The following is a 107,814-nucleotide window of genomic DNA, read 5'->3' on the forward strand; positions in this document are numbered from 1 at the left end:
ATTATTAAAATACTCCTCTGTTGAGTTCACCCTTTGGTGAGCATTCACATGGGACACAAATATCTTCATATTCTTCCCCCCACCATTCAAGGACGTCTATCTACATAGTCTTCCCCAGATTTTCTTGTTCCCGGTTTTCCAATCTTGTTCTTTCCAAGTCCCTGACCATCCAAACAAACCATTGGCTGCAGCCTATGAATCGGTGTATAATCATACATTTGGCCATTTCTTCCTCCAAGCAAAATGAACAGCTAAGTCCACTGGCTGAAATTCTGCCCACTGGGAGGAGTTCCCTTCATGGCTGTCCTTCAGGGTTGTCATAGAGGGGCTGTAGTTTTACAGCTGTCCACTTTTTGTGGTACCTGCATATTGCGCAGCCCCATCTGTAATCCAGGCCCAAGATTTCTCTTCCTCTGTCAACTGATCATAGGAAACTCTGCATAAGGCCATAGGTGCAGGCTGGGAGAGAGAAGGCAGTGTAACCGAAGTGGGGACCATGGGCATTTGGCCCAGTTTTTCAGGTAACTTACTTCTGCCTTCAGGGTCATATATATTTTAAATTAATTGATTAATTTTTGGCTGCATTGGGTCTTCGTTGCTGCGCACGGGCTTTCTCTAGTTGTGGTGAGTGGGGGCTACTCTTCGTTGTGGTGCACGGGTTTCTCATTGTGGTGGCTTCTCTTGTTGAGGAGCACGGGCTCTAGGTGCACGGGCTTCAGTACTTGTGGCTTGCAGGCTCAGTAGCTGTGGCACATGGGCTTAGTTGCTCCACGGCATGTGGAATCTTCCTGGACCAGGGCTTGAACCCATGTCCCCTGCATTGTCAGCCGGATTCTTAACCACTGCGCCACCAGGGAAGCCCAGGCCTGATCTTATATACATATCCCTTCCATTTGATGATGGGCTGCTGTGCACATCCTGTTTTATGGGTTGGTGGATCAGACAGTGCTCAGTTCATGATGGCAGCTCAGATCCCATAGTAACTTGGTGGCTCATGGTGAAGGGTTCAGTCTCTACTAAGGCCCAGTAGCAGGCATAAAGCTGTTTCCCAAAAGGAAAGTATTTACCTGCAGAGGATGGCAGGGCTTTGCTCCAAAATCCTAAGGCTTGTGCTGCATTTCACCTACATGGGCTGCCAAAGGCTACAAAGAGCATCGCTATCTGCCACTGACACCATTGGATCTGCTGGATCTTACAGTCCAAGTGGCAGAACAGTTTGCACAGAAGCCTGGACCTGTTGCAGAGCCTTCTCTTGTTCTGGGTCTCACTCAAAACCAGGAGTTTTTCAGGTCACTTGGTAAGTGGGCCAGAGTAACACACCCAAATGAGGAATGTGTTGTCTCCATAATCCAAAGAGGCCCACTAGGCTTTGTGTCCCTTTCTTGGTGACAGATGGGGCCAGATGCAACAACTTAGCCACCTCAGAAGGGATACCTCAACACTCCCCACACCTCTGGACCCCTAAAAATTACACTGAGCTAGAAGGCCCCTGATTTTTTGTTGGATTTATTTCCTACCCTCTGACATGCAAATGTCTTACCAGTAAGTCCAGAATGGTTGCTACTTCTTGTTCACTAGGTCCAATCAGCATAATGTCATCATTATAATGGACCAGTGTGACATCTTGTGAAAGGGAAAGGTGATCAAGATTCCTGTGAACTAAATTGTGACATAGGGCTGGAGAGTTGATGTACCCCTGTGGTAGGCCAGTGAAGGTGTATTGCTGGCCTTTTCAGCTGAAAACAAACTACTTCTGGTCTTGGACAAGGATGGAGAAAAAGGCATTTGCCACCTATATAGCTGCATACCAGGTACTGAGAATGTGTTTATTTGCACAAGGAATGAAACCACATCTGATAGGGCAGCAGCAACTGGAGTCAACCACCTGCTTAAGCTTGTGATAACCCACTGTCATTCTCCAAGCTCCATCTGTCCTCAGTACAGGCCAAATAGCAGAGTTGAATGGGGATGTGCATTCAATCGCATCTTTCAAGTCCTTGATGTTGGCACTAATCTCTGCCATCCCTCCAGGAATGCAGTATTATTTTTGGTTTACCACTTTCTTAGCTAGAGACAGTTCTAGTGGCTTTCACTTGACCTTTCCCACCATAATAGCCCTCACTCCATAGGTCAGGGAACCAATGTGAGGATTCTGCGAGCTGTTAAGTGTATCTATTCCAATTATGTATTCCAGAACTGGGGAAATACCACAGGATGGGTTCAGGGATCCACTGGACCCATTGTAAAATGGACCAGCTAAAACTCCATTGATAACTTGACTTCCATAAGCCCCTATTCTTTTTTTTTTAAGTTTTATTTTTTTTTATATATTTAGTTATTTATTTATTTTTTGGCTGCGTTGGGTCTAAGTTGTGGCATGCAGGATCTTTTGTTGAGGCGTGCTGGGCTTCTCTCTAGTTGTGGCTTGCATGCGTGCTCAATAGTTGTGGTGCGTGGGCTTAGTTGTCCTGCGGCATGTAGGATCTTAGTTCCCTGACCAGGGATGGAACCCGTGTCCCCTGCATTGGAAGGTGGATTCTTAACCACTGGACCACCAGGGGAGCCCCCATAAGCCCCTATTCTGATTGATGGACCACAGTGATATTTTTGGTCTCCAGAATTAGTGTTGGTTCAGAGCCAGTGTCCAGTAATTCCTGAAAGGTCTAATTATTTCCTTTTCCCCAGTGCACAGTCACCCTGGTAAAGGGCCATAGGTTTCATTGGAGAAGACTGGGAGAAATGTTAACATACAAATTTTTGGTAGTGTACCAGGGTCCTTCCTCAAGGGCACTCAGCCTCATCTTCATTAAAGATGTTCTAGGTTTGTGAACTGGATCAAGTCTGAGGATTGACTGAGGGGCTACGACTCTCTATTTTTATGATTCGAGTTAGACTTTTGTTCACTTGACCTAGAACTTCTCTGCTTAAACAGATCAAATAAGAACTTAGTAGGCTTCCCATCTATTTCACTTCTAGGAACACCATGATCAGCTAGCCAATGCCATAGGTCTCTGTGAGTCAGACTATTCTGATTGCTTTTTTTTTTTTTTTTCCTGATTGCTGCTTTGACTCTGATGTCCATTATGGTAATGACACTCACCTTGCCTTGGGTGTTTGAGTGCCACCACTTGGCTTCTGCCAACCCAGGATTCAATTACTCTCATTGTATTTAGGTTTCCCAATTCAGTGGCAGCAGTTACTGCTATAAGTTCTGAGCTACAGAGAAGAGAGATCATAGAGCTCCTCCAGGATGCTGGGGTTCCCCTCACAAATTTATTTCTCACAATCATGGTGAAAGTTGTATCCTTGGGACCTCCCAGGATGGGTTAATAGGTCTTAAATGACAAATCCACTCTACATTTTCATCTCCCTAGGCCTTAGACTCCTTTCCTCAAGAGTAAACCATAGTTACTGTTGAATTGTTTATTTCTCCTTTCAATTTATCACATTTTGCTTCATGTATTTTGGGTCTCTACTGTTAGGTGCTTTCATGTGTATAATTGTTATTTCTTCCTGATAGACTGAAACTTTTATCATTATATAATGTTCTTTGTCTTAAGTAACAATTTTTGTCTTAACATCTGAGATTAGTATAGCCAGTCCAGCTCTCTTTTGGTTACTATTTGCATGGAGTGTCTTTTTCTCTCCATTTACTTTCAATTTTGTCTTTGAATCTAAAGTGAGTCTTTTGTAGACAGCATAGTTGAACCATGATTTAAAAAAAAAAAATCAGTTCTGACAATCTCTGTCTTTTAAGTGGAGAGTTTAACCCATTTACATTTAGTGTAATTACACGTAAAGACTTATTTCTGCCATTTGCTATTTGCTTTCTATACGTCATGTCTTTTTTTTCAATTCCTCCATTACCAACTTCTTTTATGTTAAATAGATATGTTTTAGTGTATCATCAAATACACTAAAACATTTTGCAAATGTGAGTGTATGTAGGACATAAGAGGAGATCCTTAGAAGTGGAATTGCTAGGTCAAATGCAGGGCAAGGCATGCATTTAAAACTCTGATAAGGGGGACTTCCCTGGTGGCACAGTGGTTAAGAATCTGCCTACCAATGCAGGGGACATGGATTCGAGCCCTGCTCTGGGAAGATCTCACATGCCACGGAGCAACTAAGCCCGTGTGCCACAGCTACTGAGCCTGAGCTCTAGACCCTGAGAGCCACGACTACTGAGCCAGAGTGCCACAACTACTGAAGCCTGCGTGCCTAGAGCCTGTGCTCCGCAACAAGAGAAGCCACTGCAATGAGAGGCCCGCGCACCACAATGAAGAGTAGCCCCCGCTCGCCGCAACAAGAGAAAGCCCGTGCACAGCAACAAAGACCCAATGCAGCCAAAAATAAATAAAATAAAATTAATTAATATAAATAAATAAAACTGATAGGTTTTACCACATTGGTCTTAAATGCTTCTACCAATTCAATTGGATATTTTCCATAGAGGGCTTTGCATTTTATTGAAAGCATCTGTTGGCTTGCTGGGATTCTCCCTTAAACTGTCTCCCTGGAGAGGGGGACCTAATTATTCATTTTTTATATTCCCACATTTTAGTGCACAGGAAGCCAAAAAGATGTGACGAAGGAAAAAGGAAACTCTTATGTCGTGACAGGAATATTGGAAAATCAGGAACCATGCAGCATCAGGAACTTGTAGTGTAGCCATGCAAACCAGGAGCCCTGTGAGCTGACTTCAAATATTTAGTCCCAGAATCTTGGGAAGTGGCAGGTTCTCAAGACACTTCACAAAAAAGGAAACTGAGGCTAGGAGTTAGGAGACTAATGCTCATAAACTAGTAACTGAACTTTTACTGAGCACCTCCTGTGTGTTGGCATTATTCTCCCCATGGGGAAGACCATGATCACATGGTCAGCCCCTGTCCACATGGAACTTTCCTTTATAAATACTTCTTAAGGGAGTAAATAGTAGCTCATTTATTCCTCATCCCATCTTAATGGCTATTATTTCCCTTTCTCAGATGAGGAAACCCTAGGCTCAGAGAGGTGAAATCACTTGTACAAAGCCACACAGCCAGCAGGTGGTCAGGTCTGGATTTCAGCTCAGAGCAAGTACTCCCAATCGCTTTGTTATATACTGCCTCTGAATAATATTATTGTCCAGAGCAGCAGCAATCACCATTTCCGCGTGCTAGGCTCTGTGGTAAGGACTGTCCCCTTCATTTATTCAACCAATGCACACTGAGCAGCTACTTTGTGCCAGGCGCCCCCATTTTAAAGATGGGTTAACAGGCCCAGGGAGCTTCTTCGAGAGATGGGGACGCACCGCACCGTCCTCGCCAAGCCTCCCCACCTGGGTGTTCCACCTATGTAAGGAATTCAGTTGGCGCTCAGTTAACCCAAGACACTGTCCCCGCCTCTAACGACACTGACGACTAACTTCGCAACCAACCGCTGCCCCAGCGCCACAGAGCAGCGGCTGGGGCGGGACCACGTACTGGAGAGCCTGCCGAGACGGCGGTTGGAAGCCCCGCCTCCCACGCGTGCACGCTGCGCGTCCCGTCGGCCCGCTAGGCTCCGGGAGTCCGGGCGCGGTTGGAGGCGTCCTCAAGGAGTGCGCGCGCCTGCGCCGGCGTCGGGCTCGCGCACGCGCACCTGCGCCGGCGTCGGGCTCGCGCACGCGCACGGCGGCGACGGCAGCGGTGGCGGCGGTTCCTGCCGAGGGCTGTGAGGGCGGGCGGCTCCGAAGGAAGCGGCGAAGCTGAGAGGCTCGGCGGCAGCGGCGGCGGTTTGGCGCGCGTGACTCTCGACCCTGCTCGCTCTGCGGCGGGCGTTTTGATCCGTTACACGGGCGCGGGCGCGGCGGCGGCAGCCCGAGGCCTGCGGCCTAGGCCTCAGCGCGGCGGCGGGCTCGAGTGCGGTGCGGAGCCGGCCTGAGAGCTCTACGCGGCGGCACCATGAGCGTGGAGGCGTACGGGCCCAGCTCGCAGACGCTCACCTTCCTGGACACCGAGGAGGCCGAGCTGCTCGGCGCCGACACCCAGGGCTCCGAGTTCGAGTTTACCGACTTCACTCTCCCCAGCCAGACGCAGACGCCCCCCGGCGGCCCCGGAGGTGGCGGCGCTGGGGCCCCGGTCTGCGCGGGCCCGGGCGCGGCGGCCGGACAGCTCGACGCGCAGGTGAGCGGCACATGGCGACGCCGGAAGCCGGGGCCGGGCCTCGGCGGTCGTGGACCTGCCCCGGTTTCCCCTCCAGCCGGGCCCGGGCTGATCTGCTCGGGTCCCACAGTCCGGCCGGGTCCGGAGTAACCTGGCCGGGGATCTCCCGCTCAGGACGTGCCGGGAGTAACCTGCCCCAGTTTCCGCTCTCCAGCCGGACCCGGGTAGTTCTCCTTCAAGTTCCGCTCTGGTTGCGTCCGTGTGATCTCAGGACTTAGCTCAGGCCGCGTCTTAAGTGATCTGTCCCAAGTCCTCTTCCGGGCCTGTCCGAGGTGATCGGCCCTAGGTCTGTCTTTGGCCAGGTCGGGGGCGACTTGTCCCCGAGTTCTCCTCCAGCTGGGTCAGTGCCCTGCTCAAACCAGCTCCGGGGTGATCTGCTCCGGTCCCCGCTCTGGGCTGATGCGACCGCCCTGCCCCACTCCCTTACCTGTGGTCGCAGCCATCACGGCACCCCCGCCCCCATTCATGCCCACTGTGCGGCGGGTTCAAACTTCACCGGGCCCTGGGATGCTGGCGAGAGGAGGGTCGAGGCTTCCCCAGCAGAAACGGAATTTTTGCATCCAATCGAGAACCCCACACTCGCTGGCTTTTAAGATTATTCATGAAGCAGTTTGCGTTTTGTTTTTCCTTCTTGCATTGCCTGTTGCTGAAATCGACCTGTTACGTAACTCCATAGCCCTGCCTTGGAAAAGTTGGTTTTGAGTTTGTTCCTCCAATGGGGCAGTGGTAGTGGGTTTCATATAAATGGTTCTGCCACGCCAGAAAGTTCTGTTCTTAATGATGTGAACATTTAGCGAAGGCTGCTCAGTTATTTTAAATTTGGGTTTGTGTTACGAGAGTGTGTTGGGCATACACTTCCTGGACCTGGGTCCCTGCCCCGGGGTGGGAGAAGGGGCTGGCAGTGGTCTTGGGCTGGGCTCCCCAGGAATGTAGCCATCTTCCTGTGGATCTCAGATTCCATTCCTGTGCCTGGCACCTCCCTCAGGTTTATTTTCCTGAATTCTCAGCCAGGGAGGAGCTATAGGGTTCACCTTGTCATAGGTGTCCCTTAGCAAGAGGATCCACTGCCAGGGTGCGGGGAGCTAACCCATCCTCAGCCAGAGTGAGCTCAAACCCTGTCCTGGAGGAGGGGGCTTACATTCTAGTTGGATGAGTCATTCCCGTGGGTAGACCACCCACTTGGACTTTTCTTTTAGCCCCTAATAGAAGCAGAAAACATTTGACTCATGCTAACCCCAGATTCCTTAAAAATAGAAGCTTGATGGGTGGGGCATCAGGGAGAACAGGTGTGCACCATATGTATGTTTTTTCGGTTTTGTTTACATATGGTGGGGGAAGGTAGGAGAGAGGGGAGAGTTTGCATGGAGAAATGAATGAGCCGCTGGAGGCTCATGATACCGCCTGTAGTTTCATACTCTGTAGACCTGTTTCCACAGCTGTAAAATGGGGATAACAGCTATATTTTTGTTACTTTTAAACATACGTGAAATCTGGACTCATGTATGAATGGATAGAGCAGATAGTGTGCTGTCTGTAATTTGTGTCCAGCGTGTCCGGAAGGCTGAGGATAAAGATCTCTTGGTTGAGCAGTGTGCCATGACCCGTGGCAGCTCAGGGTTGTGAGAGGTAATCGTTTTATTGCAAATCCTGTTTAGACTGTAGCCTATAAAACAGCAAGCCTGGGGCAGCTCTGAGTTCTAGTTGGGTTCTTTTTTTTTTTTAATTAATTAATTTATTTACTTATTTATTTATTTTTGACTGCGTTGGGTCTTCGTTGCTGTGTGCGGGCTTTCTCTAGTTGTGGTGAGCAGGGGCTACTCATTGCGGTGGCTTCTCTTGTATCGGAGCACAGGCCCTAGGCGCGTGGGCTCAGTAGTTGTGGCTCACGGGCTCTAGAGCTCAGGCTCAGTAGTTGAAGCGCACGGGCTTAGTTGCTCCGCGGCATGTGGGATCTTCCCGGACCAGGGCTCGAACCCATGTCCCCTGCATTGGCAGGCGGATTCTTAACCACTGCGCCACTAGGGAAGTCCCTGGGCTTCTATTCTGAGTGCCTTTTGATTTTATCTTATTGGATGAGTGGCTGTGGATTGTCAAGTGCTGGGCAACCACTTTTGTTTCACAGCTTTACCGAGGTAGAATTCACATACCATACACTTCACCCATTCAAAGTGTGCAATTCAGTGACTTCAGTACATTCAGAGTTGTGCAGCCACCACCACAGTCGATTTTAGGACATTTTCATCACCATAAAAAGAAGCCCTGCACCGCTTAGCCTGTCAGTCTTCCCTTCTCTAACCCCAGGCAGCCACTAATCTTTCTATCTCTGGATTTACGTACTCTGGACATTTCCTATAAATAGACATATAGTATGTGGTCTTTTGTTCTTTTACTGAGCATGTTTTCAAGGTTCATCCATGTTGTAGCATGTATCTGCTCCATTCCTTTTTATGGCTGAATGATATTCCACAGCACAGACAGACCACATTTTATTTATCCACTTACCTGTCAGTGGACATTTGGGTTGTTTTTGTTTTTAGCTGTTACGGAAAATGCTGCTGTGAACGTCTGTGTAGAGGTTTCTGTGTGGACGTAAGCCTTCAGTGAAATTGGTGGGTGGTATGGTAACAACTGCCTGTTGCTTTTTCGGGTGCTGCCAGACTGTTTTCCGGTGTGTAGCCACTTTTGATATCAGTTTTGACTGCCAGTTTTGCACAGTTGGTTTTATCTGAAAGTTTGTTGAGGTAACACATGTGTGTCTTGGCCAGGGTGGGAGAATGGCAGGCAGAGGTGACTCTGCTGAGCACTGAGTTAGTTCCAGTAACACTTGTTTTCTTGTTTATGATTTGAAACTGATTATTAAAGCCCTGCCAAGTGTCCTTAAGATAAAGGGACAGTTTTCTTTTGAGTATTTGACCCTTTCCTGGCCCCTTCCCCTGCCCCTCAAAGGGCAGGGAAAGGTAATTTTGGAAGTCCTTTGCATAATAGCTGGTATTACAGACCTTCTGGTCTGCCTAGTTGGAATATTTCCCCTTGACTGTTGCTACTATCGTGTTTCCTCCAAACATTGGAATTATGGTGAAAATCTTAAGAGTTGGGAACACTGCCAAACAAAAAAAAGGGAAATGAACCATTGATACAGCCAGCAACATGGATGCATCTTAAAATAATTACAGTGAGTGAAAGATGCACTTAAAAGAGTATATACTCTTTGATTCTGTTCATATAACACTCTAGAAAGTGCTAGGTAACCTACAGTGACAGAAGGCAGATCAGTGGTTGTGGGGAGGGGAGGAAAGGAGAGAGGGATGGCAAAGGCACGAGGAGACTGAGGGTGATGGATGTGTTTGTTACCTTTATTGATGGATTCACTGGTGTTTATGTACATTGATGTGTGTCAACTTACAAAATTATAAAGAGCTGCTTCCTACTCTTCCAAACCTGCTGCCTTCAGAAGTCAGGGAAGGCTGTTCCAGCATATCCTTGATTGTCCAGGTAAACAGATCATCTTCTGCTTCCTGGCCCTCAGCTTATGATGAGGAGTGACTTCCATATAGTTCCAGGGTTCCTAAAAGTGGTGAGTCTAAAATTTGAGTCGGCCTTTTTTTGTTCCGTGAACACTCAGTACAGCTGTGACATAAGTGCGCCTTGAGAAAATTGGAGATGAGATGCTGCTAGCCTCACAGGAGCTCTGGCATGTGTTCTACCTGTACTTTCCTCTTATTGGATTTCTGGCGTTTGGTTCCAAACCCCTGAAAGGGAGGGCTTACGTGTCAGTTACTGCTTAATAAGCGAAATAACTCCTAACTCTGTTTACCCAATTAATTTCATTACCCAGATTCAGCATGACTGGGGGAAAAGTTAACACTAATACAATACCAATATTAACAGCAGAACAAAGTTCTCTATCAATCTAGCTCCCACAACCAAAAAAGGGAGGCATCTTTCTAATAGCTTTACTGGGCTTCCCTGGTGGTGCAGTGGTTAAGAATTCACCTGCCAATGCAGGGGACACGGGTTCGAGCCCTGGCCCGGGATGATCCCACATGCTGCGGAGCAGCTAAGCCCGTGTGCCACAACTACTGAGCCTGCACTCTAGAGCCCGCAAGCCGCAACTACTGAGCCCCCATGCCTAGAGCCCATGCTCCGCAACAAGAGAAGCCACCGCAGCGAGAAGCCCATGCCCCGCAATGAAGAGTAGCCCCCGGTCGCCACAACTAGAGAAAGCCCGCGCGGAGCAGTGAAGACCCAACGCAGCCAAAAAAAAAAAAGTAATAATAAAATAAATAAATGATAGCTTTACTGACGTATGGTCATATACCAGAGTCCTCTTGTTTGTTTGTTTTTTATAATTTTTACAGTTTCACACACCTTGATCTGGGTCATGGATATAAGCAGGTAAGACATGCTTTTTTTTTTTTTTTTTTTTTGGCTTTGCCAAGTGGCTTGCAGGATCTTAGTTCCCTGACCAGGGACTGAACCCAGGCCCCTGGCATTGGAAGCACAGAGTCCTAACCACTAGACCGCCAGGCAGTTCCCGAGGCCTCTTGTTTTTAAGTGTTCAATTCAGTGTCTTGTGTTTTTTTTTGTTTTTTCTTTTTTAGTAAATTTACTGGGCTGTGTAGCCATCCCAACAGTCACTCACTGTCCTGAGTTCTCTTTCATGCCACCTTTCCTTTCCTCTTCTATTTTTGCTCCTTCTAATCTTGGTTGTTTCTTGTTAAAGCTCTAAGGTAGGAAGATCGGGTGACCCTGCGCTTCCCACTCCAGGTCACACACTGGGGAGATGTGGTGCTTCGTGTGCTGGGGTTCAGAGGTAGGAGCTGAGGCCTGGCCACACTGCTCATGTGGTGAGCCTGGGAGCCCTCATGTGTCTGTTCACGTTTTGTTTTGTTCCCTCTGCACAGACTCTCAGGCTGACCTCCTCAGCCTGGTTCTCAACTCCCGTCCTCTCAGTACTTCTGTTTCCCTGTCTTGCTGTGCCTGGGGAGGGCTGACTCCCACTGGGAGTCAAAGTGAGTCGTTTGCCAACTGCAGCTGCTTTGTTAGAAATGGCAGGTGTTGCCCAGTCTGCAGTTGACCCTGGGGACAGTGAGGGCCCAGAGGAGGGAAAGGGAAAAAAGCCTTCGTGAGTGGTGGTCCTTGAGTTGTTCAGGAAGGGCACCCTGAACAACTTGGGCACAGGGCTTGGCATGGAGGGAAAAGGGCTGTTGTCCACGACGAGGGGCTCGGGCTGGATCCTGGAGCCTCGTGTTGCTGCTGAGGGGTGCCGTGACCTCCCTTGAGAGGAAGGGCCCTTAGGTGGCAGGGAGACCTGGCAGAGTTTGGCTGAGGCTAGAAGGGGAGCTCAGGCAGAGAGCGCCGGGGTCAGATGTGTGCCCTCAGGTGCGCACATGTGTGAAATACCACAGTACCAGGTGGCCACAGTGGCCACTCCTCCTCGCACACATGCTTGTCACTGCGCTGAGCACCCCGTTGTCTCCGAGTCCTCATAACTCCTCTAGAGCAGGCGTGAGTTCTTGTCTGATGGTTTTCATCAGGGCCCGGGATCCCCCTGGGCTGAGGCAGGGCTCCCCTTGGATGGGAGGTGTGAGTAGGGGGTCAGCAGACCTTTGGAGGTGCTGCCCTGAGAGCTGCGTGAGAGGCCTTGCAGGAAGGAGAGGCCCCACCAGAGGGCTGTGAGCAGGGGCTGGAGGGGTAGATTGTGGGCAGTGGCTCTCAACTGAGGGGCAGTTGTGTGGTAGGGGTGGTCTTTCGGTGGCATAGGACAGTCCAGCTCACAGAGAAGGGCCAAGATGACCATTGTGTTCAGTGGGTCCCAGTGCAGAATGTGGCCTGGGAGGTGCAGAGCGGGCAGTGAGTCAGGCCGGGTCTCCAGTGCTCCGTTTTCCAAGTCTTTTAGGGCCTCAGTCTTGGGGGGCTTTGAACTCTTCTTGCCGGAAGAGCTTTCCATGAGGGCAAAATCCTACTTCCTCTGATAAACAACAGGAATGCCGGGTCCTGGGATCCCATGGCTGGCATAGGGTCCTTGTGCCTTTTTATGTGTGTTGGTCCACTAGCAGCTTGCAAGTTGGACAACTGAGCTGGGTTTCTCAGGATCCCTGCGGACTGTTGCCAGTACGGCTTCTAGACAGTACAGTTGATTTAGGCTGCCTGCTGAGCTGTGAGTAGCCCTTTGTCATGACTGAGGATAGCACCTTCCTATCTACTCTAGCTCTTCACGTAGCTCAGCTGCCAGGGCTGACAGTGAACCTGGAGGGGTTGCTTGCCTCATCCGAGGCAGAAGCCATTTGGTACAAGCTGTGCTCATCTATCTTCCATCACTCCTTTCATGTGCATGGCTCTGCAGAGCTAACACAGATTCCAGGCAGCCACCTTGTCCACCTGTATTGTGTAAAAATGTTTATTAGGAATTCTCTCATGTATAAGTAGATAAAGCAAATCCTAACCATCTGTCTTCTTGATTTGATGGTTGTGAAGATTTTCTTTTCTCTCTTTTTTCTTTTTCTTTGCTGAAGTGTTTTAAAGCAAATCCAACTTGTCATTTCACTCTTCTGAGGTTGAGCCATATGAGTTAGTGATACTCAACCATTTAAACCTATGCTATTTAGAATGCATTTCTAAAAACATGAAAAGGGCATCTTTCCTTCATAGCCGCACTGCTGTGGTCAGACAAACAGCACCAACAGTAGTTTTTCAGGATCATCTAATATTGAATACATGGGGCTTCCCTTTCTCCACAGTCAGATTATTTACCTGGTCCGGATCCCTGTGAGGTCTAGTGTTAATGTGATTGATTGTCATGTCTCCAGCCCTGCTCCTCTGGGCAGCCCCTCCCTCTTCTTCTTTTCATGCCACTGAGCCAGGATCCGGTCCAGGTCATTGTCCTGTGAGGTGTCCTGCCTTCTGGACTGAACCTCTCCTCACAGCCTGGCTTCTCCCTGCAGGTGTGGGTGGATTCCATCTCAGTCTGTGAGCTCCTTTGAGAGTGGCTGACCCCAGAGCTGGGCAGGCAGGGGCAGCACAAGGGGAGCTGCAGACACCCCAGACAGGTCGAGGATATTCTTGAGCTTTGAAATGAACTGCAGGGGTGGACTTGGCATTTGATCAAAACAAGGGTCTACTGAAAAGAGGGAGGCAGGTAGAACTCCTTTAACCCAAAGCTCAGGGACTGCTGTGTTGGGTGGGACCATGTGAAGTTCCCTTCATTGTAGGCCAAAAATGGTCAAATCTCAACAATTTCTTGTGGTTAAAACTAATGGATTGAAGAAGGCTAAGAGATTACATCACAAATAATGTGTAATTGTTAACTGGGTCTTGGATTTAAAAAACTGTAAAGGACATTGTTAGAACATTGGGAAAATGTGTATATGTGTATTAGATATCAGTATTATATCAGCATTATTCCTGAGTGTGATGTTTATATTGTGGTTGTGTGGAGAAAGCCCTTGTCCTGGGACCTATGATTCTGAAATGGATCAGGAACAGAAAAGTATGTGTGCGTGTGAATGCATGTGTGCATACGTGTGCAGAGCAAGAGAGGGAGAGAGCAAGTGTGGCAAAATGTGAGTGGCTGGTGGATCCAGATGGTGGGTGTGTGGGTCATTCATTCTCTGTAGTTTTGAAACTTTTTCAAAAGCTGAGGGATCTTCTGTTTGCCTTTTCCTGAGGCAGGGCTCAGAGACCTGGTAGTTCCTCTCTGCCTCAGGTCACCTGAGGGAAAGGCGATTTCCCACTCACTCTTCTTTATTTAAGTTGTGGAAGAAAATAATAAATGATGAGTCATTTTACATCTCAACCTTTGTATTTTGGATGAGAAGATATGTTCATTTAGCTAACACTGTGAGAGCCTCCTGGGGTGTGGGCTCAGTTCTAGGTGCGGGAGTCAGAGCAGGGAGCAGGACAGGCAGAGCTGGCCCCACTGGCGCCCCTCAGATGGGGTCAGGGGAGGCCTCCCTGGGAGGTGCCCTGTGGACCGGGACTGAAGGACCAGGAGCCATCTGTGTAGAAGCCAGGGGGAGAGTGAGTGCAAAGGCCCTGGGACATTGGCATAGTCGGGGATTGAGGGACAGAAATGTCCATTTCATGCTGAGTGGTATGACGCTTATGAGGTTTGGGGTAAAAATTTATGGTCTAAAAGTTCTTACCAGCACAGTTAGTGGTAATTTTTGAACTGATGTGCTTTTCCTTTGTGGGAATGAAGTGACCTTTCTTCCTGCTGTTCTGAGGTGCACTGAGTTCTGCAGTGGGTCGTAAGAAATTCTCTGGGCAGAAAACCTCTGCAAGGCCTTGATCAGCTCAGCAGCTCATAGGTGGACTTCAGTAATGAGTGCCCAGAGCAGGGGTGGAGAGGGAACTGTTTCCTTCGCTTTCTAGACCCAGTGACATGGTGCCTGGGGACGGGCTTGGTGCCAGGGGTGCAGGGAGGACTTTCACTTCTTGAGCCCAACAGGACCCAGGGGTCCTGGCTGGAGGTGATGGGTTGATAACCTCAGTCCTGTGCCAGACAAGGACACTCCCCTCCCTTCTTCCATTACATCGCCTAGCTTGGATTGTGGGCCTTCTCTGTGCCAGGCACTCTTTAGTGCTTTAACTCACTTAATTATAGTTGCTAAGGTCAAATGTATTTTTTTTTAATTTATTTATTTTTGCGGTACGGGGGCCTCTCGCTGTTGTGGCCTCTTCCTCTTCGGGGCACAGGCTCCGGACGCGCAGGCTCAGCGGCCATGGCTCACGGGCCCAGCCACTCCGCGGCATGTGGGATCTTCCCGGACCGGGGCACGAACCCGTGTCCTCTGCATCGGCAGGCGGACTCTCAACCACTGCGCCACCATGGAAGCCCAGGTCAAATGTATTTTTGAAGTTAATGTTTATCTTAAAACTTTCCAGAAAGTAGAGGGAGAAACTAACAAGCCAGCTGTAGAACTCTGTTGTGGTCAGGTCACAGCTGGGCAGGAGTGGGGCTGGGCAGGGGTTGGACAAGTGCATGTGGTGTGTAGGTGTGCGTAAGTACTTGTGAGGAGGGACACACCCACGCCCCAGCCACACAGCTACAGGGCCTACTGGGGAACCTGGACTCTTCTCTCTCTAGTCTCCCTGCCTTCAGTGGGGCTGAGGGAGAATCCGTCTGACCTTGTGTTGTGTCGGTATTGTATTGTCTCTTGAGAGTTCCTAGAGCAGGTCCTAGAGCGGACTTAGATTTCTTGCTCCTTATTAAGCCTGAGGGGTATGAGTGATGCAGAGAGAGGGTCGTCACATGGTTGGTCAGGCTCTGTTAAGAGCCTCACACATTCCTGATGTGCCCTCTGCTGGTTCACTCTTCCCTCTGTGAAGGGAGATGAAGTGTGGGATCTGAGGCCTGGATGAAGCAGGAGTGGGTGGAATGAAGCCACCTGGTGTCACGCAGGTGTCCGTATTACTCTACATACTAATTTTGATGTTTCAGGAAAGTAAAGATTCACATATCACTAAGGATATTTCTTTACACATAAAAGTTTATACAACCTGATGAGACATTTTAGGAGTTCTTCTAGACTAGGAGTTAGCAAGCATTTTCTTTTTTCTTTTTTTTCCTTAAATTAACCATTTTTTATTTTTGAAATTTATTTATTTATCTATATATTTATTTATTTTGGCTGCACTGGGTCTTCGTTGCAACGCACGGGCTTCTCTAAGGCGTGCCGTCTTAGATGCGGTATATTGGATCTTAGTTCCCTGACCAGGGATCGAACCTGGGCCCCCTGCATTGGGATCGTGGAGTCTTAACCACTGGACCACCAGGGAAGTCCCCCAACTGTTTTTTATTTTTATTTTTTTGCGGTACACGGGCCTCTCACTGTTGTGGCCTCTCCCATCGCGGAGCACAGGCTCCGGACGCGCAGGCTCAGCGGCCATGGCTCACGGGCCTAGCCGCTCTGCGGCATGTGGGACCTTCCCAGACTGGGGCACGAACCCGTGTCCCCTGCATCGGTAGGTGGACTCTCAACCACTGCGCCACCAGGGAAGCCCCCCAACTGTTTTTTAAACTGAACTATAGTTAATTTACAATATTGTGTTAGTTTCAGGTATACAGCAAAATGATTCAGTTATATATATATTCTTTTTCAGATTCTTTTCCATTATAGGTTATTACAAGATATTGAATGTAGTACCCTATACTGTAGGTCCCTGTTGTTTTATCCATTTTATAGGAGCAGGGTGTATATGTCAATTTCAGACTCCTAATTAACACCACCCCCCATCAGCCCCTTTGGTAACCATAAGTTTGTTTTCTATGGTGTGAGTCCATTTCTGTTTTGTAAATAAGTTCATTTGTTTCATTTTTTTAGATTTCACATGCAAGTGATATATGATATTTGTCTTTCTCTGTCTGACTTCACTTAATATGATAAGTGACTTCACTTAATATGATAATATGATATGTCCATCCATGTTGCTGCAAGTGACATTATTTCATTCTTTTTTATGGCTGAGTCATATTCCATTTTATGTATATGTACCACATCTTATCCATTCCTCTGTCGATGGACATTTAGGCTCCTTCCATGTCTTGGCTGTTGTAAATAGTACTGCTGTGAACATTGGGGTGCATGTACATTTCGAATTAGAGTTTTCTCCGGATATATGCCCAGGAGTGGGATTGCTGGGTCATATGGTAGTTCTGTTTTTAGTTTCTTGAGGAACCTCCATATTGTTCTCCATAGTGGCTGCACCAATTTACGTTCTCACCAACAGCAAAGGAGAGTTGCTTTTTCTCCATGCCCTCTCCAGCATTTATTGTTTGTAGACTTTTTAATCATGGCCATTCTGACTGGTGTGAGGTGATACCTCGTAGTTTTGGTTTGCATTTCTCTAATAATTAGCAATATTGAGCATTTTGTCATGTACCTGTTGACCATCTGTATGTCTTCTTTGGAGAAATGTCAGCAAGCATTTCCTTAAAGTGCTAGGTAGTAAATGTTCTAGGCTTTGTGGGACAAGAAGCAAATACCTACTATTAGGTATTTAATCCAACCATTTAAAAATGTAAATACCATTCTGAGCTTGAGATTGTGGCCCACACCCTCTCAGCCCTCCCCTGTAGCATGATATATGTGGCTCTTTCACTGCCATGAAGTGAAATCCAGGTACCATAATCTGGCCACACACTTTCAGAAAACAAACACATGTGTGCTGAGGCAGTCACACTGAGAGGTGTCTTGGTCCCTTGTCGGCAGCCTCATCCTAGTATTGCCACTGCATGTGTCAGGAGAAGTGTTGCCAAAAGGAGAGGTGACTTTTTGAAGTAGTAACTTGCTATCAAAATTTCAAACAAAGGGGACTTCCCTGGTGGTCCAGTGGGTAAGACTCCATGCTCCCAACGCAGGGGGCCCAGGTTCGATCCCCGGTCGGGGAACTAAGAGTCCGTCCGCATGCCGCAACTAAGAAGTCCGCATGCTGTAGCTAAGAAGCCTGCTTGCCGCAGCTAAGGATCCCACATGCCCACGTGCTGCAACTAAGACCCAGTGCAGCCTAAATAAATAAATAAACAAATGTTTAAAAATTTTTTCAAACAAAGCACAGCAAAAAATTGCCAACAGGCATAGGAAAAGATATTTAGCATCATTATAATCCAGATTATGCCAATCAAAACCACAATGAGATACCACCTCACACCCATTAGGATGGCTACTATCAACAACCAATAGAAAAATCACAAGTGTTGGCAAGGATGTAGAGAAATTAGGACCCTTGTGCACTACTGGTGGGTGGGAATATAAAATAGTGTAGCTGCTGTGGAGAACAGTATGGCAATTCCTCAAAAAGTTAAACATAGAATAATTATATGATTCAGCAACTTCACTTCTGGGTATATACCCCAAAGAATTGAAAACAGGGACTTGAAGAGATACTTGTACTCCATGTTCATAGCAGCATCATCCACAGCAGCCAGAAGGTGGAAGCAACCCAAGTATCCACTGACTGATGAATGGATAAACAAAATGTTGTGTGTCCATACAGTGGAATATTATTCAGCCTTAAAAGGGAGGAAATTCTGACACAGTTAGGACATAGATGAACCTTGAGCACATTATGCTAAGTGAAATAAGTCAGTCACAAAAGGGCAAATACCATATGATTCCACTTATGTGAGGTCCCTACAGTGGTCAAATTCATAGAAACAGAAAGTAGAATGGAGGTTGCCAGGGGCTGAGGGAGGGGGAATGGACAGTTTCAGTTTGAGAAGATGAGAAAGTCCTGGAGATGGATGGTGGTAGTGGTTGCACAACCATGTGAATGTACTTTACGCAACAACCACTTAAAATTTTTTTGAAAAGGAGATCAGGGATTTACAAAGAGGTGCTTGTGATGATGTTAATAATGCTGTCTTCATTACATTAAAATCCAAAAGTTGATACTGGTTTTTCATTAAAAAAAAAAATTTCCCCCAAACAAAGCATACAGTCTTCTTGCATTTAACCTGATTGTTGCCTTCTGAAAAAATGTTGGGACTTCCCTGCTGGTCCAGTGGTTAAGACTTCGCCTTCCAGTGCAGAGGGTGTGGGCTTGATCCATTGTTGGGGAGCTAAGATCCCACATGCCCGGTGGCCAAAAAAAACAAAACATAAAACAGAAGCAGTATTGTAACAAATTCAATAAAGACTTTAAAAATGGTCCACATCAAAAAAATCTAAAGAAAAAAAGATAGTATATTAAAGTGGTGGCAGACACAGTGAAATGGGGTTCTGATCTGGCTGAGACCATTACAGAGACACATGTTCCTGTAATGGGTTCTTGGCTTCCTTGACAACCCGAATGCACCTTTGGAGTTTCTGGGGTGCCCCCCCCTCAGGAGACCCGTTGTCCTTAGGCCCATATAGGTGACTGGAGCAGTGGACAGGGACTGGCCTGAGCCGACCCCGCATGGCGTGGGTTTGGGTTTTGGTTTCCCAGCTCTGTGTAGCAGACCAGTGTCTGATCCCGTCTCACAGCTCAGAGAAACCTGGTGCCTGCCCTGGGGCTCCTGTCACTCCTTCCCTTCTTACATTGCATGGTGCTTCCACTGCTTGACCCAGCCTTGTGTGGGCTGTGGCCCGTGGGGACCATGATGGGGACTGTTGGCTGCTGTCTGAGGAGGCAGTTCCTAGGGGGGCAGCATTAGGAGCACCTGTTTCCCTCAGACAAGCTGAGTCTGTGCACCCGTGAATGGATGTGTGAGCTCAGCAGAGGTGCCTGTGAAATTCATTGCTTAGTTATTTAAAGTTGCCTATTTGTATGTTTTTGCTGTTATAACACATAAAGGGTACATTTAGTAAGATTGTGTCCTGAAACTGGAAGATTATCCTAACATTCAATTTCTGATTCACAATTAAGAAGGGCTGCCTTCTGGAGAGGGGAACTGTCAGTGAAGGAAGTATGTGGACTAACGAGAGAACTGCATTCCCACATCTGCAGGGGTCACAACTTCTGGTGTTAGGCTTTAAAGGAGGAGGACCCTTGTGCAGCTGTCCGCAGGGGGGGACCATACCTAGTTTGTAAAAAGTCATCTTGCTTCTTGTGGCCTTCAGCTTCCTGCTTGTAGTCATGGCGCTATGGCTAGATGGGGTTGGGCCTGGGTGTGCAGGTGGCAGGGCGGATGACCTCAGCCACCTGTGCCCTGTTTTTGGCCAGGTAGGTTTGATAGGGAAGAGGAGAGTATGAAAAGTCAAATCAGAAGACGCTGTACTGTCGCACAGTAGAGAGCAGGCCAGTGCTTCACGGGAAGGTTGCCATGACTGCTCATATGGGGAGAAGCCACGTGCCTGGGCTGAGGCCCGGAAGCTGCAGTCTTTCATGGTGACGCTGCCTTCTGCCATAGGTCGGTGGACCTGAGGGCATCCTGCAGAACGGGGCCGTGGATGACAGCGTGGCCAAGACTAGCCAGTTGTTGGCCGAGTTGAACTTCGAAGAAGATGAGGAAGATACCTATTACACAAAGGATCTCCCCATACATGCGTGCAGGTGAGCACCTTCAGCGGAGGAGAGGACTCGCCTCCCAGAGCATCCATGTTCTCTATGCATTTGCTGAGTTTACAGAGGCCCCTCTAAGACCATGGACTGTGACACTTGGAAACACTGTCCTTGGGAATAAGGAGGTTGCTCAAGCCTTTGTACACACATTAAGTCCCTATTACTGGGCAGGCGAATGGGATCAGCACCCTCTGTCACCCCTGATTCTCCCAGCTGGAGGGGGAAAGGTTCCCCTTCTCTGCCTTCCTCAGGCCCTTGGGTTGTTACCCGGTACCTGCCCCACTCACTTATCAGAAAGAACTCATCACATTGGGTGAGCATTTGGAGGGTGAATAGAGCAGCTAAGATTTCTCTTACAAAGAGATTACTGTAGGCTTCTTTAAAACATCTACCTCCTTGTTGCGTTGAAGATTCCTGAAAAATTGGAAGTGAGTAGTCAGTGGATGGACCTGCGTGTTGACCAAATTTGGAATTCTCATCTAGAGGAGGACCCACCCCTGTGTTTGGACTTACTCTTGCTTTTTTGTTACACGCACATGAGGAAATTGAGACCAAAAGAGGTGAAATGATCTTGCTCGGGGCACCCCGCCAGGCAGGGCAGTGGGCCTGGGCCTCTACTCAGCTCTGCCTGCCCCTTGGGCACGCTGCCCCTCTGAGGTCTGCACCCATCACGGGACAGAGGGCCACTCTTTTCCCTGCTTGGTGGGCACACTTTTTTACTTTGTTGGCTCTTTGTTCACTCTCATTTACAGTACATTTTTACATACGTATTCGCGTTCCTGTTATGTACCAAATATGCCTGTGAAGTGGTCCTGGTGAAGCTGCAGGTCGTTAAAGTCTGCACACCCCCTTGCACTCCTGCCGTCCCCAGGGAGTGGAGTAGGGAGAGCCCCCTGGCGTGAGGTGTTGCAGGGAAGGTTCTTGGCCAGAGGACATTCTCGTTTGAGACTTGAGTCTTGGCTTCATCCACATACAGAACTCTGTGGAGAGCCAATATTTCTGTTTTTGGTGTGTTGATTTTCAGAAAAGGGAGGCCAGGGGGCTCTCCCTAGGTGCTCCTTGCGAGCTGAGCTCAGTCTGTACCCCAGGACCCTCCGCTGCTGGGTTGAGCTGAGTGTTCCCAGGAGCACGGCGCCCTCTGCTGGAGCATGGGAGGCACTGTGAACGCAGCATGGTCTCAGCTTACCTTCTGTGTGCCCAGAGCTGGGGATGCTGATTTCCCTGCTTATAAGTCACGATTCCTGAATCATGAGGCCAAGGGGAGTGACTAGGTCACCTTGGGGGCTTTAGGACTCCATTGTTGGGCTCACCTGGCACCTTGCACTGCTCTCACCCCCACCCCCCGCCACCTCACCCTGGAAAGGGCTTTGCTGCTGTCTGAGGAGTCTCCACAGCACCCTTAAACCCTTCCCTTCGTTCACAGGGTCAGGAAGCCTCTGCAGTTAACTGATTGGATTTTGTTAGTGGGATCGTTGGATTTGAGTATGTGTTTAATGAAAAACTTAAAAATGTTGTAAGAGGAAAGAATTTTACATCCTGCCAAATTAAAACCAGAGAGTGGTCTTCTAGCTTTAACTGTTGATGTTTTGACTTTTTTAGTTACTGCGGAATACACGATCCTGCTTGCGTGGTTTACTGTAATACCAGCAAGAAGTGGTTCTGTAATGGACGTGGAAATACTTCTGGCAGGTAGATAATCAAACCGCGCATGTGTCTTTAATCAGTGCTGTGCTCAGATTTGTGTGTAAATTATGGAAATGTTGAAGCGAAGCACAATATAAAATCATGCTAACAAACCTGGTTTTTTCCCTCCTCTGTGACTGGTTTAACTTGAAACAGATGGTGGTGTGTGAATGCCTTAATGTATTTACCCTTGATTTATTCTCTGTGGTTCTTTTTATTATGCAAGTAGGGTTGGCTTAATTCTCTTTCCCAGTTTTTATTTATATTTTTCTGCAAGATGAGCTCCTGGCACGCCTGTTCATCTTCCTTACTGGGTGCCTGGGGAGGATGTTCCCAAGACAGCAATGGGCATCCATGGGAGCCGCTTCCTGAGAAGGCTCCCTCTGGCCTTAGCTCATCAGAGCAGTCCTGAGGCTAATATGGGCCAGATCCTGAAGCATCAGATTAAATTAAGTTCACTTGACCGTCGGCTCTGGGCTTCCCTTCCTGCTGTTGATCAGCAGCAGCTGTGACTAGGTCCCTTGTTTTGTGTTTGGGGTGAGACCCACATTGTGAGGGTGCTTGCATTTCAGGGGAGAGTCCGTTTTCAGGGGAGAGTCCGTTTGGCTAAGCTCGAGCGGTGAGACTCCTCAGCCTCCACCACTGGCATGGGTCTGGTCCTGGTGGCTCCTCCAAGGCTGCCATGATGTGCAGCGACTCGCTCCATTACCACAGGGAAGCAGAGCAGAGTCTCCGTGGGGCAGGGATCCGGGTCGCCTGCAAGAAAGCGGCATCTTCCTCTGAGGTTCACGTTTTATAGAAATAAAGTGACAAAATTCCGTAGGCAGCTTTATTTGTACAGAGCCCGTACCCTTCCTGTGCCTTTGGCAGCCGTGGCTGAGGACACAGAATGGTCAGATCTCGTGTCACCTTGGAGTTAGTAATGCGAATTGTGGGGTTCTGAGTGAGGCAAGAAAGGGAGCTGATGTTTTTTAGAGATGTGAAGGGAAAAGCATCTTCAGGGTACCCAGAAGAGACTGGTATACCATTTTCCGGACGTTCTGGGTAATTATAAGTGTTACCGTGTTCGCATTAGTTCCTCTCCTGCAGGAAAAGCAGTTAAATAAAACTTGCCTTGGCTGGCAACCCCAGCTTCCGGTCAGCAGAGCCAAGATCAGGGAAGTGAGTGGAGGGCCTCTAAGAGAAAACAGACTTGGCCGGCCAGATTGTGTGTGCTGTGCAAGGTCAGACTGTGAAGGTGATGGGACAGCCACTCGCCTTTGGGAAGCTGCCAGTGTAATGGGGTGAGGTGGGCCTAGAAAAGACAAGAGGAAATCACTGATCCTGGTAGAAGGCCCACGGGTGGCGGGGTTGGGGGAGGGGGTGGCTTTGGAAGTACGGAGAGCAGTGATGATTAGTTAGGTAATCTGACAGTCTTCGTGGGGCCAGAGAGGATTAGGATGTTGGCAACTGAGCCGAAGCTTGCAACAGGAGGGGTTTCCCAAGGTGATGTGAAGGCGGCAGCAGGGAAGGCTGGAGGCTTGGCAGGCATGCTCAGCGTGTGACAAACCTGCAGCCAGGCTGCAGATCGCTAGAGGGGCTGGGAGGGCTTGAGGCAGAACTGTGCACCGCCCGTGGGCCCTGAGTGAGGCTGGCGTGGCGGAGGGTAGAGTTTGGTGGCTGGGGCACTCAGGCCCTGGTTTAGGTGAGCCGTGTCCCGGAAATGAGAAAGGCGTCAGAGCCCTGGCCACGCGCAGCAAGGAAAGAGCTGAGATGGCGGGGCCTTCAGACCATTCAGGGCTGGCCCTGTGCTTCCGGAGAGTATCCCTGAGCCCCACTACTCGGTATTTTTTACTGTCCTCAGGTTTCTAATACATTTGGTTATCAGGTTTCCTGGCCTGCAGCAAATGAGGAGGGGTGTTGCTCCTGGAAGCAGGCACAGGGGCCATGAGAAGTGACTTTGAAAGGAGCAGGAGAGAAACTACAACAGCAGAGGAGCAGTGAAAGGGGCGAGCCTCCTGCCTCTCCAGGACAGCAGCCTTGGCCCCAGCGTTAGATTCACTTAGGTCCAATAAGTTGGATTTAAGAAAGCAGGAACTGGGGGGGAGAGAAAAAAGCAGGAACTGTGTGAAACGTGTTAGGAGAGTTTTCCTTAAAAATGGTTCAAGTCGGATTGATTTTTGTGCTCTGTGGGAGCGAGTTCAGGGGCGGGCTGGTCCCCCGGGATGCCAGATGGATGAGGTGTGACCACTCCTGCTAATGGACCGTGAACGGTACCGGAACTTTTAACGGAGCTCGAAAATTGAAAGTGGTGAAAAGCCAAACTTTGGGTGTTAACTATTTATCATTTCCTGGTTTTAGCCACATTGTAAATCACCTCGTGAGGGCAAAATGCAAAGAGGTGACACTGCACAAGGATGGGCCCCTGGGGGAGACGGTTCTGGAGTGTTATAACTGCGGCTGCCGCAACGTCTTCCTCCTCGGCTTCATCCCTGCCAAGGCTGACTCGGTTGTGGTGCTGCTGTGCAGGTGAGGGCAGGGCCGCGATTTCCCTGGGGGACTGCCTTTCAGCCCCAGTCATCTTCCCCAAAGACTCAGCCACTCGATAGCTCTGACTCCATGGAGCTTTAAAATAGTTTCTGCCGACTGACGAGGTGTAAGGAGGTTCGGGGGGTTGGGGCTTGTTAGAGAGCTGGGAATGTCAAGTAACCCTTTTGGGGTGTGTTCTGGTTAAATCATGAAAAAATTGAGTAAAAGCAAAATCTCTTCTGAGTTTTAAGAGTTCAGAGCCCAAGTGTGTGGGGCACGCAATTTATTGCTAACAATTTAAAGGTAATGTGATCATACAGTAAAATGTAGGGAATGCCCCTTTGAGGTTAAAGGCAGTAAGCCTTTGGGGGGCTAGAGGTCATCCTCACCTGGGCTCTCCCCGCCCTCGGGGCTTCTGCAGGCAGCCCTGTGCCAGTCAGAGCAGCCTCAAGGACATTAACTGGGACAGCTCGCAGTGGCAGCCCCTGATCCAGGACCGTTGCTTCCTGTCCTGGCTGGTCAAGATCCCTTCTGAGCAGGAGCAGCTGCGGGCGCGGCAGATCACCGCCCAGCAGATCAACAAGCTGGAGGAGCTCTGGAAGGTGAGGGCCTGCTGGGAATGCACACCCATCTCAGCACCAAGTGTTGGGGGGGGGGGTGGAGAGGGGAGCTGGGGGTGGTGTCTCAGAAACAGGAGGTTCCGGAAGGAGCTCGAGGGGGACTCTGCAGCCTCTACCTGGAGTGGCCCCTCGAGCTCCTTCTGGAAGCGGGACTGAGGGCGCCACGGGTACCTCCCACCAGGCCTCTGGGAAAGGAAAGCTCCGGCTGTTGGAATTTTTCTCTTGCTGAGGGCAAGGGTAGGTGGTGGGAAGGAAATGGATGGGAACTGGCCATTGGTGACTGTGTGTGGACATGTCAGGAGGAGCCGGGCCTGAGTAGACAGACAGGACTGCAGGTGCACTCCATAAAACCTGGTCGGGCCTGTGACGCGTCGGAGCCAGGGCGACACCAGGCTGGGGGCGCGCAGGATTCCTGCCCTGCCCACAGACCGTTTCTCCAGGGAAGCCCATCTCTGGTTCTGGCTGTTTATATTTTATGATAAAGTTTTAGTAACTAGGCTAGAAATTTTAATTAGGCACCCATATAATCAAAGATGTGAATTTATCTTCACTTCAAGTGCAAGTCAAAATATTTTTGAAGGACAGTCCAGCAAGGAACCTTTCCACCTTGATTTTCAAGTTGCCACAATTATTTCACTGTTCCTGTTTATATCCAGACAGCCCACATACTGTTTTGTCCCTGCCAAGGAAGTGTGCGTTGCTCCTGTTGGTGCAGCATAGGATCAGGAGGAAATGGGGAGGTGGGCCTTCCTTTCTGTTCACACAGCCAGGGAAGCCAGTAATCTTTCTGGCAGCCAGGAAGAAGTGTAATCTCTCCCAGGTCAGGGGCTAGGCCTTTGTTGGAGAGTGCAGCCATCTGATGGTATAGGTGTGTCAGGGCTGTGTACCTGGGGTGTCCACCTCTGTGTGCCACATGGACTTTCTGATATGAGGGCTCTCCTTACGGAGTGGACACCACTGACCACCGGGTGCCCTTCTTTGCATCAGCCCAATATCAGCTCGTTCTGAGAAATGGTGGGTGTGGCTGTGCCTCTGTGGACTGAGGAGCTCGCATATAGTTCATTTTAGAGGTGAGAACAGGGAAGAACGTGGTGCCGTTCTTCTCCTCTAGGAAAATCCTTCTGCCACCTTGGAGGACCTCGAGAAGCCGGGAGTGGATGAGGAGCCGCAGCATGTCCTCCTGCGGTATGAGGATGCCTACCAGTACCAGAACATTTTCGGTCCTCTGGTCAAGCTGGAGGCTGACTACGATAAGAAACTGAAAGAGTCGCAGGTGATGTGGTGTGTGCAGGAGGGTTTGGTCTTTTTAACAAAGCATCTCTCCTAAGGTCTGGGGAGGGTGGTTTTCTCTGCAGACTACAAATGCTGACGTGGGCCGAGGCCCAGCCCCTGAGAGATGGAACCGTGGATTGAGGACAGGCCTGTGGGCAGACGCCCCATCACTCAAAGCCAGACACCCGCCTGGGTGTTTTCGGATTTTAAATCCAACAAAAATTCCTCACATTTGGGTTTGTAGCCTTTGCCACAGCCATGAGAGTCAGACCTCAGGAGCCCACAGCACACTGAGGACACTCCTTGTGCCCGTCCCTCGGAGACTGTGCATAGGAAGCAGGAGCCCTGAGGCTCACGAGATGTGTCCTCAGCCATCGGCTTCCTTCTCTCCCTCCGCAGCCCACAGAGAAGCCGCCTCCAAGAACAGACATCATGTGGGGGTCTCCTGGTCATCCTGTGCAGGTTTTGGGGTCCTAATGACTTCTCTCTTGGATGTGCCCTTGTTGGTGTTTCAGGCTGTCCGGTGCTGCTCACCATAGGGCACGCACCTATGGAAACCCAGACACAAGGAGTCCAGGCCTGTGTCTGTGTTGCAGGCTAACAGGGCTCTTATTTTTTATGTGCTCAGACTCAAGATAACATCACGGTCAGGTGGGACCTGGGCCTTAACAAGAAGAGAATCGCCTACTTCACTTTGCCCAAGACTGACTCTGGTAATGAGGATTTAGTCATAATTTGGTTAAGAGGTGATTTTAAGTTTTAAAATATTTGTGACCATAAGTAGCATAAAATTCCTAGTTTCACCCTTGTAAAATGTCCCTTAATTTGAACTCTTCATGATAGCGTCTGTGGCACATGTGAAAACTCTAACTTTCTTGCTGTCTTTTCCCTGTAAGACATGCGGCTCATGCAAGGGGATGAGATATGCCTGCGGTACAAAGGGGACCTGGCGCCCCTATGGAAAGGGATCGGCCACGTCATCAAGGTCCCTGATAGTATCCTTTGTGTAAAGAAGGGCTGGCACAGGCACTGTCTGCCCAAGTCTCTGATGAGCTTGTCCTGAGCACAGGAGACCTGCGTGGGGGTCACCGCTGAGAGCAGCCTCGGGGCCTCAGGTGGAGGGAAGGGTGTATACAGCTGCGGCTGGAACGCCCTTTCTTCAGGCGTCCTCTGAGGGGGCACCGTTTCTATAAAACTGATGAAGAGAGCTGCTTAGGCAGAAGCCAGGGCGCTCCGAGCTATGTGCCTGAGGGCTCTGCGGAAATTCACAGTCAGGGCCTAGAATCTGGGCCCTGGGCTTGGCTGCTCCGTGCTGGGTGCTGGGTGCTGGCTGCTGCCCCAGGGCTCACGAGGAGGAGGACAGTGCTGGCTGCGCTGGTCCTGGACACGGTGGGCAGAATCTGTCCCTGAGAACGTGGGTCTCTGGCTGCATTTTCTGTCCTTGGTGCAGAGGAGGGTCTGTCTCTTCAGTAACAGAGTGAGGTCTCCTCAGAAAGGCTTTTGACCAGGATGAGACTTAACTCGGCGGCATAGATTATGGCGATGAGATCGCTATTGAGCTTCGGAGCAGTGTGGGTGCACCCGTGGAGGTGACTCATAACTTCCAGGTGGATTTCGTGTGGAAGTCAACCTCATTCGACAGGTATATCTGCCTCCTTCCCAGCCTCTACTTCCCTGCATCTACTTTGCGGTCACCTGCCCTTGGCGTGGCTGCTGCCTCCGGCGTCTCCGTGCTTCTCCTCCTCATCACAGAGGGGCAGGTCTGCACAGCAGCTCCACGGTGGTGCGTGCCACTGACCTGGAGCTTTCCTTTCAGGATGCAGAGTGCGTTGAAAACCTTTGCTGTGGACGAGACCTCCGTGTCGGGCTACATCTACCACAAACTGCTCGGCCACGAGGTGGAGGATGTGATCATCAAGTGCCAGCTGCCCAAGCGCTTCACGGCGCAGGGGCTCCCTGACCTCAACCACTCTCAGGTTCTCACCCGCCCCGGGGGCAGGAGGGTCCCGGACTGCAGAGCCTGCCTAGTGAGCGGCCCTCCGCCGTGTCTACACCCCTAACAGCCACTTGTATCTGAAGGTTTATGCCGTGAAGACTGTGCTGCAGAGACCACTGAGTCTGATCCAGGGCCCACCGGGCACAGGAAAGACGGTGACCTCAGCCACCATTGTCTACCACCTGGCTCGGCAAGGCAATGGGTAGGGCTCTGCACAGCCCAAGTTGGGGAGAGAGGGAGGCCTGTCTTCCAGGAGGCTTTGGGGCCCAGGGTGTCTGGCATGCTGCATTCTATGCCATTTGTATTAGATCTGGCCTTTGTGGTTGCTTTTAACAAGCAAACCTGCCGTTCTTGTAAAGGCTGTAGTGGGTAGGTTCATCCTGGGTTGTGTTGTGCCTGCGTGCACCTTGGAGCTTTGAAAGACTTTACGGTGCAAACAGGAGGTGAGGATGTTGGACTCGGGTGTTAGCAGTGGGTTGCATGAGTAGAGTGAAGATCAGGAAGCTCCAGACCATCTGGCTCTTAGCTATTTCAGCATCGTGTCACTCCTGGCTTTAGTCTTAGAGCTTGAGCTGGCTCCACTGCCTATGATTCAAAACAAGTCTTGGCTAATTAGACTTTCTCTGGGCGAGCACTGACATTTGCTCACATTGTGTTGAAGGCCCGTGCTTGTCTGTGCTCCAAGCAACATAGCCGTGGATCAGCTGACTGAGAAGATCCACCAGACTGGGCTGAAAGTCGTGCGGCTCTGTGCCAAGAGCCGAGAGGCCATCGATTCCCCGGTGTCGTTCTTGGCCCTGCACAACCAGATCAGGAACATGGACAGGTGGGTGTCGGGTAGCCGGCCTTAAGCGAGGTGTGTCTCCCCTGGGCAGGCCCTGGCGACACACGCCTCCCTCTCATGTGCCCCTGTGTCTGCAGCATGCCGGAGCTCCAGAAGCTGCAGCAGCTGAAGGATGAGACGGGCGAGCTGTCATCTGCGGACGAAAAGCGGTACCGGGCCCTGAAGCGCACTGCCGAGAGGGAGCTGCTCATGGTGAGCTCACCCGCCCTGCTGCCGGGGGGACTGGCCTGGGCCTTTGGGCGTTTGTCTTGTTCACTTGGGCCAAAGGACCTGCTTGGATGCGTTAAGTCCACGATGGCACCTTTAGTTAGTTTTTGCATATGAGGAGAGAACTCTGATACCCTCCTCCGTATGCTTTCTCTGAGATCACACAGAGACATCTTGTTGAGGTAGATTCCACTCCCCGCCAGCCTCCCTGCTGCTGGGATCTTGGGAATCTGGTCCGTACCCGGGGTGGGGCAGGGGGCAGGTCTGGAGCCCCGTCTCCTGCTCTTTGCTGATGAACCAACCAAAGGTGGATCTCAGCCTGAGCATGGTGTCCCTGGCTTAGCGCTGCCCCTCAGAGGCTGTCTCAAGGCGCCAAGCTCTTTCTTAGGCATGAAGCCCAACCACTTAGGATCTCGAAAGTTAGGGTCATTGCACCCTGGACAGATGTTGTCAGAGAGGGACCACTTATTTCCATAGTTGTTGAGGCGGGCGTGGACCGGAATGGTGTCTGTGTCCCATCCTGCCTACTTTTGGGATCTGGGAACATTGACCGTGCAGGTGCCCTGATGCCTGGCGCACTCTCTTCCCCAGAATGCAGATGTCATCTGCTGCACGTGTGTGGGCGCCGGGGACCCGAGGCTCGCCAAGATGCAGTTCCGATCCATTTTAATCGACGAGAGCACCCAGGCCACCGAGCCAGAGTGCATGGTCCCTGTGGTCCTTGGAGCCAAGCAGGTGGGCCACAGCCCATCCATTATAGTCTTGTTTGAAAATTGGTGTGCATTCTCTCTTGTTCCAGTTCTGTGTAATTCTTAGTGCTGGGGGTTTGTTTTTAAGTGTCCTATGGTGCTGTTTGATGCCCTGCCAGAGCACAGAGGGATGCACAGCAGGCTCTTTGAGGGGGTCTTCGAAGGGTGGACTTGGCACAGAGTGCCTTTGTGTGGGTTCTGAGTGCAAGTTTGCGTGTTTCATGTATGTGGTGGGCAGTTTTCCCACCCCCAGTCCATATCTTGCCATTTGAATTCACATAGCCGGGTGGTTGTATGGACCCTGGCCCTCTTAGTCCCCTGAGTGGACGTCTAGGCTGTTCCATGCTTGAGCTTCTTACCTGTGTGGGCCTTTCACCACAGCTGATCCTCGTGGGCGACCACTGCCAGCTGGGCCCCGTGGTGATGTGCAAGAAGGCGGCCAAGGCCGGGCTGTCCCAGTCGCTCTTTGAGCGCCTGGTGGTGCTGGGCATCCGTCCCATCCGCCTCCAGGTCCAGTATCGGATGCATCCTGCGCTCAGTGCCTTCCCATCCAACATCTTCTATGAGGGCTCTCTTCAGAATGGTGTCACTGCAGGTAATACTCGGCCCAGAGTGGGGGGCCTGGGGAGACAATACCTCCTGTCACTTCCTTCTTAAGTGGCCTTACGTGGTGACTGCTTGTGGGTAGGGGACGCCTCAGAGAGATGCAGTGGTCAGTGGGACAGAACGTGCACTCTGGAATGCACTCTGGGACATTCTCGGGGTGTGGGCAAGGGGGAGCCCGTGTCCTCGTAAAATTCAGAGTCAATATGTGAGAATTCCCACCATTGGTGCATCACACACAGCACACACAAGAGGGGGTGGCAGAGCTGACTGCCCGTCCCGCTCCTTCCTCTATCGGTGGTTCTCAAAGTCCGGGCCCTGGGGGTCTCAAAGACCTCTACACGACCAAGGCCAGACTACTTCTGTAGTAACACTGGGACATCGTGCACCTTTTGGCTGTGCTGACACTTGCGCTAATGGCGCAGAAGCCTCAGCATGAGTCAGTGGTGTGACCAGGCTGCTGTGTGTCGTCACCACCACACACCTGTGGCAGGCACCAGTCTGGGTGCACAAGTGAAGAGTACTCAGTTTACTAATCCCTGAGTGCACGTTGTTGAGATTCTCTGTGTGATGGGAGAGGACGTTCTCCTAAGAAGCCTGGCAGGGGTGTGAGGTGCTTGAAGGAAGGACTCACACACTGGTTGTACAGACTGGGGTATTTAGCAGGCGTTTTCCCAAAAGTGACCAAAGCGAGCCTGTGGCTTCAAGGAAAATAACTGAGAATATTCATCACCAGTGATAAAAGAAGAGAATTCACACCAAAATTAGAATTTTGGAAAACCCATGTCCCCTAGCATGAGCTGATCAAATCTTCCCAATGCTGAGTGGATTTTCTGATGAGATCTTTGGTGGTGACAGATGTCAGGTGCATCAGCCTTTTGAAGCTCTGCCTGACGAGGTGAGCAGGCACTTGCCATTCCAGTGGCCAGCAAGGGTGCTCCCAAGTCACTGGGGGGTCAGAGGCCATGCAGGTGCAGGACAGAGTAGAAAGGCCATCGTCACTGACCTGCAGGGTGACCTCCTGTCCAGCTTTCCTGTAGAATCGGGCAGAATTCCACAGTAGTAGGAAAGGTCATGAAACACGATTCCCTTTTCCAACCACGTGCACCTGTGACCATCCTCCCATGCTGCAAGGGCTTATGGGAGACTGGGAACAGGAGTAGAGTAAGCCGGATCGTGAAGTGAGTTCAGAAAATTCACTAAATATATATTTTAGTGGAAAATACAGTTATTTTTCATAAAAAAATATTTGTAAGTTAATATGTTTATCTTTAAATGAATTTTAAAATATTTTAGATTTCTGGGTTTTAAAATACAATAAATATCAGTAGATGTAATCCACAAAAACAATAGCTGTTTGAACTCAACTTTTCAGAGTGTAAAGGGGTTCTGAGAGCAGTATTCATTCGAGAACCAGTTAGTGTCTCATTAATGGCAACAGCCCACCATGTCGGCCTTGTTTAGCCCACATTACAGGTGAGGAGACTGAGGCCAAAAGTGTGCGTGCCTGGCCAGGGCCACACGGCTGCTGTGCAATGCAGTCTTGACACTTAGAATGCTGCTGGTCTGTTGGGTGGTGGGGCTAGAAAAGGCCAGGCCATGAGGAGCTTGTTTGTGATTCTCTGACGCGGTTGACACTTGTTGGGAAAGCCACCATGTAACCCTGATTCACACCCTCGCCCACCTTGCTCCACCTCCCTCCACGGCATCGGCTCCATAGGGCAGGGGTTGGTGGTGGTGGTTCACTGCTGAACCGTCAGTGCCCAGGACATAGCACCCCATGAGTATATTTTTTTAAACTCTCTACTGAAGTGTAAAAAAGTGCCCAGATCCTAAGTGTTCAGCTTAGTGAGTTTTCACTAAGTGAACACACCCATGTAACTAGCACCTGCATCTAAAAGCACAACCTGACCAGCTCCTTGCAGCCTTGAAGTGACCCCTGTCCAGGGCAGTGCGGGTGCCCGCCCAGACCTACAGACTCAGGGTAGCCTGACATCAGTGGTGGTGGGAGTGTTTACACCACAGAAATTGGCCAGCATTGTAGATTAGCCCTCACCTTACCCCCAGCAGGTGGTTAAGCGTTTGCCAGCAGTGCGCAGGTCACCAAGCTTGCCAGCCACTGCCCTCGCTTGAAAGGTTGAGGCTTTGCCTCATTTTCAGCTTGACATAAAAGGGATCATACAACGTGTTCTCATGGGTCAAGCTTCCTTCATCAGTGTTAGGCTATTTTCATGCAAAAATACCAGTTTTCGTACTCTAATCTGTTGATTAGGTACAACTCCAGTCAGAATTCCCAAAGGTGTGGGTGGGGTGTGATTTGACAAGCTGATTTTTTTAAATTATAAGGACCAAGCACCCAAGATGAACATGGAGAGCCTGACGAAGGTGGCAGCTCGTACTAGGAGATGTCAGGAGTTACTGTAAATCTGCAGTCGCAGAGACACTGGGCACAGTGCTCAGGATAGAGTCCAGAGGCAGACCCACGTGTCTGCAGGCCCTGGTGTGTGACAAGATGGGGTCAGCTCAACAGTGTCATTCTTTTTTTTTTTTTTTACTGCACCATGTGGCATGTGGGATCTTAGTTCCCCAACCAGGGATCAAACCTGCACCCCCTGCATTGTGGAAGTGCAGAGTCTTAACTGCTGGACCACCAGGGAAGCCCCAACAGTGTCATTCTTTTTTTTTTTTTTTTTCTCGATACGCGGGCCTCTCACTGTTGTGGCCTCTCCCGTTGCGGAGCACAGGCTCCGGACGTGCAGGCTCAGTGGCCGTGGCTCACGGACCTAGCCGCTCCGCGACATGTGGGATCTTCCCGGACCGGGGCACGAACCCGTGTCCCCTGCATCGGCAGGCGGACTCTCAACCACTGCGCCACCAGAGAAGCCCATCAGTGTCATTCTTAAAAGCCAGTTGTAGGGGCATATGAGTCCCTTAAGGTACATCATAAAGCTTCTGGAAGGAAATAGAATATCTTCATTACCCTGGGGCAGACACAGGTTTCTTAAACAGACTGCAGAAAGCACTAACCAGTGAGATCTGTTCAGCCAGTGAGCCGGCTTCATCCCAGACACGGTGCCAGGTTTTCATGGGAGTTTCGGTCAGAGGATGTACTCGGTGGCCTGCCCCGGGCCCGCAGACCTGGGTCTTTTGCCTGGAGCCTGCGGTTTCCTGCCCCACCGTGTGCCTGCCCAGGATGGCATGGCCTCCACTCAGCTGTCCACCTTAGCTCAGTCCAGACTGCCTACACTTTCTTCTCTGATTGGATATTCTCTTTTTTTCTCCTCTACGATGACAGCGGATCGTGTGAAGAAGGGGTTTGACTTCCAGTGGCCCCAACCGGATAAACCGATGTTCTTCTACGTGACCCAGGGCCAAGAGGAGATTGCCAGCTCAGGCACCTCCTACCTAAACAGGTAAGCAGAGATTCATCTGTGGCGTCTCCTGGCTTCAGTGATGGCTTGTCCAGTGACTGCTAACCTGTGGTTTTGTTTAATGTGGTGGTGAAACTTTTCCTTGTCCCCCTCATCCTTATTCTGTTCAGACACTTAAACCAACAGCATATTTCCAATCTCATCTTTTCAGCACATGTTTTTATGTTGAGCAGATCCTTCATAAACCCACGCATGAGCCTTTCTATCCCTCATGACTCCCTTGGCAAAGGATGGGCAGCCCAGCCGTGGCCACACTGGGCAGGGCCTTCACAGGGTCGTGCTGGAGGTGGAACTGCCCCTGAGCCTCCCACAGCCTCCAGCCTTGTGGGGGGGGTCTCAGGAGCCCACGGGTGGAGCCTGGGAAGTGAAAGCCTGATTTTCTTAGGACGGAGGCGGCAAATGTGGAGAAGATCACCACGAAGCTGTTGAAGGCGGGCGCCAAGCCAGACCAGATCGGCATCATCACGCCCTATGAGGGCCAGCGCTCCTACCTGGTGCAGTACATGCAGTTCAGTGGCTCCCTGCACACCAAGCTCTACCAGGTGCGCGCGCCCAGTCCGGTCTGCTGGCTCCAACCCCAGGCACTGACCTTTGGCCACCTTGTAGCAGAGGCGCAGTGAGCCGGTGGCCAGCACCTAGGGGCTCTGCAGGCTTCAGGTCCCAGGCTCATCGCTGGGATTTGATGGTGCATCTTAACACCAGGCTGAGGGGTCCTTGAGGAAGCCTATTGGCTGACCGTGACCATTGCCCCTGCAGGAGGTGGAGATCGCCAGCGTGGATGCGTTCCAGGGCCGCGAGAAGGACTTCATCATCCTCTCCTGTGTGCGGGCGAATGAGCACCAAGGCATTGGATTTTTAAACGACCCCAGGAGGCTTAATGTGGCCTTGACCAGAGCACGGTATGGAGGACTGAGTCCTTTTGGGCCTTGCTGGTGGTTCCTCTTGCATAGGAGTCCTTCTGAGGCACTCGGAGGGGTTGGCCCAAGAGGCTGCTCAGTGCCTGGTTCTCTTCCTATTAATTCTCGTACCCCAGCTGCACCCTGGGCTGCGGCACAGGGCATGGTAGAGGGGCTTCGCCAGTGCTAGCGGTCAGAGGGCTGCCAGCAGCAATTCGGAAAGAACATCTCACTCGTGTGTTGTCTTTGTTTCTGTGTCCTGGTGGCTTTCTGCGGCCTCAGTCTCGAAGGAAATTCCATCCCAACAGCGGAGTGTCCTTGTCAAGTTGTTTAATCCATGAGTCTAATGTTTTAGTCCTATTTGCCTTGTTCAGTTCTGGAATATAACTTTTCTGAAATGGTGAGGGACCCAGAGGGCAAGGTGGACCCCGTGTTACCCCCACGTGACACCAGACAACAGCCACCATCGTACCAGCCCCAAGCTGGGCTCACGTTCGCATGTTGGTTCCTTCCCCACTGAGCCCTTGGTTTTCGTTTGTTACCCCATTTGTTTGGCGGCCAGCGTTGGCGGGGGCAGGGGTGGTCCCAGCACAGCCTGATGAGTGTGAGCGTCCATTAGCAGCTCAGCTTGGGCCTCGAGTTACATGCCCGGCCCATCAGGGGTCCCGAAGCTGCTGTGGAGCTTGCCTGGGCCACTTATGACATAGTGCCCAGGAGGCTGACTCATGGTTGCAAACAAGGAGACTCATCTCTGAGCTCATCGGCCCACAGAGGTGTTTTGACATATGGGCTCCACAGAAATCTGCCCTCAAATAAACCCGAGTGTAGGCTCGGCAGCTTACAGGGTGGGCTCCAGTGAAAGTCACCTCGGCTCACAGTTACTCACCTGTCCCCAGCATTCACGGCAGGCACTGGCACAGGCAGGGCAGGCATCTGGTTAGGGGGGTCGAGGGTGGCCCCCAAGGCTCCTGTGTGGCAGGAGGAGGGGTGCCTGGTGGGCGGGGTGCCAGGAGAGCTGCCTGGGCACCTTTTACTCTGGACTTGGGTTTCCAGTTTGTTTGCTCTTGCCTTGGACCGATCTGTGTAGTACTCTGCTCACTGTGCAGCCCTAAGCACGGCACTCTTTGTGCCCACGTCTTGCAGATATGGGGTCATTATTGTGGGCAACCCGAAGGCCCTGTCCAAGCAGCCGCTCTGGAACCACCTGCTGAACTACTACAAGGAGCAGAAGGTGCTGGTGGAGGGGCCGCTGAACAACCTGAGGGAGAGCCTCATGCAGTTCAGCAAGCCCAGGAAGCTGGTCAACACCATCAACCCGGTGAGGGCCGGCCGCAGGCAGGGGCCGGGAGGTGGGGAGGAGACTGCTGGGAACCCCGTCCTCCCCAGGCCGGTGTTCCGGGCACGTGGCAGTGAGCGATGGCAGGTGTGACACGTGACGAGCGCGAGCTGAGCGTGCGCTGAGAGTGTCATTGTGTGAACAGGAGCCATGCATGCCAGTCTGTCCCCACAGAGCCCCCCACGCCAGGTCTCCCCGCTGTTCTGAGGCCTTTCTGGCCTTGGACTTCATGGGATGCTACGTCACGGGTGGCACCTAGGGGTCAGACCCAAGCAGTTAGGGAACTTAGCAAACCCAAGGTGCTCTGGGGGCCTAGGGAGTGGATGCTGCTTGAGCTGAAGCCCAGAGACGGAAATGTTTGGCAACAAAGACCAGGTCAGGTGAGGAGGGGCAGGCAAGGCCCGAAGCACAAAAGGCCCAAAGCCGGCAAGCCTCGGGGTAGTCCTCAGTGCAGCCTGGCCACCTCCCAGGCCACCAGATCTTCGGAAGTTCTTCCTTGTGTCAACATGATAAATTCCTCACTTATCTAAACCCTTTGCAGGGAGCCCGCTTCATGACAACAGCCATGTATGATGCCCGGGAGGCCATCATCCCAGGATCGGTCTATGACCGGAGCAGCCAGGGTGAGTCTCTGCAGGGGGCCAGCCCAGCCCCACAGTTGTTGACTGTTCCCACACCCACAGCTTCCAGCCCTGTTACTCTTGGGGTGGCTCCCAAGCCTTGGTCCACAGAAGCCTGCCTGACAGAGTTTTCTCAGCTTCCCTTGTCAGAAATCAAATAATTGGTCTTTGGCCATTTCTAAAAACCAGATGTTTTTAAAATAATACATCTCAATGGACAGTGGTTTCTCAACAAATACCGCAGCTCAGCCAGTTTGCCCTGTGCTCGCACCCCACCCTGCCTGCCCTTCGCTCACCTTCTCAGTGGGGGTGTCACACCCCCCGCCTCATTTCAGGTTTCGCGGCTTCCCCAAGCTTCAGCTCCATCTGTCAGACCTCAGGGTTGCGCGTGCCCGCTTTTCCTGTGTGAGGCTTCTGTATGTACTGAGGCTGAGCTTTATCCTGCTGCCTGGGACAGCGACTCTTGCCTGAGCCAGTCTGTAGACGGTTCCCATTCATCCCCCAGATCCCTGCCTCCTTTGACCCTTCCCTGCACCAGCCCTCATGGAGGGTGACTGCCTCACCCATGACTCTGTGCCACCTGCCCGAGTTTCACGTTGGCCTTAAACCTCTCATGTGCTTGCCACTCACCCTGAGGGCAGGCGCACCCCAGCTGCTCCTTTGTCACATTAAATTGTCAGGGCCCCTTTCCCTGCCCCATTGTTCTCCCTGTCCTGGGCTCAGACAGGGGATTGTGTTTTTTTGTTTGTTTTTGTCTGTTTAAATATTTATTTATTTACTTTTATTTGGTTGCGCTGGGTCTTGGTTGCGGCAAGCGGGCTCCTTAGTTGCAGCACATGGGCTCCTTAGTTGCAGCATGCGAGCTCTTAGTTGCAGCATGCATGTGAGATCTAGTTCCCTGACCTGGGATCGAACCTGGGCCCCCTGCGCTGGGAGTGCAGAGTCTTAACCACTGCACCACCAGGGAAGTCCCAGGGATTGTGTTCTTGAAGAACAACAGATCTCTTATCGCCATATCTGACGAGTCCCCCTGTGGCTGGGAGTTTCCTGGGTCCATACTTCATCCCTGATGCCACGGTGGGTCTGGCTACACCCAAGGTTGCCCTGGGGGCTTTTTTTGTGTGTATGTGGTACGCGGGCCTCTCACTGTTGTGGCCTCTCCCTCCACGGAGCACAGGCTCCAGACGTGCAGGCTCAGCAGCCATGGCTCACGGGCCCAGCCGCTCCATGGCATGTGGGATCTTCCCCGACCAGGGCACAAACCCATGTCCCCTGCATCAGCAGGCGGACTCTCAACCACTGCGCCACCAGGGAGGCCCCCTGGGGGCTTTTGCTTTCAGTGAGATCTGCTGGTCTGTCAAGCTTGGGCTTTTTCGTTTGATTGGGGGGTGGCAGGGTGGCATGTAACATGAATATAGCATTTGCCATAAAAGGGTTTTTTTAAAGAAATTAGAGATGCAGAGCGGTTTCAGTTTTTCAGATCCCCATGGGCCGGTGATTCTCAGAATCCCCTGGGAGAAAAGGTGCCTTCCCAGGCACCAGCCTCAAGGAGGCTATTAGGCGCGGGGAGGGGGAGGAGGTTGAGTTGTGAGATTCTGCATCAGGTGACTTTGCTGTTAGGGACGCACCAAGAAACGCTGGGGCAGACAAAGCAGTGACAGGACTAAACAGACATTTCAGCTATGTGCAGGCAACAGACTCATCTGGATGCAGTGTGATGCCTGCCGTTCACCTTGTGTCTTGTAGGCCGGCCCTCGAACATGTACTTCCAGACCCATGACCAGATTGGCATGATCAGTGCTGGCCCCAGCCACGTGGCTGCCATGAACATTCCCATCCCCTTCAACCTGGTCATGCCGCCCATGCCGCCACCGGGGTATTTTGGACAAGCTAATGGGCCAGCTGCAGGTGAGCACTGAGTGGCATCCCATGGGGAAAAGCAGTTTGGCCTTGCAGTTTGTTCACATCCAGGCTTTGAGCAGGAGTGCTTGTCTGTGAGGCTCAGAACCTCCTTCAAGGAACCCTGGATGGCTGTCTTTCAGGCCGGGGCACCCCAAAAGGCAAGACTGGTCGTGGGGGACGCCAGAAGAACCGCTTTGGGCTTCCTGGGCCCAGCCAGACGAATCTCCCCAATAGCCAGGCCAGCCAGGATGTGGCATCACAGCCCTTCTCACAGGGCGCTCTGACCCAGGGCTACATCTCCATGAGCCAGCCTTCCCAGATGAGCCAGCCCGGCCTCTCCCAGCCTGAGCTGTCCCAGGTGAGCCCTCTGCCACTTTAACTTGAGATGTCTCGCACCCACAGAAAAGTCAGACCAGCCCAGGGAGCCCTCTTCACACATGCAGACCCCATGACACTCACCCCTGAAGACCTTAGCAGGGGGACTGTAGGTCTAGAACATTCCATCCACAATACTGTCCTGGGTAGCGTGTCTCCAATGGTGAGGTAACCAGTGTGGGTTTCCTGCCACTTAGGCTTGAGGATAAGTTTCCAGATTATTCCCTGCGGCTGGTGATGGGCTGGATGCAGAGCAGGTTCTCAAGGCTGGGAGGGTGAGTGTGCATCCTTCGACTGGGTGCTCATCTCTCCAACCTTGTCTTCCAGGACAGTTACCTTGGAGATGAGTTTAAGTCACAGATTGATGTGGCGCTGTCGCAAGACTCCACGTACCAGGGGGAGCGGGCGTACCAGCACGGCGGAGTGACGGGGCTGTCCCAGTATTAGAAGGCAAGCTGGCCTCTGGAGGAGGTCTTCGCTGGGATCTGGACTTGTAGGAAAATTTGGGAAATGTGGGAGTCTCAAGTCCTCGAGGGCCAGCACATCCTGTCAACTGTCACTCTGGGTCCCTGCACCTCTGCTTAGTGTCTGGGGGATGTGAACTTCATGCACACCGTCTGTGCCACGGTCCTCTCCAGAGAGAGTCTTAGAGCTGCTCCTGGTGGGCAGCCAGGAAGTGGACGCACCCCTCGCCCTGATGAGGCAGGTCGTGAGGGTGGCGAGGGCCCCAGCTCCTAGGTGCACGGGTGCCTCTGGGGGTGCTTTCAGGTGCCCGTGAGGGCCCTGGCTCATGGTTCTTCATCTGTAACGAGGCCGAGCAGGGCAAGCATAGGCCTGGGGCTTGCCCCTGTGCGCCTTCCTGACTGTGTGCAGGGAAAGTGGGATGCAGTGATGCTGGGAGGAGGGGCGCACCGCTGTTGAACAACACAGGCTCAGCAGCCTTAACTCTCGGCTGCCTTCTCTCCGGGTGGGAAGTCATTGGTCTGGGTACCCGGCCGGCCTCTGAGGTCACGTTTAACACATGAGGACGCAGGTGCCAAGTGGAGTGGGGGAGAAAGCCCCGTCCGTGCCTTCTGGGCCAGGCCCGGGAGCTGCCCCGGCTCCCACTTTCTCTGAAGCCTCTTGCCCTCCCTCCCTCCCCAACAGGTGGCAGCGGAAGAGCTAAGCTACGTGGCTTAGTCCATCAGCATCTTATTCTGGGTAATAAAAAATAAAAATAAATGGATACCTGTTTTCCACTGCTAAAACTGAAGCACCACTGTGAGCAACAGGAGAGGGAGAGGAGTACCCGAGGGAGAGAGGAGCCCGAGACGGAGCGAGCGCCCACTGCTGGCACGTGGCGGCGAGGAGACGGAGAAGGGAGAGCGGGAGGTGGGGCGGCCACGGAGGACCGCCCGCCAGCGAGCCCCGCCAGCCCCGCTCGCCGAGGAGCCCAGCGCTCGCCCGCTGCGTCCACATCTGGGTCTGCGACCAGGGCGGAGGGAGGAAGACCCTCATCTCAGAGTAGCCCTTTCCTCTGTTCTTTTCTTTCTTTTTCTCTTTTATTGAAAGGGGACTACGTTTTAGCAGGAAAAACTACGCGTTTCTGAACCGAGCAGGCTCCTTGCGGTGGCGGCCGTGCCGGGAGAGCCCCTCAGAGTGTGGGTTCTGTCCACGCCGGCTCTGATATCGCCGCGCTCACACTGCCTGTGTTCTAGGAGGGTTTTCATTTAAAGAAAATATGGTGGTTTGTGTTTTTCTGTTTGTTTTTAAAAGATTCTTTCAAAGGAGTACTGAAAAATATACTTTCCTGAATTTGTCTCTCAAATCTTAGTGGTGGACCTGGGAGATGCGAGAAGCTTCCAGAAACGAAGTTTAAACATGCCAAAACAACTCAAGATTAGGATCAACACCTGTGACGGGAGGAGGATTTTTTTTTTTTTCTTTTTCAGTTTTAGCTTCCAGCAGCTTCTCCCTGTACGTCAGGGTGGTGAGGGAGCACGGTCCCGGGCCGGGCAGGCGACTCCGTGGTCTCTGCTGGACTCCGAGAAGCAAAGAGCTTCCCGTGTGCCGTGGACTCGGCCCCACAGGAGGGGCCTCGGGCAGGACTGGCCGTGAGGCCAGAGGGCAGGAAGGTGGCAGTTCCCTGGCCAGTGGCTCCTTCCCCGGGGTCCTTCCTGAGGATTTGGTGGAAAGCACCAGCCAGGAGGATCTGTCCCCGTCCCCAGGGAGGCTCCCACCGCCGCTGTGGCCAGTTAGGCTGACTGAATGCCCCATCCCCTCTTGTTCCCCATCCTGCCTGACTAGTTTGGAGCCCTTCTACCTGCGGGCATAGTTTTGATGAGGTGGGGTCATTTTAACTTTGGCGGGGAAAAGGAATACGAATAAGTGGTTCTGTGCCGAAGGGCTTGAAGGAGTTGTCACATCACGTGGTACAAGGGGCCTCTGCCTGGGTCTGGGTTGCAACTTGCATTTATTGTTGCTGGTGGAGTCACCCCCAGCTCTTCGCACACCGTGATGGGGATTAGCCTCCCTGGCAGGACCTAGTTGGGGATTGTCTAACCCTAACCCTGCCTATCCGGGCCCTGATGACCCTGACCCCCAGCATCCCCCTCCCTATGTGCCTTATCCCAAAGCCTCCAGATTCCAGCTGGTACATGGGAGAGATGGGGGACACACAGGCCACCTTCCTTCTGGCAAGGCCTCTTATTTATTACCATTGCTGTAGTGCTTTCGGTTCCCACTTCTTTTGGTAGCTGCATAGAGTTTGGATAGGTTTTTGCTATGACCCCTTGTGCACTGTCCCCATGGGTGACACACCCACCCACCCTGTTCTGTTCCTTGGAATGCTTTGCCTCTGCTTTGTGCTGTTTGCTTTTTTCTCCACCTTAGCAACAGTTGCTATGAGTCCCCCAAATCAAGCATCTGTACCAAGGCAATGTAACTTTTTGATTTTCGGTCAATTTGTTTTAACTTCTTTTGTCACCAATAAACTCTTAATAAACAGCTCTGCATTCACACTGGGGCTGGATAATTACGGGGGGTGGCAGAGCACTTGGTTCGGGGTTCTGCCTGGTTGGGGCTGGGGGAGTCGGGGCCACCTCCACGGCAAAGCTGAGGCGGGCCAAACCTGTGCAGCAGGGACTGGAGTGGGGGAAGCTGGGCCTACGCAGGGTCAGCTCCTGGGGACTGTGTACGTTAGATGTTGGGCCCCCTAGAGATGGGTTCTGGGAAGGCTGGGCCGGCGGCGTCACTGTAGGACTCCCACCCACCATGGTGATGGACATAGATGCTTCCCTCCCCACTCCCAGGTGACAAGACCCGAGAAGACAGCAGAGCGGACCACGCAGTGTTTATTGTTGCCCCCGCCCGCCCCCGGTCAGCGGCAGCCGCACTCATCCACCACCATATCTTCGTAGTGCCGCAGTACCACGTTGTCGCTGTTGTCGAAGAAGAGCACGGAGATGGGCGATAGGCGCGCGGGCACGCAGCAGGGCAGGCCGGCGGCGGCGCTAGGGGCGGCCGCGTGCATGAGCGCACGCAGCACCGCGTGGTTGAGCGCGGGCGTCCCGCCGGGTTCGGACAGCGCGGCGGGCAGCCCGCACTTGCCCTGGCAGTAGTTGGCCAGGAAGCCGCGTGGCGCGATGACCCAGCGGTGCCAGCCCACCTCGCGGAAGCTCACGTAGAGCCGCCGCGCGCGACACGCGCCCCCGGGGCCGCCGCCCACTGCGGGCTCGGCTTCGCGCCGCGGCCGGGCCAGGGGGTGGCACAGGCGCGGGTCGAGGGTCACCAGCAGCAGCGAGGCCTCGGCCAGGCTCGCGCAGGCGGCGGGGTCCCGGGGACGCAGCGCCAGTGTCAGGCGGAGGCTGCGCGGCGCCGAGGCGTTGCGGGCCCAGGCGGCGCCCAGCAGCTCGGCGCGCACCGGCATTCCCAGGGAGGGCACCGCCTGGCGGAGCACCACCTGCCCAGGGCCCGCGCCCGCCGGCGCCACGCTCAGCTCCCAGCCGCCCGCCGTCCCCGCCGTCGCCTGTGCAGCCGCGAAGCGCAGCTCCAGGCGGGCCTGGCTCGGGCGCTCGGCTGGCTCCACGGCCGACAGGTCGAAGACGACGGTCCACTCAGGGCACTGTCCCGCAGCTGAGGCGGGCTCCGGGGGCCGGGCGGCCGCGCCTGGGGAGGAAGGGAGAGGGCTCGGCTGGCGCTGGGTCCCCACTCGGTGCCGATCGGCCCGCGAAGGGGTCTCGGTTGGGGACAGCGGGGGAAGGTGAGCGACCGGAGCTGGGGGGCGCACCATCTGTTAGAAGGCGTCAAATGGTGTGAAGCGGCGGTGGGTGAGGGAGATGGAGTTGGGGCAGGGCATCACTTGCAAGGAAGAGGCCCCGACCAGTGTAGGGCGGCCAGCCCGCCGTTGGGGACATAGGCGGGGGTGGGGAGGTGAGGGGGGGGATGAGCGAACGCATGGGGGCAGTGGGGAAGCGATGCTAGGGCGGGTGGCATCTGCAGGAGGACATCAAGTGGTGTGAAGCGGCAGAGTGGGTGGGATGGAGTGGGGGCAGGGCTTCAGCTGCAAGCAAGGGGCCCTGCTCGGTGCAAGGGAGCCTGGCCTTCGGACCACTCCCCCACCCCATCCCCTGTCCCGGCAGGTGTCCACGCGGAGGAGCTGAGGGAGTTCAGACGCCCAGGTTGCTTGCGGGCTGGACGGGGCGGGTGGGGACCCTCAGGGCTCTCCGGCCTTCCTCACGCGCCGCTGGAGGCTCGTGGCGGGCTCGGGGCGCCCAGCGCGGTATCGGCCTCCCAGACCCACGCCCCCAGCGCAGACCCCACTCACCGCGGTCCGGGACGTGGCGCACGATGTTTCCGGCGACCCCCAGCTCCTCCACGTGGCACGGCCGCAGGGTAGCCCCCAGGGGCGTCCTCCGAGGGCCCGCCCTGGCCTCCTGGTGGTCCCGGCGGCGGAACAGGCGCCACATGACAGGGGGTACGGGCCGGGACTTGGGGGCGCCCCGGGGCACATCGGGAAACCCGAGAGCCTGGAGTAGGGCGGCGGCAGGGCCCGGGGGCGCGGGGGCGCGGGCCGGGGGTGACGAGGGCAGCAGTATGGCCAGTAGGAGAAGAAGGACGCGGCGGCCCGGACGCCGGCACAGCGGTGGCATCTTCGTCACAGGCGGCGGCCGGGCGAGTGCTCAGGGGCTGCTGGGCTCCGGGACCTGCGGGCTGGGGGCGGGACCGGGGTCCCTGGAGAGACCTGGGCCAGGTCAGGGTCTCGGGGGGCGTGGCCGCGATCCTGAAGTCGAATAGGGACCAATCACGGGGGCGGGGTCTCGAGGGGGCGGCGCAGGGGTCCCGGGAGTGGCCAGGGCGGGGTGGGTTGGGGCGGGGGCGGAGCCTGATAGGGCCAGGGTACAGGGGGCGAATGGGGGAGCCGCGTGGCTGGTCCCCGAGGGCGAGGTTGGGTGGGGCTGGGTCCTGGGCGGCGGGGCCGGGGTCGAGGGGTTCAGAAGCGCTTGTCCTTAACCAGTCCATTCCTCAGCGGCTTCCTGCGAGCCAGAACCGGCCCAGGTTAGCCTAGGGACCCCACGCCACCACGTAGCGCCTCCCACCACCGTCCCGCCCTCCTTGCCCTCCTTTTCCCAGCCCCGCCCCATTCTTCCTCCCAGCCCACAAGGCCAAAAGACCCTGCCATCTGCCTGCTGGGCAAGTGGTCCCTGCTCCTTCCCACAATTAAACCCTCCTCTCCCCTCCCCCCTGGGCCACCCGCGGCTGCTGGAAGGCAAAAGTCACCTACCAACCTCTGCCTGATTTAAGCCCATCGCCTGCACCTGGACCAGCACTTTATCCTCCTCCTCTCCCAGGGAGGCAGAACTGGCCAGAGCCCCCGGCGATCCCACCGGGGGCTCTGGCCAGTTCCTCCCCAACTACAATGGCCCTACCAGGAAAGGCTTCCCAGCCTATGATTCTCCATCCACTGCCCTCTGTCTACACCTGCCACAGCCCCTACTTTGCTTCCATGTCCTTAAAACAAGTTATGTAGTGTTTTAAGACGAATCAGTACTGTAAGATCCCAGAGAAAGACCCCTAACGTCTAAACAATGTTCATGGTTTGCATATTTCAAACTGTCTATAAAGATGTCTTCTCGGGATTTCCCTGGTGGTGCAGTGGTTAAGAACCCCCCTGCCAATGCAGGGGACACGGGTTTGAGTCCTGGTCCCGGAGGATTACACATGCCGCGGAGCAACTAAGCCCGTCTGCCACAACTACTGAGACTGCGCTCTGAGAAGCCCACGCACCGCAACGAAGAGTAGCACCCGCTCTCCTCAACTAGAGAAAGCCCACACGCAGCAATGAAGACCCAACATAGCCAATAAATAAATCTATAAATAATTTTTTAAAAAAAGATGTCTTCTCCTGCACCTCAATTTTCCAAAAATGTGCCACCGAGATCGCTCCCATGTGCACTGATGCTCTCCTTAATTCCATCTTCCCTGCCTGTGTTAGTGGCAGGTCTCTGGGCTTCCAACTGGGAGGGGACCTACGCCCTGGGGATCTGCCCAGGCCCACCTTACTGGACTCAACAGGTCTACCCCTGCTCCTCACCGCCACCGCCATCACTTGCTCGGTGTTGTGTCCTGTTTAACTGGCCAGCCTGCTGATGTCAAGACAGCATCTCCCCGCAGTCTTATGGTCACGGCCATTGACCATTCCCATTCCCACGTATGAGAACTCTTCGTGCCTTTGCACATGGTCCATCAGTCTCTGCTGAAGTGAATTCTACAGCCTAGTTTATGTACAACTGTATTAAGTTTTCCGAGCCAGTAATATATTCTCACGATCTAGACCTCAGAAAGCATAGAAAACTCACAGTTCAACCGAGCAGCTCCTAGGGATCTACCATCCTTTGACTTCTGTGTATCCTCAGATACTAGCATATGTGCATTACTGTACCCTGCAGCCCTTTGGTTTGTGGAGCACTCTAGCTCAGAGACCGTTCCATATGAGAATGTAAAGACATTCCTGGAGAAGATGGTCTCAGTCACTTTAGTTCGCTCTTCCCTGGGGCTGGAGCCACTGGATGCCCCTTCCTGGGAGCACACCTCCCCCCACCGGCCCACTTCTCCGTGGGCTGCTTTCTCTCGCTGCCACCGCGGGAGCCCTTTATCTGGGAGATCAGAGATAAGCCCCCCGTGGACCTCCCATCTGTCCTATATCTTCAGCTTTGCCTGTTGGTCTTTTAGACAGAGGTGGGGTTCCCAGCTTCTTGAGTCTTCTCATAGTTCAGTTGCTGGACGGCACAGTCTCTCATTTTGACTAGTTTGATTTCACAGCTTCCATTTCTGCATCAACATCTTTGATGCTTTGGGAGTTTGCACTGGGGGCTCATGCGAGATAAAGATGGCTACCAAGCAAGCGTCCCATTGACAGTTAGTTCTTCCTTCCCTCCCGGGATCCTTCTTTGCTTAAGTTTGATGGGCTCAGCTCTGTTCCCACTGTTTTAATTCCTATACTTCCACAGACGGTTTAATACCTCCAAGGATCCGTACCCCTGCCCTGTGCCTCTTTATCAGAGCTTTCCTGTGGTGATTCTGGTTTGTTTTTCTGCACAAGCTTCCAAGTGCCCCCTCCCTCCTCAAAAACAGTGTATTGGCGGGGGAGGGGAGTACCCAACTAGGGCAAGATGGCCTCTCTGCAGAATCAGATTTACACTTTTTCGTCTCAGTGCACCACAGCGGGAAAGAGAAAATCAGGACGAGGGTGGAAGCTGCAGGGACATGTGGGCAGGCAGAGACTCAGGTGGATTCTGGATGTTTCCTTGAGGATAAGGAGGAGAGGGAGAGAAGGGGGGCTCCCTAGGGTTTTGCAAGGTTTTTCATCCTGAGTTGCCATCAACTGCGATGGACAAATGTTCACGAGAGGTAGCTTGCGGTGGGAATGGGGGTTGATTCTGGATATTTAGAAGGTGCTTGGAATGTCAAGCAGACACTGACACAGACAATGGCACTCAGAGAAGCACTGTGAGCTGGGAGAGAAACTTGGAAGTCGGGGTGGCTTACGTGAAAGGGCCCTGGGAGAGGGGGAGGCCAGACGTGGAGCAGGAAGGCACTAATAAGTGAAGCGGGAGCCCATGTGCCGCAACTAAGGAGACTGCGAGCTGCAACTAAGACCCAGTGCAACCAAGTAAATAAAGAAATATTAAAAAAAAAAAAAAAAAAGAAAAAAGAAAGTGAAGCAGGGAGCAGAGGCAGACTGGCGATTGCAAAAGGAGGGGTTGGGTTGGGTATGGGGTTTCTTTTGCGGGGGTGACAAAAATGTTCTAAAACCGCAGTGATGGTTTCACAACTCTGTGAATGGACTAAAAACATTGACTTCTACACGGCAAATGGGCAAATTGCATGGTGTGTGAATTCCATCTCAATAAAACTGTTCAAAAAAAGGCGAGGGGGAGTGACCACCAGATTTGTTTGGCATCAGCGGAGCGGACAGGAGTGGTCTCGGGGTGGTGGGGGGAAGACCCCAGAGGGAGCTGGGTTCAAGAAGGGAGGGGAAGGGGGTGCTGTGCTGTAAAGCGGGGCAGAGAGAGGAGGTTTCTCTTCTTGATCAGAATGTCCCTGAGCAGGCAAAGGGGTGGACCGTCGGTGGCCTGGGACGGGGGCCTCAGAGGGAGACGGACCATCTACCAAAGCATCCAGCCAGCACTAGAGGGTGGATGTCCTCATCCGACTACCCGTTTTCCTGGGGACACGGAGGCCAAGTCATCGAGTGAGGGGACAATGGTGAGGACAGTTGGTGGCCGAGGAGAAGGAAGAGTCTCAGGAGATCAGGCACTGCCCAGGCATCGCTGAGGACCCCTGGCCCCCGTTAGTGCTGCAGCGAGGACCAGATGTGCAGGTCGTGGCTCTTCAGATACAGCGGGGGCAGCTGAGAGTGTCACGGAGGAGAAAGCCGGTGTACGGAGGGGTGGGGTAGCCTCGGGCAGGTCAGCAGACCCAGAGCGGGGTGACGGCCCCTGATGGATGGCGGTCCCAGCAGCCCAAGAGAATGATGGGAGCTTCAGACCGAGGTCGTGACCGGGGTGCAGGGGCCACTGCAGGGGGCCGAAGACAGAGGTCCAGGAGGGGCCCCACGGAGTGGGGTTCAGAAGAGAGAGCCAGCAGGAGCAAAGAAGGCCTCAGTGCTGCTTTGCCACTCGATTTATTCTCCACTCCGGGGTCCTTCAAAGTGGTTCTCAGTCATTGTTTTCTTACTGTTTTCAAATCTAACTGCATTTTCATCATACATGGTCTGCACGATCCTGGTTCTGAGCAACTGAGGTTGCCCCTGTTTTTTTTCAATTTTGAGAAGTGTTCCTGTGCTTAAAAAGAACATCTATTCTTGCTTCGGAGCTGCCTGATGAGGAGCATGGACTTTACCTCCTGTGGTCCCATCTCGCCACGGTTTAGGGCTGCATCATGCATATTCTTTCACATCAAAAATTACACCTGACTTTCTCCTCCTGTCTTTTTACTTACAACTTTTATTTATCCTGGAGTTGAAGTCTTTTAACCAGGTCAGAGGTGGATTTATTTAAAAGCCCAGTCTCGTCATTGTCATGATTATTCCATGTGTGTTTATTTGCATGCCCAATATTTGAGATTCTACCCTCATTCTGCATTACTTACCCTGCTTTTTCTAGCTTTCCTTTCCTGCTTTCACTTTGTTGTACCTGTTTTTGGTTCCATTCTCCCCTCTACACCCTAATAGTGTTAACATAAATACTCAATATAGCCCAAAGGTAATGCCCTACCCTCCTGCAAAATGCAAAGCCACCAATCCTGTTTCAATAATATAAATATTTCAGCTCTAATTTTTTAAAATCTCTCAAATTAGGCATTTAAAAAAATTTTACCCAGATATGTATCAATTTCTCTGCTGATCTCTTGGGGTAGTTTTCTGAAATATTCTCCTAGAGAAGATCTGTGAATGGTAAGCCTTCTTAGTTTTTGTTCCTGTGGATATCCTTTTTATTTTGGGGGTGGGGGTGGGGATGCTGGGGACCAAACCCAGGATCTCATGCAAGCCAACAGGTATCCTTTCTCTTGAGTAACTGTTTTTAAAGTTGTGTATAAGAGTCCCGGTTTCTTGTTACTTCCTTTCAGCATTTGAGGTGATATCTGACTCCAGTCTTCCAGCTTCCCTTGTTGCTGTTAGTCTGTCACTGTTTCGTAGGTCATCCCTTCTTTTCTGTGGCTGTTTCACATTTCACTATGATGTATTTGGGGCCCGGATGCCTTTGTATTCATCCTGCTTATGATTTATGTCTTGTCACTTTCTGGAAAAATTCTCAGCATTATGTCTTCTCATGTTGTCTCTCCCTATCTATCTCCTATTAGGACTCAGCCACATAATTCTTACTATTCTAGCTGTCATATTTTCCATTTGTTTAGGCTGCATCCTAGGTAATTTCTCTGCAGCTTTCAAGTCACTGATTCTCTTTTCAGCTGTATCTAATCGTTGGGGACTTAACATATATAATAGGTTGAATGGTGGTCCCTAAAAGGATATCTCCACATCCTAATCTCTAGAACTGTGACTGTGACTCTGTTTGGAAAAAGAGTCTTTGTAGATGTAATTAAGTGAAGGAATTTGGGATGAGATCATAGTGGTCTAAATCCAATGACAAATGTCCTTATAAGAGAAAAGAGCCAGAGAGAAGAGACCATGTGAAGACAGGAAATGGAGATTAGAGTGATGCAGCCACAAGCCAAAAAACATCTGGAACCCCCAGAAACTGGAAGAGGCAAGGAAGGATCCTCCCCTAGACCTTCAGAGCAAGAGTGGCTCTGCTGACACCTTCATTTCAGGCTTTTGGTCTCTAGAACTGTGAGAGAATAAACCTCTGTTGTTTTAAGCCCCCTAGTTTGTGGTACGTTGTTACGGCAGCCCTAGGAAAGAAATATATTTAACATCCAATGCTATTTTTGATGGTCTCTCATGCCTTTTACATTTTTAATAAACTTTTCATTTTAGAATAATTTTAGATTTGCAGAGGTAGCATAAAGAGCTCCAGGGTAGCCCTTGCCCAAGTCTCCCCGAACGTTGACATTTTATATCTCCACAGTGCATTTATCACAACTAAGAAACCAACGCTAGAACACTGCTATGAGCTAAACCATAGACTTTATTTGAATTTCACCAGTTTTTCCACAGATGTCCCTTTTCTGGTCCAGGATCCCACATTGCATTCAGTCAATCTGAGCTGAGACGGTTCCTCAGTCTCTTGTTTTCCATGACCTGACGATTTTGAGGTGTCCTGACCAGCTCTTTTGTGGCACATTCCACATTCTCATTGCTTTTTATCCCATCTTGTTTTATACCCAACTGTGCTAACTCTAGCCATCCTTAGGGACCAGGTTCTGCGGGTGGTGCCCATGGGGCCAACCATGGCAGCGTGTCCCCAGTCCCCTGTCATTTCTGTATGGAGTTTGTTCTTTGCCATCCTAGTGGGAATGCTGTCATTTGGGGCTGGAGGCGCCAGCCTCCCAACTCACATTCTGGCTGGACATTCCTGGGGGAGACAGGGCAGGGAGCAGGGTGGAGCTAGCTGGTCTGGCTTGCTCTTTGCCTTGGGCTCTGCATTTACAAGGACATCTCTAGGAGTTCACTGTTTTACAGCAGAAAGGTCTTTCAGTTTTAAATTTAGCCAATCAGGTGCCTCCCCAACCTCACCCCTGGAGTTCTCTTTAATCACCGCTTCTTCTGGAAGCCTCTGAGGGTTGGTCAGACTCCTTGGTGAGACCTCACCGATCACTATGCGCAATTCCCAACTCGCATTCGCTGGACATCGACAATCCGACACCCTCAAAACTAGACTCCCAACCCCCTACCCCCACCAGTGCACATGGCCCTGCCCTGAGTCCCATCTCGGTAAATGGCAGCTCGAGCCAGAGGTCTTGGGTCATCTTTGATTTTTTTATTTCTGTTTCACCTACATCCAAAGCAAGTCTGGTTATTCTACAACAGAGTTGGGATCTGACCACTGGGGTGACCTCACCTGCTGCCCAGCCCTCTTGTGTCCACAATCCCTGCTCAACTGCCTGACTCCTCTCTAACCTGGGCACTGGCTTTTTGGCTGCTCTGGCAATTCCCCCAGGTCTTTGCTCCCCTTCTCATGTTTTTCAAGGAGAGTTTTTAAAAATCTCTGCTTCTCTCATCCTCCTCCCTGTCCATTCTGACCCACACTTCATTGCACGCTGAGCTCACTGCTTCCCCGAAACCATCTTTCCCAGGTTGGTCACTGATGACCTCCCAGGGGCCAAATCAGAGGGTCTGCTGGGGAGCGCCCTGCGAGCCTTCAGCAGCCCCCATCTCACTGCTGCTCAACCACTCCTCACGTTGACTGTGGGGCGCTGCACATCTTGGACCCTGCTGGTCACCCCAACCTGCCTCCATTCACTCCTGGGGCCCCTCCAGGCCAGGGGCTTTGGGCGCCATCTGGCTCACATCCCAGGGCTGGCAGTCCCGAGGCCCCTACCTCCAGGACGGTCGAAGAGGCCCCTTTGGCTCGTCATACCTACAACTCCCACCTGGGCCTGAACCCCCGGCCCCATCTCCTGCTTGGCTGACCAGTGGTTGCCCCGCTGGACCAGGGAGTATTAGCCCGAACAGAGCCCGGGCTCCCTGGGCCGCCCATGGCACCCCCTCACCGCCCCCTTCCACTGCCACCTGCTTAGAGGTTGCCGTCAGGCCTGGAAAACAGCTGCTCCTCAGCAGTGGGCTTGGCCCTCACGGCTCCCACCACTGAGACCCTGATTCTCACCCGTCACCTCTCTACCCCCACCTTCCTCGCTGTCTGTCCTGACAGCATCTAACTCTGTCGCTATATCGTCCATGCCTTTATTGCAGTCTCTCTTTTGGATGCAGGCTCCGGGGGGGCAGCGTCAGCATCAGCCTCATCCGCTGCCGTGTCTCCAGGGCCTCTACCCACAGAGCGCGCTCGATCAGACAGACGTGGATAAGGAATGAACTAGGGCTGGGGGCCCCTCCACACTCACTCAGCTTTGCTGGGCTTGGGGCTCAGGGCCTCTGCTGTGTCATATTCCCGCACGTCCTTCAGCTCACGCACCTGGCCCGTCAGCACCTTGGCAGCAAAAGCCACGATGTACTGTGGGAGGGGAAAGCACAGGTGAGAAGAGAGCCCCGTCCCCGACCTCGCTGCCCTCCTGATGGTTGGGGGCTCCTGCCGCCGGCCCATTGCACGTTGCCTAACATGCCCCTCCTCCCTGGGAGTGCGTGAGAAGGGCGTGCACCTGGAACGCTCCTTGGGGACGCGGACCAGGACAGGACTGGCATCTGAGAAGAAGGGGGTGGCGAGTTGTGAGCGCCAACTCACCAGGAACCAGTAGAGGTTCATGAGGGTGAGCAACAGCAGGAGTGCGTTGAAGAAGAAGTAGAAGGGGATGTCAGGCACCGACTGCAGGCTGCAGTAGCTCGTGGCATACAGGACCTTGAGCGGGAACCAGTAGAGGCGGAACCAGAACCTGCAGGAGGGAGGGGCGGGTCGAGGAGGCTGTGGGGGAGAGGGGGAGGGGAGCCCCCTCCCTTCCCCCCGGTCCCTGTACTGTGCCGTCTGAACCCATCCATCTGCCCTGCACATCCCCACCCATCCATGTCTCCTTACCCGACCCTTGTTCATTCCTGCCCAGCTGTCTCCATTCCTGTTCTGTCCTTTCCTGCCCAGCTTGCTTATTCCCAACTCGCGCCCTCTGCTGTCCCACCAGGCCCCGCCCATGTCGCCGTGGCCCTGTCTGGCCCCTCCCACCTCACCAAGCCTCTACCCACCTCACCAGGACCCACCCCTTCCCTGCCCACCCGCCTCTCTAGGACCCACTTCCTTCCTGCTTGGCTCCACCCACTCTCATAAGCCCCACTTCCTTCCCGGCCTGGCCCCGCCTACCTCCACCAGGTCCCCTTCCCTTCCACTAGGCCCCGCCTCCTCCCCTGCCGGCTCACCAGCTGAGGCTGAAGCTGAGGCACCCCAGGTCTGCAGCCAGGGCGTGAAGCCGGTGGTGGGATCCTCCGCGGGACTTGAAGTAGACATTGAGCTTGGTGAACTCCAGCTGTACATCACTGATGTCATGCAGGAAGAGCACAAGGATGCCCACCTTGTGGTACCTGAGGAGGAGAGAGGGCTGGTTACCCTGGGACCCCTACCCGCACCGAGGCTCCCAAGCACAGGCCCCCTTGGCCACCCCTCCCGTGGGTCTGTTCAGGGCTGTCCTCCCTGGCCCATCTGCCCTGCCCATCCCCCACTCACAGGGCTAGGTCAGCAGTAACACCCAGGCTGCACCCGTCCTGTGGCAGCCATACCCAGGCTCAGGAACCTCCCTGGAAGTGCCCTCTCTGATCCTTCCTCATCTCTGTGACCTCTGACCCTCCATGACCCCTGACCCTCACAGGCCTGGGTCATTCTGTGCCCAGATAACCCACACTTTAAACATGACTGCCTTACTGATGCTCCCAGGTTTGTACATTGAAACTGAGCACTGCTGCAAACTGCAGACTTGCCTGGGAAAGGCCGCACCCCCACCAGGATCTGACGAAGGCTGGAGCCCCGTCCCTACCCACCCTTCCGCCTCACAGCTGCTTGGTGCCTGAGTTCAGCCTGGATGTGGCTGTGCATCTCTGTCACCGTCTTCATGGCCACTCTGCCCTCCTCACAGCCACAGGCTGTTCTCATCCCCTAACATCCCTGGTGTTCCCAGAGCCTTCCTTCACCAACTTTCAGTCTCGGCTCACCTGTCACCCCTGACCACCCCACCTAACCTCACCACCTCTGCAGTCCTTATCTTCCAACTTGAACTTTCCATAGTGATCACCTTCAAACAAACCGTTAGTTCTTTTCTTTCATGTTTTTGTGTGTGTGGGGGGGGGGGGTTGTTATCTGATTCTACCCTCTAGAGCAGGGCTGTCTAATAAATTTTCAAGAATGATAAGAATGTTCTAAATCTGCATTGTCCAATACAGGAGTCACCAGCCACATACTGGGCTGAGGTACAGAATGTGTGATTTTATTTAAGTTTAATTAAAGTTGACATGACCACCTGTGGCCAGCAGCTACTGTGCTGGAGGGCACAGCTAGTCCAACAAGAATAGAATTTGAGGGGCTTCCCCGGTGGCGCAGTGGTTGAGAATCTGCCTGCCAGTGCAGGGAACACAGTTCGATCCCTGGTCCGGGAAGATCCCACATGCCGCAGAGCAACTAAGCCCGTGCACCACAACTACTGAGCCTGTGCTCTAGAGCCCGTGAGCCACAACTACTGAGCCCACATTCTGCAACTACTGAAGCCCACGCGCCTAGAGCCCGTGCTCTGCATCAAGAGAAGCCACCTCAATGAGAAGCCCGCACACTGCAATGAAGAGTAGCCCCCACTTGCCACAATTAGAGAAAGCCCGCGCGCAGCAACAAAGACCCAACACAACCAAAATAAATAAATAAAATAAATTTAAATTTTAAAAAATGAATAGAATATGAGCTGTACATGTCGTTTTAAATTTTCTTAAAAAAATTTTTTTTTGAGTTTCCATGTTCAATTTTTATTTTTTTAATATCTTTATTGGGGTATAATTGCTTTACAATGTTGTGTTAGTTTCTGCTGTACAGCAAAGTGATTCAGTTATACACATATATATTCTTTTTCATATTCTTTTCCATTATGGTTTATCACAGGATACTGAATATAGTTTCCTGTGCTATACAGTAGGACCCTGTTGTTTATCCATCCTATATATAATAGTTCGCATCTGCTAATCCCAATTTCGTTTTAAATTTTCTATCAGCAACATTAAAAAAAAAAGTAAATAGGAAGAGGTAAAATTAATTTTAATAATATATTCCAATTGACTCAGTATATCCAAAATGTCATCATTCAACATGTAAATGATATAACAAAGGGACTGCAAGATATTTTCACTCTCCTTTACCCTTGGAATCAGGGTGGCTTTTACACATACAGCACGCTGTGGTTTGCACAGGCTCTGCCTTGAAGCACTATGACCATGTGCGGTGGCCACAGCGGGCTCTGGAACATCATGTTTTGTCTACTGTGTTCATGGCTGTGCCCCCAGCAGCACCTGCCACATGGCAGGTGTTCAGTAAACACTTGCTTTGTGACCTGGCCAAGGGTGCCATCCAGGAGGAGCTGGAGGGGGACAGATGGGGTGGGGGCAGGGTGGTGCCTCTCTGCACCTGTTTTGCCCCATCACTTCAGAATCTCTCTTCAGAAACCTCTCCCACAGACACCCCCATACCCCCCACCCAGGCATTAGCCTCTGCCCTGCGCCAGCCTCTTGCCACTGCTCATGCCAGTGCCCTCCACCCTCCTGTCCCCTCCTGGACTCACCGGAAGGCGTAGGACGAGATAATGAGGACCAAGGTGACCACATGGTGGATGAGCATGACCACTGAGTCCTTGCGCCAGGCATCCAGGTATAGCGTGGCATAGATGGAATGGCCGTAGAAGCTTCCCTGTAGTAGGTAGGCAACTGTGATGTCCCGTGGTACCGCCATGCCCGTCTTCCAGTCTGGGGAGGGCCAGACCGTGCCGTCAGGGACCTGCAGGGCCTCCGGGACCCGCAGGCGACCCCGAGCACTCCCTCAAGCCGGGCATGGGTCCTCTGCGTGCTGGGCGTGCCACCCGTCTCTGTAGCTGTTCTGGTCGCTGGTTTTCTGTTACCCATTCTCCACCCGTCATTGTTTATGAATAGGCATTACTTTTTAGAACAGTTCTAGATCTACAGAAAAAGGTGCTCCTACCCTGAAATTGGTCCTTTGCAGAATTTCCAACTGTGCCCCAGGCCCCCTTCCCGTCTTCTCTTACCAGGCTCGCTCAAGACACCTGGTCCTGGGTGCTGCCCTCCCAGCAAATCCCCAAACCGATGGAGGCTGCCACCTGCCTTGCTGGGCTGGCCAAGCAGCTGAGGCAGAAATCACACACTTTCCAATGCCCATGAGTGCGGGCTCTCCCGCAGAGCGAGCCCGGCTCCACCTCCCCTCCTGCGGCCACCTCCTGCCCCCCACCCCTGCACATGTGCCACCCGCACTCAGGCCTTGTGCCTTCCCAGGGGACATCGCTCCCCCCACCACCTCCGCCTCCCCTCCTCAGTCCATCACCAAGGACTCTGCCCGAATTGACCTAGAACTCCAGACTGTGCCCTGCTGTCTGCGGCTCCTTCTTTGTCTACCCCCGTAATGGCCTCCCCGGGCTCCATCCCTGGTCTCCTGTCCCTCCCCCTCCAAGCCTCAGTGATCTGGAGCTACACCCTCAAGTCCCCCTGGAGGCCAGCTATCCCCTAGATGCCTCCTATGCTGCCACCTCAGTGACAGCCCTTCGTCTGTACCCTGGTCCTGCCTGCAACAGAGATCCACTTGGACCTCTATCTGGGGGTCCCTCTTTGGTCCCCACCTCCACTCACTTGCCCTGCCCCCACTGCCCCCACCCTGGTCCAGGTACCGCCATCTCCTCCTAGCGCTGCCCCAGCTTCTCCCGGCCTCCAGAGCCTATTCCCGACTGTCCATTCTCCCCACAGCAGCCTCGATGGCTGTGAATACACAGACCCCATGATGTGGCAAGTCCACTCTTGGCCTGTGCCCAAGGAAACTGAAAACAGGGACTCAAGAGACCCCTGTATACTCATGTCCACAGCAGCACTAGTCACAATCATCAAAAGGGGAACAGCCCAAATGTCCATCAGCAGGTGACTGGGTACATAAAATGTGGTAAATCCACGTTTCGTGTATCCACATAATGTGGAATATTATGCAGCCCTAAGAAGGAAAAAAGCATTGACACACACTACAACGTGGATAAACCTCAAAAACATTACGCTGAGTAAAAGAAGCCAGACACAAATGGGCACATGCAATCACATACCAATGATTCCATGTATATGAAATGTCCAGAACAGGCAGATCCATAGAGACAGAAAGCGGATTAATGGTTGCCAGGGGCTGGGAGAGGGGTGATGGCAAGCTGCTAATGGGGACGGGTCTCCTTTTGGGGATGATGGAAATGTTCTGGAACTAGATAGACACGGTGCTTGCGCAACACTGTGAATGTGCTAATTGCCACTGAATTGCTCACTTTAAAATGGTGAATTTTTAAAAGTTGTGGTAAAAATATATATAAAACATAAAATTTACCATCTTAACCATTTTTAAGTTTAGTAGCACTAGGTATATTCACACTGTTGTGCAACCAATCTCTAAAACTTTTTCCATGTTGTAAAACTGAAACTCTGTTTCCATTAGACACTCCCTCTCTGTTCCCCCTTCCCCAGCCCCTGACACCCACCATCCTACCTTCTGTCTCTATGGATTTGACGACCCTAGGTGCCTCACGTAAGTAGCATCACACAATATCTGTGTTTCTGTGACTGGCTAAAATGGTTAATTCTGGGAATTCCTTGGCAGCCCAGTGGCTAGGACTCCGCACGTCCATTGCAGGGGGCATGGGTTCGATCCCTGGTCGGGGAGCTAAGATCCAGCGAGCCGCGCAGTGCGGCCAAAAATAAATAAATAAAATAGAATGGTTAATTCTATGTTATGTAAATTTTACCTAATTTAAAACAATGAAAGACACCTGACAGATCACTCATCCCCGACTTGAACACGTCCAGGGCTCCCCAAGGCTCGGTAGCAAAACTCACATTCCTGGCTGGGTCTCCCTCCACGTTCCATGCACAGCCTCGTGGCAGTGCTGCAGTCAGCAGAGGGGGGCCTCCCCACACCTGCCAAGTGTCTCTGTCCCTCTTGAGAAGGAAGGGACGTGGAAGCACCCTCTGTGGAAATGGGACACCCTCTTTTCCACCTATCACACTGACGAGATTGCTACAGTGGAAAGCACCCCCTCTCCAGCTTTGGGCCCCAGATCTGGGGCAGAGGGAAGAGGGCAGCAGATAATTCCCCATCTGGGCTGCGTCTGCACCTCCCTGCACGTTGCGGGGTGAGGTGGGCCGGGCTCTGTCTGTGGACCTCCAACCTCTTCTCCACGACCCCGCCTGCTGCTCTGGCCTCTCCATGTCACTCCTGCCTCATCCCCCTCCCCGATCTCCAGGATCAGCCACCTGGGCATCCCACACCCAGCTCCTGGTCTCCCCCAAACCTGCCTCACCCTGGCGTCAGCCCCATCCTCCTTCTCTCTCACACCCACCTCTGGTTTGGCAGTGAATCCTATCAATTCTTTCAAAACTTTTCTTTTTCTTTTTTCTTTTTGTGGTACATGGGCCTCTCACTGCTGTGGCCTCTCCTGTTGCGGAGCACAGGCTTCGGACGCGCAGGCCCAGCGGTCATGGCTCACGGGCCCAGCCGCTCCGCGGCATGTGGGATCTTCCAGGACCGGAGCACGAACCTGTGTCCCCTGCATCGGCAGGTGGACTCTCAACCACTACGCCACCAGGGAAGTCCCAAAACATTTCTTAAATCAGCCACTTCTCTCCCCGCCACAGCCCTGTCCTGGGCAGAGCACACCGGCTCCTGCCCTCAGCCCCACCCTTAGGTCGTCCTGTCAACGTCCCCCCTCTGCTCGTGGCCCTATGGTAAAGACCCCCACTGCTCCCACCCCACCTGACTGGGCTCCTTGCTGCTTCTGATCAGCCAGTAGCGTGTCTGTCCAACAGTGGCCTTTGCATTTCCCATCTGCCCCAGGTTCCTCCCAGTCCCCACTCAAAAGTCACCTTTGGTGGGACCATCCCCACCCCTGTAGAAGATGCCCTCCTCCCCACCTCCTAGACACCCCACATCCCATGCTCCTCTCCTCACTCAAGTTTTCTCATCTGCACTATCACCATTAACAGATTTCCTATTTCACATTAACAGATCTGTCACCCCAAAACACAAGGGTGGGGGGCTTTCTCTGGCCTACTCACAGTTATGTCAGCACAGCACCTGGTACACAGTAGGTACTCAATAAGCATGCCTGCAAAGAAGCAGCTAACTTGCAAGTGTGCTATCACAGCATCATTTATAAGCAGGAACCAGAGGCAACTCCATGTTCGAAACTTCAATTACAGAGAGAGAGTTCAATTACAGTTCATTCTCATAAAGGAAAATTGAATGACAGCTCAAACCTCCCTCTAGGGATTTATGACACGGGAAATGTGCGTGTGTTACACGGGAAAAGTGGCCATGTGGGCAGCATGGTCACAAGACAGACAGGTGCAGCGCAGGGGTGCCCAGCTCCCTGGTGCCACCAGGAGCCCTCTCAGGATGTTTACATCACACGGCAGGAAACACTTTCATGTGTGTCCCTGATACACGGTCTGGGTGGTCAGCACAAGAGTAGAGAAGCCTGACCCCTCATCACAGACTGAGTTTTCTACATCGGCCTGCTGGCTGGTAACAGAGAACAGTGCAGTCAAATTCCTGCCCATCCCACCCAGAGCTCAGGCCTTGATGACACCGACGTGGAATCCAATCAATGGATGCAGCCACTCCCACCACCTTTATCTCCTTGCCAAGCTGGTCCAAGCCACATTGGTCCCTTGTCTAACCCCTGGGCCCAGCTCCCCTCCTTACCCAAGATTCATCTGTCTCCACATGGCAGCCAGAAGAAGGTTTTTTATAATCCACAAACCCATCCCATTTAGGATGAAACTCAAGCTCCTGCCATCCTCCTCTCGTCCCCAAATATCAAGATCATGCAAGCCCCAGGGCCTTTGCACGTGTTGGACTGCTTGCCTGGGCCCACACAACGGATCCCCTCCTCTAGGATGTTTCCCTGAGTCCTGACAGGGACAGGTGCCCCCTTTTCTGGCCCCAGGGCCCCTTCATCGCCCTTGTCTCAGAGCAGACATCCAGCATGGGATGTCTGATGAGTGTCCAGCTCCCCCATCCCTTCAGAGTACTGAAGGTACTCTCCAGTACGCTTCTCTGAGTTCAGAACAGGGCCCTCCCCCAACCTGCCCCATCCCCGCAGTTCCCCTACCATAGAAGACGGAGGGTGGGTCGTGAAAGAAGGGGTAGTCAGTGCCGAAGAGCAGGTAGGTGCTGTAGCTCCAGGCGCCCAGGTAGAAGAGAAACTTCCAGGCGCTCTCAGGCATCTTGGCGGCATCTCTAGGCTGGAGGCGGCACCGCTTGGCTAGGGGCTACGGGTGAGAAGGCGGGCGGCCATCAGCACTGGGGGCCAAGGGCCGCTGCTCCAGGATAGGGAAACCAAGGCCCAGGGACTCCCCAGGCCAGGCAGTGCCGGGCCCGGTACCCACAGCCTCCTGGAACGTAACCAGAGCCCACGTGTACCTGCCAAGGGCTAAACTTAGTGCCCAGCTGTCCAGCCGCAGCCGCAAGGGGAGGGGAGTGATGGGGGAGACCTGGGAGGAAACGTGAGGGGAGGCTGTGAGGGGAGGAGGGGGACACGTGGGTGTAAAGCAAGGGAGACCAGTGGGGTCAGTCCAGGGGACTGGGGGGCTTGGGGGGGGTCTCAGGGAGAGCTAGAGGTATGACAAAGAGGAAGAAGGATTAAAGAGAAGACTTGGAAGGGGCTGTGGGGGTGAACGTGTAAAGAGAACATGGAGGGGAATATAGGGGCATCCGGGGGAACATGGGGGGCTGGAACCCTAGCAATCCCCATGGGGGAGGAACTTGAGGGAAGGGGGTGCCTCAGAGGAGGAATTGGGGAGTCCAAAGAGGAACGGGGTCTGGGGAAGATGGGGTGTGTAGGTGGGGGAGGACATGGGAACTCAGGGGAGAAGAGGAAGAGAGGATGGGGCAGAGGAAGAAAGAGGGTCAAGGAAAGGATATCGCAGATGGGGGCACCTGAGGGGACAGCAGGGAGGGGACAAGAGAAGTGGGAGCGTGCAACGGTGAGGCATGGAGGAATTTCAGGGGCCCAGCGCCCCTGGAGTCCTGGGGGCAGAGCCTCAATCTCCCTGGGGGCGGGGCTCCAGAGCTGCCGGCCAAGCCCCGCCCCCCTCCCCTAGGCGAAGCTGAGGGGGCCGGAGCACCAACAGTCGCCATGGAGACAGCCAGAGCCAGCTCCGGTAACCCCTGGCAACCACACGACTGCCAAGAAGATGAGCTTTGGAGAACGAGGCAGCCCCTCCGCCCGTTTCTTGGGAAGGGCGAGCCACGAACTGGAGTGAGTGCCCGACGTCCGGGGATTCTAAAAGTGAGGGGCCCGTGACCTTGCTGTCCTCCACCCAGCTCCCTCAGGAACGTGGGGAGGAAGTCTGCTCCACCCTGGTGGTCCCAGAGCAACCATATCCCCCTCCTGGGCTCTGGCCCTCGTCCTCCTGGACCTCCCACTGCCCAGCTGGAAACTGGGAAGGTGGGGGAAGCAACAAAGCCAGATTGGGACCAGGGCTCACCTACGGAGGGGCCCTAGTCATGCCTGCCTCCCCCTCCCTGGAGCAGCGTGGTGGCTGGGGTCTCTAACCCCCATGTGGGTCATATGGGGGTGGGAGTGGGGACAATGGCAGCCAGACAACACCCCATCCCTGACTTAACAAGGGCCAGCCTCTGCCCAGCCAGAAGAGAAAGGCCCCTTTGTTGGCTCCAGGCACTCTGTCCCTGCACCCCCTGCCACCTCCAGTCAGACGGGCGGAGTGACCCCAGCTGGTCCTCAGGGAAGTCACAGCCAAGCTTGGAGCCCAAACGCCTTCCAACGAGCTCCCATAGCAGCGACCCCTCCCCAAGGATGGGAGGGAGGCCAGGCGCCAATGTCACCCCCACAGTCACTCTCCAGCTGGGGAGGTGGCCTTCCCAGGCTCGCCGGAAACTGAGCAATTCGGTGGCGACCCCTTGGAGCCCGCACAGTCCAGCTTCGCAGACCCAGGCCGTGCCACCTCCCCCAAAGGCTGCGAACACGGCGTGGCCAGGGAGCCCAGGCCTTTGCATCCCTTGATCGGAGGGTGGCGCTGACTCCAGACAGACGAGCGGCAGCGACTGGGCAGCTCCTGCCTCTTCCCGGTCGCAGCGGACGAGCCAGTCCCGCCGCCGCACCGACCCCGGACACCGATCCGGTTCCGAGCGTGCCCCAAATGACCCGGAGGCGCAAGGCACACGCAGCCCCTGTGCGCCGAGCCTTCCCTGCCCGTGTCCTCCGCTCCTCTGTCCCCAGCTCCGTTAGGTCCGAAAGAGTGCGCAGCAGACAAGGCCCTCCCACCGCCTAGGGCCCCCTTGTCCCGCACTGACCGGACCGGTTCCCCCACATCTTGAGCATCCTACCCTTGTCAGGGTCCCCACGTCCCAGACTTTCCCCAGCCCGGCCACACCCCCACATCCACTCGCAACCCCACCCCGCCCTGACCCAGAGGGGCAAGCGGCGGCCCAATATTCCGCGTCCCGAGCTCCTCCAGCCCTGAGGCTCGCCACGTTCCAGTCACCCTGGTCCGCGGAGACATAACGGGGCGCGCGGCGGCCCTGGGTCCCCTCCCCGGACTCCCTAACATAACGGCCCCACAGCCCGGGACCCTCACGTCCCAACCCCCAGCAGCACTGACCCGAAAGAGGCGCGAAGTGGCCGCCGAGCGCAGCGCGGTCCAGCCGAGTGCGCAGAGCGCCAGCAGCAGCAGTTCGGGAGGCGCCAGGTGCGCGTGCTCGGCCAGGCCGCGGCGCGCCAACCCCCAGCCGCAGTCCGCGCAGCCCCGCGCCGCCGCCAGCGCACTGCCCCAGCCGCGCTGCACCAGCTGCGCGTAGCTAGGCATGGGCTCAGGCGTCGCCGGCCCCGCCGCGGTCCCTGCCGCCGCCATGCCGTCCGCTCCCGGCCGTCCCGGCGGTCTGCGCCCGCCCACGGTGGCCGCCGGAGCCGCGCGCCCCGCGTCACGCGCCGCAGTTGGGCCGGGGGCGCGCTGGCCGTAGCCCGTGGGACGGAGGGGCGGGGCCAGCGCTAGCTCCGCCCCGCAGGGACGCGGGGCCGGGGCGCGCAGGAGCTGGGTCCCCCGGAGGCAGCAGCGGCGACCTCGGGCGTACAAGTCCTGGCGTTGTCGCGCCGCGTCCTGGAGGCGGGCCAGCGATCTGGCTCATTTTCCAGTGGAGGAAACCCAGGCGCGGGGGAGGGGGGAGGGGGGAGGGGGGCGACCGGGGGGTGGAGGGGGTGTCTGCCTGGCGCCCGCCTGAGCTAAACCCGAGTAGGGCCGGAGCGGCCCCGTGTCCCCATCCCTCGTCCCCGCTTGGATGCCCTTGCCCATCCTGGGCTCCTTCACCCCACCAGGCTGTGTCCGCAACATGGGGCAAGGTGAGCACCAGCAGGCCGTGCCCAGGACCAGCGATTCTCTCTTTCCCAGGCCCTCCAGCATGCTTCTCGCCCTGTCCCACACTCAGGCCTCACCATCCCCCCGCCTGAGGGCCACCTGCTGCTCTCTGTGACCCTGAGGACCTGGCAGGCCTCTCTGAAGCGGGTTAACACAGGCCTTCAGGGAGGCCAAGGGAGTGGGTGCCCACGTGGAGGAACTCAGGCTGGATCAAGACCACCACTTCATTGGGACCACCCCCATGATCTTCCACCATACACCGACCAGGCCGTGTCCAAAGCCCCCAGTGGCCATCACCGAAGGCACCGGTCACCTCTTGGGGACATCGTCTCGCCTGACACTGGTAGCCGTCATCCCAGCCCCGGGACTCCCGCACACCTGTGCCGTGCCCCTCCCTTCTCCCCATCTAGGAGTCCTCCCACAGCCTTCCGAGGTGGGAGGAATCAGTGTGGGCCCTGCAGGAGCCAGGCTGGGTGCCATATGGCCACCAGCCTGACCTGACCTTCAGGTGCACAGGTGAAAACAGAGGGGGGGTCAAAGGGGCCCTCATCCCTCCTCCTTCCCCTCACCCTCTGTCCTGCAGCAATCCAATTCTCCCCACCTCCAAATGTTCCCAGAATCCAGCCACTTCTCTGCACCTGTACAGCCTTATGCGACCCTCGGCCACCCTTGTGCCTCCTTCCTAGTGTCTCGGCCTCCTCCTTACCCCGCTCAAGAGGCCAGAGGAAATCTACCTGTCCCTCCTCTGCTCACAGCCCTCCATGGCTCCCATCATGCAGAGTAAAAGCCCATCTCCTCACTGTGACTCACAACCTATCCTCACGCCCTTCTCTGTCCATCTTTCTCCTTCCGTTCCAGCCACATTGGCCTCATAGCTGGAGGTGGCTCTCCAACACCCCAAGCAGTCCTGCCGCAGGGTCTTTCACTGGCTGTTCCCTCTGCCTAGAATGCTGTTCCCCCAGGTATTGGCAGGGCTCCTCCTTCACCAACTTCAGGCTTTACCTACAAATGTCACCTGCTTGTTGCACCTCCCTGATCCCCCCATCAGTCTTCTCCTTGGCACTTGTCACCATCTGTCCTGCTGTACCTCTTACTCATTAGTTTTGAATGTGCACTCCATGTGGGCAGGGGTTCATCTGTCCAGTTAAGGTAACTAATGCCACAGCCAGCGTGGCAAGCAGACGGGGGCTAAGGGGTCCCGGCCTGCTGGACATGCCCTCATAGGTCCAGTCAGGCCTGTGGGGCAGCCCTGTACCATCCCAACCACCCACCTCTGCCCTCCCACCCAGGCACTATCTGGTCACTATGGCACCCATCAGTAATGGGAGAGGTGCCCCCATCCACCAGCCCCAGCCCAGCCTCCAGTTTCATTTTGGCAGGGCCCAGATAGGAGGCTGCCAATGTGTGGGTACAGAGCGGAAACAGAAAGTGGCTCCTGGTGCTGGCAGCTGGGAAACAGCTCCCAGGCACCAGGGGCTCAGTGAGGGGCTGCCGAGGTCCCAAGGATGGCACCCATACCCTGCCCCACCTGAAAGGGCAGGCCTCCTCTTCCCCAGGGAGCTCATCTCAGCCCTCACTCCCCCTACACACCACCACCCCTGCCCTGATGCTAGGCATGCCCCATGTGGGCATCCACACCAGGCGGGGAGGGGCTGGGGGCGGGTCCTGATGCTGGGGGTCCCTTGCTCTATGTCTTGTCTTGGCAATCAAGAACAGGGTTTCCCAAGGCCACCTCCGAGGCCAGGCTCTCAGAGCCCAAGTGTCTTTCTTTCCCTACCCAGACACTGGCCCAGAGACAGAGCCCTGTCCAGCTCACTGAGTCCAGTGTGGCCTCAGGGTCTTTGCACAGGCTGTTCCTACTGCCCAGGATGCTCGTCGCCCCAGAACCTGTCCTGGCAGATCCTTCTTCTTGAGGCCCCGGCCATTCCCCTCCCGCCCTCTGTTGTTTAGTTTTTTTTTTTTTTTTTGATTGATTGGCTGCATGGGTCTTTGTTGTTGCGTGCGGGCTCTCTCTAGTTGCGGTGAGCGGGGCCTACTCTTCTTTGTGGTGCACTGGCTTGCGGTGGCTTCTGCTGCAGAGCACGGGCTCTAGGCACGCGGGGTTCAAGGAGTTGCAGCACATGGGCTCAGTAGTTGTGGCTCGTGGGCTCTAGAGCGCAGGCTCGGTCGTGGCGCACGGGCTTAGTTGCTCCGTGGCGTGTGGGATCTTCCCAGACCAGAGCTCGAACCCGTGTCCCCTGCATTGGCAGGCGGATTCTTAACCACTGCACCACCAGGGAAGCCCTTAGCTTCTTCTTATTGAGGGGCGCTCACTATGCATTTCTCTCTGTGGGCAGGGAGCTCGGTGCTTTGGCCACAGCAGTGCTCCGGCACCCACAGCCCCGACCACAGTGGGTCTGTCTTGGCTCATGACTCACCACAGGGCAGCAAGGAGCAGGGGTCTGGGCCACTGATGTTTACTCCTGTGAGGACCCGGTACACACCCTCCCCACTTGGCTGAGCCTGAGTGCTTCTGGCACCCTCACCACCTGCAGACCACCCAGGGGTCCTGCGTTTAAATCCTGGTGCCCCTTGTGATGGCTGTGACTTCTCTGTGCCGCAGTTTCCCTGGATGCCAACTGGGCTTGGGGAACATGGCTGTGCCACCTGCAGCTCAGCCACGTGAGGTGGCTGTTTGAGGGCAGGGGAGTCTGTACAGCTGCTGCTCACAGACCCTGGTCACCAGGGCCCCCTCCCAGCAACAGCCCTGGGTGATGGTGCCCAGGCCACTCCCATCTGAGCCTTGGTTCCCACATGCTCCCCTCAAAATGGCTAGAGCAAACATGGATCTGGTGGGGATACCTGGAGTGGAGACATTTATTGACAAAAGGGGGCTGGGCTGGGTTTCCAACCTCTGCTTCTGGCCAAATGGCAAGTGCCCGGTGGAGAGGGCAGCACAGCCCTGGCCTTGTATCCCCACAGCTCTGGAAACGTGTCTGGGGCCGGTCTCAGGCGCTGGGGGCGTAGTGCAGCACCAGCCGGTCAAAGTCGTTTTCCTTCAACGTGAATAAGGGGCGGGGAAGGGGGATGAGGGTGGGCAGAGAAAGGGGAGAACTTGTGAGCCAAACCCCGAGTTCCACGCTTTGCCTGACAGAGCCTGGGGGGTCTAGGGCTCAGAGACGGGCCGCCTGCATGGGCTCACCTTGGCCTGGTACTCCTTGATGAAGGGGTGGGACCTGTGGGCATCCTTCAGCTGGGACAGGTAGCGGTTTGTCACCTGTGGGGGAGGCAAGGTTAGCTAAATATGGGGACTCCACCGTGGCTCTGACCTGCAGGGTAGGGAGTGGGGTGAAACAAGGGCCACCTGGCCAGACCCAGGCAAGAGCCCTGGTTTCCCCATACTTTCTCCATCACACCCTGCTGCCCCGGAACCATGCTGAATTAGAGAGGACCCTGGTGGGTGGGGAGCACCACCTGGCACAGAGCCTGCACTTGGCACATGGGTGAAGCATGCACCAGGTGCAGGGATGTGGGCTGGGCAGGGACCCAGGCCCTGGGAGAGGCAGGGGGTCAGGAGTGGAAGGCAGGTCAGGGGGCACGGGGCTGGGAAAGGAGATGGATTTGTTCTGGGCACGTCGTATGGAGACACCTCAGAGGCTTGGGGATTGGAGCCCTCGCTCCCAGCCTTGCCCTACCCGCCAGGCTCAGCCCTGACCATGTGGGGCTAGGGGCGTCTGTCTGACTCTGTTTCTCCAAAACTGATAGTCTGGGGATGTCTCTGCAGTGAGTGGGAGAGTCGTCCTATCTGTCCTGCACCACCCCAGCCCTGAGGCTGTCTGGGGGGCTCTTCTTCGAGGAACTGGTGACAGACCATCATGAAACCCTGAGGCAGGCCCCTGGCCGGCTGGGCAAGGCACCTAAATGGGGCAGTGCCCCAGGGTCCTCCTCCCCACCCTCAGACAAGGTAGGCTCAGCAGGATTGCTCCCCTGAGCCCTGTTTCTCTGTCCTGGTGTCCGCTCCCAATCCTGAGGTGGCACAGGCCGAGTCCCAGCCTGGAAGCCCTGAGCCTCAGCCCACTTGTCCGTAGGACCCACAGAGCGGCTGACCTGCAGCCCCGACCAGGGTGGGGACCCTGGGAGAGTACTTGCAATGCCAGCTTCCCAGGGGCCGATCTCAGCTGCACCCACTCGTGGGGAACAGGTTTTTGCCCTAAGGCCAGGCCAACCTTGAAGTTCAGACCCTGAGGCCCCAAGCTCCCTCTAGAGCCGGGGCCACACCAGAGACCCCTGCCCACCCCAGGCTGGCACCATGAGGGCCGGAAAACCCTCCTGCACCTGGCTGAGGGTGGGGAGGGTCCTACCTCGGGAGGCTTGCCCAGGTGCTGGGACAGGACGATGAGGTTGATCAGCGTCTCAGGGTGGCCACTGTCCTGGCAACACAAGGGGATACCAGACAGGCAGGGTCAGCTCCTCCAGGCCCCCATCTCAAGCAGGGCTGGGATTGCAAGACCCAGCACGCCCCCACCACTGGCCGCTCCGCAAGACAGTGACCTCAGGGCCCTCCCTTCTGCCTCCCCACACCGGCTGCTTTCCCAGCGAGCGTGTTGCTTCATGTGCAGACCAGTCTGACACAGAGCCCCCCTTGCTTGCTGCAATTTGGGAGGGGCGTTTTTATCACAAATCTCAAAGTAATGGAGTCCAGAACAAGGCGGCCTCAACCTATCACAGCCCAGCTAGCTGCTCCTCCTGCTCCAACAATGAGGCCTGAGACCGTGGGACAGACCCCTCCCGCCCTGCCTGCTCCCCAGGGGCATTGGCAGGAAGCTGCGGGAAATTACCAGAAACTCCAAGGGGGTGACCTCACCCCACCCACCCATATTGGGCTCTGAGGCACAGGGAACTCTGGGAATCAGCTCGGCCGCTGCCTTGGCCAGGAACCCCAGCCAGAGCCCCTGGCTGGGGCGAGGCAGGGACATGCCGCTCAGGATGCAGGGCGCCACAGGCTTGAGGGGCTGCAGGGGCCCAGGCCTCCTGCACAGATCTGGCTCCACCCCCATGCTGCCCTTCTTTGCAGAGACCTGCATTCTCCCCACCAGCACGGGGCGCTCTGGTAGGCAAGGCAGCTCCACACGGGTAGCCTGACGCCGCCAGCCGGCAGGAGCACCCGACTGACTTCCCTCGGCCTGTCCCCACTCAGCCAACAACCTTCTGACGATAGCTCGGCCCCTTGCAGAGACGAGCATGGAGAAAGCTTCCCACTGGTGTCAGTTTCTCATTACATCAAACGTTTCAGATGGCAGCCCTGAGGGCAGCGCTCCAGGCCCTCTGCTCAACAAGGATGGGCAGAGGCAACACCTCCCGTCGGCAGCAAACGGGAGCTGTCTCTCCCAAGCACAGACCCAGGTGAGGGATCACCGCAAAAGGCCCCGGGCCAGGCAGCCAAGGTCTCAGTGAAGAGGAGACAGGGCGTGGGTCTGCTCAGCTCAGGCCGACGGGGGCCCAGGCTGATGGGATCCTCGCATTTCCAAGAGAAGTTAGAATCAGAATTGTCGCTTGCAATCCCGAGTTTTAACTGATATGGCATTAAAATCCCCACATGGCCACAAGGCAGGCCACGGGGTCTGTGGCACACCTCTTTCTGGGCTGGGGCTGCATCTGCCCATACCTTGTCCAGCGCCTCCTGCAGCACACCCTCCGCGGCCTCCCACCGGCCCTGGGCCATGTGGCAGGCTGCCTGCCCATTGAGCAGCAGCAGGGTGGACGAACACTTGTCAGCCATCTCCTGGAAGATGTAGTAGGCGTCCTGCAGCTTCTCACCACCCTGTGGGGACAGCTGACGTCACCGCTTTGTCACCCTGCTGCCCAGCCCTACCCCGCCTGTTCCCTCCTGGAGGGACCCCAGCACTTTGTGGAGACAGTCCCAGTGCAGCCGGCCTACGGCAGCCGCTCTCTCTGGACACCGCCGCGACCTCCTGGGTCCCGGATACTCCTGTCTCTCATGCCCGCACACAAGCCCAGTGCTCACCACAGCCAGGCTGACCCAGGCGGTGGCCAGCTGGGTGAGGGTGGCATCCTCGTCCTGGTCCTGCATTTTCTTCAGCTCCTTCCTGGGGGCAGAGGAGAGAGGCGGGAAGGTGCCCGGTAGCTGAGTGGCCAGTCACTGTGCCCCACCCCCGCCCGAGTTCCTTGCTCACGAGGCCCCAGGACCTCAGGCCCTGGCCCGGCCACCCCCCATCCACGGCTGCACATACCTCTGCGTGCTTGCAAAGCCCACCCCAACCCTGCAAGGTGGGCCCGCTGCCTGCCTCACAGAAGGAAACTGAGGCACAGACAGTGACGCCCCTTGTCCCAGGCAACACCCTGCAGAGAAGGGCAGGTAAACAATGGTGCAGTCACCCCAATGGACTAGAATGAAATAAATGGAGAAACACTCGTGTCACTGATAATCAGAGCCAGGGGGAGGGCTCTGGGTGGTCCCCATGCCGTGTGCGCCCTTGAAGACAGTGGCCTGGCTGCTAGAGAACACAGGGTCCCAACATGGTCTGGCTGTTGCTAAGATACCCCCGATGCACAGGCCACAGCCCAGCAACCCTGGGGGAGACGGGCTTACCGGGCAAGGTCCAGGCGGTCTAGCTTCAGCAGGATCTGCACCGTCATGGCCATGCTGTGGGAAGGGCGGGCAGTCAGTGAACTCCTACCCCACTTTATCTTCCACCAGGAGCTCACTCTGTGTAAGCACCACCTTCCAGAAACCTCCCCTTGCGTGCTCACGCCACCAGCCCCGCCTTACCGCGGGGAACACTGAGGTTGACTGTCAGCCCAGCAGGGCCGAACTCAGACCTGGGCGCTGCTTGCTGGGCTGAGCACCCCATCGCTTCCCAGGCCCTGCACTCCCGCCTGTCTCTGCTGAGTGTGCTTGGGCCGGGAGCTCCCATGGGGTCCCCAGGCCTGTGGCCCACTCCCTGCCCGCCCCGTGGCTGGCCATCCCATCTGTACCTCCCTTTCCTTTCCAGAGTCCCAGATGAAGTGCTGCAGGAGAACATCTGCTCCGTGCTTTCAGCACCCACACCCACAGCCCCCCGCCTCGAGCCCAGACAGCTGTGACCACCGATCACTAATGTGGCCACTTGTTCCCGAGTTTTCCCGCCAGAACGTGACCCGGCACCCAGACCAGCCCAAGGAGAAGCATGAGAAACATTCGTGGGGTGCACTGCCTCACCAGCCGGGTAACATGCCTATTGCAAACCCCCCTGGATCAGGGTGGGACATAAATGGATAGGAAGGAACACGTGGTGACCAACTAACCAAGGGAAGGCAGAAACCAGAGCGCTCATGGGGGAGAATGGCTGCACCCTGCAGGGCTGGAGCCCTGGCCGCAGGGAGCCGGACACAGCACAGCCCAGAGCCACCTCCTGGGGTGGGGGTGGAGCCAACAGCAGGCTGCAGGGCACTCCAGTGCCCAGGCCCAGAGTGCCCTGAGGGCCGGCCTCAGGGGAGGGTCCGTGGGGCCCAGGGAGGACATGGAAATCCAGGGCCCAGGGCAGAGAAACACAAGGCTCCATGGGAGAAGGGAGGGTGCAGAAATCTCAGGCAGAGACAAAGGTGCTTTCTGCTCTGCTGCTGGGAACAGAGGGTTTTCAGCCCCGGGTGATGTGTCCTCAGAGCAATGGCCCAGCCATGCGGAAAAGTGTGTCTCCTGGACGGAGAACAAGAGCTGCAGCCTAAATGGGAGGCCCATGCCCCATCCCAGCCCCTCTCTTTCAGAGCAGCCCCCCTTGCCGTTCCTATGACGATGGCTGATGAGGCCCTGAGCTTCCTGGACACCAGAGGAGCCACTCACGCTGGCCGCTCCCCCAGTGCAGGACAGCCACTCACCCCTCCAGGCTGTCCCCTTGGTGCAGGGTGCGCAGGGCTGAGTCCGGGTTCTGGTTGTGGAAGTAGATGGAGGCAGCCATGAGCAGGAAGGTGGTGTTGGTCACGTCCACGGTCCGGCTCATCTCCCGGTCTAGCTCGGCCACGATCCCATCCCTGCAAGACGCAGCTGCTCAGAGCCCGAGGCAGGGGCGGGAGGCGACCTCTCCCCCATGGGAACAGACAGGCCCAGAGAGGGCGAGTCAAGCCCCCCGGGGCACAAAGCAGCGAGGGCAGGATAGGCCCAGCTGTCTCTGCCAAGCCCCACTAGGTGCCAGTCTCGCCACCTCCCCACCAGGCACTCCTCACCCCGCACATAAACAGGGAAACCAAGGCCAGGAGAAGCGGGGTTGGGTGCTCCAGGCCCTATGGGGAGTGTGGGGCAGCAAGGGCCACGCCTGGCTCTACCCATGGAGCAGCACAAATGACCATCCAGGTCTCGAGCTCCACTGGCCCTCAGTGCTCGGGGGCTGAGGTGTCCACGCTGCCCCGCATGCACAGGGACAGGCTAGCTCAATGGGGACCCCTCCACAGGGACATGAGGCCACACAGGTGAACCTCACACCAGCGACGTCACCAACTTCCCGAGTAGGCCAGTGGTCTCAGCAGAGGGTCCTGATCTACCTCGGTCAGCATCGGGCCTGGGTCCTGAGGGTGGCTGTGCAGGACGACACCCCCACTGACAGGGTGGCTGCCCCCAGTGCCCTAGCTTGGTGTGCAGGCTGCTCCCAGCAAGTGGATGTCGTGTGCGCCTGGGGGCTGGGAGCCGGTAGCAGGCTGGAGTGCAGGCTTGCCCGAGGACCCGCCGGACGCCCTCACCCGCCACAGAACACCAGAGCCTCGGTCTGCTTAACTGAAATGAGGAGCTGCAACTCCTTGTTTCAAAGGGCTGCTGAGTGGTTAATGAGAGAAGGGAGGCAAGGGCCCGGCCCTGTGTCACTGCTGGACAAATGCTGTGGCTTGGGACACACGGTCTCAACAAGCGCATACGTTTCACGTGGGTTGCTGGGGGCTGGCGGCCAAGTGCCTGTGTACCTGAGGGCCCCTGGAGGGCAGGGATGTGCCTATTACTCCCTCTGCGCCCACCAGAGAGGTGCCTGACGGACAAATGACTTCAAATCTGAGTCTCTTCCCCGCTCTGCACAGAAGGACTGTGCACGGGGATCACACAGGGTTGGCGTGAGGAGCCCCAAGGCCACCTCCCAAAGCTTCCTGCCTGGTTCCTGGCACACAGGCTGTGAACACGGTGCCTGCTCTTGTCCTTGTAACGTCAGTGCTGTACGTTGTTACTGGAACACGTTGTGGTTACCCTTACGGGCTCCAGCACTTTCTCCACCACCTGCTCGCTGGGCAGTTTGCATGGGGCGGTGGTCTGTACAGCCAGGATGGATGCACCAAGAGCCGCTCTGCTTTCCCGAGCACCTGCTCCACACCGCAGACTTCCTGCAGGTTCTTTTCTGTAGTGCTCACAGCAGCCCTGCAGCTCTTTCCCCTTCCGAAAGGAGAATGGGGTTTGTCACCCCAGCTAGAGGCGTGCACAGAGAGGGTGAAGGGACGGCCTCAGGAGGCTGCCTGTCTTAGTGTCCTGGGGTTGCTGTCACAAAGCCCACGAACCAGGGAGGGGATCAAAACAACAGGGGTTTATTCTCTCCCAGTTCTGGAGGCCAGCAGTCTGAAATCAAAGTGCTGGCAGGATTGGTTCCTTCCTCCAAGGGAAGATCTGTCCTGGTCCTTTCTCCTGGAGCTGCGGCAGTCCTTGGCTTGTGTCTCTTTCACCCCAATCTCTGCCTCCATCTTCATGTGGCCTCCGCATCTGTGTCTTCTCTTCCATCTCTTATGAAGATACCAGTCACCGGATTTAGGGCCCACCTTATATCCAAGATGATCTCAAGATCCTTAACCACTTACACCTGCAAAGACCCCCATTTCCAATGAGGTCAGCTTCACAGGTTCTGGGGGTCAGGACATGGACATGTCTTTTGGAAGTCCCCATTCAGCTGCCACTGCTTAAGCCTCTTTGAGCAAATCCTTCAAGTGTCTGTGGACGAAGGAGCCTAATCACAGAAGGTGGAGCACAGGGCGTTGCCCTCCATGAGGAAGGAGCAGAGGTGGGGGTCACGGCAGACAGTCGTACCCACACCTGGGACTCACACATGGCTGCAGCAGCCTCCGAGGAAAGCGTAGTGTCAACAAGGTCATGACCGCATCCTGGTTTATTAAGTTCCACAGGGCAGAGATTGGGGGGAGGGCCCCTCTGTGAGGCGTCACAGTGCCGTGAGGGGCGGCCTGGGTGGTGGAAGGGCCCTGGGGCTGGGACAGGTAGGTGGGAATCGGCTCACAGAACAGAGTGGCTCCCTGTCGTGGGCTGTGCTGCCCCAGCCTTTCATCCCAGCCGCCCTCTGGGGAGTGTTTTACCTCCGAAATCCCAGGGGGCCTCACGACCAGCCCATTCCGAGGGGCAGGGGAAACCGAGGTGCAGAGGGGCCACGGGGCCTGCTGCGTCAGGCTGGTGCTCCACGCACAGGTGATGCAGGGCCACAGGGCCCCCACCTGCAGAGGCCGAGTTCACGTGCACCTGGGCGAGCATCCCAGCCAGCAAGGAACAGCCCACGCACCTGCCTGTGCAGGAACCATCTGAGGCCAGCAGGGCTGGACCGTGAGCTGTCTCAGACCCCGACGGAGCAGCAGGTAACAGGCGGGCCTGGTCCTGGGATGCTCAGCACTTCCAGGTCCCCATAGCCCGAACCACCCCACCTCTCCTGGCCATCGCCTGAGGGAGTTTGATGACTGCTGGTCTGTGGCACAGGTGGACACACCCAGTCAGGGTGAAGACTTGCTGTCCCCTCCCACCCTCCATCTGGGCAGAGATGAACGACGCGTGATGTGGCTGCCATTCCCTCCCCTGCACAATGGGTGAGCAGCAACGGCTGGAAGACTGGCTGCAGGGTCCCCACCCTTATGTACCAGGGGAGGTCCTCCTGGCAAGAATGAGGCCCTCACTGTCCCTAGGTATCTGTACACAAGTCCGCATCTCTGATCCCCAGCCCCCCGCCCCCTTTGAAGCAGGGTCCATCACTGCCTCCCACTGTGCAAGTGAGGGAAACTGAAGCTCAGAGAGGTGAGAGGGCAGAGGAGGGATGCCAACTAGACATCCTCTGCCCACCCAGGCCCATCCACCGTGCCCCAGGCCCACCCCCCACCCAACCTCACCGCCGGCTGTCGCTAGCCAGGTACTCAGCAAACATGCGCACGGCCTGGAGCTCTGGGGCCGAGGAGGGCTTGATCTCATCCAGGACCACGCCGTACTTCCTCTGTGGGCAAGACAAGCAGACTGTCAGCTCTGCCCGAACTCCCCGTGGGGTTTATATGTTCTCAGACCCCAGGAACATACAAGGGCTTCTTGGCTCCAGCACTGCCCTGGTGGAGCCCCAATACCAGGGGCCGGTGCCCACCACTCCCAGGGACCCCCTCAGCCCACGGGTGCCATCCCCGCTGGAGTGCGCTGTGGAAGCCAGCACAGCATCACCCGTTAGCTGTCGTGCCACGCTGCCCACTTCTCTACCTGGAGACCCTGGCAGGTCACTGTTCAGCCCCCGGTGGTGAAGTGACGGGGTGAGGGCCCCGCCAGCTCTGGGGGTGGGGTGCAGTGGTGTCACCAGGGCCAGGGGGTCTGGGCACTGGCTTCTATTGAGCAGAACATGCACCCCACGGGCAGACACCCAGCAGGGAGGTCGCTGCAGGGAGGGGAACTGGAATCAGGGACCCATTTTCCACTGTCTTTCTTTCTAGGTAGTTTCAGTATTTTCGTTGCCACCGACATGTATTCCTCTTTTAAAGATATATATACATACACGAATATATGAACACATCCAAGGAGATTCTGGGGCGTGCCAGGGCACCCTACTCTGCTGGGGACCACACACACTGTCTGGGCCCCAGCTTCACCCTGGAGGTTGGTGGGGGGAGGGTGGTGAGGGGGGCTCGGTCCACAAGGTGGAAGTTCCATCAGGCTCCAGAACGCTCCATAGAGGGAAAGATGAAAACAGACCTGGGAAGCCACCCGAGGCCTGATGTGAGGTGGGGGCATCTGTGGAGCCATGTACCCACAACAGAGCAGTCTACGGCTGTGGCTGTGGGACGAGGTTGGCGGGAGGCTGGTGGGTCTGGGGTGGGAACAGGGCGGGGCACAATTCAATCCTGTCTGTAGAGTCCAGATTGTTTTTAGAACAGAAGAATGCAGTCTTACTGCATTATCAGGGTAATGCTGCTTTTTAAAAACCCTAGTGTCTGTGGAAGCAACCTAAATGTCCATCAACAAACGAATGGATAAAGAAGACGTGGTACGTGTATACAATGGAATATTACTCAGCCATAAAAAAGAACAAAATAATGCCATTTGCAGCAACGTGAATGGACCTAGAGATTCTCAAACTGAGTGAAGTAAGTCAGAAAGAAAAAGAAGAATATCGTAAGATATCGCTTATATGTGAAATCTAAAAAAAGACTACAAATGAGCTTACCTACAAAACTGAAATAGAATTACAGATGTAGAAAATAAACTTATGGTTACCAGGGTGGGGTAAGGGGTCCGGGGGGAGGGATAAATTGGAAGATTGGGATTGACACATACATGCTACTGCATACAACGTAGATAACTAATAACGACCTCCTGTACAGCACAGGGAACTCTACTCAATACTCTGTAATGGCCTATATGGGAACAGAATCCAAAAAAAAAGGTGGATATATGTATTTGTATAACATATTCACTTTGCTGTACACCTAAAGCTAACACATTATAAATCAATTATACCCCAAATAAAAGAAACAAAAAATACCTAGTGTCTAAACTGTGGGCTTTGGTTAATAACAGTATCAATATCACTGCATTGATTGTAACAAAAGCTCCCTGCCAACCCAAAATGTTAATAAGAGAAAATGCCTGTGCGTGGGGGGTGGGCATTTGGAATTCTCTTTGCCATCTGCTCAGTTATTCTGTAAACCCAGAACTGTACTGAACAAGTGAAATCGATCGATTAAGTATAAAAAGAAAAGCAAGAAATCCCAACATTGACCCTCTGGCCTGGTGCTCCAGGGCCTCAGTGACACGGCCACCTTCTTGTGGTGGCCACACCAGCTGCTCGTGGTCCCCACCCCTGCCGACACTCTGTTCCTTACTCTCCTTCCCCAGGGTGTTGGCAGTCATGGTCAAGGGCCCACACTCACCTGTGCCAGGTACGCTCTGTACAGGAAGACATCCCTTTCCACATCTCTCTCCAGGCTTGACGGCTGTGGAAAAGCAGGTCAGAACTCTTGGGGGCTGTGTGCCCAACAGGCCCTCAGAGGCCAGAAGTGGGCAGCTTTCCCAGTGGAGTCTGGGTCCTAGTCCCGGCCCTGGCTCTCAGCTGCCTATGACCTTAGGCAGCAGGAGAGGAGCCTCCAGCATGCAGTGAGCCAGGCACCTCATTCTGTGCCACCCTGACATCGCCCTGGGAAAGGAGGCTCAACCGTCACCCCCATCCATCCAGGTGAGGGATGGGGGCACCAAAAGTGCTGAAACTGCTCCAGCCACACAGCAGGGGCCAGGGCAGAGCCCACGCTTCTGACCACTGGCCACGTGGCTGCTTGTGTCAAGGCGGAAGGACCCCAGGGTGCAGTGGATCAAAACAGAAGCTGCTCGGGCTTCCCTGGTGGCACAGTGGTTGGGAGTCCGCCTGCCGATGCAGGGGACACGGGTTCGTGCCCTGGTCCGGGAAGATCCCACATGCCACGGAGCGGCTGGGCCCGTGAGCCATGGCCGCTGAGCCTGCGCTCCGCAACGGGAGAGGCCACAACAGTGAGAGGCCCGCGTACCGCAAAAAAAAAACAAAAACAGAAGCTGCTCAAGAGTATGGGTGGTCCGAGGACAGCAAGGGGTGGGGGTGGGGGTGGGGGTGGGTATGGGAACGCCCTGATGCCCAAGTTTGTATAAGCCGAGCAAACAGGCCTGGGAGGATTCCTATCCGGACATGAATGGTGGATATTGGAGAAGGGATGGGGCCCAGCGGGAGACGTGCGAAAGGGACTTACTTTCTGTAACGAATACTTCCATGCCTCTTGTTCCTGTCCTGCTTTTGTTTCAAAACGTTCTTTAAACGTGACAAACAGGAGAGATGAAGGTCTGCCTCACTCGGAGGACCTTTCTGGGAGAGCTCAGCTTGGCTGCCCCAGCATAGCGATGTCTGGGTCTAGCCAGGCTGGGTGAGACCTTGGGGACTGCCCTATACTCGGGGACGAGGCCCACGGGCCACACTCCCTCAGCCCAGCCACCACACAGAACCCAGAAGCAGGTGTGAGGTGACCTCCTACAGGGTTGACTGTGGGACTGCGAGGGAGGCCCCCACGAGGCTACGGGCAGGCGAGGGACCCTCCCTCGGGAGAGCAGCTTTGGACCATGCCCCAGGGTGCTGGCTGACCTGGGGTGGCACAGAGCAACTCAGCCCAGAGGGCATGCGGGTGCTGGGACAGGCCACCTGGAGGCTGGGAGAGCAAAGTGACATGGGGGAAGGGGGCCCGGCCACCTTGGAGTCACTACTCCAACAACCTCTAAACCACAGGGCCTGAGGAAAAGCACAGAGAGAATGAACAGCCTGTCCAGCTGCCAGAGCACAGGGACAAATGTTCTGGAGCCCCGCCGGTGGGAGCACGCCAGGACTGCTCTCCCCCGAGGCTGAGAACCAGACTCCTAGTCCCCAGGCCTTCTTCCCAGCCTGAGGGGGTGAGAGCGCTGAATGTGTCCCTCCCAGGCCAAGGGAGACTGTGAACAAGAAGCCTGGCTCCTGGCTCCAGCCAGACTCAGGCCAACTTTGCCTGGGGGTCCCAGCAGCTTGCTCTGGCCTTGGTGGCCAGGCTGGGGATCCGGCCATGATTTGGAACATGGTGTCCTCTATATAAGTGACTCTGAAATGACCCTCAGAGGTGGACACTGGTGAGGACAACGCACCTGGGGTCCCCATACCACTCTCAGTAAAAAAAAAAAAGAGACAAATGTTGGCTGTTGGTATCTTTGAAGCAGGGACACAGTGGGATGCCTTGTGGGGGACCAGGGTCCCAGAGGCAACTCTGAGCCTCAGCTGCCCCCTCTGTAAAACAGGCACCACCACTGACCCTGCAGGACTGCCAAGGGGGGTCACCGAGACCCCACACACAGATGCTCAGGACCCTCTCAATCAGCCAAAGAGAGAAGAGCTTCTGGGAGGTGTAAGAACAAGGACAGATGTACAGACCAGGGAACACCAGGGACTGTGATGCATGCCACCAGGTGAGTGGTCTGGTCCCCAGTCCTGACAGCTCATCAGAATCACCTGGGAGCTCAGAAACCAGAAAAGCCAGGAGGTTTACGTCATGATGTCTAACCCCAGGGTGGCCTCAAACTGCCTTCAAACAGCTCAGAGGTGCAGCCAGACCTGAGAGCAAGGGGTACTGTAAAGGGAAGTCGGTGATGGGGTTTGGCAAGCGGGATCACGTTCCCTCCCCTTACAGGCCATCAGTGTCCCCCGACCACACTCCACGGTCAGCTCCTGGAGGCTTTCTTAGCTGCTTCATCCCTAACACCTGTGCAGTGCCTGCCATCTTGTGGGCACTTGCGAAATGTCTGACAGGTGGGGAAACAAACATCATCATGGTGTCAGCACTGAGACACACCAGGTGTTCTACCTGGTGTCACCTCTGGTGGTGCCTGAGGTTGCTGGGGCTGCTATAACTAACCACCGGCTGGGCTGGGGGGTGTGCTTGAAGAAACAGAAACTTATTCTCTCATGGTTCTGGAGGCCAGAAGTCCGAGATCAGGGTGTCGGCAGAGCCGTGTGCCTCCCATAGGCTCTCTGGGAGGATCCTCCTTTGCCTCATCCGTCTTCTGATGGCTCCAGGTAGTCCTCGGCTTGCGGCTGCCTCACCCCTACCTCTGCCTCCATCTTTTCTGTCTGCCTCAAGCCTCTCTCTTAGAAGGACACCAGTCATTGGATTTAGGGTCTAACCCAGCTGATCCTGTCTAGAGATCCTTCACTGAATTACAGCTGCAAAGACTCTTTTCCAAATAAGTCACATTCACAGGTCCCGGGTGAACATATCTTTTCAGGGACACCATTCAACCCAGTACAGGCTGCCTAAGAAGGTTTAGGTGGCCTGTGGACCAGAATTAAATCATGTCAAATGGCTCAGCAGGGATAGGACTCCCACTCTTCTGGATGCGTCAGGTAGAATCTCTTGGTTTGGTGCCGGTGCATCTTTACCACGTTGCTAAAGAGGGTGTAGGTCCCCCAGCTCAGAGGTTGGGCCGCAGTGTGCCTCCAGCAAGAGTGACTGCTATGGGCTTCCCTGGTGGCGCAGTGGTCAAGAATCTGCCTGCCAATGCTGGGGACACAGGTTCGAGTCCTGGTCTGGAAAGGTCCCACATGCCGTGGAGCAACTAAGCCCGTGCGCCACAACTACTGAGCCTGCACTCTGGAGCCCGCATGCCACAACTACTGAAGCCCATGCACTTAGAGCCCATGCTCCTCAACAAGAGAAGCCACCGCAATGAGAAGTCCACGCACCACAACGAAGAGTAGCCCCTGCTCGCCACAACAAGAGAAAGCCTGCGTGCAGCAATGAAGACCCAACTCAGCCAAAGATAAATATAAATAAAAATAAATTAATTTTTAAAAAGTGACTGTTGGGACTTCCCTGGGGGTTAAAAATCTGCCTGTCAATGCAGGGGACACGGGGTTCGCTCCCTGGTCCGGGAAGATCCCACATGCCGCGGAGCAACTATGTCCGCGAGCCACAACTACGGAAGCCTGCGCGCCTAGAGGCCGTGCTCCACAACAAGAGAAGCCACCGCACCGAGAAACCCGCGAACTGCAACGAAGACCCAACACAGCCAATCAATCAATCAATCAATCAATAAGTGACTGCTGATCTGGTTTCCTTTGTTTTCCATCACTCTCTACATACAACAGGTCACGCTGATTCCTTCGGCAGGGAGGTAAAGTTTGCATATTATGACACTGTAAGACTGAAAGAACACATCGCTGTAACGTAAGCAGAACAGATACACAACAGAAGACAGACGGCGGATCATGAGTATAACGCTGAACCTCACAGGGACCCTACTGAGATGAATGTCATCGTTCCCATTTGACAGGAGGGGAAAGTGAGGCTCAGAGAGGTGCAGTGACTCAGCCCTGGCTGCCGAGAGAACACAGAAGAGACAGAATCTGAGCCCAGGTCTGTCTCAATCTTCTCATGGTCTACACTACCCCGGCAAGGAGGCATGTAACAACCATGGCGCTGAACGGACAAGGTCCCCCAGGGATGTCCATACCAGTCCCTGGGGCCTGTGAACAGCTTACGTTACATCACAAAAGGGATTTCACAGGTGTGATTAAGATTATGGACCCTAAAAATGGAGACACTACGCTGGGTTATCTGGGAGGATCCAGTCTAATCACGGAAACCCTTAAAAGCAGAGGACTTTTAGACAAAAGAAGTGAAGGAGAAGGGGAAATTGGAGAGACTCCAAGTGAGAACCCTGTGGCTGCTTCTGAGATGGAAGGGTGATATGCGAGGTTGAGGACTGGAGAGAAGCATCCAGAAGCCTCCAGGAGCTAAGGGTGGCCCCTGGCCAAGTACGTAGCAACTTGAACAAGTTAGGAAGGTGCTTCTTCCCCAGAACCTCCAAAAAAGGACATAGCTGGGCCGACACCTTGATTTTAGCCTGGTGAGAGCGGTGTTGGACTTCTGACCTACAGAAGCTGCGAGATAACAAACGTGTGCTGCCTTACTTAAGCTGTTGTTTGGTAATTTGTCACAGTGGCAATGGAAAACTAATACAGTCATGCAAATGTTATTTCAACGATTCCTAATCTCTTACTGAAGTCTGTTTGAGGTTTTACCCCCCATTTACGCAGATGACACTCAGGGACATGGGGTTCACTGCCAAAGGCCAGAAGGGAAAGCAAGCCTTCTCTACTTCAGAATCCCAATTCCTCCCAACCCTCTGGCTGCCTCTGGGAAGATGTCTGCAACTCCCTTGTGTGGCACTCCCATGGCCTCCCACACCTTCGGAATAAAATCCAAACCCCTGCTGTGGCCCTTCAGGCCCTGCCCCTCGCTCTGCCCACCTCGTTCTTCATCCCCCCACTGTGCTCGCCCCACTCCTGCCACACCACCCTCGTGTGCCTTGACTACGTGGAGCTCACTGCTGCCTCAGCACCTTTGCAGCAACTTATGGGGTTAGAGCCTTCTCAAGGTTTGGTCACAGGTTAAAATGGCAGTCAGACAGACCTGATCTGACCACTCCCACGTGAAGCAGCCCCCACCCCCATTTCCGATCAGCACTTTTTTATCTCCCCTCTCCCCTAGAGGACTCAAGCTGACACTATGTATTCTCTTGCTTCGTTACTTGTTTACTCTCTTCAGGACACTACACCATGAGGGCAGGCAAAGAGCCTGTCATGTTCACCGCTCTTAAAAATTCTCCAATGGCTCACTCTCAAAGTGACAGTACCATCCATGTGCCTCCCCAAATGGTGCTGCTAGTGGCCACTGCTGCCCCCTCTCCTGTCACCCACTCACTGCCTGGTTGCCTGGGCCCTGCCTTGAAGGGCTATATTTTCTAGCTCTCAAACAGCCAGGCTCACTCCCACCACTCTCCGTCGCACCACCTCCTGACATCTTGTTTATTTACTTGTTTACTGTCTGTCTCCCTTGGGAGCTGAGGCTTCCAAGAGAGCTAGGAGTTTTGTCTATTTTGTCACTGCTGTGCGCCCAGCACTAATATCCTGCCTGGCCCATACAGATGCTCAATGAGGAATGGATGAATGAATGAATGAGCAAGTCTGGGGAGAAATAACCTGATTAGTGGGGCATGGTAACGAGCGAGAAGCCATTTCTTTCTTGAGCCTCCCTTTTCTCACCTGTAAAATGAGGATAAACAACAGCCCCTACTTCACGGGTACTGAGGGCATGGCGGCACAGTGTGGGTGCTCAACAGATGGAAACTATTATTGTTGTTGCTGTCTTTATCATTACTACTGTAGCGTAGTATCATTACCATTGTTATTATTACTATAGCGGTAGGAACCCCTCTCTTACTCAAATGCCTCCCAAGGCTCAGTCTGAGTGAGCGCTCAGAGTGAGAAGTATCGTTAAAGTGTTACTGCTTTGAGTTTGGTCATAGGACAAGGATAATTCTTCACCGCGTTCTGAAGAGATGTGGCGGGGAGGGGGGGCGGGGATGAAACGGCGCGAGGTGAAGAGGGAGGGTTTTTTAAATCAGCGCGACCCGCAGCCACCAGGAAGCGTCTTCCGCCTCCGCCCCCAGGGTCCCCCAGCCCCGCAGCCGCCGCACCTTCACCCGCTGCGCCTCGTTGATGCACTGCTGGTAGCTGCCAATGTAGAAGGCATTCTTCACGTCGAACAGCTCGTCCACCTCCCCGGAGCCTCCAGAAGCTGAGCAAGGAGCCGGGGGCGCCATGTCGCTGCCCTCTCACCCGCTACTCCCACTGAGAGACACGTCGGCCGGAAGGAGGGAGCCACCGCGGGGCACGCCGGGAAATGTAGTTTACTCGTTCCTCCTTAGAGATGAGCCAATGGGAGACTCAAACGGGAGTCAAAGGGGCGGAAGACGCAAGTGCGTCTCGCAGGGCATCTGTAATTCGATTCGATCCTGAGAGCCAACGGGATTCGGGGAAGAGTGGTAAGGATGTGGTAGAGGCTAGGAATGGCAGTGAGCTGCAGAGGGTGGGACCAGGCAGGAGGCAGATCCAATAAACTGGAAGGCTTTCCTAACGTCATCAACATGCACCGGAAGGACGGCTCACACGGGTGCTTACACTGGGCTGGCTGCGAGGATGGCTGGCTTCGCGGAGCTTGGGCTGTCATCCTGGCTCGTGGAACAATGTCGGCAGCTGGGTTTGAAGCAGCCCACGCCCGTTCAGCTCGGCTGCATTCCCGCCATCCTGGAAGGTGAGTGTGGCTAGGCCTCTTCTCCAGGAGGCGTCCCCGCTCCTGTCACCTCACTTTGCCTTCTCGCAGCTTTTGCCCACGCCGGCCCCGTGAGGCGAAGGGCAGTCTTGGCCCTTACGGGCGATCCTGGGTTCCGGAGGCAGACTAGGCAGTGTCGGCGTTTAGGGTGTACGGCTGACTCGCCGTGTGTCCGCATCCAAGTGATGTAATCTCTGAAACTTTTATAGCCTCAGAGCACTGGGAGGGTTTGATGAATAACTAATAGATAATAGTACTGGGAAAATTCGGTAGAGCTTGGATTACTATCAACATTTTACAAATGGAAACTGAGGTTGTCAAGATTACTGGTAAATCCACGGCTCTGGTCCCTAGACTGCTCTTCTCCCCACTCCTCTGGTCCAACCCAGTTTTGCCATTAAAGAGACGCCTTCAGGAAGCCTAGGATGTGACAAATGGAGGCATTAAGTAAACAAGGATGAAGGAGTCAGTAGGGAGCATAGGATGCAGATTGGGGGGAGGACATTCTGGGTTTCCCAAGCCCTGATACCCCGGAAGGAGTCAAAACGAGGTCGTGGTTAGTAGCAGGCATCTCAGGTCAGATGGATGTGGGTTCCAGTCCAGCCTGATACTCACTGTCTGTGTATCCTGGGCAAATCTTTGAGACTCAGTTTCCCCTTCTGTTAAATGGGGATGATAATGGCCTCGCCCTTCTAAAATGTGTCAGTTGCTCTAAATGGAAAGTTGTCAGAATGCCTGGAACGGAAAGGGCACAGGCCAGTACTGAGCATACAGTAACTTCTCATTAAATGTTAGCTGCTGTAAACTGTGCCCGATACAACACCTGTCTACACCTGTGACACTGCTTTGCCCTCTGCCCAGGTCGGGACTGCCTGGGCTGTGCCAAGACAGGCAGTGGTAAGACGGCAGCGTTTGTCCTGCCCATCTTGCAGAAGCTGTCTGAGGATCCCTATGGCATCTTCTGCCTCGTCCTGACACCCACCAGGTGAGCCCCCCAAAGGCCTCATGGGTGAGTTAACCAGCTGTGTTCTCTTGGGCAAGCGCCTTTACCTCTCTGAGTGCACTTTCCATGTGTGCTAGATGGGGACAGAAATTATGCCCACCTCTTAGAGGTGCTGAAGAATTAACAAGACAGTGTGTAAAAAGTTCTGAGCACAGAGCTTGACTCAGGGCAAGCAGGAAGGTCGGGAAGTAGGGACACAGGCAGAGAAAAGGCCTGGGCGGAGCTGGGGCTGGGGGCAGAGAGGAGAGGACTTGGACACTGACCAGCCCTGGGGGAGGGGGGACTGACACTTGGGTCTCAGGCTTTGATGACTGTGGTGTTGAGGCCATTGCTGAGGACGTGGGAAGAAGAAAGGCCAGTGTGGGTAGGACTGGCAGGGGACAAGCCATGGGCTGTTTGGGGACCCAGTCTAGTGAGAGGGCAGGGGCCACAAGGGGCCTCCAACACTCAGTATCGGAACCTTTGTCCAAAGGGGACTGGGAGCCTCGGAGGGTGTGTGAACAGGAGAGGTCCAGGCAGGAGGCCGTAGGGTGGAGATGGGAATGAGAGGCAAGCACAAAACCGCTATCTGACCCAGGCTGGCCCCTTCATGCCCACAGGGAGCTGGCCTACCAGATCGCAGAGCAGTTCCGGGTCCTGGGGAAGCCTCTGGGCTTGAAAGACTGCATCATTGTCGGCGGCATGGGTATGGGGGGCCCAGGGAGGCTCTGGGCATGGACCCTCCGCAGCCTCAGATCATCCACCCAGCCCCACCTCTCGCCCTCCACCCACAGACATGGTGGCCCAGGCCTTGGAGCTCTCCCGGAAACCACATGTGGTCATCGCCACACCAGGGCGCCTGGCGGACCACCTCCGCAGCTCCAATACCTTCAGCATAAAGAAGATTCGCTTCCTGGTAAGTCAGCCTGGGGCCCTGATACATCCACGTGGGACATGTGTGTCCCACAGGCCATCCAGTACCATGCTGGGAATGGTGACAAGAACAGCTCAGGAACCAACAAGAGGGGGCCTGTATTAGTAAAGATAGTTGGGGGCTGGGCCTCTCTGAGGAGGTGACATTGGAGCTGAGATGGGTGAGGGAGCAGGCCTCCAAGACCTAGAGGGAGAGTGCTCTAGGGCCCACATCTAAGACCAGGAAGGAGGCACATGGGGAAGGTGGGTCGAGCCCAGGCATGTAGTCAGGACTCAGACAGCACCCTCACCCCAGATCCCTACCCCCTGCTGCCGGCACTACAGGTGATGGATGAGGCGGACCGGCTGTTGGAGCAGGGCTGCACTGACTTCACCGTGGACCTGGAGGCCATCCTGGCGGCTGTGCCGGCCCGCAGGCAGACGCTGCTCTTCAGTGCCACGCTGACCGACACGCTGAGGGAGCTGCAGGGCCTGGCCACCAACCAGCCCTTCTTCTGGGAGGCTCAGGCCCCGTGAGTCCATAGCCACGCTCCTGGGGGAGCAGGTCAGGCGGGGGGCCAAGTGGGGGGTCACACCCAACAGAGGTTACTGCCCATGGGCAGGGTGGGCTATTGGCCTCATTCAACAGAAGGGGAAACAGGCCTGCCTGTCCCCAGTGTGCGCACAGTAGAACAGCTGGACCAGCGCTACCTGCTAGTGCCTGAGAAGGTCAAGGATGCCTACCTGGTCCACCTGATCCAGAACTTCCAGGACGAGCATGAGGACTGGTCCATCATCATCTTCACCAACACATGCAAGTGAGTGTGGGCAGGCCTGCCTCTCCCGTCCCCCGGGCACCCCTCCCATAGCCCTTCACGGAGGCCTGAGAGGTGGCCCAAGGTTGGAGGTGCCAAGACGGTCTCGGCCCTCCGGGGCCTCTGCTCAGACCAGCAGTTTCGGAGGATGCACTCAAGGGGGCTCAGAGAGGTCAAGCAGTTTGCCAAGGTCACCCCTCCTGAAGGCAGAGCCAGGATTTGGGGTTCCTCAGACCTGCCTTTAACCGGAAGGGCTGAGGGCCTCAGGCTCTCCCCAGGAGACCCCTGCAGCATCTCAGAAGGCCCTGGAGCAGCCTATTCGCTGTGGTCTCAGGATGTCAATGAGGCCCAGCACATCAGCACCAACACCTGGGGCTGTCCTCTCCACAGACCCAGGGATTTCAAAATCCTTTGAGGCGTTTAGGGAGAGCGTCAAGGAGCTGTAGAGTAGCCTAGCCTGAGCCAGAGTAGGAGGGCAGTCCACAGCATGTGGAGGAGACTCCTGATTGCTGCCCCCCAAGAACTTCATGGCCACCAGAAAAGTCTGGATGTAGGGCCCACTCTTGTTGGCTTAGGCCAGGGGAGGGGTCAGTGGGCAGGACACTGCACCCCGGCTTCTCCTTCCCCAGCTGTGCAGGGCCACCTACTTGGGGTCTCGGGGGGTGGGAGGGCCAGGAGCGCCTTTCCAGGACCCTAGCGCTAGACGGGCTGACAGCACATCCTTCCTGCCAGGACCTGTCAGATTCTGTGCATGATGCTGCGCAAATTCAACTTCCCTACCGTGGCTCTGCATTCCATGATGAAGCAGGTGAGGCGTTGGGCAGCCCCACAGATCCCCTCACCCGCCACCCTTGCCCTGGGGACTTCTCTCAGCCTCAGGGCTTTTGCTCAGGCCCTTTCCTCTGCCTGGAACACTCTTCCTGCCACCTGTCTGCCCCAGTCTGGCCTCCTCAAGGTCATCTCCCTCACTGGACTGTGAGCCACTTGAGGGTGGAGACTGTCCTGGCCTCTGCCCTGTCCCCAGGCCTCACACAGTAAGCGCTCAAACGTTTGTTGAGGTGCTACCTCACACCCCCACCCCCGCCCCCAATTCTCTCCCCAATCCGGCACAGAAAGAACGTTTTGCCGCCCTGGCCAAGTTTAAGTCCAGCATCTACCGGATCCTGATCGCGACAGATGTGGCCTCCCGGTGAGCAGCTCCAGGGTACTCCCTTCCCCATGACGCCCCCCACAAAAGGGCCAGAGGGAGGGACTGGCTTCAGGCATGGGTCAGGCAGCCTCAGCTTCACTGCTGAGCGACCTTGGGTGAGCCCCAACCTCAGTTTCCCCACATGGACAGAGGTGCTGACCGACCTCTCTCTCCAGGGGCCTGGACATTCCCACGGTGCAGGTGGTCATCAACCACAACACCCCCGGGCTCCCGAAGATCTACATCCACCGAGTCGGCCGGACAGCCCGTGCAGGTGAGCAGACAGGGCGCAGCAGCCTTTGGCACCCGCCCCTCCTGCCTGCCCACACCGCGAGGAGCCAGAGTCACAAGCTGGTGGGACATGGGAGGGCTACAGGCCACAAGTGAAAGACACTAGAGGAAGCACTTGCAAGTTGGGGGAATCGTCCTTTCAAAACCGTAGGTGGGGATGCTCTGTCTTCTCACCCCCAGCAGCACTAACAGTGACACGTGCTGCCCCCTGGGGACACGGCACACACTGGCCCCATCCCCACCACTCCCTGTTGCCTCACCCCAGGCCCCTTTACCCGTCAGGGCTGCCAATCCATGCCCAGCAGCAATAGGTGTACGAGTCCTGGTGGGTATGACGCTGCCCTGTAGGATTTGGCGTCCAAGTTCAACCCCTTGCTGTGACTCTGGCTGGGAGCCAAGAAGGCATCCTTGTGTCTGCTCCCCAGCCCCACCCAGGAGGGGCATGGAGTCCAGGAGATTTTCTCATACCTGGAGTGGGCAGAGATATGGTTTCTGGGGCCAGACTGGGCCTGGCCCTTCTCTCCTGCCCTGTAGCCTCAGGAAGGTCACATCAGCTCTCTGGGCCCCCACTGTCTCATCCAACAATGGGTAATAAGAAGGTGACACCTGTTTGGGGCTGCTCTGAGGGTCATGGGCCTGGTCAGCTGCCAGTGCTGTTCCAGCACTAGTCACTGTCACAGGAACAGGGAATGGAGAAAGTGGTGTGCAGAGATCTGAGCTGAAGCCTGTCTGGGCTTATTGCTGACAGAACTTGGCCTGGGCTCCCTGGCGGCCACACCGAAATGGGAAATCAGCCACATCACCTGTATAAGGCCAAGCTGGCAGGAGAGCTGCCTCTCCCTGGAGTCCTGCAGCTCCCCTGAGACAGACCTGCCTACTACGCAGAGGTCAGGCAGGGGGTTGAGCCCTGACGCCCTGAGCTTCGTTCATTTCCACTCACTCACTCACCCACCAAGCTCCTGTACTGTTCCCCTTGATTAAGAGGAGCCCTGAGCCACCTGTTGGTCAAGCCCTTTGTCCTGGCCTCCAGCACACAGCCTGGGTGTGTCCCCACAGGGCGGCAGGGACAGGCCATCACGCTGGTGACGCAGTATGACATCCACCTGGTACACGCCATCGAGGAGCAGATCAGTGAGTGGAGGGGCAGAGGACGAGAGGGGAGGGGAGGCGGGTGCTTCTGGGTGAGATGCCACTCAACCCTATCAGACACCCGCTAGCCTGCTCACATGAGCAGGCTTAAACTGCGCTTTCCTTCTTACGCAACCCTCAAAGAAGTTTCTTTTGCCCATTTGTTGAAACAGAAGCTCTGCAATGGCCTTCAGCAGCTGGAAGCCACATCTGGTGGGAAGGGACTTTGGTTTCTCAGACCAGAGTGTGTGGGTGGTCCCTGTGGATGAGTCAGAAGCCCCAGGGCTCGGGCCCGGGCATGATTGAAAAACCCCCTTGGGTGGTTTAATGTGTAGCCAAGACCGAGAACCTCTGGGGCACCTCCAGTCACTGCACAGACTGTCCTAAGATTCAGAAATGTCTTGACTTTAAAGGACACTGTTTCCAGGAAAAAAAAAAAATCCCTAGTCAAATTCATAGTATTGCTAACAACAAAAAAAGAGCAATCTGTACGTTCCTTGGGTCTGAAATCTTAGATCTTGCCCACCTGATCCTTATCTGCTATGGCCCTGGATGGCCTTGCATGCCCTGCTACACAGGGAACTCACTACATAGTTGAAATCCCCCTCCATGTCGTGCCTGCCCACCCTGTGACCCTGCTGTCCCCACAGAGAAGAAGCTGGAGGAGTTCTCGGTGGAGGAAGCTGAGGTGCTCCAGATCCTCACACAGGTCAACGTGGTGCGAAGGGAGTGTGAGATTGTGAGTGTCGGGGAAGGGGCTGGTCCTCGGGGCCCAGGGTGCTTCCTGCGAGACGGTGACCCCCAAGACGGCCTCTCCCTCCCCCCCGCAGAAACTGGAGGCAACCAACTTTGATGAAAAGAAAGAGATTAATAAGCGGAAGCAGATGATCCTGGAGGGGAAGGTGAGGGCTGAGCCGGTGGTGGAGTGGGCCTGGGGCACAAGCTTCCCCGTGGGTGATCAGCTTAGCCACCTTCCGGTCCTCCCCATGCCAGGATCCCGACCTGGAGGCCAAGCGCAAGGCCGAGCTGGCCAAAATCAAGCAGAAGAACCGGCGCTTCAAGGAGAAAGTGGAGCAGGCACTGCAGCGGCAGAAGGCCAGCGGGCCTGGCCGCAGGGGGTGTCCATCCAGGGCCCAGCCTGAGGCCTGCTTGTCCCCAGCACCCGCTCAGGGCCCGGCCTGAGTTCCACACGGCCCCCGTCTGCCCAGCCTGGGACGCCTTCATCCAGCTGAAGGTTGGAGGGTCCTCCCCTCAGGATAATCCCTCCTCCCAGTCTGCCCAGTCCCCCTCAGTGGAGCCCACGGACACCCACGTGCAGTGCGCAGCCCTCCACCCGACCCTGCAGCCCCTGGTGGTCCCTCCTCAGAACCTTGGCCAAGAGGCAGGCTGCAGAGGAGGAAAGAACGCTATGAGGTTGGGCCCAAGTCCACGTCCAGTGACCCCAGCCCAGGGTCACCCTGGGGGTGCCGTGGGGCCCCAGAGCGAAGGTGTGTCGCTTGCAGGAGATGCTCAATAAATGAGTCTTTTGACTTCCCCAGTCTGACTCTCGGGGAGCAGGGTCAGAGGGAGGGAGGTGTGACTGCCTGTACTTCCCAAGTCTCCCAGGACACCACTTACCACCCCCCACCCGCCAGGTCTCCTTTCCTGTCGGGCCAGGCCCAAAGCTTTGGACTGCAGTGCTGACCATTCCAGCTGAGTGACCTTGGGTTGGTGAAGCCCCTTATATGGGCCTTGGTTTCTTCATCTGGAAAATGGGCATAGCAACTGCTGTTCTCTGCAAATGCAGATGTTTTGGTGAGATCCCTCCCATGCTCAATGAACACAGCCGTGTGCTGGGACCTTCCCCTCCTGCCGACCTGCTTGCATTTGGGGTTTGTGGCCAGAGCGAAGTGGTGGGGGGAGTCCTTAACCAGGGTCCACCTTCGTCCAAACTGGTCCAGACAACATGGGCAGAGCCCAAGAAGATGGGGCAGCAGAGCCATGTGGCCTGGGCATGCCCCTGAGGCTTTCTGAGCCTCCCTCTCATCTCTGAGTGGCTTATCAAACCCTACACAGACTGAGGGCAGAGGGTCCAGTGACGGCGACCAGGTACCTAGGTGCTCACACACCACACACACAGCCACGCTTAGAAATGTAATTTGGGCACCAGCACGTGCCCTGGGGAGTCTAGAAATTCTACACGATGAAGAGCTCAAAAACAGCCCGTGAGCTGTGAACAGCCAGGGCTGGCTGGAGCACTGTGGACAGGCCCTCCCCAGGCTGAGTCGAGCCCCAGTCCCTGCCGGGGGAATGGCCCACTGTGCCGCCTGCGGCCTGGCCCGTGCCCCAGGCGGGAATCGTTCATGTAAAACTAGCTCCCGCAGGCCCCTGCTCCCACGTAGACCCAGAGGCCGGACTCAGGGCGTGCCCTCCGCCAGGCGGGCCAGGCCCTCCCGCAGCTCGCTCAGCTCAAACAGCCTGACGTCCAGCAGCTGCGCAGCCCGGCCCACCTCGGCCCGTGCCCGCTCCCGCTCTACCCGTGCCTCCTCCAGGCTGCGCTCCGTTGCCCGCAGCTGGTGCTCCAGCTCCGCGTTTCGGGTCTCCAGTTCCTGCAGGGAGAGGGCAAGCAGGGTTGGGGGCCCCAGCAAGTCTCAAGGGTCCAGCATCTGAATGCTATCCCCACAGCCTCCGCTCTGGGCCAAGCCCTCTGTCTCCTGGCCTCCTCCCTGCCACCTCTACCCAAGACACTCCCTGGTCCCCTAATTGGAATATCATTGAAATGACCACGTTCCTCTTCTGCTCAAGACCCTCGTCACCCATCATGCTGGGAATGAAATCCATACCCCTCCTCGCTCATTCCAACCCAGGCTTGCTGGCTTCCTTGTGGTTCCTTGAACATACTTTCTCCCCAGCTCAGGGCCTTTACATATGCTGTGCACTCTGCCCAGGAAACAATAGGGAGCATTCCCCCAACTTCTCTCTCTTTGGGGGCACCAGCTCCTTTAACTTCTCCCTCCTGCTGGACTCACAGGACATGCTTGAAGGTTTCTCAGATAAAGTCTTCAGTGAGGGCCAGGCCAGCACATTTGGGTACAAATGCAAGCTCCTGACCTCAGGCTGGGAATGTGTGAGGATTTGATGGGGTCAAGAATGAAGATTCAACAGAGACTCAAAAACTGCTTGTTGAATGAATGGAAGGAGATGAAACATTGTACTAATAACCATGTTTTATAAACCACCCACTGATTCAGTCCTTCCATGCACCTGGTCATCCAAATCCTTCACAACCTTAGATGTCTTCCTGACTCCATTTATAAGTGAAGAAACTGAAGCTCAGGGAGGCACATAGCTGCCCAGAACCCACTCGGTAGGGAAGATGCCAGGTCTGTCCTATATCAGAGGCTGGCTGCCTTGGGTGGTCACCCCACCCCGCCTCACAGCAACCGCACACACCTGCACCTTCTGCTGCGTCTCCTCACGCTCGGCGCTGTCTGGGGCCTCACGGGGACCACCAGTCTGGCTCTTCAGCGTCTGGATCTCCTAATGGAGAAGTTTCCAGAATCCGTTCTGAGAGTCCTGGCTCCCCCATGGGAGATCAGGGAAGGCAGGGCCCGAGGAAACACAAACGCATACAGACACGCTCACACACCTGGTCCTTAGTTTGCACTAGTGCCTCCAGCTGCTCCAGCGACTGGCCCGGTCCCTCCTTCTCACTGACTGCGGGTGGCTCGGCGGTGGCAGCCTGGGCCTCCAACTCAGCCACCTGTGCAGACAGGAAGGTCAGCCCCTGACGCCCCAGCCTGTACTCTCCTGATCCCTGGGGAATATGCCTGACCAGCCAAGCCCATGACTGGGCACTAACCCCTTCTGGTTGGGGCCACCACCCCGCCTCTGGCAGGTAGGTCTTTAGGGTCTGACAACCCTCTGAGGCTGACATTATTTCAGACCCATACTACAGAACAAGAAACTAAGGCTCAGGGAAGTGATTTGCCGAGATCACACAGCCAGCCAGGGAACCCAGGACAGATAGGAGGCAGGGGCTTCACAGTGGTCCGGGCCACTTGGGGTCTCTAGGAGGGAGAGGCTTCCTCACCCGCTGTCGCAGCCGCTCGGCCTCTGCGCGCTGGGCCTCCAGCTGCTGCCTCCACTGGGCGGCGGCGGCGTTGGCCTCTCGCAGGGCGCCCGCCAATTTGTTGTTACTGTCCTGAAGCGCGAAGAACTCGGCCTCCCACTGCACCTCGCCCACCGAGCTGCGGGGACACTGGAGTCGGCAGAGGGCAGGGCGGGGCCTCACTGGGCCTGAGGCAGGGTGAGGGAGGTGCTGGGCTGGGGGCGGGGTTATGGGCGGGGTCAAGACACCTCGGGAGTAGGGGGTGGGGACGTCCCGGGGAGGCGGAGTCTTGCCGGGGGTGGGGTCAAAGTAGGCGCTTTGGTGTCAGTTCAGTGAGACACAGTCGGAAGGCCAAGCAGGATCAGCCCAGGGGATGTGGACAGAACAAAGTGGGTGGGGAGGCACCCGTGGGTTTAGAATTAGCCGGGGGAGATGTGGACAGGCCAGGGTTAGCCCCGAGGAATGGATGAGGCAGGAGCGGGGTCGGCTCTGGAAGGGGCATAATCTGGGTGTCTCCTCTCCTACCACAGGCCTTGGGTCCCGTGTCAGATCCTGCCGCTTGAACAAGTCCCTACAGTTTCTGAGAACTTCCTCTCCCCTCTTCCCCAACCCTTCGTCCTGCCACGCCCCCGTGCCCCGCCCTACCCCCTCACCCCTCGGACAGCATCTTTCTGAGCCGCTCGCGCTCAGCGGGGCCGGGAGCGTCCGCGCTCTGGCTGCGGAATAGCTTCTCGTCGCCGGGGCCGTTGGAGCTGACGAGGGGGCTCGGGGGCACCTAAGAGCATGGGCAGAAGTGAGGGCACAGTAAGGGCTGATGCTACGTGGGTCGTGACTGAGGGCAGGAGGTCCTTCCCAGCACTGGGATCTGACTGCTCCTTTCCCCTCCTCACCCACTACCAATGGCTCCCGACGGCCCCTTTCTGGGCCCTGCCCCCCACCTTGCCAGCTGGGCTCTCACCAACCCCCAGGAGCAAACCTGATGCAGGCTAGCCTAAACCCCGGGAGAGACTCATAATCTGCAAAGCGGGGAGCAATCTGAAACCTCCATGCTGTTCCCTCAGAGCGATGACCTTCCCTGGGGCCAAATTTCAACATCCATTTAAAATTCCTACAGGAAACGCACTCCATCAGGTTAAATTCATTATGAATCCACCTGCTGCCTGGACCAACCTACTTTTTCATCTCCTTAATCCCGTGCCCAGCCCTGGGCCTGGCACACAGCATGGGGTCAATAAATGATGCTGAGGGACTTCCCTGGTGGTCCAGTGGGTAGGACTCCGTGCTCCCAATGCAGGGGGCCCGGGTTTGATCCCTGGTCAGGGAATAGATCCTGCATGTATGCCACAACTAAGAGTCTGCATGCCACAACTAAGAAGCCAGCATGCCGCAATGAAGATCCCACGAGCCACAACTAAGACCCAGTGCAGCCAAAATACATAAATAAAATAAATAATAAATATTAAAAATAAATAAATAAATGATACGAATAAGTTAGTGGGGGAAAACACCCAGGGACAGTTTTTTTACTCTGCCGCTCTACTTAGCCATTTCAGCTTCCACATTTCAACTCTGCCCTGTGAGCTGGTTTTCTGGCCTTCCTTGATCTAACATTTGGACAGCCTATGACATGCTCCCATGGCACCCACAGCCCTCTTCCATGGTCCTTGCCATGGATCTAGTTTTACATCATCTGTGAGCATTTGGTCCTGGGAACCGGCACAGCACCTAGACCCCACAATACCAGTTGAGCTCCTGGCACGCATGGGACAGGGAGTGCTGACCTGGTGGGCAGTGAGCCCCAGGGCTGGACTGGTGAGCTCTCCCCCATCCTGAGATTTCTCGCGTGCCAGCCTCGCTGCTTCCTTCACTTCCTGGAACTTCTCAGCAAACTGAGGAATGGGGGGCAGGAACAGACAGTCAACAAACTCCCAGCCCCCTCCCCCAGGGTCCCACCACATTAGCTCCACCCAGTACCAGCTCTGTCGCTTTGGAAGGAACTTTAGTATTGAGTGCATCCCCTCCTCTCATGAGCTGGAAGAGTGGGAAGTAGGCTTGGAAAACGATGCCCAATGAGCAGAGTGGGTATCAGGATGGGGGGTGGGTGGGATGTTCATGGAGGCGTATCACATTGAGCCACCTTGAGAAAGGGACCCCCTTTCCCTCTCAGTCAGGCTTATTTCAGCAAGGAGAGCCTCAGGCGGGTGCTAATCTGTCTTTCATTTCCAGCTAGGGTAAGATACACTTTTTTTTTTCATTTTAAAATAAATTTCCTTAGCTTGAAAGTAATTTTTTAAAGAGACATATTTACAGACAAACAGCCACTTGATTTGTGCAAAGGGGCCAGTGCAATTCATTGGGGGTTGGGGGGGGGGTAGATGTTTTTTTTCAAAAAACGGCCCAAAAGCAACTGAATACTCATGTGGGAAAAAAAATACTCCTACTTTAAACCCCCGGTAGAAATTAATTCAAAGATCTAAATTTGAAAAGAAAACTAATGCTTCTAGAAGAAAAGCGAAGAAAAGCATCATGAACTCAACAGGATTCAGAGAGCACGAACCACACAGGGAAGCAATGGATAAGATAATACTGAACTCTAGAAACAGCAGAGGGGGGAGGGAGGCGATAAAGAAGGTAATGCCAGGGGTGCGGGGAAGCACCCAGCCCATCCTAGGCACTCAGAGAGGGGCAGGGTGTGTCCGAAATCAGAGCAGGTGGCCAACAGAGCTGGCATGTGAACCAGAAAATTGGGAAGGAGCTACTGGTTTGTCCAATTCTGTAGGCCCATTCTGCAGCTGGGAAGATGGAGGCCCAGCATCTGTCCAGGGTCCCCCAGTGCACCCAAGAGAAGACCCAGCCCCAGCCCCATTCCTCCCACCATGTATCCCTGCAGGCCCACCTGAGTCAGATGCTGCTCAGAAGCAAAGCCAAGGCCATAGACGGTGTTGGCGCGACTGTCTGCCCACTGCCCGAACTTCTGGGAGGTTTTGGTAAATGTCATGTTGGGGGTGACAGTGCTGTTGATGATGGCCTGGGGAAGGCGGTGGGGAGAAAAGTTCCCGGGTGATGGGACTGGTAATAATGAATGTGAAACCCCAGGGATATAGCTTTGTATCAGCACCTCAGAAGTCCTTGGTCTGAGCCATTTCAGGAGGAAGACTGAGACCCAGAAAGACTCAGGGTACTCCCCCGGCCCCCAAGGCACACAACAAGGAAGCGACTGAACCAGGCTTGTCCCTAGGATCCTTGGCACCTGCCACCCCACCCAAGCCCCACCAGGACCTTGGCACCCCCAAGGCTGATGATTCGGTAGACGTTGCGGGTGGCATCGTAAAAGTAGGAGACAGTGAGTGCGTGTTTGCCCGCAGGGATCCAGTTCCGCTTGGTGGCCGGGTCGATCTGGAACACGTGCGCCCGTGTGCTGAAGATGGGCTGCTCCCTGCATGGGGAGAGGGTGTTCAGCGGGGGCCAGGCACTGGCCCCCCACGGGACTCAAGGCCAAGCTTTGGTAGAAGCAGGGGCTCACCTGGCTGTGGACATTGGTCAGGCTTGTCTGGGTGGGCTCCAAGGGACAGCCAGGGGGATGGTAGGAACTGCTGGCTTGGCCTCTGGGGGGACAGGAGGTTTGTGAGTGTCCCCCCAGACCAGGCTGTGGGAGGCCAAGCATGTCCAGCCCCAGGACCCACTTCCAAGTACACCATTCATAGAACTTCAATCCAAAAGTTAGGGAATCACTCAGCAAAAAGACCCCAACTCTCTCCATTGGGAAGAAGCTCGTGCAACACCCTGGGCAGGAGATGGCCTCTGATAGGAGCCAGGTGGCATCTAACAGCCCAGCATATACCTCACATCTTCCTGGTTACTGGACCCCCAGTGAAGTCTTCTCAATCTCTGGGCTGGGTGGAGGAGGCCAAGGTGGCCAACTCCTGTTCAGTACTTCCTGACACTTTCGTCCATCACTCCTCAAAGGAGGGCCTCCATCAAAAAGTGGGGCATAGACAGGTGCCTACTGGGAGACCAGTCCTCCACTGGACCCACAAAGAGACCCCTCAGCTTCCACTGTAGGGCAGAGGCACACCTTGGAGTCAAAGTCCAAATCCCCAGGGAGCCTCCAGCCTAGTTAAAAAGACAAGATATGGCTGAACAAGTCTACCATGGTGCCCACCCATCACCACTCAATCCCAGTACCATGGGGCTGGGCGGGATCCAGGTCCACGAGGGACCTGGGGGAGGGGGGGATGCAAACTAAGGGAAGGGAGGCCCGGACTCGGTAGCCTCCGTGGTCAGAGGGGGGAATGCCCCCCCACTCTGTCCTGGGCAGCTGCTGTCCCGGTCACAGGGTCTGAAACCGGAGCCCCTGGGTGGGGGAGGGGCAGAGACTTTGGCCGGGGTTTGGGGTGGGTCCTGGGTCGAGCCAGGGTTCCGGGGCGCAGGGGTCCTAGAAACTCAGGTCCCTCCTGCCCGGACGTTCCTGCAGCGGATGTTCCTGCAGCGACTTGCGGCATTGGGAAAAGTTACTCACCAACTAGTCATGCGCCTCGGACGCTGCCGGCCGCGGGGCTCCAAAGGGGAGCCCGACTCCGCCCGGTGTCCGGGATCCACAATCGCGTGCGGGGGTGAAGCCCCACCCCAGGAGCCCCAGTCCAGGGGATCTGATATTCAGTCAGGATCGAGTTCCCAGGGTCAGGACCAGGGTGCCCTATGCGCGCCCCAACTTCGGGAAGTGCCGCCCCCGACCCTGGAACTTCCAGGATCCCTGCGACGCACCCCCCACTCCGGGTCCAGAACTTCGCGGACACGTTATCTACCTCCTGCAACCGCAGGTCCAGAGCTTAGGAGATCCTGCGCGCTGTCCCTGACGCCTGAACTTCGGGGACGCCCCTGCCACCCTTCCATCCCCGGGTCCTGAATTTCGGGGTTCCCTCGCGTCGCCCCTCCACCCCAGGTCCGAAACGTCGGAGACATCTTCACAGCCCCCTCCAGTGACGGGTCCGGAACTTCGGGAACCGCTCGCACTGTCCCCTCCCCGACCCCGACTCCGGAGCTTCGGGGTCCCCGCGCCCTCTCAAGCCCTGGAACTTCGGGGCTCCCCCAGCTGCCCCCAGCCTCCGTATCCGGAACTGCGAGACCCCCAGCGCCCTCTCCCCGGCCCTGCAACTTGGGGGCCCCCCGCGCTCCCAGCGCTGGCTCAGCTGCCCGGGCTCACCCTGCCGGCTCGGCGCCCCGCAAGTGTCCGGGCGCTAGGCGGGTGCGGCCCGCAGACGGGCGCCCCGCTCGCTCGCTGGCTCCGGGGCCCGCGCCCTCCGCGCCGCCCTCCGCACCGCCCGCGCCTTTGTCTGCGCCGCCGCCGCCGCCGCCCGCGCCGTCTCCGGTCCCATCGCGGCGAGTCCCGACGCGGCCGCCGCCCGCCCCGCCTCCCCGGGCCGCCGAGGCCGCCCCGCAGCGCCCCCTGCCGGCGGCAGGTGTGGGGTGTGGGGGAGAGGGAGAAGGAGGGGCGCGAGCAGGGAGGAAGGGGGGAGGATTGGGGACGAGAGGTTAAGAAGGGGGCGGAAGGGGACAGGGAATAGGGCGGAGACAGAGACCCAGACCTAGAGACAGAGCGATGGAGGAGAGAGGCAGAGACACAGGAGACAGACAGACCTAGGTGGACAGAGGAGAATGTGGCCTCATCCTCTCTTCAAGGGGGCCCCTGATCCTCAGGGCCTCTGCTGCTTTTGCCCGTGATGGGGAATCAGGTTCCTCTTCACCCGATGGGAGTCCGGGGACAGGGCACATCTGCTTTCTTGGTGGGCCCAGGCGCATGCACACAGTAGCTTCTCAATGGCTGTATCCAGAAAATGAAAGAGACCTCAGCAGAGAGAGGGCTGGTAGATGAGAGAGAGGCAAACAGTAGGCACTTAATGGGGCTTGATCCCAGGTCCTGCTCAGAATCCTTCCTGCCTGCTCTCCCACCTCACCCTGATCCCCAGGTTGGGGCTTCTGTCAACCTCGGGGCTTCTGTGTCCCCTAAAACAACTGTAACAATGCCGATGAGGTTGGATTAGGATTATCGTTGCTGTGTTATAGGGTCCCCAAATCCAGGTGGAGGGAATGTCAGTGTCCACTTGCCACCAAATGGGTGAATTGCCTGGAGGTCCACAGGCCCAGGTTTGCCACCTCTGGTCAGAGGGAGTCCACCCCTTCCTACACTTGCTGGGAGAGGGTCCTTTTAGAGCCGAGCCAGGATCTCCTCTGACCCTGCCTGTGGAGCCCACTTTTCAGTCCTGTATCTGCCCTTTCTCTGGAGACACACAGTGTCTCCAAAGTCACAGAGTGCCATCGGGTTCATGGGCAGAGGCACCGGGGCTCCTCAGAACCAAGCCCTGCCCTTCCCTGAAGCTCTGACTCACATGCCAGGTTTTTGCTTTTCCTCTCCTCTACTTCCTTTCCCTGTTCTTGTCTGTTTCCGCCAACAAGAATCGCACATCTGAGCTGGTAGCTTCCTTCAAATTACCTTTAGGTGAATCCCAGTTCATGTCATTTCCGGAGACTTACTACCAGGCCAAGATCTGAGTTTTCCTCCCTCCAGGCCTTTGCCCAAGCTGTTTCTTCTACCTAGAATGCCCTTCCGAAAGGCATATATTCTGTTTTGTCCTTCCAGGCTCAGCTCCACTGCCCCCTTGCCTCCTGGAAGCTTCTCTAACTATCCTGGGTTTGGAAGGGATATCACCCACCCCTGTTCCACCACCCCATCCCTTTCTGTGGGATCCCTGATCTATTTATTTGTTCGATTGTGGCCAGAGCTGGCCCATCCTGGAGCCCAGCCTCACTCAGCATGAGAGGTACTATCACTCCAACTAGGAAAACAGAGCCGCAGACTCAGTTTCCCCAGTTGCCTTTAACTTCACATGGCATCTGCATAAGCAAAGGATTTGGCTTCGCTCTCAGGCCCGAAGCCACAAAACGCTTGAACACTGTAGGGAACAAAGAAAATACCGTCTGTTCTGTGCAAAGAATGATTTTTCCTTATTACCGGAAAAAAAAAAGAAAATTTAAAAATTAAAATTAAAAAAAAGTAACTGGAAATGTGCCGGCAGAGCCAAGTCTTCTGGAAGCTGCTCGGTGTGTGCTAAGTGCTGGGTGGCTGTAGAGCTGGGGCCATGTGGCTGTTCTGTGGGGGCAGCTGGGTGAGGAGCCTGGGCAGACTTTACCCCTTATGAGGGCAGGAGGCAACAGCATGAGGGAGAATGGGGTCCCCTCTCAGGTCTCCAGGAAGGACAGGGATGTGGATGGCCTTGAGCAGCCCTGACCTGAAGTTGTCTTAATCAAGTGCAAACTGAGGGAGGGATTTTGTCAGTGTATACCTCAGTTTTCTTGCCTGGAGAATGGGCTGATGCTTACAGGGCTGTAGGTGGTGGGAGGAGGCAGGAAGGATCCAGGCAACACCAGCAGCTTCTCACTGTCCCCTGGGTATAGATGGGTAGGGGGCTGCCCTGAGCTGCCACTACCACCCCAGCCTGAGCCCTCTTCTGCCTAGTTCTCGGGCCTGTCTTACTGGGAATGTCCTTGAGGGGCAAACAGAGGCCACCAACCCAAGGTGGCTGACTAGTAACAACAGCTTTCTCTTGGGGCTGAGGAAGGACATGAGGGAATGAGCTTCCTGTCACAGGAGGAACCAAGCAGGAAATAGAACAGCTTGTTTGGCTCTAGGGCAGCCACATTTACAGAGTGGCTCTTAGAGGTCAGGCTCTGGCCTCTGCCTAGTTAAATCTGACCCAAACTTTGGGCTGAAGTTATATTGTTTCTCCTCCCTGGAGGGTTACTGTCCCACCAGAGCAGGGGAGGTCTGTCACTCTTCCCCAAAGCCACATGCCCAACTTCATGGCATGAGTCACAGTGGCCACTTAGGTCTGTTTATGTCATGAGTTGGTTACTGTCTACTTCTTCCATGGCTCTGTCTCAGCACCTAGAGCAAGGCCTGACTTGCAGCAGGAACTCTGTAAATGCTTCCAGAAGGAAGGGGTCCCAAGGCCCGCCTTGGTCCTTGGTGGCCTCCAGAGTCACATGAGCCAGGGAGTGAATCCCAGCCCTGCCTCCTACCAGTAGGGTGACCTTAAAGAAGTCACTTTTCTTCCCTGCACTTTAGTTTCCCCATCTATAAAATGTGCATAAGAATGGTGCTCACTTCTGAGGTTTCCTCTAAGGCTCCAACATGTCCTGGCGTGAAGAGGGTATGACCCTAGGAGTTTAATAAATGCTTGCTGTTATAAACATTATAGTTATTCTTGGCATGTGGTTTCGACCCTGAGCCAAGTTCTTAAGATTTTCTCTTTTAGGGTATGAGGGGTCCCAACCAGGCGTGAGCCCTTGAGAAGAGAAATGGGTCCAACCTGGCATGATATCCTCTAAATCTTTAGCTCTGGGCCCTGTATGTGCCTCTCTAACCACTCTCCTTCTCCTACTCCCTATTGTCCCAGGCTGGCTAGTTGGGCCAGCCACTAGACCTTATCCTCCTGGCAAACTCCTATTCATTCCTCAAACTCCCACCCCCAATGCCCTCTTCTCTAAGAAGCCCTCTTTCCTCTTCTGCTGAACCCTTCCCAACACCCTCCCTCCTTGTAGCCCAACCCTGACCCCAGGGGGTGTCTGTGTCCAGAGCCGATTCCCCCAGCCTGAGGGTATCTCAAGGGCTGGGCTGAGGCCTCTCTTGGGCTTGGCATCTCCCAGCATGGGGTGGACGCATAGGGGTCATGGCAGAGGAGAGTTTGATGATTCAATATTGGTGATTTTTCTTCACTAGAAATTGACCCCACCTAAAATTCAGATCCAATTCAATTTCTCCCCAAGGCCAAGGTTAATTCATTAAACAAACAGCTCTCAGGAAGTAATGGAACCAGACACCCCCAGGCCCAGACATGAACGGGCTGGTGCAGAGGGTCTGGCACTGGGTTATGGATCAACCTCCCGGGACCAGGGCGGGTTGGGGGTTGAGGGAGGCGGCCCTTGAGCCCCCTCCAAACTTCAAACCTGGATCCGTGGTTCAGTTCCCACAGACCTAATTACCCTCATTTGCCACATGTACTAATTACCTCCGCGATACCAGGTGGCTGGGCGGGGCTGCCCCACTTTTGGGAGGTAGGTCAGGGCCTGATTATTTTTGGCTGTGTTGTCCTTGAAGCCTCCACCATCTACTCATGTGAAGGGCAGAAAGTGGGGCAGAAAAATCATGGCCACATCAGGAGGGACAGTGGGAGACTTGAGAGTCAAGTTGGCACAGGAGCTCCCTGAGCAGCGGGTTTGGGCCTAAGGACTGAGAGTCTTTGGCACCCACCTGGGGTGGCAAAACCTGGAGAGACTGAGAATCATCCATCTCTACTGGACTGGTCTGGAGGCCTGCTTTGAACGTGACACCATCTGTGGGAGAGGGCTTGGATTGGGGGCTAGTCAGACAGGCCTGGGTATAAATCCTGACTCATACCAACTTGATGTGTGTTCCTGGGCACGTGATCCCCTCTCTCTGCACCTTTGCTGAGGGATCAGATGGGGATAATAAGTCACAAAGAGTGCTCTGGGCAGAGGCACAGCATGTGCAAAGGCCCTGAGGTGGGGATGGGCTAGGTGTGTTGGAGGAACAGCAGGGAGGCCAGGGTGGTCAGAACAGAGTGAGGGAGGAGACTAAGGGGATGCTGAGGGCTAAGGGAGCCAGGTGGGAGCTCGTGGATGGCAGTGAGGTATTAAGGGTACTGGGGAGCCATGGGAGAGTTTGGAGCCAGAGAGGGTGGGATGTGATCAGATTTACACTGCAGGCTCCAGACAAGGTTTCAACTCTTTTTTTTTGGCGGGGGGGCAGCTGCACTGTGCGGCTTGTGGGATCTTAGTTTCCTGAGCAGGGATTGAACCCAGGCCCTCAACATTGAGAGCAGGGAGTCCTAACCACTGGACTGCCAGGGAATTCCCCCCCAGGGTTTCAACTCTTAGGAGAGAACCAGGTATCTATACACTGCGCAGAATAGGGGCAGACCCTGACTTTCTCTGAGCCTCAGTTTCCCAATCCCAGACAGAGTCCAGAGGCTTTGGCAGCCCCAGGACACTCAGGACCCTCAGCCAGGGAATCTCCCCTTCACCCAAGCTCCCAAATTCTGGCCAAGCAGCCTACATGGCCTCCCCTTCACCTGCCCTCTCCTCCTACTACTCTCCTTCTGTGGCCTTGAAGGAACAGCTGTGGGAACAGAGAGCAGGAGGCCTCGGGGAAGTCTGCATGGAGGGCCTCCGGGGGCAGTGTTCCTGCTTCGTGACAGCCCACGTGGGGCCGCTGGGTGCCGAGTGTTCTTGCAGGAACCGGGTGACTCAGATGCTGCATCCTCCTCCCTCAGTCTGCCAGGGGAGGTTGTTGCTGGTCCCCAGGCACAGGCTAGAGTCAGGATTCACCCCTCTGGCCGGCCCCTAAACCAGCACCTTCTATGGCTCTCTTGTTAGGTTTCAGAGGGAGAATCAAGCGCCTCATTTCCATCAGCCAAGATGCTGAACCCCATCTCTGAACCTATGCATTCGGCCTCATTTCTGAGCCTTTGCACTTGACCCCACCTATGGCCTGGAATGCCAGCTCCAACACTTCCTCTTCCAGGAAGGCCTCCCAGATTTCCTCCACTACCCCAACCTTGACCCTACATGATGAGGTAGTATCTCTGTCTGGCTCTGCCGCCACCCCAGACTGGGAGTCCCTCAGGGTCCTGACTTGGGCAGAGGCCTCTCAGGGTCCCCATCGTCGTGCCGTGTGGGAGGGCACAAAGAGGGAGAGAGATGCCTGCTATGACAGCCCATGGCAGGACCCCCCCAGGCTGTCTCCTTGATCTGACCTCTGACTTCATTTTTATAGAAGAGGAAACCGAGGATCAGGGGAATTAGGCCACTTCCCCAGATTAAAAAATGTCCGAGTGGAAAAGCTTGGCCTCGAACCTGGATCTGACAGGCCAGGCCCTGCTCCGTGCAGCCTTTGGAGCCTTGTTTACCCATTGGAGGGGGTGAGGGGGCATTCACTTCCCTGCAGGTAGATTTGATACAATCTGGGCTCAGACTCAAATTTTCCAACGGCCCATCTCCATGGATGCACTGGGGGCCTCTGTTTCCTCCTCCTTTTTTTTTTTTTTTTTTTCTGTCTCGCTGCGCGGCTTATGGGATCTTCGTTCTGCAACCAGGGATTGAACCCAGGCCCTCAACAATGAGAGCACGGAGTCCTAACCACCGGACTGCCAGGGAATCCCCTGTTTCCTCCTCTTTAAGAAGGGGCTCTTCATTTGTTAACTCATGTTTATTGAGTACCTACTACATGCCAGCATTTTGGGAGGCTCTGCCCTCAGGGCGCTCACAACTATCTGGTGGACAAAATGGATGACAGAGGACAGAGTAGGCTGGCTTCTGACAGCATTATGCGAAGGAAAGAAAATCAACCAGAGCAACAGGCAAAGACAGGTGGCTGGCAAAGGCTGCTCTGAGGAGGTGGTGATTCAGGGGAACAGCATGTGCAAAGGCCCTGAGGTGGGATCACACTCAGTCCCTTGGAGCAGCATCGAGGAGGCAGGTGTGGCTGGAGCAGGTGAGTGGGGGGCACAGTTGGGGGCCATGTGGGCAGAGAGCTTCATAGACTGGGTCAGAAGGGGCCTTCTGGGCCCCAGTGAAGAATGTGAACTGGGGAGCCATGGGAGGCTTTTGAGCAGGAGAGGGACAGGATTTGCTTTTACATGTTGAGATAAGATTCACCAGCACACCACATGGCACTGAGGAGGGTGATTCTAATACTTTCCTCTTTGTTTATCACGAAACAGAGAGTATCCTGCTCTGTGCTTGATAAACAAATGACATTGTTATTAGCGCTATCATTATATCTTTGGGGACGGTCACAGGCTCTAAGCGCGTATCCCTCCCAGGGCTTCCGGGAGAAAGCTCATCTCAGTAACCCTCTTTCTGCTTTGCCTGGCCTTCCTCTTTCTCTCTCTCAAAAACTCTTGATGATGCTGGCCCTGGTCTTATCATTGAAATCCCAGGCCTCCAACAGGACGGAAACATCTGGTTTCCGGAACACGTGGATCCTGTAGCCCCAAGGGAGGTCACAGAGGAGCCTGCTTTGCCCTGGGCTGGATTGGAGGAGGGGGCCCACTAAGGGACAGAGAAAGGGTCACACATTGGACACCAACCGCATACACAGGGGAGACTACCTCCAGGCTGCAATCAGAGGCCTGGGTTCGAATCTTGCTCTGTGTTATTCTAGCCGGGAGGCCTGAGAGTAGCGGCCACACACTTCCAGAGAGGGGAATCATGGCTTGGCTTTGCTTACATTCACCTGGCGCAGCATAAATGCTTGGTGATTGATGCAGTGGGAGCAGCGTAGCCTGCATGATTTACAGGACCCAGTGTGAAAGGAAAATGCAGGGCCCCTTGTCAAAAAATTATTCAGATCTTTAAGACTGTGACATCAGAGCAGTAAACTTAGAAGCTGGTCCCAGTTGGGAGCTTTCGTAGACACCTTTTACAGCTGGAGAAACTGAGTCTGAGAGAGGGAAGGGGCATGCCCAAGAGCAGAGGGACACGCGGGGACCCTCCCACCTCCCAAAATGGTGGCACGTGTGATAAGTGTAGTGGGGACAACTAGGACTCAGCCTCCTAGTCACATCTTGGGGACCCCAGCAGGGGGATTGTGGAACTTGGAACTCTGGGTCCCCGCTTCTCAAAATCCTTTAATTCTTTGTTATAACAAATCCCAAAGTGAGCACAGACCAGGGGAACTCAGAGTCTGGGGAAGGGGTGTCAGTCTCATCACATCTTGGGGTCTTTCGTTGCACATTGGGGCCCAGGCAGGACGTGTCTAGTGGCTGGGATGGGGTGTCTCTGCTGTTCTGGGGGCACCTTCCAGGGAGAAGAAGAGCAGAGGCAAGAGGGAGGGAGGCTGAGGGGCCCCCACTGGGTCGGCCAGGTGGTCAGTGGTTCCGAGTGGCCTGCCCTGTCTTATGCACCCATCCACTCATCCACCCACCCACCCACTGTCCATCCATCCACCCATCCATTCATCCTCCCAACCAGCCACCCATCCATCAATCCATCCACCCACCATTCACCCACCTACCCATCCATCTACCTACCCTCCTAGAGATGCAGGCATCATCCATGATCCACTCCCAGCTCCTCCATCCATACATCCACCCAGCTAATCTTCCACTTCTTCTTCTTTTTTAAAAAAAAAATAATTTTATTTATTTATTTTTGGCTGCGTGGGTCTTCGTTGCTGTGCGCAGGCTTTCTCTAGTTGTGGCGGAGGGGGGCTACTCTTCATTGCGGTGCGCAGGCTTCTCATTGCGGTGGCTTCTCTTGTTGTGGAGCATGGGCTCTAGGTGCGCGGGCTTCAGTAGTTGTGGTACACGGGCTTAGTTGCTCCGCAGCATGTAGGATCTTCCCAGAATAGGGATCGAACCCATGTCGCCTGCATTGGCAGGCAGATTCTTACCCACTGCACCACCAGGGAAGTCCCTCCTCCACTTCTCAACCTAGCACACTTCTCATCCAAGCCCCAACTCTGTGCCCCCTCCTCCATGCAGCCCTCCCGATTTTCCAGGCAGAGCACCTGGCTCAGGCCTGACTCCAGGGAGCAGAGAGCAAATGTATCTGATTTGGTGTCCCTAGGCTGAGGCTTCTTGGGGAACAAGGAGCACCAGTGTGAGGTGTATACAAAGGAAGAGACCAGCGATTTCTGCCAGTGGCCCATTGAGAAATCAAACTCCATGTGGGGTGCAACTCCCCTCATCAATAATAAAGCCACCATCATATAAACCTAATAAAATAGCTGCAGGGTAGGAAGAAATCCAGGCTTGGCCTGAGTCCATTCCAGGTAGCAGAAAGAGCTCTGGGGGCAGACAGCTTCCATTGACACTTATGTATTATGTGACATTGAACAGATCAACTTACCTCTCTGAGCCTCAGTTCTCCCATCTGGAAATCTCTCCATCTCATCCTGCGGCTTGCAGATCTTAGTTCCCCAACCAGGGATTGAACCCAGGCCACGGCAGCGAAAGTGCCAAGTCCTAACCACTGGACCACCAGGGAATTCCCTCTCCATCTCATCTTAATTGCACACTTTCTAGGAGCCCAGCCCAGCCCCAGACCCTAGGAACTGGGATGTATCAACTCCACTCTCAGTGAGAAGTCAGGAGGAGCCAGACTGGAGGAAAGGAGAGGCAACTGGGAAGATAAACAGCCATGATGAGGGGTGGGGGGAGGGCATGAAACATACATGCATATGTTTTCTAATGGAATTAGCTTTATGTGTTTTCTCTTCTGATTGCCAAAGTAATATGCTCAGTATAAAAACAGTTTCAGAAAACACAAACAAGCATGACATAAATAATATAAATAAGGTCCTTTGTTATAGCATTTAATTTCCTGGGTGAATTTTTATGATGCACCTATGATGTGCCAGGTGCTCACTGTTAAGTTAAAAAACACTGGCAACGGCCTCCCTGGTGGCGCAAGTGGTTAAGAGTCCGCTTGCCGATGCAGGGGATACGGGTTCGTGCCCCGGTCTGGGAGGATCCCATATGCCGCGGAGCGGCTGGGCCCGTGAGCCATGGCCGCTGGGCCTGCGCATCCGGAGCCTGTGCTCCGCAACGGGAGAGGCCACAACAGTGAGAGGCCCACATACCGCAAAAAGAAAAAAAAAAAAAAAAAAAAAAAACACTGGCAAAGGAGGGCTGGCACACACCAGGCACTCAGTAAATATCTAGAGTGAATGAAAAAGATTTTTTGATTAATTAAATTATTTATTTATATTTGGCTGCGTTGGGTCTTCGTTGCTGCGTGCAGGCTTTCTCTAGTTGCGGCGAAGGGGGGTTACCCTTCGTTGCAGTGCGTGGGTTTCTCACCGCATTGGCTTCTCTTGTTGTAGAGCATGGGTTCTAGGTGCGCAGGCTTTGTGGCACATGGGCTCAGTAGTTGTGGCTCGTGGGCTTTAGAGCGCAGGCTCAGTAGCTGTGGTGCACGGGCTTAGTTGCTTTGCGGCAAGTGGGACCTTCCCGGACCAGGGCTCAAACCCGTGTCCCCTGAATTGGCAGGCAGATTCTTAACCACTGTGCCACCAGGGAAGTC

General features: G+C 54.9%; 5 protein-coding genes across 8 annotated transcripts; 2 read left to right on the plus strand and 3 right to left on the minus strand.

Annotated features, from left to right (window-relative positions):
* Positions 1 to 5,650: 5,650 nt before the first annotated feature.
* On the plus strand, positions 5,651 to 42,198 carry UPF1 (UPF1 RNA helicase and ATPase). 2 transcript variants are annotated; one of them, XM_060093922.1, is made up of 24 exons: positions 5,651 to 6,146; positions 20,020 to 20,162; positions 21,771 to 21,860; positions 24,195 to 24,362; positions 24,784 to 24,964; positions 26,094 to 26,255; positions 26,883 to 27,000; positions 27,151 to 27,249; positions 27,788 to 27,896; positions 28,071 to 28,230; positions 28,334 to 28,452; positions 28,912 to 29,076; positions 29,172 to 29,286; positions 29,893 to 30,036; positions 30,432 to 30,645; positions 33,949 to 34,066; positions 34,470 to 34,626; positions 34,841 to 34,983; positions 36,124 to 36,298; positions 36,858 to 36,939; positions 38,683 to 38,844; positions 38,979 to 39,196; positions 39,541 to 39,663; positions 40,360 to 42,198. In XM_060093922.1, exons 1-23 carry the CDS (start codon positions 5,925 to 5,927, stop codon positions 39,658 to 39,660), a joined length of 3,384 nt encoding a protein of 1,127 aa, XP_059949905.1. In that variant the 5' UTR covers positions 5,651 to 5,924; the 3' UTR covers positions 39,661 to 39,663; positions 40,360 to 42,198. The 2 variants fall into 2 exon arrangements, with proteins under 2 accessions (XP_059949905.1, XP_059949906.1); XM_060093923.1 differs by having other exon boundaries at positions 26,883 to 26,967.
* Positions 42,199 to 43,229: 1,031 nt separating this feature from the next.
* Positions 43,230 to 62,910, minus strand: CERS1 (ceramide synthase 1). 2 transcript variants are annotated; one of them, XM_060092182.1, is made up of 8 exons: positions 62,657 to 62,910; positions 60,145 to 60,304; positions 55,564 to 55,744; positions 53,174 to 53,335; positions 52,554 to 52,701; positions 52,216 to 52,325; positions 44,018 to 44,473; positions 43,230 to 43,359 (listed from the first exon to the last, which is right to left on the minus strand). In XM_060092182.1, exons 1-8 carry the CDS (start codon positions 62,903 to 62,905, stop codon positions 43,308 to 43,310), a joined length of 1,518 nt encoding a protein of 505 aa, XP_059948165.1. In that variant the 5' UTR covers positions 62,906 to 62,910; the 3' UTR covers positions 43,230 to 43,307. The 2 variants fall into 2 exon arrangements, with proteins under 2 accessions (XP_059948165.1, XP_059948166.1); XM_060092183.1 differs by lacking the exon at positions 43,230 to 43,359 and having other exon boundaries at positions 44,381 to 44,726.
* A 3,325-nt stretch (positions 62,911 to 66,235) lies between these two features.
* Positions 66,236 to 82,850, minus strand: COPE (COPI coat complex subunit epsilon). Its single transcript, XM_060092184.1, has 10 exons — positions 82,668 to 82,850; positions 76,523 to 76,585; positions 74,507 to 74,607; positions 71,261 to 71,413; positions 69,996 to 70,049; positions 69,411 to 69,492; positions 69,051 to 69,206; positions 67,747 to 67,815; positions 66,588 to 66,662; positions 66,236 to 66,441 (listed from the first exon to the last, which is right to left on the minus strand). The coding sequence occupies exons 1-10, from the start codon at positions 82,791 to 82,793 to the stop codon at positions 66,394 to 66,396; spliced, it is 927 nt and encodes a 308-aa protein (XP_059948167.1). The 5' UTR covers positions 82,794 to 82,850; the 3' UTR covers positions 66,236 to 66,393.
* Positions 82,851 to 83,129: 279 nt separating this feature from the next.
* On the plus strand, positions 83,130 to 90,154 carry DDX49 (DEAD-box helicase 49). The gene is made up of 13 exons (XM_060092185.1): positions 83,130 to 83,284; positions 84,164 to 84,287; positions 84,905 to 84,990; positions 85,079 to 85,200; positions 85,542 to 85,729; positions 85,874 to 86,014; positions 86,744 to 86,819; positions 87,124 to 87,200; positions 87,377 to 87,474; positions 88,548 to 88,622; positions 89,270 to 89,358; positions 89,450 to 89,521; positions 89,613 to 90,154. Exons 1-13 carry the CDS (start codon positions 83,170 to 83,172, stop codon positions 89,799 to 89,801), a joined length of 1,452 nt encoding a protein of 483 aa, XP_059948168.1. The 5' UTR covers positions 83,130 to 83,169; the 3' UTR covers positions 89,802 to 90,154.
* A 585-nt stretch (positions 90,155 to 90,739) lies between these two features.
* HOMER3 (homer scaffold protein 3) lies at positions 90,740 to 98,048 on the minus strand. Of its 2 annotated transcripts, XM_060093926.1 has the most exons (11): positions 97,913 to 98,048; positions 97,229 to 97,358; positions 96,233 to 96,314; positions 95,989 to 96,145; positions 95,606 to 95,737; positions 94,491 to 94,598; positions 93,363 to 93,484; positions 92,692 to 92,848; positions 92,248 to 92,361; positions 92,052 to 92,138; positions 90,740 to 91,207 (listed from the first exon to the last, which is right to left on the minus strand). In XM_060093926.1, the coding sequence occupies exons 3-11, from the start codon at positions 96,244 to 96,246 to the stop codon at positions 91,016 to 91,018; spliced, it is 1,083 nt and encodes a 360-aa protein (XP_059949909.1). In that variant the 5' UTR covers positions 96,247 to 96,314; positions 97,229 to 97,358; positions 97,913 to 98,048; the 3' UTR covers positions 90,740 to 91,015. The 2 variants fall into 2 exon arrangements, with proteins under 2 accessions (XP_059949909.1, XP_059949908.1); XM_060093925.1 differs by lacking the exon at positions 97,229 to 97,358.
* Positions 98,049 to 107,814: the final 9,766 nt, after the last annotated feature.

This window comes from Mesoplodon densirostris, chromosome 3 (assembly GCF_025265405.1).
Source record: "Mesoplodon densirostris isolate mMesDen1 chromosome 3, mMesDen1 primary haplotype, whole genome shotgun sequence".
NCBI lineage: Eukaryota > Metazoa > Chordata > Mammalia > Artiodactyla > Ziphiidae > Mesoplodon > Mesoplodon densirostris.

What these genes read in the sequence shown, in the direction of transcription:
- HOMER3 (XM_060093925.1), bottom strand. An exon ending in CTGAGCAGCATCTGACTCAG is followed by an intron (nt 94,599 to 95,605) that starts GTGGGCCTGCAG and finishes CCCATTCCTCAG; the next exon opens with TTTGCTGAGAAGTTCCAGGA. An exon ending in AGAAAGATGCTGTCCGAGGG is followed by an intron (nt 92,849 to 93,362) that starts GTGAGGGGGTAG and finishes GTGTCCCCGCAG; the next exon opens with CTCGGTGGGCGAGGTGCAGT.
- UPF1 (XM_060093922.1), top strand. Translation starts at nt 5,925, where the DNA reads ATGAGCGTGGAGGCGTACGGGCCCAGCTCGCAGACGCTCACCTTCCTG. An exon ending in AAGTCAACCTCATTCGACAG is followed by an intron (nt 27,897 to 28,070) that starts GTATATCTGCCT and finishes CTTTCCTTTCAG; the next exon opens with GATGCAGAGTGCGTTGAAAA. An exon ending in TCAGAATGGTGTCACTGCAG is followed by an intron (nt 30,646 to 33,948) that starts GTAATACTCGGC and finishes CTACGATGACAG; the next exon opens with CGGATCGTGTGAAGAAGGGG.
- CERS1 (XM_060092182.1), bottom strand. Translation starts at nt 62,905, where the DNA reads ATGGCGGCGGCAGGGACCGCGGCGGGGCCGGCGACGCCTGAGCCCATG. An exon ending in CCCACCCTCCGTCTTCTATG is followed by an intron (nt 55,745 to 60,144) that starts GTAGGGGAACTG and finishes GGCCCTCCCCAG; the next exon opens with ACTGGAAGACGGGCATGGCG. An exon ending in TGAACCTCTACTGGTTCCTG is followed by an intron (nt 52,326 to 52,553) that starts GTGAGTTGGCGC and finishes CCCCTCCCACAG; the next exon opens with TACATCGTGGCTTTTGCTGC.
- DDX49 (XM_060092185.1), top strand. Translation starts at nt 83,170, where the DNA reads ATGGCTGGCTTCGCGGAGCTTGGGCTGTCATCCTGGCTCGTGGAACAA. An exon ending in CATTCCCGCCATCCTGGAAG is followed by an intron (nt 83,285 to 84,163) that starts GTGAGTGTGGCT and finishes CCCTCTGCCCAG; the next exon opens with GTCGGGACTGCCTGGGCTGT. An exon ending in GCGACAGATGTGGCCTCCCG is followed by an intron (nt 87,201 to 87,376) that starts GTGAGCAGCTCC and finishes CTCTCTCTCCAG; the next exon opens with GGGCCTGGACATTCCCACGG.
- COPE (XM_060092184.1), bottom strand. Translation starts at nt 82,793, where the DNA reads ATGGCGCCCCCGGCTCCTTGCTCAGCTTCTGGAGGCTCCGGGGAGGTG. An exon ending in CAAGGGGACAGCCTGGAGGG is followed by an intron (nt 70,050 to 71,260) that starts GTGAGTGGCTGT and finishes CCCTTCCCACAG; the next exon opens with CATGGCCATGACGGTGCAGA. An exon ending in CCTGGGTCAGCCTGGCTGTG is followed by an intron (nt 69,207 to 69,410) that starts GTGAGCACTGGG and finishes CTGTCCCCACAG; the next exon opens with GGTGGTGAGAAGCTGCAGGA.